Raw genomic sequence first — 130952 nt, forward strand, 5'->3', positions numbered from 1 at the left:
ATGTAGGAAGTAGAAAAAGGGGGAGTTATTTATTTACTAGTGGAAAGTTAAGGGGGAAGTCAACGTTGCGGCGGAAGCTCCGCCGCAACGGCATATATATATACGCAACGACACATATATATATATATATATATATATATATATATATATGTATATATGTCGCTCGCTGAGTGACCCCTGGTTTGTCAATCCTGAACGATGCGCAGCTACCCAGGGCCGACGAGCTGCAAACACGGCGAAACACGTGTCCTCTGGTGCTGTCGCATCGTTCCATGAGTATCTGTTTGTCTTCATGCAGCCATAGAAGCCATCTTAACCTGTAAGTTTGAATTTCAAACACATCTAGCGTAATTTTTCTTATTTTTTAATGGCTTTTCTCCTCTCTTTATAATTCACTGGCTTGCACTGTAGCATTGAGGAGTGCTCAGTCACCCTCCCAGGTGTATGTCGCTCGCTGAGTGACCCCTGGTTTGCCAATCCTGAACGATGCGCAGCTACCCAGGGCCGACGAGCCGCAAACACGGCGAAACACGTGTCCTCTGGTGCTGTCGCATCGTTCCATGAGTATCTGTTTGTCTTCATGCAGCCATAGAAGCCATCTTAACCTGTAAGTTTGAATTTCAAACACATCTAGCGTAATTTTTCTTATTTTTTAATGGCTTTTCTCCTCTCTTTATAATTCACTGGCTTGCACTGTAGCATTGAGGAGTGCTCAGTCACCCTCCCAGGTGTATGTCGCTCGCTGAGTGACCCCTGGTTTGCCAATCCTGAACGATGCGCAGCTACCCAGGGCCGACGAGCCGCAAACACGGCGAAACACGTGTCCTCTGGTGCTGTCGCATCGTTCCATGAGTATCTGTTTGTCTTCGTGCAGCCATAGAAGCCATCTTAATCTGTAAGTTTGAATTTCAAACACATCTAGCGTCATTTTTCTTATTTTTTAATGGCTTTTCTCCTCTCTTTAAAATTCACTGGCTTGTACTGTAGCATTGAGGAGTGCTCAGTCACCCTCCCAGGTGTATGCCGCTCGCTGAGTGACCCTGGTTTGCCAATCCTGAACGATGCGCAGCTACCCAGGGCCGACGAGCCGCAAACACGGCGAAACACGTGTCCTCTGGTGCTGTCGCATCGTTCCATGAGTATCTGTTTGTCTTCGTGCAGCCATGGAAGCCATCTTAATCTGTAAGTTTGAATTTCAAACACATCTAGCGTCATTTTTCTTATTTTTTAATGGCTTTTCTCCTCTCTTTAAAATTCACTGGCTTGTACTGTAGCATTGAGGAGTGCTCAGTCACCCTCCCAGGTGTATGCCGCTCGCTGAGTGACCCTGGTTTGCCAATCCTGAACGATGCGCAGCTACCCAGGGCCGACGAGCCGCAAACACGGCGAAACACGTGTCCTCTGGTGCTGTCGCATCGTTCCATGAGTATCTGTTTGTCTTCGTGCAGCCATGGAAGCCATCTTAATCTGTAAGTTTGAATTTCAAACACATCTAGCGTCATTTTTCTTATTTTTTAATGCCTTTTCTCCTCTCTTTATAATTCACTGGCTTGCACTGTAGCATTGAGGAGTGCTCAGTCACCCTCCCAGGTGTATGTCGCTCGCTGAGTGACCCCTGGTTTGCCAATCCTGAACGATGCGCAGCTACCCAGGGCCGACGAGCCGCAAACACGGCGAAACACGTGTCCTCTGGTGCTGTCGCATCGTCCCATGAGTATCTGTTTGTCTTCATGCAGCCATAGAAGCCATCTTAATCTGTTAGTTTGAATTTCAAACACATCTAGCTTCATTTTTCTTATTTTTAAATGGCTTTTCTCCTCTCTTTATAATTCACTGGCTTGCACTGTAGCATTGAGGAGTGCTCAGTCACCCTCCCAGGTGTATGTCGCTCGCTGAGTGACCCCTGGTTTGCCAATCCTGAACGATGCGCAGCTACCCAGGGCCGACAAGCCGCAAACACGGCGAAACACGTGTCCTCTGGTGCTGTCGCATCGTTCCATGAGTATCTGTTTGTCTTCGTGCAGCCATAGAAGCCATCTTAATCTGTAAGTTTGAATTTCAAACACATCTAGCGTCATTTTTCTTATTTTTTAATGGCTTTTCTCCTCTCTTTATATATAATATATAGATAGGGGAGAAAAGACACCAGAGACTGCAGTAGGGAGTGGGGGAAAGTTATTTATTAAACTGGCATTTAAACTAAGGGTCTGGGGAAGTCTACGTTTCGGCGGAAGCTCCGCCTTCTTCGGGACTGAGAGAAAAATCTATGTACGAGGTCTTTTAAAAGGTTACAAAGGCGTCGTCACAGCCGGTACAATTCCACTGCGAGGCAGTAGTCAGTGAGTCATGTTCTGGAAGATTCCAGAAGGTTCCTGGGTCATCGGCCGGGGAGATTACGTGTCAGAGCCTTGGAGTTCCAGAGAGGTCTGGGGTCGCGCTCGTTGAAAACCTGTTGTCCGGGGTGTTCTTAGCGTCATTGTGTCCAGCTGTAAAGAAAAGAAGAAAAGAGGCAGCGGGCACTCCGAGGACACACACACACAAAAAAAAAAGTTATCCGGATATGCTTCTTACAGTTGATAGCACTCCTTTATCCTCATTTATTAAAGATTGGAATTTGTAGATCAAGTACGATTCGCGTTGCTCTCTGCAGCGATCGGATGTGAAATTTGACTCTAAGATAAAAAGTGCGACTTTATTAATGGAATGACCGGGTCGACTAAAATGGCGGGAAACCGGGAGGCTACCTTTTTTCGAAACGTCTGATCGGTGGTTATTGAATCGAACCATTGCATGGATGGCATCCCGCCGTAGGTGTTAATGGTTTGGGAACTTTGGAGTTGACTAGTCTATCTTGAAGGTTGCGGGCACGTCTGTAGGTAACTCGTGGCTCTTCGGCAAATATTTGTCGTGTCCGTTCAGATTGCAGAAGGATGCTATGGTGGCGGTGGAGGATACTGTTAATATTACCCGCGCCCGCACCAAAGGTAAGAACAAGGTTTACGCGGTCGCCCTTGGGTTCGTCGTTGCGTTTACCGAATAAGTTCATCCTTTCTGTTTGTCGTGCTTTGGACAGGGCGTCTTTTACTAGACTGGGTGGGAAATTACGATTAACGAAGGTCTGCTCTAATTCCGCGAGGTTTTTGTTTAGAACATCGTCGTCCGAGCAGATCCTCCTGTATCGGAGTGCCTGGCTATAAGGAATGGAGAGTTTAGTATGGCGCGGGTGGCAACTGTTAAAGGAAAGGTACTGCTGAGCATCAGTTGGCTTTCGGTACAGGTCAGTGGAAAAACCCTTCTCGGTTAAGGTTACTCTTACATCTAGGAAATTAACAGTCGTTGCCGAGAAGGAGTGGGTGAACTTCATGGCGGGGTGTACCAGGTTGAAATCGCGAATGAATCCTGTGAGATCTTCTTCGGGGTGTGGCCAAACCATGAATATGTCGTCCAGGAAGCGTTTGTATAGACTAGTTTTTTTGTCGCGCACGGCTAGAAATTTTTCCTCTATTGCACCCATGAAAATATTTGCGTACGTTGGTGCCATATTAGTTCCCATAGCTGTGCCATTTATTTGTAGATAGTGGCGGCCGTCAAATCCAAAGTTATTATTTTTGAGGATCAAGTTGAGTAGAGTTGGTAATACAGATGGGTCAACCGCGCGATCGGAGTACTTCAGATACGCCGCCTCCGCTGCTAGCACGCCATCCTCATGTGGGATGTTAGTGTAAAGGGAGGTAACGTCTAGCGTTACAAGCAAGCTTGCATTGGGTGGTTCACATTTGCTAAGTATTTCGAGGAAATGGTTGGTGTCCTTAATATATGAGGGTAATCGGGGAGGTATCAACGGAGGAGGTGGTCAACGAAGCTAGAAATTTTCTCCGTGGCGGTGCCGATTGAGGAAACTATAGGTCGCCCTGGGTTTCCTGGTTTATGGATTTTCGGTAGCATGTAGAACCTGCCTGGTTTAGGGTTGTGGGGGGCTAGAAATTCATATAGGCAGGAGTCGATTATTTCACGCACTTTTAGGGATTTTAGGGTTTTGGTGATTTCGGCAGCTATCGTATTTGTTGGATCACTGTCAAGCGGCTCATAGAACGTGTTACAGCCCAGTTGTCGGAAGCCCTCGTTAAGGTAGTCCTGTTTGTTCATCACTACGATTGCCCCTCCCTTGTCTGCCCTTTTGATAATGATATCGCCACAGTTCTGTAAGTCGGAGAGGCTGCGCTGCTCAGCTGCTGTTAAATTTTGTTTAGTTTTGCGGTTAGATGGATTGTTGTATGCGTCAAGTACATCCCTTTGAACAGACTTGATGTACATATCCAGGGCTTTGTCGCGGTTGGCATCGGGTGTGAAATCAGAAGTTGGTTTAAAGGGATTCGGATTGGAGTTAGGTTTGTCGAAAAAATATTCTTTTAGGCGCATACGTCTTGCGAAATTGTCCAAATCAAGATGGAGTTGATATTCATTTAGTTGAGCGTTGTTGGGGCAGAATGAGAGATCCCGATTCAGAAGTGAGACTTCTGAGTCGGTGAGGGTGCGGGATGACAGGTTCACAACGTTTTGTGATACAGTTACACGTTGTTGGACGGAAGAGGCCGCACCATCCAATTCACCATCATGGTCACGTGGAAGTTGGGGCAGTAATAATTGAGTAGAGGTGACCGGTTGTTTATTTACCGAGATTCTTTCTGGGGGCGTTTCATTATTATCAGCTAAAATAGGTGAGCATACTCCGTCCCTGGCAAGCTTTTTGCATTTAGTTCCCGATACGAGCTGATCACGGGACCTGCAAAATTTTGACAATTCTTCTTGATGGCCGTCGGATAATGTGGTCGTATCGTGGATGATTTTAGCTTCCCGAGAAAGTTCGTTAATAGAGTCATCGCAATGAGAGATTAGTACATCTATGAGCACAGCAGAGGCATTTTGAACGATGTTATTCCACTGACGGGAAAGTCTATCATCGAGGGGGAATGTCGGGTTCACTGTAATGGTCAACCCTCTAGGAGTTTTTTCTTGCTCTTTGTAAAGTTTGAGTGCGGCGCGGTGAGAATTGTAGCGTATTTTCTTATCGCATACTTGACGGAGCTTAAAGAACACCTCAGTCTCGGGAGATATGTCGCTATTTCGTTGGGAAAATTTACGCTCATCGGCGGTTAGTCAGTCGTGCTTCGATGTGGTGCAGCGGCCTCCTCGTCGCTGCCGTTGTTGAAGGAGGGAGTCTGCATCCTGTGGTGTAGGCCACACCGGATCCGGCACTCCAGGGTTGTCCTGTCGTCGTCGTGGTAGTCGTCGGAGGAGCCGTGGGACGAGGTCCTGAAGATGAACGCTGATCTGTCGGACGCCCTCGAAGTTGGGGTGGAGGCCGTCCGCGGCTAGCACGTGGGGTGGGCGTTGGGGTTGAAAGCCATGGTCGAGGTAACACAGGTGCGGGGAGCTCCTGCACAACCTTACCAGTCGCCGATTAAATTCGAACGCACGGGGGTTGCACTGGAACTCCCTGCGCCTGTCAATAAATCCGATATATAAATGTCAATAAATCCGAATATATCCGATCGCTGCAGAGAGCAACGCGAATCGTACTTGATCTACAAATTCCAATCTCTAATAAATGAGGATAAAGGAGTGCTATCAACTGTAAGAAGCATATCCGGATAACTTTTTTGTGTGTGTGTCCTCGGAGTGCCCGCTGCCTCTTTTCTTCTTTTCCTTACAGCTGGACACAATGACGCTAAGAACACCCCGGACAACAGGTTTTCAACGAGCGCGACCCCAGACCTCTCTGGAACTCCAAGGCTCTGACACGTAATCTCCCCGGCCGATGACCCAGGAACCTTCCGGAATCTTCCAGAACATGACTCACTGACGACTGCCTCGCAGTGGAATTGTACCGGCTGTGACGACACCTTTGTAACCTTTTAAAAGACCTCGTACATAGATTTTTCTCCCAGTCCCGAAGAAGGCGGAGCTTCCGCCGAAACGTAGACTTCCCCAGACCCTTAGTTTAAATGCCAGTTTAATAAATAGCTTTCCCCCACTCCCTACTTCAGTCTCTGGTGTCTTTTCTCCCGTATTTATATACAACATCCTGGTCGTTCGAACCTCCATTTTGTATAATATAATATATATAATAATAATAATAATAATAATAATAATATATATATATATATATATATATATATATATATATATATATATATATATATATATAATATATAATATAATATAATAGATAATAGTGAAGCTGTAATAATTACCAGGTCCCTCTCCTATGGTTTGCAGGTTACATTACACCCTTGATTTCTTGAGGGTGTTCCGTTACACCTTAAAAGGTGAGGTGTGCGCCATGGACATGTTCTTATACACCCTTTAAGGTGTAAAATTATTTAGAGTGATAGAGCCACGGAGACATTCCTTCTTGGGTAATCGTACGTAATTGCAGGCAAAACATTGAAAGGAACGCCTAAACTGGGGGGGGGGGGTAACCGACACAGGGACAAAATTGGCTCACTGAGCAACAAATAAACATTTTAATTGCCAAATATCTCACTTAGTTTCGCATGCCCATCAGATCCATGTACTGAATATCTTATGCTCCGACCAGTTCTCTGTGAGACTGTGACTCTGGTGGGTAAATTATATGATATGTATACATGCCCTTCTGCACCGCTTCCGGTTTGTTGCCAAAACGATATCCGGCTTCGCAGCAAACACGGTCTGCGCCAACCCCTATGGCGACTGATACTGCTATCGCTTCTGATTTGAGGAGACAGAGGGCCGTATACGCCTTTTATGGCAATTCAAATTGCCACAGAGAGGCGTACGCATCCCGTTTTCAACAAATCAGGAAAGTGAAAGCTATCATTGTGCATGGTGGCTGGTTCCGAGTATCCCTAGCCGCGGAAGAACCGGAAGTCTTCGTGACACCAAATGGCTTGTTTATGTTTACCTGTGAATCTCATGTATACAATGAATACAGTACATAACACAAGCAAAAATCTGCAGCACAGCACTATCTACGCTCTGCAAACACCACTGAAGTATAAAGGTGAGGTGGCATCGACACCTTCAAACTCGGCCATGCTCTTCAGTACCGCCAAGAGAGTGGCGAGGAACAAGGAATGTCACCTGAGAGGGCGTGAGCACGTGCAGAAAGGGCGAGGAGGAGTGGAGCTCGTGCCTGGTGTCGGCTATGGATTTGACGGGTTGCTGCAGCTTCTCACGTGCATCAAGGATCCCTAGTGTCGGCACGGTCTTCGCGCCACCTGCTGCTCGGCGACGGTGTTTCGTCGTTTTTGCTAAAAAAAGACTCAAAAAGACAGATACAAGTTACTGAAAAAAGTAATTAAGTTACAGTTAGAAGTGCGTGTTTGAAAATGTATCAAATATTTCCTCAAGATACACAAAAAGTATCTGAGTACATGTACTCAGACACTTTTACTAAGCTACTTAACAACTCTGAGCGCAGGAGACACAGGGAATGGGAAGTGCTAGCGGCAAGTGATACGTCACAGATAGTTCCAGTTGAATCTGCCTGTTTTGGCGGAGTAGTCTGGGTTGCTACTTGCAGCGACCTTGGCTTGAAGGCTGCTCCAAAGCTCTCATTGGAAGACTCCAGCACTGTTGTTAATCGGCCAGTACAACACACTTGCTCTCGGCGGACCAGCAGAAACTTGCTCAGGGCTTGCAGATAGTTTATTGGTGGATTGATCGTGTTGTTACATACGGTCTTCGAAAGGATGTCAGCATGGGCGAATAACTCAACTGCAGAAACGATATATGTTTTGTTCTGATAGCGTTTTAGTAAAAATTCTGTCACTCGTAAAATAAGCATCCTCCATAACTAAATGGGATTTTGTCTCACTTCATATATTTCTTGGATCCGCAACGTAAATGGCATTGAAATGGAGCAGCTCGCTTGAATGTCTTCGGATAAATTTAATACTTGCCCCTGTTTCAGCAACGCACAGATATTATTACATTGCGTTTACACTGCGGGAACCAGAATCAGACTCTTCTCTGTGGGGTACACATTGTCCCAGCCTCAACAACGCGCTCAAAGCGGCGGAAAATTGAGCGTCCCGTTTAGTTGTGTATTACGGCGCTTAAACGCAATTCATACAAGTTTCTGTTTACTAGCAGGTTCCTCGTCTACTGAAAGCTACCTTTAAGCTTCTCTACTTGTCAATTTCTGCAATCATTCGAGTATTCTCTCGAACTATTACTTGCATCCAGCCTGATGTATCGGTTACGGACCCACATCTTTGACAGCCAAGTGTCAATCATGTAAACCGGCAATTGGAGTATACTTGTGCTGTTGTTTTCTGTATTCGACATTGTACTACGACTCTGTACAACGATGGAACCAAAAGGAACATTTACTCCATTCTGGCAATTGCAATTACATTTTGCCATGCGTCTCACACTTTTTTTTTTCCTTTCCACATGATAGACAATTTACTTGAACGTTAGGAACCATGGATGACTTACAGGTTTTTCCACGTAGAAGGGTGTAATGAACAGTTCAACTTCTAATAATTCCCAGGAAAATAAAGGTCAGAGAAAACTAACGGTCTGATTGCTGCGTGACCTCGGACATAACGACAGGAGAGGTCCCACGACATATGAAAGACATTTTTCGGTACATAGAAGCTAACAAGCGGAATAGTAGATACGAAGGCAGAAAAATAGGCGATGTCAGGTTGCCGGTTTTGGGTAACTCAAAGAGTGATATTAAACGGTAGGAGCAACTTATTTATTTACACATGGTAACAAAACTTTCGTGCACGAGACTGCACTTCTTCAGGTTACAAAAATATGAACATGGTACAGGAACATACATACAGTTGACGGGGGAGTTTTGGCGTGAGAGGGTAACAGGGTGATGGAAAGGATGCAAGTACAGATAAAAATGAAAAGAACATAATAGAAACGCAGGGGTTATGTTGCGCTTCTGATAGCCCTGCGTTTGTATTATGTTCTTTTCATTTTTACCTGTATGCAAGTCTGTATGTAAACTGTACTGCCCCGACGACCTTGTTATGGGCCGCGCCGTTCAAAGACACGGCCCACCCAGGGGCGGACCGCGTTATCAAGGGGCCCTTCTCCAAATATGAAGGACCGGCTCCCTTTCGCCTCCCTCCAATAATCAGAAATATTGCAAAATAATCCAAAGATCAATACGCGGATTTGAAGGGAGACCAGAGCATACGATTACGAAAATTACGAAATTACGGAAGATTACGAAATGTTATTCCAACGATCGCAGTAAACGCAAATTGGGTTCTGGCGACTGCGACGTATCATTGGTGCCTGGTATACAAGTTTGCTGGTGCCGCGGAAGCGTCAAGAATCAAAGTCGTCACTTGTACAGCTTCTTAACTATATACGACGACGACGACGTCGACGATTTCGTTTTCAAAATCTAATAAATGCGATGTTGGTGACCAGGGGCGCGTTCCCAGCCACGTCGTAGGTGCGCGAGCTCACTATTGTTTCACCCATCCCCATAGCAACGGCCGGGTCACGTGACAGGCTTCGCGGTGGACCACTAAAGAGCCGTTCCCTGCTACCCCGGCGGCGGCTCGTGCATCACGTGACCGTAGCCGTTGTGAGCGGAGGTTGGACGACCCAAACCTCTTCGGGGTTCGCGATCAAAATGGCGGATCTGTTCGTCATTTTTGCATAGGAGGGCATCGCCGATCGCGACCCGGAACGCACATATCGCACTTACAACGATGCTTTCGCTACGATGTCAGAGGAAAACTTCATTGCGACCTTCCGCTTCTCTAAGGACGCTGCTAGAGAGGTCTGCGAAGCTGTCAAGGGGGATCTGGAGCGGCGTCAGTATAGCTATGGAAACTCGTACAGTGCACTTGCTAACTGCATTTGTGCACCAATGCAGAAGTTCAATTTTTAAACAATGGCACATTTCAGCTCAGCAGTGGCCTCGTACAACCCTCAGCGTTGAGCAGAGAGTTTTAATGGCGCTACGGTTCTACGTCACTGGGGCATTCCTCGGCAACATTGCGAGGGAAGAGAGCTTCGTTTGCAGTAAGCATGCAATATCTGAGGCTCTCCACGCAGTGAGCCTAGCCATCACAATGAACCTTGCGCGGAAGTATCTCCAGTTCCCCTCGACTCCAGAGGAAAAGCTGGAAGTAAAGCGCGGGTTCTACGAGTTGGCTGGGTGCCTATGTAAGCAATCCCCGTTTTCCATAAACAACATAGGAATGCCTCTCACAATGCATGCAAGAATCATGATGAATAACACGTCTCCTCCGTTTCACTTTTTTTGTCTAAATGCAATGTGTAACAAAAAGTCACTATACAAAAACACAAACTGGATATAACATAAAATAGTAATGGTGATTAGCTTCAGAATTCGTGATCATGCAACTCCCTGGTACAAAATGAATAATTGCCCCCTAAAAGTCGTGTCAGAGGGGAACATCCTCATTATTTGAGTGTATATTTTTCGCAGGAGCAATTGATGGTACCCAAGTGGCAATACAGCAACCGAGCCTTGCTGATCCACGCTTCGTGGATGGAAACTACTATTACCATAAGTTCTGCGCACAGTTCTGCGCTGTCTCTTCTCGAGGAAGGTTGTACTGCAACATGCCTCCCCCGTCTGACACGTGTGCATTCTGCTCCCAGGCCTTTATCGGCCGTCAGCAAAAACTTGTTTGCTCTGGCCCATGCGGGCAACGTTTTCACTGTAAGTGCTTGAACATTACTCCTGTTGAATATGACATGTACTGGGAGGACGATGCCTGCATCTTCAAATGCAAATCCTGCACAAAACGTGCAAATGCGGACGACTCTGTGATTCCCTCAAGCCCTGCTACTGGCGCTTCCATCATCGCGAGTGGTCCTCTTTCCGCCCAAGGTAACGCTGAACAGCTAATGGCCCTGTTGGTGCAGAAAGTCGATGCTCTCCATACGGATGTGTCTGAACTGAAAGACGAAAAAATTCAGCTCCTGGACCTTGTACGAAGCTTGGACAAAAATGTAAACTTTCTCCAAATTGAGCTCGCGAAGCAGAGAGCCGATTTCAACCAGAAGCTAGGTTCCTTGCGCTATGCACATGCCACATCTGTGAACTCCCCTGCAAGTTATTCTTCGCTTGTTAAAGGTCAGCTACGCCGATTTCCCGATGTGTTGAAACGGTTGTGATATTCAGAACGAGCACATCCAACTGCCCCCGAAACGCACCTTCGTTTCTCAATTTTGTCTTCCTATTACGAAAATTAATTCATCAGAGAAACCAAAACAAGCCATGGGCGCAGCCATTTTTGTGACGTAGATGGGATAAACCTGCTCCATCTACGTAGATAGAGAATCGTGCGTCTGATTGGATGAAAGCTGAGGCTTTCTCTGACTTCCCTGACGTCTTCTCCCGTTTACGAGGAAATCCAGTTATGGCCGCCGGCTGCGATAAGCGTTTCGTCCGAGGTAATCCCGAGAACTATTGAACGATGGAAACAACAAACGCGAACTCACCTCAACATCATTTTCGGCGTGAAATTGTGATTATGTGCTCGAGAACTTCGCAGTTCAACCGTTCAGCTGCCATTCACGTCAACCCGTTTGCTGCTTTCACTACAAGTGCAGGAATGGGAGCGATTGAGCAACAAGTGAGACTTGGTGATTGTTTGAGCATATACCTGCAGAGGACTGGTCTTCAAAGAAAGAAGGCCGTATTTCTGCCCATGCACATCGCGCAATTGCCAGGCTTGTTACACGAGATACATATATTGTGCAGCATCATAGCGCGACTGCAATGAACGACGTAGGAATGTATCGTGACCACTCGAACTGCATTCGCTGAACCATTCGTCGGTTATATGAAAGTGCTCATTAGAGTTGCCCCGCACAAAAAGTGTTGGATGTAGTTTTGTAGTGTGTTGTTTATCTCTTAGAGCGCATCGCGACATGTAGGTCGAGAGACCTTATACGTATTTTTTGCATGTTTACTTGAGTGTGCGCATTGTTCTATACCACACAGGCCATATTTCATTCATAATAGTTTCGCAAATAAACACGTACGGGTCGATCTCATATTGTAGGCATAGTGTATTGTATATTGTAGGCATAGTGTCTTCAGATCAGGGTGTGTGTATCCTGTTTGCTGTGCCCAACAGATGTTATTAAGGGTAGTGCAACATTTCCCACTTCTTGAACCATGCTAACATTGCCAAAATAAGGAACATTACACTGTGCTGTGTATTCCACACTCAGTTGTCTCGCGACGTAAACCCCCAATGATTATATTGGGTACTCCACATGTTCAACCAGTCAGCACTTCCCATATCCTATTTTTTTTTAAATATGTGCTTAAAATTGCACAACTGCCACTCAAGTAACTTTGCCACCAAATTAGTCAGCGACAAAAGGTATATGTACTTTGTCACAAATTTAATAACCTTGGTGGAAATGGTTGATGGTGTCCTCTGCCTTGTATGGTGCACTTCATAGCAAAATACACAATAGTCCAAATGTTTTCCTTGTTCACAAATGCCCTGTCAAAGCTGAAAGACTCGTATCAAAATGGGGAAGCGGGCTTGCTTGTTCAGAGAAACAAATATGAAACTGCAGTGCTCAACGTAAATAACTGCATGCTCAGCAACTAAGGCTGGTGATGCCGAAGTCCTAATATTTCTAGGTTAAAAGGAACAAAGGAGAAATGACCACTGCGGCGTATTAATGTTGTTTCAAAAGTATAACACCACAAAATTTGTGAGAGTCAGTTGGTGTATTTAGTTATGTTGGTCACCTCCTGCACCAATTTTTAATAAGATTCAAATGCGTTGCTCCCAACCAGGACCTAAGCCTGACCTATGATCTAATAATAATAATAGTATCTATCTATGATCTATATGGACCTTCACCACTAGTTTGGCCTAGGTTTCACACGTGGCTTCTAGTGAAATTCGAAGCTGCTCTGTAGAGCTGACAGGAGACTTGGAGACTAGAGAATTTTTTATTTATATTTTCCAAAGAATATGTAAAAAACAATGTGCTGTACCAACTGTATTCAAAGAAATACAAATATACTTTGTTTTAGCTATGTGCATATTAGCAGATTACAGGTGACCGAGGACACACAATGGGCGTCAAGGGTGAGAACACAAGAATACTACCACTGCAGGCACTGTCCTGAAATTCTAAGTAACCATTTGTCAGAAAGCAGTGACCACGCACAGCCTAAGGATCATATTGAGCTCCTTCCATTATTCTTTTTATTGACAGCATGTTGGCTGCCATCCAGTCCATGAAAGTGACCCTTATCGTTGAAAGAACAGTTCAACAGCAAGCGAGCTGGTGATAGTTTCCATGATGGCGAGACCTGAAGAGGAGATACAAGAAGGGACATAAACACGCTACGTTGAGACATTGTGTATGTCCCTTGCTATCCCTCGTCTCAGGGTTTTTCGCTATGGACCTTCACGATGTTTCCTTCGGCAAACTTTACATATTTTTATGTAGAATTGTGAAGGTACAGCCAGGCATTGTTAGCAAATCACACAGTACTTTTCTTGAATCAAGAATCCATAGAAGGTACACAGTCATCTTCAGCATTGCACACATCTCTGGGACACGTTAATCACTTTGGAATGTCACAGACATGTCATGGAGGCCGGCACATGATTAGTGGTGCTGAACAAACAACTATTTGTCATAGCTTAGGCATAAAAAGCAGTTTTGTCACCTGCATGTTGAGACAGATGTATATCTACATACTTTGCCATGACACAAATATATGAAGCAACAAATGTACCCTCTACTTTATTATGGTTATTAGTCAACACTGCCAAGAATGTGGGAACACAGTCTTGTACCGCCTACACTCTTCAAAATGACCTTCACACACAACACATTGTAGGTCAACGAGACTCCAGAATGATGTCCTCTCCCTCCCCATTAACTGAAAACATTTTTCTACAACCTTGCATAAGGGGAAGTTAGTACAAGAAACGCACACATTCCTTTTTTGAGCAAATCAGTATTAAGGGTGCTACCATACCGTGGTAGGCCTGCAGTGCATTACGTGGTACAGCACACAGTGTAAAAAATTTCACAGTAGAACATGTCCCCCATTCTAATGACAGTCTTCTCCAGTTTTTCAAACTGCCATTTCCCATATTGCTTTATGGTATGACACAGTATTTCTAAATCTTTACTGTAGTTTACTGGTTGTTGCAGCAAAAAGACACCACTGTTTCCAATCACAGGACGCAAGCCATAAGTGCTATACGGAAACAGTACATGTTGCTCTCTAGCAGTTGTTCGTGTTTGGACATGGTATGGGGCATGCAGGGTAAATTCCATGGTTAAAATATCCAAACCTGAACAACTGTTAGATTACATGATGTAGAATGCTCTATAGCACAGTAAAACCTCCAAAGCCGGACACCTCCCTACCTCGGACAACTCCCCATGATTTCATTGCACGGGCAGGCTCCCATTGAAACTACATGGGAATGAAATTCTCTATGTCGGACACCTCCCTATCTTGGAAGTAGGATAGGGTTTTCCCTGCAAAGTCGGACAAAACCCTGGCCAAATTACCTCAATATCGGCCCATCTTTGCACCAAAATACCCAAAATGAGCCAGTGGCCTTGACTTTTGCCCCTTTTCCCCCTATACTGGTCTCAGCATTTTGTTGCTTTAGTTTTTAGAGTCCAAAAACAAGTGCTGTCAGTCTACATTGTAATTCTTTATGTGAGCACTTGTCTTCAGTTTGTCTAGAGCCTTTGAACGAGCACTGCACCAAAGCTATGAGAAGAGGGCTGACGCTTCAGACACAAGTCCTTGCTGCTCGAAAAGCTCCAGAGATAATGCCATTGAGTAGAACCTGTACGGAATTGAATATACTAAAATCAGTAATAATTATCAGTGAAGAGTGGGTAGAGGTACCACTACCAGGCACCACCACCAGGTACCACTAAGGACCTTAAATTGAAGAAGGGGGACATTTCTCACAGAGCTCTGTGATCTCTTCCATTTTTTGTTGCCGTCATATTCTGTAACTCGGACACCTCTATAAGTAGGAGACGCTTCGGCTGCACCGCGGGTGTCCAACATAGGAAGGTTTCACTGTATTTATGTTCCGCGTCATGTGACCACAAACAATATATGCTTTTGCTCATGCTGCACAGCACAGGCGAATTGAGCTGCATGTGAGGATAATAACATGAAACCCGAGGCGGAGGAAAAGGCATGACTTTACGGTCTCTGTGTCAGTTGTTTCATGTTGTAATTGCGTACCAGCTGGCCTGTACCTGAGAATAGGTTTGATGCATTGTACACGCACCATAGACATGCAGTATGTGGTGTGTTGTGATAGTAATGCCACTGCCAATCGAAGAATAATGCTCCAGGTGGATTGTTTCGGTACAATCTTGAACTATGCATACCAAGGGGTAGGGCATCTGCGTGACAGGTTTACCTGGAAGTAAGAATGTAAATGTTAGCTGAAGTCATTGAATAATTAACATTATCAATATACTGCTGCAGATGATACAAACAATAGCACACAAGATGCTCCGATATGTTCTGCAGGAATGTCTCTGTACTCACAATATTAGTACAGCAGCTACAGAAAGGCATAAAACAAGTTTTTGTATACATGATACCACTTGAATGCAACAAAAGCTTCTGCTGCACTGCCAGAACACCACGGCGGACAGATTTACCTTACTTCACCCGAGAAAAAGTATGTACTGTTGCACACATGATGCTGTTTGTATGTCTCGCAAAACATAATTTATGACCGAAAGACATCAACTGGAAGATTTCGATTTACCTTAGTCAAAACTGAGAAAAAGTATGTGCTGTTGCACACATCAAACTGCTTGAACTGCCCTTGAGCGCTCTGGAAGAACACCTTATTTGTGACCAAAATACAACAGCTGAGCCAACATTGAATTTATACCTTACTCAAAATACACAAGATGTGCTGCCGTGCATATGATACGATGATACTGCTTGAATGTACTCTGAAAGCGCTGGCACCTCAGGCATGGTTGCTCTAAGCTAGCGAGCAACAGCAAGGGTATACGAACACAAGAAGTCGAGCACAAGTGATGGCATGCACTTGATTAATCAGAAAATGAAATGTCTCAGTACCAGGTGTTACTGTTCCGTCAACAAAAACAGATGAACTTTGAAGGGGCGACTGGTTGGCACTGGTGACAGCCTTCAGCTTGAAACCCAGACGGTGATAGTTGAGACGCGGAGTGCAAGCTTTTCGGTGGTGCCAGAATGTCTGCGAAATCATTTAACAAATAAGGCAATTCCAATTCTGTATTGAGAATACACCCGCTGGGGCGTAATCTCTAAAGGATGAAGCAGTAACTGACAGATAGCGTATTTTTCTCTTCTACGTGATGCAATTTGCACCGAATGACTGACTTGTCTAACATTACGCGTCCTACCTTTATCTGCTGCCTAGTCCTGACCCCTGCAATCCCCTGCTGCAGATAAGGTTGGCACAGCATCCCGGACGAGACATCTTCGGCTTCTTGTGAAACAAGTTGCGCATTGCTTCCGTAACATTCGTATGAGCCAGATGAAGAGATCAAATCGCTGCTTTCGAAGGTGGCACCCAGTTGGAGTTGTAACCGATTATTGCAGTCAATAGATTTCTCTTTCGCCTTTCGGAAAATTGTGGTTTGAAACATTGGAACTGCATGCTGAAGTGTTCTTGCAGACGGGAGCAAAACGCTCACGCATTCTCGGCTCGCAGCACAGAACACGAATCGCACCAGGAAGACTGTAGTGGCCTAGCAAATGCTTTGCAGTCGAAGGAAGCAAAACTCACGTTCCTCGTGGGTTTAGTGAAGTCCAGAAATATGCTGGCTCTCTAATAGCGAACTGTTTATCACTTCCCCAATGTGAATCTGCGCAGCAGACGGCTCGGCAGAAGAAACTGGCCGGCTTGGCGGAAGAAACCAAGCCAAAAGTCATGCCAAGCCGGAGCGCGGGCAGACCACGAATGTGTCGTCGACACAGGGTTTGCGGGCCACAAGACGGGATGGCAGTGAAACTAAAAATTCACTTTTTCGGAAAACCGCGAGGAGTTTGGGATAACTATTTTGCATACATAATCAGTGTTCCCTTATGAACACATCGTGTGAGTACCATTCCATTCTGTAACACTCGAAAATCGGCGTAGCTGAGCTTTAAGAAGATTCCTGCTCGTCTTCCCACCGTTCCTTCGACCGAAAGTTTGCCTTCTTTGCGTGTCGCGAAGAACGCCGCTGCTCCCGGCCCTTCACAAAACCAGGTCCATCAAGGCATGGCCTCGTCGACAACTACTTTGTCTTCAACCGCCCTTCCAAGAGACACTACCGACGAACAAAGTGAAGATGCTGGTTTTACTACCGTCAGATATAGGCGAAAACAACGTCTTCCCGCTTCCACCGGGACTGCTTCTTCGTCTGCTCTTCGACTAGCTACTCGGCCAGCCCCTACCCGTGCACTCTTCGTGTCAAGGCTCCACCCGGACACCACTGAGGATGACGTCTCACTAAGAGAAGTCCTTCGGGATAAACCGTTTTGTTGTGTTAAGCTAGCCACTCGACATGACTCTTACGCATCTTTCTGTGTGGTGACAGACGTACTAAGTTTCACAGATATCAACTGTGCCAACGTGTGGCCTGAAGGATGTTTATACCGCGTGTTCATGGGGAAGATTCCCGATGCATCGGCTAACTCTGATCCTGAAATACCGCCTCTGTAGCCTCACCTAATTTCAAAATGGTGTGCCCACTTACCATTTATTACCAAAATGTGCGTGGTCTTAGAACAAAGTCTGCTGAATTTTTAACCAATGTAATTTCACTTGAGTATGACGTGATCTGCCTAACGGAGACATGGCTCAACAGTTCCTTTCACAGCAGTGAATATTTCCCTTGCGAATACACTGTTTTTCGATGTGACCGCGATTACGAAAATTCTGGGGCTTGCTTTGGTGGCGGTGTGCTAACTGCCGTTCGTTCTTCTCTTGTTGCTCATCAACGTTTTGACTTGGCAACTCAACATGAAGCCGTCTGGGTAGAAATAACCCTTGGTCCTAAAGCCCCCCTCATTATAGGTAATTGTTACATTCCACCCTAAATGCGACCTTCCCTACTTCACTTCCTTTTTGGAGACAATACGCTCCGCAAGCCCGCGAGTTTAGTGCGCATGACGTCACGGTGACGTTTCTAGGACGCTCCCGATTGGCCGAAGGAACCATGTGCGCGCTTCAAGAAGGTAAACAAAGGCACATTCGATGCACGGAGTGCCCCTGGGAGGGCCAAAACAGCTCTGGTTTCTGTATTAGAGGTCCCACTTTTCGTTGGGAATGATCCTGGTTTATCGACGAAAGACAAACGAAAGGTTAACGCAATATATTTGCTGAAGTTTCAACTATTCGACTCTCGTTAAAGTTCGCTCGTGCGAGCACCCTGCAAACATTTTCCCCATTTTGTTCAAATTACGGTCTCACGGAGTTGACAGCTGTCTAGGGCGAACAGCGAGTGTCCTCGTAGACATGGAAAATTCAGTCACATCGCGGCTGCAATGGTCTAAACTACCGTGAACGACAGGACGATGACAACCGTGCCTCAGCACGCGTACGAACTTCCGTCCTCCACTTTGAAGCAACTGGAGCCTTGTGCAGTTGCACCCGAACAGACAATGATCATGCTCGTTCCTGGTTCGTTCCACTGTTATTAGACGTTAGAACTACTATGAGACCACTCAAAACAGCACATTAAACTGTGACCTGCCGCGGCGCTCTTCGTCACTATCACGAAAGCAGAGCCTTGGGAGTGCACCGTGTTTGAACACTTTCTGTAGTCAATGTAAATCACTGCACAACACACACGCACACAAACACTCCCTCGGTCGTAGAATGCCGTTTGAACTCGACAGCAGCAGCAACAGTTAATCGCGTTCTCCCACCGTCAGCGAATCCGTATGCGCTTTGGAAATAAATAAGTGACACTACATCCAAATGCGGCGAAGTACAGTCATAAATGCAGCAGGTGTTTAACACCGTATCACTTAGCAAAGCGGAAAACACACAAAACGTATGGCGGGTTCCCTGCTGTTTACCTTTCTCTGGTTCGCACGTGGAGGCGACAGGGGCCTTGGCGAATGGGAGCGCCGCACGCCGCCGCGCACGTCATTTTACACGCTCGCCCTCTTCTTCTGCGCAGAAACGTACTTGCGGAGCGTATAGGGAGTGTTCCCCACCTTTTTAGTCATCTGTTTCAGCTGTACGGTGATTTCAACATTCCTAACATCGACTGGGGGCTCCTTGATATCTCTCGCGCCTCTGGTCTGACGAGATCTAAGGCATCTTTCCTTTTTAATTTTATCAGTTTCCACGGTCTCCTGCAGCTTAATCAACTAAGAAATTCTGCTGACAACACGCTGGACCTGGTGTTATCTAATTTCACACCCGATATCTTTCAGGGTGTCGAAGTCCCGCTCGTTCCCTCTGATAAGTTTCACCCACCTTTCTACCTTACTTTTCCAGTCACTACCTTATCTTCACGACATACCAATCAACGTCTTGTCTCTCCGCGGTACGATTATCCCCGTGGTGACTACCTTGCGCTATACAATTGCCTCTGCTCTACAGATTGGCGCCCTGTGATAGAATGCGCCAACGTTGATAATGCTGCTGCGCTTTTTACTAATGTTGTGCAGTCCGCTATAGGACAGTTTGTTCCAAAGAAACATTTTCACTCGCCTAAGTATCCTCCCTGGTTCTCCCATGAACTTAAAGGACTACTAAGGAAAAAGCTGCACTTTCATCGAACGTATGTGCGGACTAAACGCGACGACTGGCATCTAAAATTCAAAGAAACACGTAAGCTCGTCAAAACTATCTACAAAAGGGACCGAAAAACACACGAGGACTTCGTCCAAGCATCTCTATCTGCTAACCCAAAGGAATTCTGGAGGTTTGTTCAGGATAGAACAACCTCTCGTGCTGGCGACATTATGCTGAAACACAATGACGATTTTGTCTCGGCGCCTTTGGCAGTTGCGAACTTGTTTTCCGATTTCTTTTCTTCTGCCTTCTCTAAATCTGCCCCCACAATCACTGCTCAAGCCTCTCCATCTAATCTTAGCCTCTCGAGCATTGTTATTGATGAACAGGAGGTTTCTCGCGCCATCTCTTCATTAAAATCAACCTTGTCCTCTGGTATAGATAATGTCCCTAATTTCATTGTCAAGGGTTGTGCCAATGTCTTCGTGCCTGTGCTGACTTCCCTTTTTAACCGCTCCTTACAAAGCGCTCAGTTTCCTGAGGTCTGGAAAAAATCTCTCATAGTTCCTATACACAAAGGTGGTTCACGAGTTGAAGTCTCAAACTACAGGCCCATATCTTTGTTACCCTGTTTCTCGAAAGTATTTGAAAAGGTTATGTTTTCGCGACTATCTTTCTACTGTAAACATTTTCTTAGATTTACACAACATGGCTTCCTACCTGGCAGATCTGTCGAAACCAATCTTGTTACATATATCAGTTTTCTAGCGCATCATGTTGGTAAAACCATGCAAGTAGATTCTGTTTATTTCGATATATCGAAAGCGTTCGATTCTGTGAGTCATCAATTACTTGTTGATAAATTATCCATCTATGGATTTTCATCAAACTTATGCAACTGGTTCACTTCTTATTTAAGTAACCGCAACAACGTTGTTATTTACAAAGGTACCCAATCCCGTTCATACTTGATGACCTCCGGTGTTCCTCAAGGCTCTATCCTTGGGCCATTACTGTTTAACGTTTTTGTCAATGACCTTTCCACTTGTGTGCAACACAGTAACATTCTTCAATACGCTGATGGCCTCAAGTTGTTTTGTTGTATTAATCATGCTGACGAATGTTTGGATTTACAAAATGACATCACTCGTGTACAGTCTTGGTTTACACGGAACATGTTGAAACTCAACGCTCTTAAATCTCATGTAATCACTTTCACCCGGAAAACTACCCCCATCCACTTTACCTACTCTATGGCGTCAACCACCATTAATCGTGTTAACTGTATAAGAGATTTGGGCATCACTTTTGATAGTCATCTCTCTTTTCAAACGCACATTACGTATATCACAAATCTTGCATTCTCTAAACTAGGTGTCATCTCGAGACTTACAAAAAACTTCTCGCACCCCCTATGCTTCTTTCGCGTATTTTTTTTTCCACGGTTCTCCCTCTCATCGAGTTTTCCTCTGCTGTATGGAACTGTTTGAACAAATCTCTCACATCTGATGTTGAAAAAATCCAAAGACGATTTATTGCTATTTACCACGACCGATACATTGGTAAAACTATGTATTATAACTACGACCACATTCTTGAAAAACTTAACCTACCCACCTTAGCTCATCGAAGGACATTGCGCGACTGTCATTTCCTTTTCAAGCTTGTGCACGGCATCATTGACTGCCCTGATTTGTTATCTTCGGTGTCTGTTCATCTACCATTGCGTAACTTGCGATCCCAACCTGTTTTTCATGAAAATATGGCCCATTACTGTGCACCTATATCTCGCTTGCAGCGCACCATGAATACTCTCTGCCAGAGTTATGATATTGACATCTTTTTTTTCTCATTCTCATCATTTAAATCTTCTCTTCCTAACAGCAACGCGAGAACTGTTTAACCCTTAACATTTCATTATTTGCTGTTTGTTGTTTTATGCTTTGTATTGTGTTCCCTGTGTCTTGGTGCACCATCCGTTAGGCCCCACGGTCGTTGATGGGTACCCTCAAAATAAATAAATAAATAAATAAATAAATAAGGGGGTACCATTACATCAACGTCTTAGAGGTGAGCAATTCTCGTACTTTTTTGGCATTTATTTCTGCACAAATATTTCCAGAGTCCGAGGTAACTCGTTACTGTAACGAAGTTCCGTTTTTGGTAACTTGTAACGTAACTCGGTATTTTTGCGCTGTGGTAACTTTCAGAGGAACCCGTTCCTTTTTTTGGTAACTTTGCCAAAGTAATTTAAGTTCCAAGTTACTTTTAACTCGCTTTTTACTCACGTCCACACATTTTATTACTTTCTCTCCGGTTCCTTCATGGCATATTTTGCCATAAAACGTGATATTCAATGAGTGACAGTATTTTATTCAGGAAGTAAGAACCGCTGCCATTGAAATAAAGCTGAACCATTGTGCGCCCACAGGGGGTAAGATGCAAAGTGTTCGAATACACCTTTACCAGAGAAACGTCATCATGACATTGGTAGACAGACTGAAACCGAAACAATGCGGAAGGACGGCTGGGTTCCACGAACGGGCACTTGTTCGCTGTCTCCCATTGAAAGAACAATAGGACCGAGGGTCTCGTTCATTCATGGGATCATGTCGTAATCCCCTCAAGAGTGTGGCTTTCGAGCGCGACCTTATTCACCTAGCTGCGAGCGTAGTTCAATTCAACCAAATTTTGGCGCTATCAAACACTATGACGTCATTTATTAAGGAGAGGTCTATTGTTGGGCATAAAGGAAAACGATCTAAGCGTGTTGCACTCCTTCGCAGGCAACTCAAGGTCTAACTTCAGCTGCTCGTGCGCTGCACATGCGTAATGCCATTTTGTGACCTAAGTAACTTGAAGGAACCCCTTTTTTTTATTAAGTAACTCCGTAACTGCGAGTTAGATTTCATGCTGAAGAACTTTGTTATTAACTTAGTTACACTTAACACGCGGTAACTTAACCTGTAACGAGTTCTTTTTGACAGGTAACTTCTCAATCTATGAATATTTCATTTCAATTTTGTACCACAAAGTCAAAAATCAATTAGGCAACTCTGTTTCCAGAACCATTGTATTTCCAGTGCCCCTATATACATTCTCTTGCTTGTTTGTTGCCTTTTATGCATACAGAGCATGTTCACGCTGTAACATTGTACACATTTCTAAGATCTGTGATGCAACCAGGCGCATTCTGTTCCTGAATGCCAGATACCCGGGATCGTGCCACGATGCCTCTGTAAGGGCAGCGTCCCAGCTCTGTCGAGAAGCTCCCACAATATTTGAAGATGGAGAGTGGCTAATTGGTGAGATTTTTTGTTAGTCTGTACATTTCCTGCTTTTCTTCATTTGGTTACTGATCTGGGCAGCACTTTTTTTTAACATGGCCCATTTTCATGTAACCCTTCCCCCTCACTACACACACTGCAAGTTGTGTCAACATCCCCACACATGTACTTCAGTGTTCCTTAGACGCTGCCCAGATTTTACTGCCTGCCAACACCTGAGTCGCGGGTTCAAAATGAAGCTTGCAGGCCTAATCCTACCTCGTGAGAGAAATGTACATTAAAGGCACATCTTTGTGACGTCCTGATAGCTACTGCAGTTCATGACTGCATCATCATATAGCTAGAGAGCATGTGTTATGCTTTTGTTGGTTATTCAGTGATCTGCTCAACAGATTTCTCCATATGACATTTACATATACATGGTGGTCAAAATTAAGCTTTCACGAGCGCTACGCAAACACAGCGATGACAGGAAACCGGATGATAACTTTATGCTACTTGTGTAAGAAACAGATGCTGCTAATTATGTGGCACCTGTTTCTTACTCAAGGAACAGAAAAAAATAGCACCAGTTTTCTTTTGTTCGCCTATTTATAAAGTGCTAGTGAAAGCTTAATTTCGAACACCCTGTATGTCAGAGTGTGCCGAGTTCTCATTGCAGACTATCCGTAGATGCAGATTGTTTAATTTGTCTGATACAGCCAACATAAAAGTAGATGAGGCAGTTAAACTTAGCCTAGAATGATGAATAAAATACAAGCCTCACAATGCCCCTTTGCATGCTTTGATGTAAGAGAGAAGGTATTGAGGGTGAGTGTTTGTGTTTCCCAGCATGGCTTTGCACGTTGAAGGGAGGATGGCTAGCATGGTGTATCTGCTAGCTCCTCTGCCCAGAAATTGAAGGATGTGGAATGGGACCCACTACTGGTGCCTTATTGCTTCAGCGGCGAATTGAAGAAATAGAATAAAACGGAAACGTAGATTACACTGACGCGACCAGCTGCTCCCTGACGCTTGATGAGTGCAAGCATGCAGTGACTTGAAATATTATTTCAGCACGTATGTTCGAATATTCATTTGATAGAGCCATTCTCACTACGATCAAACTAAAAAGGAAGTCTCTTATGTCTCATAACATGTTTGAGTGACCTGCTTTGCACTACGTGCTATGATCACGATTGGGCATGCAACCTACATCTGCAGAAAAGCGGATGAGAGTTTTTAATTATCTACAGGAGACAGCGCCTACCCCTTGCAGCCATGGCTGATGACGCCTGTCCGAACGCCAACTACATATGAAGAAATTGACTACAATGACGCACACAGTCGAACACGTGTGCGCATTGAGCACTGTTTCGGCATGCTGAAGATGCGGTTCCGGTGCCTACAGAGGTACCGCACCTTACACTTTGCTCCAGACCTGCCGTGCAACATCATAAACGCTTGTGTGGTGTTGCACAACATGTGTATAGCGTACAACACACCTCAGCTACCTGATGCAGGTGACGCAGAAAGTGGGCCTGATGATGACATGACAGAAGAGGCACACGTTGCGGGGGCAGATGATGCAGGGGACAATGATAGTGCTGTTGCCACAAGCAGTCGTGCAACCCAGGTTAGAAGTCGCCTTATAGCACACTGCTTTAGGCGACATCTTTAACTACCAAAGTGACTCCAGTGCTTGTGGAACTTTGTCACCAGTGGCTATAAAACTGTGCCTTTGACTTCTGCTCTACAACAGGGGCCTCGAACACCTGAGTAAGCTGTGTGACTGATTTTCAATTTCTTTTTCCAAGACTATTTTGCGAAGAAAGTGCACAATACTGTTTGTAAAAAGCAGGTAATTTGATTCTCCTGATAATTGTATTTGTTTCTGAGGGATTACACATTTTTGTTGCATTTGTTTTTCACCTTTTCAGTACTGGATTTGGAAAGGCATTTGATTTATTCCCTTGTGTGTCATGTTGGGCTTTTCAGTAACAAATTTTGTACACACACCATGATTGCTCCACATTAAAGGGACTATGAAATTTCCCGAACCCCCATACTTTTTTTCGATGGAAACTGTTCTTCCCGCAGAGAAACTAATATGCCACAAATTTTTCCGGACGAAATCGCTCCACTCTGCGAGGAGCGCGCGCTGGAAATGTCTCTTCCGCGTTCCTCCTCTCCCGCGCATATTTCCCTGCCGATGGTGTAACTGTACGGACCGCACTTCAGTTCCCCGTTACGTCACCGGTGTTGCACAATGGCAAGTAATGCCGCGAGCTCGCGCTGTGGCTGCCGCCACTGCCGGAATCTGCCGATCACGCGAAAGCTGCTGTCATGGAGATTTCCACTCCCGATGAACGCATACGCGGGATCCTACGGCGCATGCTCCTGGCGGGATTCCTCGGCTCGGCGACACGTCACGATGACGTGTTGCTGAGCCGGCCGTGGTCGCGTCAAGTTGCCCGTTGTGTCACCGCTCGGCAGCTCGCCACGGCGCGGCGCTAGCTGTCCTCCCTTCGCCGCTCCGTTTAAATTCGCTCCCGAGAAATCCACTCGCGCGACGAAAGTAAAATTTCGGTTCTAGACTCAGAAAAATGTCTTCTTTCGAACGAAACGAAGGAAAAAATCGTTTCATAGTCCCTTTAAGTGCACCTCTCCATTTTTTTCTTTTTAGCACATCAGTGTATGCTATAATAAGGTGCTTTATGGTAAATGCTGTTGTGTGTTCTCTGTGTGGCCCTCTACGCAACCAACAACCTGATTTGAGTTTGAGGCCCATGAATTGTAGTGACATTCATTATTTGTTGTACCATAATTTCGTGTGCATTAGCCGTGGTACGTGCACAATTTTTTTCCTCACAGACGCCCTGTAGCTTATCTCACAGAGCGGCTTATCTGGAGACTATTTTTCCGTCGTATTTTCCCCATAGAGTGGTTTTAACAAAAGTGCCAACTGCGTCTTCGGAACAGCACTCACCTGCCAATGAACGAACAATACGTAACAGGGGCTTGTCCTCATTCAGGTAGACTGACCTTCTGGTACCTTCGCCAGGCAGCTTTAACGAAAGTGGTGTTAATGATTCATTTCTTGTGGGAGGCCACAGACCTGTCGATCCATGAAAAAGCACTCAACAACAGCACAATCTGACCCTGGTGGTCCACTACAACTGTCCTTCTTTGTTCTACACCATGCAAACCCTGGAATACGGACCACAGTGTTTGTAGCCTTCTCTATGGTCTTCTTTGTTGCAGCAATCAGTTGTGTCGTATTGCACACGGCTTATCCCGCCAAAGATTTTCAAAATACTTTCCTGAGGACAGTCCCTGTAGCTTATGTACGTGAAATTACGGTACTCAACTCATTTTATTATTCTGTACATGCACATTTTAAGGTATACTCAATGACACTGATGTGCATACATGTCACGCAACTTCCTTACAGTTTTCGAAGATTTTGAGTATTATATATAGTGAACGTTTTCCTAGCAATGGAGGGGAAAAGTGAGAATTGGTTTATTTGTGATATCATAGTATTTACTTTCGCTTCCAGTTCTTACTCTGTGGAGGTAGCAGTGAAAAATTAAAAGATTTGTTTATGTACTTGTATTTCTGTGCAGTGCACATTGCCTTTGTTCACAGTGTTGCAGTCCTAAATTCATGTGCCTCTGTGCTGTGTTCTTCCAGACTCATGCTGCCACTCGTAATTGCGAAATGCATTAAGTGAATGTGTCATGTAATGTGGGTGAAGTGTACGGAAACACCACAAACTGCACACAGAGGATCAACTGATAGAAATGTGTGATCTCCAACAAGGACAGACACCAGTAACGAAACTGACAGAACTGATTAATTGAAGGATTACAGTGTCCCGTGTCAAATATGTGCATGTGTTAGTTGTCGATGCGCCATGAAAATCCTAATCATCATCATCATCATGTGCATGTGTATATACCAGATATGGGGAAATTAGTATACAATGGGAACTCATTGCTGCTTAGGTTACAGCGCAAGAAATCTAAGTTACTAACTAATTTACATGTAATGAAACTGAACTTTCTCCAAGTTATTCTGAGAAAGTTTTATTTTTCTTTTTTTATAATTAGGGGTTTACGTCGCGAGAAAACTGAGATCATGAGCAACGCCACAGCGGTCGGTCTGTGGATTGCTTTTGCCCACCAGGGGGTTCTTTAACGTGCGATGACAGCTCAACGCACGGCGTCCTGTATTTAACATCCCTCGAGGAAGACGGCATGTCTAAGCAACTTGTACCCTGCCACCAAGTTGCAGGCGTCCTCGGCTGGGTTCGAACCCGCGATCTCGGGATCACAAGGCAAACACGCTACGAACTGAGCCACCGAGGCCAGTCCTGAGAAAGTTAACTGACAAATGAACATGTTCCTGAGGAAGTTACTGGAGCCCAAAAGCAACAAATTAAGGAAAAGGGTACTAAAAAAAGAAGCTTAGTTACAGTAGCCAGTTACCCCAATACTGGTACATACGAGTACATAAAAAATACGCAGTGAATAAATAGTTAATTGATATACTATCAGTAAGTGAGGATGTAGTTATAAGTTATTTACAGACATAAAAAGTGAACATAGTTGAAAATAGATAAGTCAGTCAGTAGTGGTATTATAATGTCAAGAAACTGGTGAAATGGTAAAGGGTGATGGCAAGCTGCTGTTGATGAGGGTGCAGAGGCTGGAGAAAAGCAGAAAGTGATATGGCAGTGGGGCAGACGACACATAGGCCAAAAGAAGTCATACATTGCATTTGCATGTTACAGTTGAGCTCGTGACAAGGGTTGTCACACTGGATGCTAGCTTACCTTATTGGCTTGACCTATGTCTTCGTTCCCTCTCTAACAGAAGAGCAGCATACTCACTTATGGGAGTGAACAGGTGTAAATATTGTAAAAGTACATTACGTCAGCAATTAATGAGATCTTGTATCGAGTACAACAAAGATTTGGAAACATGTTTTCAGAGGTTGTCATACTGCTATCACAATGGAATGCTCTGTTGTGTCCCATTAAATGCTCTGAGCACTTCATTTCCTTCGTGAGCAATGTCTGCATTTTTAAAATAGTTCCCTGACTATTTTGTTTTCGTAACATTTTGAAAACATCTTGCTGCTTGAGTACGTGAGACAATAGCCTCTGACATAGTAATGCAAATCATGTGCTCTCCAACACTGCTTCTGACACATAATCATGTGTGCTTATGTTTACTATACCTGGACAACCGCAGTCATCCTATCTTTTCCTTTTTTTTTGTCCCGCCACCAATTGTCGCTGCTGCTCAAGTACATCAGTGGCAATGAATTGCGAAATCCGCCGCCTTCGCCTGCGGCACGGTCTTCTTGTTCGCTGTTGCTGCTGTTGTTGCTGTAGCTGCTGCTGCTGTTCCTGCTGTATTTCGCTTTGAACCTCAGCAGCTTCAGATGAGGCCTCCCCCTGTGAGCCATAAAACATTGTGGTACAATACCATTCACGGAGGATGTATTGGGCAGTCTTATGTACCGCTGCTGGTGTTGTCACTTCTGTGGCAGCAGATGTTGATGGCAGTGGCTCTGTGTCACTCTGAAAAATAAAGACATAATGTTGTCCCCAAAAGAATAAAGCAATACTGAGAGGCTAAAGCACGTTGATTCTTCTGATGCAAAATCCAGGTTGACATAATTGCCTTCAGTTTTATGACGTGGCATATTTGTCAGCTCTGATTGTGACATGATGTACCACTTACAGCAGCAGCAATAACTATAGGCACTGCCGCTTCTCCTCTGGAGGACACTTGAACCGCTCCTGCGAAGCCGGTCACCGTGTCTCAGCCGACTAGTGCCATGGCACGCTGATCGGTTCCAGACAGGAGGGATACAATGTCCACTGGTGCAGCACCTGGCCCAGGAACAATGAAGCCACTGCCTCCTCCTGTAGCGTGCATTTTTCGGATATCAGCCTTGCTCTGTTTCGGACTCTGTAGCGCAAGTCCTTCCGCAACTGCTGCCACCCCTTCCCATCCTTGTGGAGTGGCCCAACTGCGTTCAGATAGGCAGCAATAGTCTCCCACTGGGCTCTCCTTTGTGTCGCATTTTCTCCCTCGAGGAACGTCCTGTTGTTACACAACTGTGGCGTTTCCTCGAGGACGCCTAACAAAAGCATATGTTGGGTGTTTTCATTTTCAGATGAGCCAGGGTCGTTTGGACCACATCTCCGATTTTTCTGAGAAGATGACACACTGTGCCCCAACACCTATTTAGTGCATTCATACCAAAATTAGTTCAAAATATTTGATATTCCGCTTCTTCAAAAGCGCAAAAGCTAAGACGGTACGGCGTGCACTTTCCAAGTTTAGCATTTTTTGGCAACTTTGGGCCCCCGTATCGCAGAGACTTGTAGTGGTAAAAGAATGAAAATTAGTAGGATAAAAGACACCCACCTTCTCCCTCTCTATGTGAAGTTTAATCGCTGCAGAGCTCGCAGGTAACTTTACATACAGTTGCAAACTTCGAGAAAATTGAGTTTTTCCCTTAAGTTTGACATTTAATTTCTCTGAACACATTTGGAATTTATGGATGTGTTAGCTATCATTTTGTTCAGGGGAACACGCTCATTCTGCTCATATGTCTTTTCCTTCGCTGAACAAGAGGGTCTTTGCACCTGGGACGCTCCTAACGGAACCACTCAGCGAAAATTCCTAAGTTTGAGGCGCCTCGTTCTCGAAAACACAAACTTCGATTTCGTTGAAATTGCTCACCATGCTAGGCCAATGTATCATCATCAATATCTGACAATCAAAATTTGCCATAAAGCAGCTGGAGGTCAAGCGCGGCCATTCCCGCGTACCCTATCCAAGCACTGCGTGTGGGCCTGTGCGTTGTTGCGCAGTCGAGAGACCGTACTGTTCTCCCTCTCATTTATTGCTCGAACATGAGTCGGTATTGCTTGTGAGCAGATTAAGATAAACGAAAGGTATGAAAGCAAGGCCCCGAAGAGGATCTCGCTTTCTTTCTTGAAAGCAATCTGCGGAACCTTGATCGCTTGTGTTCGATTAGGCTTACTTTCGAATCCACGGTGTCTTTGGTGTCTTCTCCTGATGAGTTCGCTCAGACACACCGCACGCTATGAAACAGGTGGACAGTACAGATCGGATATTTTGTGCCGACTATGAAGGAAAGCACAAGAAGAACATTCTGCTTGAGAAAAGATGGAGAAGAAACGTCTCGGACTTGGACGTCGCATCACTCAAGTTGGTCCTAACAGTTGGGCAAGCGTCAGAGGTGAGCGACGAGGACTACATCCGTCAGAATTGTTTTCGGCGCTTCCAGCAAAAGATTGCTGCAGTAATGAGGAAATCAGTGATTCTTTATCAGATCGGACGTTTGTTTCGCCAGATGATATTCTCGCTGACGTAAACCGTAGCCTACTTGTAGCGAATATCGACGTAACTCCTCTAAAACCCTCCGGTGCAATAAAGAAACGGTTGCGCGTGTCGTACACCCGACAGAAGAGCAGTGACATTCAGCACGAGGTGTCTCGCAAGCTAAATGCTGTTTACGGTACCGAAACGTCAGAATAAGATGACTCCTCTTGCGAAATTTGTAAGGAATGGGTAAACAAATTTCGAGGCGCATTGTTGGCCTGCACTGCCCATCAAGAACGTTGTTGCCTCTGCACTCTGATCCCAGACAAAATGTCAATGAACGACACCAGAAGACTGATTCCAGAGGCTGCAAAATATATGGTTGTCAAGGCTCGCAAGCTGAAAAGTAGGAGCAGTGTGTGGGCAGAGCCCGACAGGTACGAAGGAAAGAAGCTCAAAGAAGAAGATGTGGCCACAGCAGTGAAGTACTATACAGATGATGAGATGCAATGCACATCACAGAGCGTAGTGACTGCGCTAATTGACGATGAGAAAGTCGAAGTGACGAAGAGATACATGACGCGCTCGATACATGAGACATATCAATTCTTCAAGGAGCACCACCCAGACCTGAAGATGGGCATTACAAGGTTTTGCTCACTACGTCCAAAATGGGTAAAAGCAAACCCTCAGCAAGAGAGCAAGAGGTGTGCGTTTGTGTGTACTGCGCTAATTTCCAGTTGTGCGTTTCTGCTATCCGAAACAGTACCCGACGATCCTTAAGCGGGGACTTACTGAAGTCTTACTACCTCTGTAGTGACGCTTTCGGAGGCCTGTTCCCTGTAGAATTGTTATAACTCCCAGGCGAGAACAGAATTTCACTGCAAAGACTAAACATAGAAGAAGACGAGGAAATTAAAGTGGCAACCTGGCAGGGCCGAACACTGCTGAAGAAGGAAGTGGTGGCGTCTGTTTTCCTCACAGAGGTGAGGAAGTGGACGTCTGCACATGTTACTCACGAGCACATATGGGCTATTCAGAGCAGCGTCATTCATGAATATAAGTCGTGTCCAGTACCCAGAACGTACATAGTTCATTTTGACTTCGCTGAAAATTGGACGGTTGCGTCACCAGATGAAGTGCAGTCGTACCATTGGAGAAAGAAGCAGATATCAATCTTCACGTGTGTTGTTACCGCACAACTTGAAAGACTGTGCTTTGCTGCAGTGAGTGAGGACCTCCGCGCATGCAGTGTTTGCAACGCAAACTATCGAGGAGTGGCTTGACGAAAACAGAACTATTGCCACGAACGCGGTGTACATGTCGAATGGTGCAGCGAGCCATTTTAAGAACAGTCTCAGGTTGTATGAGCTTTCAAAGACTGGGTTTGTCGAAGCAAGATGGATTTTCACAGCCACCGGACATGGGAAAAGCGCATGTGATGGAGTAGGTGGCGTTCTGAAGCACCACGCTACACTTCACAACTTGAGATCTCCACCACAAGAGTAGTAATGTATCAGCTCAACTGGCCCACAACTCACACAGTGGCCTGGACGCCATTAATGAGCAATTAGAGCTAATTGGGACCCCCCACAGTAATTAGGACCCACCAGGGAGTCATTACACTAATTGGGGCGCATCTAGGACGTGTCCAGACCACTGTGTGAGTTGTGGGCTAGTTGAGCTGATAAAAAATAAAAAAATAGGTAGAAAATAAAATGAAAAGATAGAGATAGAGTGGAGAGAAACAATTTATTCGAAAATCAACGATGCCGCGGCGAAGAAGCCGCTCCGGGGTGACCAGTGCTTGTTGACGTCGGGTAGTTGCAGAGATCGACGACAGGTGGCCACTTAGTTGCAAGGCATCACACCAGATGGCGCCACCATCATAGCTCTAGAGGAGAGAGACAGAGAACAAGATACTAGCGGCAGGTAAAAATGACAGCACTGCTAAACAAGTCTAGGCATGCGAGAGAAAAGGTCTAACCGCTACTGCTAAACAGAAAACAGTACACATCGGGGGAAAAAGGCTTACGGGGGGACGATCGCTTAGGCCTAACCACAACACTACGCAGCTAACACAAGGCGGGAACCACACATCGCTAAACATGCGAGAAAAGGCTTAACACGAGCGCGGTCACCGCTAAACACGGCAAACATACGAGAAAAGGAGCGCGCTTGGGCATAACCTCAACACTACGCAGCTAACACAAGGCGGGAACAACACATCGCTAAACATGCGTCAACAGGCTTGGACACCGCAAAACAAGTCTAAACATGCGAGAAAAGGCTTAGCACGAGCGCGGTCATCGCTAAACACGGCAAACATACGAGAAAAGGAGCGCGTCAAATCACTCACCTTTTCCCCCGCGGCAACTTCCAGGCAGAAAGCGAGCGCGGAGAACACACACGTCTGCTCCCTACGAGAGGCAGCCACAAACTGAGCGAGCGCGCGGAGCGCACGTCCGTCTTCCGCGACGGTCCGAGAGAAACTGAGAGAGGCGACGCGCAGCGGCTGCTATGGATGCGCGCGCGCCCTCTGCTCCACCCGTCCGCGCATGCGCGCGCGCGCTGCTAGCTCCCTCTGCGCCGGCCGCGGGTGTTTTCGGTTTCGGCTCTCTGCTGCGCGCGCGCTCCTAGCGGCGACGGGTGGCTTTTCAGTTTCGCTTTCATTCTCCGTTCTTTGCGCGCGCGCGTTTATCTCTATAAAGGCAGCGCGCACCGCGCTCGCGTCATCATTCTGACCGATACGTGAAAAACGCCATGTGTGGTTTATTCTCCTGCGTTTCTCGTCGTCGCAAGGAAAAGACAAAAAACGAAGAACTTCGCGAATTTATACGCGGCATCGTGGAGGAAGCCTTTCAAGTCCACCGTCTGTAATGGTTGCAAGCACGTCAAGAAATGTGTCAGGACAAGATGAAGACGCTCGACCGCATCTTAGCGACGGACAGACTGGCGAAAAAGAAGTCCAACTTTAGCCTGGACAATCTGTATTGGGAACGCAGTTCCGATGTAGAGGACGACGACGAGGATGTGTAAATAAAAGCGATGCATTTCTCTTCGAGTCTCAGTCTCTTCTTTTTCTTCGTGCAACGTGTACGCACGTAACATGTCTTCCCCCGAACCTTTTCGTTTCCGTCATCCCTTTCGCTGTATCTTAAGCGGCCCCTCCATGTGCGGCAAATCTACTTTCGTTGCTAACGTGTTGAGGAACCTGAACGACGTGGTAGACAAGCCTCCGTCACAAATATTCTACGTGCAGAAATATGCTTCGCCGAGCATGCAGGACGAATTCGGGGACTCCGTAAAATTTACCAAGGAGCTACCGCGAGAGTGGGACACGTCGCGCGCTACGCTGATCGTCGTCGACGATCACATGACCGACGCCGGTTCCTTGAAGGAGGTGACTGATCTTTTCATTCGGGGTTCTCACCACGCCAACGCCTCGATCTTCTTACTCGTTCAAAACATCTTTTTCGACAGTAGCCATTTTAGAACAATATCCTACAACGCCAGTTACGTCGTCCTGTGGCGCACCGTGCGCAGCGTGCACCAGATGGAACATTTCGGCCAACAGCTATTTGGCAGAAAAAGATTGGAGTATTTTCTGGACGCATATAAACAAGCGATGTCGTCGCCCCACGCATATTTACTCGTGGATCTTCACAACTATACGCACGAGGATCACAGGTTGCGTAGCAATATCTTTCCGGGAGAACGTCAATATATCTACGCTCCGAAATGAATCTCCGCCCTCACCTCACTTTACTCAAAGTACTCTCCACTCTACCCCCTCCGCGCCGTCGCGACGTCTTGAGACGTTCGTCCTCGTCCGACATGAAACACCTCTCCGAAATTTGCCTCAATGTATTGAACGGAAAGGTGGCTCTAGCTCCAGATACGTTCGCGCGTTTGAAGAAGCACAAACGCTTTTTACGACGGCTCGCCTACAAAAAGATTCACAAGAATCCGCAACGTTTGAAGCGCTATCTGTCTCAGCAGCGAGGACAGGGCGTTCTTTCGTCGGTGGTTCCTCTCCTGCTTTCCGCCGTGTTGAACCTTTTCGCCAATGGCCAAGAGAATTGAAGTGACCTCCTCCATCGGAAACATTCTTTCCTCGAAGGAGAGTGACGACGTCAAAGTGAAACTCATACTGCAAGCACTGTATCGCATACTCAAGCAGCACGGATTTGACCCCTACGACAATAAAAACAAGGCGTCCGACGCTACAAATGACTTTGACTATTCCCTCCTCTCTCCAGAGGTGGACGAAGAGGAAGCGGAAAGGGTCGTCTCGGAATTAAAGAAGGTTCTTTCCTGGGATCGCGAGGGTTGTGTCTCCGTGTCGGGCAAGCCCATCAGACACTCCTCCGTTTACGAACTCGTCAATTATTTGTTGCAACGTAAGACGGGAAAGAAACCTTCCTGGTTCCCCAAAGTCTCGAAACTATTGCGTCTGATTTCTCTACCCAAATCTCGCGAGCCTCAGCAGCAGCAGCAGGCCTCCATTGCGTGGACGACTTATGGAGGGATATGAGAAACCAGAGGGTGGTTTGGGGGGTGTGGAACGCTATAGAAAAGCGCATCACTTGAGCAAAAAGAAGGCTCTCGCCATTCTCAGAAAGCTGGATGCCTACACGCTCCACCATCCGGTCAGAAGAAAGTTTAATAGGAGACGCATCATCGCGCTCAAGATCAACGACGTGTGGCAAATGGATCTCGCCGATTTTTCAAAATACAAGAGATTCAACGGTGGCTACCGCTACATTCTCGTGGCAATCGATTCCCTCTCCCGCTTTCTGCGCACCCTCCCGCTAAAGACGAAGCGCCCCGCCGAAATGAAAAGGGCCATGATAAGACTTTTTCGGGGAGGTAACGTACCTACACGCATCTTTTGCGACAGAGGCGGGGAATTCTACAACAAGACCGTCAAGGAGTATCTCTCACGAAAGAAGGTACAGATGTATTCTACCTTCTCTCCAGTAATCAAAGCGTCGCAGGCAGAGCGCGTCATACGCACTTTACGCGACAGAATATTCCGTTATTTTAGAGTAACGGGAAAATACCACTTCGTTTCCGCGCTTCCCAAGATCGTGCGCGACTACAACACCACCAAACACAGGACTTTGGGCATCAGCCCGTCCGAAGTCACGCCCGAAAACGAATTGGAGCTGTTCAATAAGATAAATGGGAAGCCCGTCGTACCCTCCGTGAAAAAGAAGCTCAAACTGGGGGATAAAGTGAGGGTCCTACTTCACAGAAAAGGTTTTCATAAGAGCTCGGAAGGGAGTTGGTCGCCTCAGATTTTCACCGTCTCCCGCCTGAGAGACACCTCTCCTCCCGTCGTACACCTGGAAGATTACCGGGGTAAGGAAGTGGACGGATCTTTCTACCCGGAGGAGGTACTCGTCGTAACCCGAGACGCCAATCAGCCTTGGCCAGTAACGAAAGTGCTGAGGAAGAAGCAGGTGAACGGTCAGAGCTTCTCCTTGGTTCGCTGGTTCGGTTACGACAAAGAACACGACAGTTGGGTTCCGAGCAGCGACGTGGTCAAGATTGGGAAATGATGTCAGACATCTACGTCCACCTGCTCTCGAACGCCAGCATGGATAAGTTTCCCTCGAATAAACTCAACGCCTTCACGGTAGCTTTCGATAGTCCGCTTCAGCTCTCGAATTCGTATAAAGTCGGTCTGATGGATCTCAGCATAAGTAATGATTTTTTAAATATCGGCTACGAAAGGCAAGATGCGAAAATCGAGGTTTCTTTCGAGGACACAGTGGAAGCCGGCAGAACTTTTCGTATCACCTCGGATCTCGAGAGGGATTTGGGAAAAGCCCTTTCGGAATTCAACGTTTCTTTCGCGTACAATAAATCGCGATACGACTTCGTCTTACCCGTGGACGTGAAAGCCGTGGAATTGGACCCTCGGCTCGCACAGGCGCTCGACGGCTCGCTAGCGTCCCGCGAAGCAGGTCGTGCGGTGAAACCCCCCAAATTGAGTGAACGCGAAGCCACCTCCATCTTATTGGAGCACGCCGCACCCGTCGCTTTCGGCGACGTCACTCTGAATTCGGAAACCACGTCCCTACGGAACACACTCAACAAGTATTTCCAGACGCACAAGCTGGACGCCTCGCTAGAATTCGCGGATAACGTGTACTCTCTGAAAACACCGAAAGGGTTGCACGTACCGGAACCCTTTGTCAAGCTGCTACATCTCACACCCGTCGAGGGACACGAAGAAACGCTACGCGTCTCTCTCCCCGTAGCGCGCCGATTTTCTTTCACGATCAAGACGAAAATTCCTCGATCTTTGCAAGTACATGTGCCTCCCGGCTATTATGCGACGCCGCAAGCACTTCTAAATGCGATTAACCAGCGCGTAGGCGAACGCGCGCGCTTCAGCTTCGACGGAACCGAACAGAAATGTAAAATTCGGCTTTCCGAGGGCACCTCCGCCCTAAGACTTTCCGAGTACCTGGCCGTGCTTTTGGGCTTCGAATCGCGTACCGTGTTCACGGGGGATGAGGATGCCACGAGCTCAGTCGAGGTACTCCTGGAACCCCCGTTTCACAACATAATCGTGTACATGGATATCGTGGAACCCACGTACGTGGGGAGCGGGAAAAAACCGATATTAAAAATACTTCCCTTTTATTACGAGAAAGACAAGCACGTCGTCACCTACACGTTAGATAACATCCAGTATTTTAACCTGTCTCAATTCGAAATTCCTTCAGTGACGATCGTTCTCGCGGACGAAACGGGAAGACGTTTGCCGTTGCGGTCCAAAGGCAGAACCAATCTAACGTTGCATTTCAAATATGTACCGTAATTCCCCCAAAATAATTCCCGTGTACACGGGACCCCTTTTCCAACGAGGGGGCGGTGTGTTGAGCAACATATCCAAGTTTATCGTTCCCATCTGGCAGCAAATAAAACCGATCGCCAAGAGAACGTTGAAGCGCTTGGCGCGGAATTTGGCCGATGGCGAAGGAATATCGCGCGCAGTAAAAAAGACGGCCATAGCAACAGGGAGAGACGTGCTGGATTCCATGGAGGGCTCTGGAAACAACAATGGGAAGAAACGCCGCAAACGACAACAAAAGGCGCCGACACACGACGCACCTGCAGATATCTTTGGTACGCCGTGAAGGTCACACATCCGCTGCGCGCGCTCCGTCATGACGTCAACGAAAGGAAAAATACAGACGCCGATCTGTCTAACGAGTGATGTGATGATATTCGAACCCCCTTCCATTCAATACGGCGTGGAAGATACTTCGTACCAACTTTTTTATCCGGTCAACGGAGTAAATAATTCCGTGATCGAGTTTTGTATTCAAAATTTGCAAAGGGCACACTTGGATCTCTACGGCAGTTTCGTGTCTTTGACCGTGCGCATTGTTCGCGACGACGGGGAAGAAATGGACGAGAAAGATGTCGTTTTCCCAATAAACCACCTGTTGAGCGGCATGTTTAAGACGGTCACCGTTTATGCGAACAACAAACTCGTCAGTTCCAACGAGTTGTACGCCTACAGGAGTATTTTGGACGTCGTGCTTCATTCCACGCCCATGGCTCAAGAAACAGTGCACGCGGCTGGACTTTATGTCGAGGACGACGAACATTTAACGGACGATTACGACGTCTCGTCTCGCGGTCCGAAACAACGTTACGAAGCGACGAAGGGTGGAAAATACTTTAACCTGGTCGGTCAGATCAATACCGACCTGTTTCAACAGCCGCGCCTGATGGTACCTGCCGTCGAAATTCGCGTCGTTTTCCTGTTAAACAACGACGAATTTATACTCGTATCGGTCCCCAAAGACAAGAAAACGTACAATTACGAGGTGGACATTAAAGAAATGACGTTACACTTGAAAAAGGTGACGCTGGCACCTTCCCTATTTCTGGAATACGAGCGGCGGCTTCAGACCACGCCGGCCATCTACGTGTTACGCGGATTGGAAACCAAGGTGCGGAGCTTGAGTGCCGGGAGCTTGGACGCTCACTTTGAAAACGTTTACCCCGAAAGGGTGCCTTCCAAATTATGCGTCGCCCTGCTCGCCACGTCCGACTTTCTCGGCGACATCCAATCGAACCCCTACAAATTCCGCCATTACGACCTATCTCATTCGATGCTCTCCGTGGACGGCCAGCAAGTGCGAGCCGAGTACGACTTTCAGAACGACCTCGTCAAAATTCCCTACTTTAACTTCTTGCAAGAACTGGGAGAGAAACATTTCAAGTATAGCTACGAGCGATTTAAAACGAACGGGTTCCTTCTCTACTTTAACTTGGACGTGGACAAGTGTTCTTCTCCTTCGCATTTGAACGAGTGGCGAAAAGGAAACGTTCGCCTGCAATTACGCTTCGCTAAAGCCCTTCCACACGCGGTCACCGTCCTCTTGATTTCCGAGTGTCCCAAGCTCATGTACGTCGACAAGGACCGTACGGTCACCTTCCCATAAGAAAAGATGTACGAGAGCGACATCTTGGAACTCGTGTCCCTGAACCCCCTCGCTTCCTCCATGCTGAGAGGCATTTGCGCTTCCGACGAAGCCTTCGTTTTACGCAAGCCCGGTTATTTAATCATCAATACGGAAGAGCGAAGAAGACGCGGGCAGCACTGGGTGCTCTACCTGAAAAACTACGACGGGTCTACCGTGTTTTTCGACAGCTACGGACTTCCCCCCATCGAAGCAAACCTTCGAAGGACTTTACCTGTAGTGGACGAGTATAACGACAAGTGTATTCAATCGCCTTTTTCGCCTTACTGCGGGCTTTTTTGTATCTACGTAGCCACGCGCATGTCGAAACGCTACAGCTTGAAAAGTTGTGTATCCATGTTTTCCTGTAACCTCGAAGAGAATGACGAAACAATAAAACGTCTCCTCGTGAGCGAACTCGTTTCGTAAAAAATAGACTATTTATTTATTCACGACATACACAAGACCCTTGCGAGACGATCTTCCAACGTGCTGACCCGACGCTCACCGCCGTCGTCGCCGGTCTGCACCGTGACGTCGAGGGATGTGTGGAGAAGCCAGTAGCGACGGACGATAGGTCGGTTGAAACCCGCGTTGATGAGACACGGGTCGACTGTCTCTCCTCGTCTATACTTTTCCAACAGCTCGAGCTTGTAATCTACGAAACGCTTCATTTTCTTTGCAATCTTCCCACTGACGGTGAACAGACGTAAGGGTATCGTCTTGAGAATCGAGCGAAAGTCTCCCTCGCAGCTATCGCCGTGAATATAATCGCGTAATCGCAGCAAGTCCCGATACATTCGCGTTTGCACAAAGGTGGCAAACCTCTGCTCGGGCGTCATCATGACTGAGACGGAATGAGAGTAGACAACCTTTATTTCTCGTTACACATGAATTAGGCTCCAGCTTTGGTTTCGTAGCCGGGAAGGCAGCCCAAATACGGACGAAGGCTCGAGTCTAACCAATGGCTGGGGTTTCTCGACCAGAGTCCACCGCAACGACAGGTAGTCAGTTGATCGCCGATTCGCAAAAAGAAGGTCTTTGGAGGAGGCTTGAAGGTTAGGACCATGGGCAGATCTCCCGTCAGTAGCCATTCGTAATCTGCAACGAAAGGAGTGTGAGAAACGCGTGTTTTTATATCTCAAACACACACGTACAATCTTCTTCAGTCACAGAGTGACACTGATGGTCCATCTTCTCCATCTTCCTTCAATAGTCGAAGTCCTTCGCAACGTACGTCGAACGGTACCGTCCGACAGCCGAGAAACGGGCGAATCAATCGGTCCGTCCAATGCTTTTGCTCTGGAAAAAAATGTGAACGATTATAGAACGTATTAAAAAATAACGAGGAAGCGTACCTTTGGACCACAATCCACCACAATTGGTGCAGAAGAAGCGGGCGCTGCCAATCTCCCGAAATATGTGAGGCGGGAAAAAACCGACTTCACGCGCAGCAAAAGTGTTGTACACTGGAAACGAAACTCTTCAAACATTTCGGCGATGATGACGTCATGGGTATTACTTACGAGGATCTACCAAGCTGATCATAATGGAATGACGATCGACCATTCGCTTCGACATTTATAGTAAAGCTTTGCCTCTCACTCTCTATGACGTCATTGAACGTGTTTGGGCATGTTAAGACGTGTTTGAACATGTTTGAACATGTTCGGACACGGGCGGCGAACCGTCGAAGTCGCCCCTGGACACACTCGTTCCTCTCTCTTCCTCTTTATGACGTCATTGAACGTGTCTGAACATGTTTGGACGTGTTTGAACATGTTGTGACGTCACTGAACATGTCTGAACATGTTTGGACGTGTTTGAACATGTTGTGACGTGTGTAGACACGAACCCCGCAATACGAAAAACGTCACGCAGTACGAATTAGATTGGTGGTTAGTGTGTCGCGCCCAGTGTAGAAGGATCCTGGGTTCGAATCCCACTCTGGGACGACTTGTACATGACGACAAGAAGACCCAGAGTGTTAGCTAGAAATTAGTGTAATGTTTTATTCAACGCCGATGACATCATTGTCATATGCGACATCGCAAAAAGGCGCGAAAGACGGAAGGCGGGGTGGTCAAAGTACAGACGACACCGTCGCAATGCGAGGAGGAGGAGAGCGGTGTAGCGACTATAAAAGGTGCGCTAGTTCTACGACGATTGATCGACAGCCCACGAGGGGCATTCATCCACGACGTGAGTCGTTTCGTGGACCAAAATGTAAGTTGACCGTCACTGCTGTGAGAGTGTATTCTATGCATGACATTGTTTTTCAGGAACCAATAGCCGCTGTCACCGCATGTCACTGAACACAGGGTCTCATCCCATCCTCTCTCATCATCATCATCAATCTCAAGCGTTCCTCAACTGAAGGGAAAAGTGAGCATTGTTTCGTGAGAGGAAATCTCGTACTGATTTTGTTTGACCGCAGTGCCGCGCTGTCTCGTATGTCAGTACGACCCCATCGATGCCATGCTCGTGGCCGTAGAAAGAGAGCACGAAGCTAGAATAGAGAATCTCGGTAATAGCCCAGTCGTCCTTTCAGATGACGACGACGACGACAGAGTCAGTAGTCCGCCTTTCGTAATACCTGAAACGGACGACGACGACGACGACGAACCCCTAGATGGACATGACAATGCAGACGAATTGCTCATGTGGGAAGGGGATCAGTCGTATGCAGATTTCATTCCTCTGTCTGGTAGGGTTCGAGATGAATCACCAGATGCAAGCCCAGAATTTCGAAACGAAGCTGAGCCTGTCCAGGGTCGTAGAATCGTTGAATTGAGAGAACACGTCGTAGAGAATCATCCCTCCGTCACGGAGAGACGATTCCTTCCTTTCTTTGTCACAGATGAGGCATTTGATGGAACGGCTACTAGGTACACGCTTCTCTGTTCCCCGCACGACGACAACGTCGACGATTTGCGACTCTATCTACCGAGCATAGCTCCAGTAATCACGCGCGTCCTCGAAGCTTATCCCATGCCTTTCAAATTTTGTCTGTGCTCGAAGGCGCTCATGGTTAAGGACGGAGCCGACGGGTTGACTTCGCATCTCCTTCACGTGAACCTTCACATGAGAGTCGTTCATAACCGCCAAGAAATCGAAGGCGCGATAAATGCTGCCATCGCAGAGTCCTCGCAACGCGTTGAAAACTATGCGAGAGAAGGGTCTTGTTTCACCTCGAACGACGTCCAATGTGTCGACTTAAAACTAACGCGTTTGAAACCGAAGCGGATTGGGTGCACGATCGAGCTTCCCGAAATGTTGAAGAAAAAAACAAAGACTCTCACAAACGTCAAACTTCCGCCGAATCACGAAAACGAGTGTTTCAAGTACAGCGTGCTGGCACTCTTACATCCTTTGAGGAACAACCCAAACGATTATGCCAGATACCGCAAATACATGAATCCTTCGAATCCGGAGACGCGTGTAACATACTGGCCACCCTGCTTCCCAGTCACTTACGAAGACATTGCCCTGTGGGAGAGAAAAAACAAAATCTCCGTGTACATCTACGTGTTCGACGAGCAGACGAGTTCGATATCTACCGGACGGGTTCCCTGCACGCTCTATCAGGACAAAGTCCACCTGCTCGAGGTTAGGGAGCATTTCTATGGGATCCGAAAATTTAGCACTTTCATGGGGCGAGGTGACTATTTTTATTGCGAGAAATGCACGAGCGGTTATAGGACGAGAGGGGCGTTGGAGCAGCACGAACGTTTGTGTCGAGACGTAAACGAAGTAATTCTCGAAATGCCAAAAGCGGGGGAGAGCGTTTCCTTCACCAAGATACAGTACATGCATCCCTATCCCTATTTTGCGGTGTTGGACACGGAAAGCATACTGGAAAAGGACGCGCTCGTTAAGGACGCCTCGAGTGTGCACAGGATGAGCTCGTATAGCATTGTGCTAGTGAGAAGTTGTGATGGGAAAATAATGGACGTAGATGGCTATTTGGGACCCAACGCGGCAGAAAAATGCTTGCTCTCGCTCAAGCGATTTAGCGAACAAATCGATAGGCTGAACCGTCTTCCCTCACCGTTGGTCATGAGTATGGAAGACCACTTTCGGCACGCGAGCGCTACGCACTGCGAATTTTGTGGAATAGAATTTAACCGACATACGCGGAAGGTGTCGCATCACGACCACACCCGTTTCGTAGACCCCGGTTCCTCGAATTTTGTCGCGACACTGTGTGATACGTGTAACCTTACGTGTCGTAACACCAAAGAACTCGTCGTGTGCGTGCACAACCTGCAGTACGATTTGAGCTCCCTTCTCCGCCACATGCACGTTCTAAATCTGGGCGAACCGTGGATCTTAGCTTCGAGCTCGGAAAAGATAAGAGGGTTCAATATTGGTGATCTCTATTTCCGCGATACCACGCAGTTTTTCAACCTCTCGTTGTCGAACCTGGTGGAAGCCCTGCTCGCCAGCGGTGGTGAAAGCGCGTTTCATTGTACCCGTCAAATGTTTGGTGACCGTTTCCGACGTCTCCTCAAGAAGGGAATTTACCCGTACACCTTCGTCGACAGTTTCGAAGCGTACAATTTGCCCGCACTACCGCCAAAGGAAGCTTTCAAAAGTGACCTGAACGATGAAGAGATCACGGACGAGGACTATCAGTACGCCCTCGAGATTTTCGAATTGTTCAAATGCAAGGACCTAGGAGATTACACGCGTCTCTACGTCACGCTGGACGCTTGTCAGCTCTGCGACGTCGTACTGTATTTCAGGAAGATTGCGCTAGAGACGGATGGGATGGATATCTTACGTGCCATGTCCCTCGCCAGTTACGCATGGAGCAGCGCTCTGAAGCTCACCAAAGTCAAACTCGAGCTCATGAGCGATCGCGAGATGTATGAAACGATCGAGAAGGGGATCAGGGGAGGCATTTGTAACAGCTTCCACAGATACTGTAGGGCTAATCACGAGGGGTGTGACGATTACGATCCCCACCAAGAAAAGACTTTTATCCAGTACCTCGACGTGAACAGTTTGTACCCGTACGCGATGACTTTTCATCTCCCAACAGGAGGTTTTGAGTGGGTGGATCCTTCGAGGTGGAGCGAGATCGATTTTCTCAACATTCCTCACGATTCGGAAGTGGGTTACGTGTACGTGGTAGACTTGTCATATCCAGAAGAACTGCACGCGCTCACCAGGGATTTTCCCCTGGCACCCGAACACAGGTGCGTGGACGAGAACGAACTGTCCCCCTACCAACGCAACCTGAAAGATGCGTTGTCGCTGAACGCCCCTCCCACCAAGAAACTCTTGCTGACGTGCCACGACAAAGAACGCTATGTCGTTCATTATGCATTGCTCGCTCTGTACGTGAGGTTGGGCATGAAAATAAAACGTGTTCACAACATCCTCTCGTTCCACCAAGACAACTTTTTGCGAACCTTCGTGCAGAGAAACGTCGCGTTGAGGAATGCCGCGACCACGAAATTCGAGCGACTTCTGCACAAAACCATGTCGAACAGCACGTTCGGTAAGTCGATACAAAATGTGAGATGCATGAAAAGGTACGCTATAGCCTACGACAAAGAAAGCGCGCTCCGAAAAGCTAGCTCCGTCGACAGTCAGCATTTTCACATTCTGAGTGATAAGTGCATCTTATACGAGATGAAGCAACGCCGCATCAAAAGCACGCACCCCCTTTACGTGGGCTTTGCCATTCTTGAAATATCCAAAGTCCGAATGTACAGCTTCATCTACGAGTCGCTCTTTTCTCGCTTGACATGTCCAGTGCAATTGATCTATAGCGACACGGACAGCATAATTTTTTCTCTCACGTGTGAAAGCCTGGAAGAGCAGCTGATGAAGATTGAGAGTGAGTTAGATCTATCTTCCTATCCGCCGGACCACCCACTTTTCAACGACGAGCACGCGAATCAGATGGGGTACTTCAAAGACGAGACGGGAGGTGGAGTTATTCAGGAAGTCGTAGCCATCCGAGCGAAAATGTACAGCATTCTCTTGGCTGGGACACACAAACAGATCGCGAGAGCGAAAGGAGATAAGAAAGACGTGGTGAGGAAACATTTATTGCACGAAGTGTACCGAGATTCTCTGTTCAATGAAAAGGCGGTCTCTCAGAAGCAGTGCACCATCCAGAGTATAAAGCAAACGATGTACACCATTTCGAGACTCAAGAAGAGCTTGGTCCCCTACGACGACAAGCGCTATCTCGTGGATGCCGTACACTCCTTCCCTTATGGAAGCTGCGAATACGGTAAGCTTTCCTAGTGTTTTGACGCGTATAGGATTACGATAGTGCACTCTCTCTTTGTGCAGCAACGGAAAACCCGGAAGAGAGCCTGAGAGCGTCGTCGTCAGGCATCGAGTAACTGCAGAACAAAGAGCTGCACGCCCATGTAATCGAGAATAAAAGTTCTAGTCGAGACATGCTTCTCTCTCTCTCTCTCTCTCTCTCCCTCAGACAGGAGAAGCACGGGACATCGTGGCAGTGTGGTAGCGGAATGGGTGTACGAAAAGAATGACCATTCCGTCATCGTGCTGACGCAGTGACCCGCGCAATGACGGCGCTGCGATGAAGATTCCCCTTTTCTGGCACGTCTGATCATCTCATTCTGTTCGTGAGATCAGACAAGGGAGGGAGGGTGCAGGCATCTATTGACCAAGTCCTTTGTATGTATTCAATAAAGATGTTTCAGTGAAAGAACACACAGAGTCTCGTCAAAGTTATTCGGACTGTTTAATGCGTTGCATGTCAATAACCAATCGGTATTTCAATAAATCAATGACAAAATTGGCGATGTAGACTGCTTGCAAATGTCGCTGCTTCCGCAGGGCGTGCTTAATATGAGCGATGGCACGAGCGAGAAGGTCCACGATGTCTGCAGCGATGTAGTTGAATTCTGCGTTGGCCAAGCTCACAAATTCGCACGTTAGTCCCAGGGGTCCGTCTGGAACCGTTATGCAGACGTTCTTGTAACGGGCGTAGATCCGACGCACCATCTCCTGCAGTGGCCCCGGCGAGATCTCTCCTATATTGCCAAAGCCTACCATGTCTATCACGTAGCGAAAAGCAGTGATGACGAGCTCGTTGCGGGGACTTTCGCCGTTGAAACATTCCTTCTCCACTTCTTCCCAAGAAGCGTGGGTGCGGGAACAATTTTGTAAAGAGTGGTAGCTGAACATCTTCACGTAGTGATGACGCGAGCGCGGTGCGCGCTGCCTTTATAGAGATAAACGCGCGCGCGCAAAGAACGGAGAATGAAAGCGAAACTGAAAAGCCACCCGTCGCCGCTAGGAGCGCGCGCGCAGCAGAGAGCCGAAACCGAAAACACCCGCGGCCGGCGCAGAGGGAGCTAGCAGCGCGCGCGCGCATGCGCGGACGGGTGGAGCAGAGGGCGCGCGCGCATCCATAGCAGCCGCTGCGCGTCGCCTCTCTCAGTTTCTCTCGGACCGTCGCGGAAGACGGACGTGCGCTCCGCGCGCTCGCTCAGTTTGTGGCTGCCTCTCGTAGGGAGCAGACGTGTGTGTTCTCCGCGCTCGCTTTCTGCCTGGAAGTTGCCGCGGGGGAAAAGGTGAGTGATTTGACGCGCTCCTTTTCTCGTATGTTTGCCGTGTTTAGCGGTGACCGCGCTCGTGCTAAGCCTTTTCTCGCATGTTTAGACTTGTTTTGCGGTGTCCAAGCCTGTTGACGCATGTTTAGCGATGTGTTGTTCCCGCCTTGTGTTAGCTGCGTAGTGTTGAGGTTATGCCCAAGCGCGCTCCTTTTCTCGTATGTTTGCCGTGTTTAGCGGTGACCGCGCTCGTGTTAAGCCTTTTCTCGCATGTTTAGCGATGTGTGGTTCCCGCCTTGTGTTAGCTGCGTAGTGTTGTGGTTAGGCCTAAGCGATCGTCCCCCCGTAAGCCTTTTTCCCCCGATGTGTACTGTTTTCTGTTTAGCAGTAGCGGTTAGACCTTTTCTCTCGCATGCCTAGACTTGTTTAGCAGTGCTGTCATTTTTACCTGCCGCTAGTATCTTGTTCTCTGTCTCTCTCCTCTAGAGCTATGATGGTGGCGCCATCTGGTGTGATGCCTTGCAACTAAGTGGCCACCTGTCGTCGATCTCTGCAACTACCCGACGTCAACAAGCACTGGTCACCCCGGAGCGGCTTCTTCGCCGTGGCATCGTTGATTTTCGAATAAATTGTTTCTCTCCACTCTATCTCTATCTTTTCATTTTATTTTCTACCTATTTTTTTATTTTTTATCAGCTCAACTAGCCCACAACTCACACAGTGGTCTGGACACGTCCTAGATGCGCCCCAATTAGTGTAATGACTCCCTGGTGGGTCCTAATTACTGTGGGGGGTCCCAATTAGCTCTAATTGCTCATTAATGGCGTCCAGGCCACTGTGTGAGTTGTGGGCCAGTTGAGCTGATACATTACTACTCACAAGAAGCCAAAAAACGATAGTGCATTAGCAATAGTGACAATTCACCGGCTTTCCCTCTCAATTTAGCGACATTTTAGCAATCTAATTGTCCGGTGGTGGCAGCGTTGATTCGCTTGCCTTAGTCGGCCTTATTAATTTTCCTGACAGTCGCTAGCGGGCACCGGCTTCCGTCTTGGCGAAAGTGGGATGAGTGAGAGAGTGGTTGGTTTGTCCCTTCAGATGACGCACCCTTGGAAGTCGCTGGGGAGGCGTGTTAGCTTAGCGAAATTGGTAGATCCCCGGACCGATAATCGACAAGATGTGGGTTTAAGTCCTACAGTTGGCTAACCTTTTCAGTGACTTCATTCTTTCATAATTAATTTCTTAGGCCCTTGACGCTTTGTATGCATTGGGCCTTTCTGCGTATTGCACTCCTTCGAGGAACTCAAAGTCGAATTGAACTGTTTACGCGCACTGCACATGTGTACAGCTATTTTGTATCCGAAGTAACTTTGAAGTAACTCGTTCTATTTTTCCAGTAACTGCGTAACTGCGGGTTACATTTCAGACTTTTATTTCGTTATTAACTTACATTTTCGTTACATTTTTCACACGGTAACTTAACTCGTAAAGTGTTATTTTCGACGGGTAATTTCTCGATCCATGTTTTATACCAGCCAATGTCATATTGACGTAGATTTCTGTCGTAACGCAATAGAACCCGATGTGGCTTAGTAACCCTGTCACACGGACTAATTTAATGGCATTTTTGTAAAGTGCACTCCAGGCCAGGGAATGTGACTTTGGCTCCATGTGTGCATGTCCACAAGAACACAGACAGTCCCCAGCACGTCCTCACAGTGTCATTGTCTCCTCGTCCTTCGATATGCCTGATAACGCCCTGAGGATGTCACTCGCGGATTGACTGTGAAGAGTCGTTCAGGTACGTCCTGCGGCAGTCCCGGTAGGTAGCTATCGGAGTTAGAAAAACTATCTTGTTCAATTTACCTGATAAGGCTCTCCAAATATTGAGTGACACGTTTGTTTTGCTTTCTGGACCGATCCCAGTAGCTGAATGACGTTCGTCAGAAGAAAGGGCAGTCCTACATAAAATTTATTTCTCACCAAGAAGGTGTCTGCAAAAGATACCTGGAGTATTTACCGCGGAAAAGACAGAAAAGCGCGATTCTGTAGCGCTGCTTTTGACTTTCAAAGGTCCTACCCGGATGTCTCAAAGCAAACCCAGTAAGAAACATAGACTCCATATAGACACCAGAGAGTTAACACATCAAGCAATTCGTCGCTTGAGTGTTGTGTGTTTCCGAAATTAATTTAATGAAACTTCGATAGCTCACCTTCATTTGGTGTCGGAGGCGAGCAGGACTCTCGAACATACGGAGGATCGCAAAACCAGCAAGAAATAGTGTCTGATTTTTCTTTGGAAGGAAATTTCAGTGCTATATGGCCGATACGCTGTGGCACATCGTTCATGTTATGTTCGGAGTGCCCCGGATTCGGTGGAGTGTCTTTCAAATGCTCTTCCAGCCTCCCGTCCCGCATCGCGATCAGAAACAGTTCCTTCTTCTGGCAGTTGAGATCAATTACGAGGTGTGGATTTCTCGCTGTATTGCAGCACATGGTGGGCGCGCCCGTACTGTACCAGAAGTGCTGAGCCTTGTTCGAGCAGGGGTTCGTCGAGAGAGAGCTGTTCTGGGAGCTGTGCACTTCACACGGCGATGGCAGACATCTTCGATCCTCTTTGAAGGTGAGAGACGGTACGTATGTGCTTCACTTTTAGGTTGCCATGTAGAGTGTGCGATTGCCACGTACGCGACTTTCCTCAGGGCTTCGTTCGTTGCATGGTGACGTTTAGCACACATATTATTCTAGAGCTTACATTGCTCTATAGAGTTGTCATCTAGTCCGTCTGAAACGTTAGAGGGAACCAGCCTGTGTGGCTGGTCTTCCGCTGCGATTCCAATACGGGGTACTTTTCGAAGTCGGTTCCTCGGCCTTTGTGCTCTGGGAAAGACTTCTTTTTCACCTTCCAGATTTTTGTCTTGTTTTTAAATCTTGGCGCTCATTTCCGTTATGAAAAGTACTAGACTTTACCCGGCAGTTTGTCAATATGAATTGACAGTAATCAATCTATGAAACAGAAGGTGTCAAGACTGCCTGTGGTTTCTAAACAGAAAACAAATAAGCTACAATAAAACAATCCTAGATTATGTCAGTGCTGTCTCATCACACTGTCCTACATCGGCCCTTGATGACCTCCTAGGGGCAATCATAAGGATATCATGAGGAGATGTGTGAGTCCCATTTTAACAAAAGGGGGATACCCCGAGGACCGATTTCGCCCTCTGGCGGACGTCCTAACTGGCCCTGTATGATAACCGTCAGATATCCCAGGGACGACACTGTACTCTTAGGGGTTACACGGCTGAAGTAAGCGGCACTTAAGCAGTGATGGTAATTACGTTAGAAAACAACAAACGACGGCAAACTTTTTAAGCGTGCGCCGCAATGCCTTCCTCATAATGTCCTTCTCTAACCTAGAAACATCTCACGCAAACTTTCTTCTGGAACATTAAACAAACTGACCTCAAACATGTGCCCCTAACTAAAATGGCCACCACTAAATCGTGCAGACTGGAAGTTCTCACAGGCTGTTGACGAGTGTAAGGACATGATTTTTCAGCACATCGTCACACTGCACTAAAATAAATGAACACGCGATTGAAAATGCTTGTTTAAAACTATTGTAGAGTCGGGGCCCTACGCTTTTCTCAATATTCTTACCTGTACCACATATCCTGCCGTCGAAGCTACACAGTTGGTCAGCCGAAAGAGTAGTGAAGTGGACAACTTGTAATATCGTTAGCGCACTTTCTGACGAATGTCATTAAAAGACGTCGTGTGACAGCAGAAAAATCACACTGAGTGCAAGTGTCACTCGTGGAAACTTCAAACTGATGCTAAAGTGACAAAGTGACGTCTGACAGGGGTATAACTTACCCCTACCCTACAAGACATTAACCGTGTCTCCACACTAATAGGCGGACGGACCTTACGTGTAAATACACTCCAATTACCTAAAACGTTTAGCTCGCCCCATTACCAACCTAAAGACCTAAAAATATGTGTCCTGCCTTTGTTAAAGGGAGACGTCGGAAGCAAATTGTTTGCAGGCTGCTGTTACTTTTCCGATAATTGATATGTTTCCGACGTAGTACGCAATATCTCGGCTGCAAACGGCGCAGACGTTTCAAAAACGGTTGGTCGAACTGTGAGGAGCGGCGGCACTGAGCCACCTCTGGAAGAACGTGTTGAAGGTAACACTGGGCCGCCTTCCTGCGTCAATGGGTGCATCTGCTTGTGTGCATTAAAGACCTTGTAGTTTTCTTGTTGTTTTGTGTAACAACAAGTAATGAGAAGAGTGGTGCAAGGTGCTGCATCACAACTTTCGGCAACAAGTCGACTTCTAGGTCGAGCGTCGTTCTCCTCTTTTATCTTTTTTCTTCTTCCGGGAGATGGAAAGCGTGTCGCCGCGAGTGGAAGGCAGCGCTCCGATACAAGCGGAACAGAGCGGAATTATTCAACACAGAATAGAATATATTCCGACCATTTCGACATCTTGACATCTGAGCAAGTCTCCAGGAACGAAAAGTGCTGCAGAGCCACGTTGTTCCTACGCTCTCCCCGTGTGTATATGCTAACTCAATGGACCGCGTACGCAAAAAGGAGACTCAAAGAGGTAAGAATATAAGAGATGGTGATGATATTACCTCCTTTGATAATTGACACACGACTGGTTGAGCTCAAACTATATAGATTGTAGATAACGCTTTGAAGAAAGACTCGTCATACTCGGCGAATGTCCGCGTCCAACTGGCATCTCCGAGGAGACTTGTCACACTCGGCCGAGTCAGAATATGATAAAGGGTCGTGATGGCCTGATCCCATGACGGAGCACTCGCCTAAACCTCTATGACCGGCGGCGACACACACGTACTTCTGCTGCTTCTATACATACCCGGTGATTTCATGCGTGGGCTTCGTGTGTGCGCTCTAGCAAAGAGAAGTCCTGGCCACCTCCTCCCACGACTGCGGTTCTATTTAGATTAGCTGATATTTCCGCGTAATACATCGTGTCAGAGGGAAACATGCCCAGAGTCGGTACTTGAGGCCCAATAGGCCGTTTTCCAAAGTTCCAGGGAGCAGCGCACACCCTGCGAAGACTTGCAGGAAATGCTGTGCAAAACGGCTGCGACGGTGCATACACCGGTGCGACGACGACGACGACGATCGGAGACGATAGCAAATCGCTGTCGTTTTGGACAGCCCGCTCTGCCAGAGCGCGAACTGCTCCCTGGAACGTTTTCAAATGGCCTATATATACTAAAAGCGTTGTGCAACTTTTTTTTTTCGCAGATCGTCCGGAGTCTCCGTCTAAACTTGCCTGCTGATTCAATACTTCATCCTAACATCTCGTCTGGTCAAATGGGGACGCCAGCAGGGCCACCACATTTGCCATCACAGACCATCGACGACCAACGAATCCGCATCCTTTTCCCATTTATGCAGGACAGGTTGTTGGTTAAGTGCATGCAAACGGACTCCGTTCCCAGACCAAACAAAGGCACAAAGAAGTTTATTTTACGACGGAATAGCAACAGGAAGGCTCGCGCACTCCAACATCATCGGCGCGATCAAAACAAGAAAGTCGAACGGAAGCAACGGGAAAATGAAACGAAAATCCCGTGACCCATCTATGGCAGTGTGCTGCATACTAATGGTCCCACTGAAAACTCGGGCGTCACTTCAGTCAGTATCTTGACGCCCAAGCATTCGGAATGTGCAAGAGTTTTCGAACCACTTAGTGCCTTTGTAAACAAATCTGGAGAATTCTTAGATGACTGGATGTTCTGTAAGGTCAACTTCCCCTCTTCAATCTTTTCGTTGAGGAAGAAGTACCTGAGATCGATGTGCTTGTTTCTTTCTGACGTTTTTCCTTAAGGGAAATTATTGCTCCCTGGTTGTCAACCTGCAAAACTTGCAGTTACTTCTAGAACTTTTGTACTCCGAGTTGCTCAATAAACTGCTGAAGCCAGAACACCTCTTTTGCAGTGTGACCTATAGCCAAGTATTCTCCTTCAACAGATGAGGACGCAGTTGCCTGTTGTCTCTTGCTGGTTCACGAGATAGCTGCGTTAGCAAGCGTAACAACGTATCCACTCAAAAACTTTCTGCCAAACGTGTCACTTGTCTAATCTGCGTCGCAGAAAACTTGAATACAGCTCCCACTTCTCTGGTAGGTCAGCGCATAGTCCTTCGTTCACTTTAAGTAACACAGAATATGCCTTAGCGCATTCCTCTGTTCTTCAGTGGGGCATTCGCCGAACTGAGTTTCCTAAGAGGTGACGAGGGCCAAGTCGGGTCTGGTTCCTTCAACTAGGTATAGAAGTACCCCAACTGCCTGCCTGTATCTGTGCTCCATACCACCTCGTGTTTTTCAGGCGTTCTGATGTTTTTGGTCATTAAGCTCACGGCTCAACGGAGGCGGGGTAACCCTTGGCATCCGTCATTCCCAAAGTCTCCAAAACGTCGTAGATGTTAGTCATGTGGTCGAGCGGTGATGTACAAACGTGATGTACTCACGCGTATGGAAATGATGTGATGTGTTTGTCCCAGATCCCCCCGTCACACTTTTGCCACAAGCAACCAGTGAACATAGTGAGTTCCTCTTCGTTTCTTGCAATGATCAGCAAGTCACCAAATATGGACAGCTACAATTAGATCTTGACATTGGCTGATGTAAATACACCGACCTTCTTTGAATCTTTTCTCACCTACTCGTTTGGTGACGTCGTCCTCTGACGGACTCTCCGGCTTAGTGACCCATCACTGGGCTTTAGAGACCCGTTCGCAGTAAGGCGGGAATCCATCTGCGAGGTAAGTGCACACCCTTCCGACCTCAAAAGCTTCCCTGGTACGACGCGGAGAGAAAAAAACAAAAAAGAAAAACTTGGTCCGTACACATCTCAGACCCGAAGGTTTGCCAACCCCTTCTGCTGACAACAAAAGAGTACTCATGTAAAGTCCTACAGATAATTTTTCAACAGTATTTGAACTGCTCCCAGTTGCGTTCCGATTGGAAGTATGCAATAGTTACACCAATTCCTAAAACCGAAAAACCTCACGCTCCTTCTGACTTCAGGCCGATATCCTTAACTTGTATCTGGTGTAAGGTTATGGAACATAATATATATTCCCATATTATGAACTTTTTGGATAGTAACAACATGCTTTTCAAGAACCAACATGGTTTCCGAAAAAAGTATTCATGAGAGACGCAACTTTTTGAATTTGTTTCTGACGTCTGTGAAAGCATGAATTCCGGTAGGCAAGTCGATGCAGTTTTTATCGACTTTCGGAAAGCCTTCGACCAAGTGCCGCAAGCGCCTTCTTTGTAAGCTCGAATCATTACGCATTAAAAATAACATAGTAAACTGGATATGTGCTTTCTTGTCTGCGAGAACACAAGTGTGTTAGGTGGGGTAGTGCACCGTCTTGTTATTCTCAGGTAGTGTCAGGCGTGCCTCAAGGGTCCGTGACCGGTCCCCTTCTCTTCCTTATCTACACAATTGTTCTTCACTTACGTGTAGATTGTTCTGTACGTCTTCATGTCGATGATGTTGTTGTGTACAGAGAAATCAGTGGTGTAGAGGACTGCGTTGCTTTACAGAACGATTTGGTCTCCCTTTCTGAATGGTGCAGCCAATGGTTAATGGAATTTAATGTCTCGAAGACAAAATGTATGACTTTTTCCAGACGAAATATTAACATACCCAGCGATTATACTCTGAATGACGAAATTCTTGACAAAGTGACCATGTTTAAGTATCTTGGAGTTCTGATTTCCTGTGACCTTTCTTGGAGTGACCTTTCGTCCCTCACAGAGGACAAAAAGACACAGGGCCCTATGTTCCTGATGCTCTTGGCCTCCTCTCCCGCAAGTAATTCAATTGGTCAGGAAAGAACATTTTGCGTGCGACTGGCCGCTGTGACATACGGTGGTTAGGTTTGAGCTCTCGTAGTGGTGTGACTCATTTGCAATAAGGGGCATTTACTTGTGGTGTAGTGATACATATCGCTTAATCACTCTGCGTTTAATAAATATGCAAAAGGATCTATAACTGATTAGAGTAAGAGCGACGATAGCGAAGAAGTCATTTCTTTCTAGCTAACTCTAACATCAGCTGTATTCGTTGCCAAAAAAAAGCTTTCAAGAAATCGCACAGAGAAATCGCACAAACAAGAAATGGCACAGATAACTCACGTCCAGAAACCTTCCTGTCGATTCCCACCAAAACCAAGCGTCCAGACATCTGATGGAAATACTTGACGTCGAAGGTAAGCACTATGGGAGTGATACGCGTGCATTGTTCGGCTACATGTTGTACAGCAGATCTTACATATTTTAAGTAAATACCTCATTCTAGAGAAGAACTCCTATTTCACTAAATTATTCCTACAGTTATAAATGCATTACTACAAATGAGAGTGTAGGACTCTCTCCAATGGCCAAGGTCCACTGGCTTTGGCTGCACAATGATGATAGATCTATAATTCATATTGACAGCACTCAAAAGGTGCCGTGCTGCGAAGCATTGAGTTGCTATTTTCTTTCACTCTCATTAGGACCACGTCAGATGTGGATGCCTTTGCATCGTTTAAAGGTGAAGAGATGGTGGTTTCATTTATAATCGACCAAGGGGGCGCCGGTGATATTTTTATGTTCTTAAGAAAAATAAATGTTATTCCTAATCCAAAAAGAAGCAAAACAAGCCTCGCAGGTCTCTGCAATATTTTGTTCTCGGTCGGCGAGGCTCCAAGTAAATGAGTGCGATTTGGGCAGTTCCAGCTGTTCCAAATTTGGCGCGCTGGATCCTCCGAACGGCTGCTTATTTTTTTTTACTGACAGAATGCGTGGTGAAGGTTTTCTAAAGACAATGAAATTCAATCGCAACGCCCGGAAAATTTTCGAAAAAAATTCGCGGAAACGCCTCCTGGGACATTCGTAGCGCAACTTTGCCAATTTTTTATGTGGTCCCGTAGTTCGAATATCGCGAAAATATATTACATGAAAGATCTTCTTTTACACCAATGGTAGAAGAGCAAGGGTGCAGGCGAGCTGGTACATTGTAAAACGACGATAAAACCAGAGACACGGAGCAGAAGAAAGACAACACGACACGTGTCGTGTTGTCTTTTTTCTGCTCCGTGTCTCTGGTTTTATCGTCGTTTTACTTCTTTTACACTTTCGTTTCCTATATAGCGCGTTATCATATCTTCAGGCATCCGTCCACAATGACGCCGTAATCACGAAGGGGTGCCAGAAAATCGCTGTTTTCAGGACCGTTTTTCTCAAGAAGGCCATCTTCAATTTTGTTTATATTTTGTGGACATACGCCTTGGACACCGCTCTTTGATATTATAAAGTAAAGTTTCTGCTTATTTTATTTCTCCAGGGCGCGCAAATTCTTTTCCCGCACCCTTGTCGCTTTCAATTCTAAGCGCCGGAGAATGGTAAACACAATGTGTGCTCTTTTTCTTTTTTCCTTGCTGAAGAGTATGACATTACGGGCTCATCAGACTGACTGACGTGCACCCAAGGATCGTTCAAGGATATACTTACTGTAAACATATATTTGTTGTTGCCGTCCTATACAGTGGAAGCCCCAGCACCAATCGCGTACGATAAACACCAGTTCCAGGCGGCATTGAATATGTTTTTTTATTGAATATGCCCAAAAAGACTGCCACAATTAGAGCTGTTCGTAAATGCGACACCCCCAACTCTTGTCCAGGGGCGGATTACTGGCCATTGCATCGGTGCGTCGGCCTAACGTGGCAACGCCCACAGTCGGGCAAGCGCGTGCTGCCGACGCACGGTCTGAAGTGGTCAGTAAGGGCACCGCCGTCCGCTGGGTAGGCGAGCCTCGCCAGCGCGAGGAGCAATGACGCTACTCTCGATGACAGACGCAAGTCTGTCATGCAAAAAGCCTAAATTTGACGACATTAACTTACTTTGTATTTACCTCTAAGAAATATAAATTTTGTTACCGCGTGGAAAGAAACCTTCTTGCACATACTACGCTAGATGAGCACGTAAGACAGGAATCAGCCAATGCGAATGCAGTGCAGTGTCGTCTGCTGCCGTCGCCGGCTCGAAGGGAATCCTTCGGTGCTCGGAGCTGTCTCTTTTTCTTTTCACGCGACACATGCGTTGAGGATTAATTGCGCATTTTATTTTAGCATTACATTCGTAGAAGACGAGGACGGTGATCTGTGCACTATACGCCGTGTGGAAGATTGCTATACTGACGAGGATAAAGTTATTTTGTGGACTTACGGTGTGCTTGCTGAGCTTTTCGAGTGACCTCCTCCTTTTTTTTAGTTGTACAACTAAACTAAGCAGTTATTCGGGTAAGAGCTCAGGACGACACACAGCCTGCTGAGGCTTCCAGAGAGTTGCCGGCTAAAGCAAGCAGCCAAAATGTGCGGAGCGGAGGCATATGTCGACGGAGGAGGAGGCAGGTGCCACCATCACTATCGCACCTACTCCTTGAAGAACGAAGGAGAATGGTGGAACAACAACGGCGAACCGCAGGAAGCATTGACCGCCTATATTAGGTATGCCAATCAGAGTTACTAACAATACGGACAATAAAATATGTGCTGGCTCATTCCCGTAGGAACTGGTTCCAATATCACAATATTTTGCGCACAAGCTTCTGCAGAAAAAGCATACAAATGAATAGCGCAAGCATTGCTAGTTTTTGCTAGTTTTTTTTTATTGCAGTGTCCAAATATTTCATAAATAAAGGAATGTCATGTTTGTGCAAGACGAAGTTAACTTCACAATGGTGGGTTACAAACACACTAACTCAGCTTATACGGGTGATAACAATCCCTACATGGGAAACACTCGATGTCATGTCCATGTTTCCATATACATCCTGTATGTGTACACACGAGGCTTTGGACAGTCGGAAGAAGGAAACAAACTGCTCTTCCGACAACCACGTGAAGACATCCTTGTGAACACGAAATGTCCTCGTTGACTTCACTGAAGCGGCTCCTTGTTCCACTACAAACGCGTACACAAGCGCCAAATTCAACGACGAACATCGCAGCGTTTTGCGTCGGCTGACCTCCTCGCCCAATGGCTACGAACGCCACACGCCCGGCGATGGTGGCAGGCTGCCAGTAAGGTCACTTCTTCCTTCTCACGACGAAGCGGGTCACGTGCAGTACGCGTTACTATGGAGACGACGCTGCGCTACGCACCGACAAGTGGCCAGTAATCCGCCCCAGGTGTATGAAGATCGCAGTCTGGGCACAGGACGCACAGCGGACCTCGCGCTCTCCTTTTTCGCTACTCCGAACGCTTCGGCATCCTCACGTGGCGCATGCAACAGCGTAACGTTCGGTAACCTCACGCGTTAGTTTGCGCACAAGATCTTCTGCCTCTGAATAACTTCTTCTAGGGGCGAACGGATATGGTGCAGTGATGCATGATTACTACTCTGCCGACCCCGTCGCAGGCATTCTTCCCGTGACCATGCTCGCTGAACAGCCATTTGGTGATATTGGAGCTTCTCTGCAGTTCATGAAACTGGTATCTATTTTTAAAGTGTGCTGCAGCTCCCACATACGTACATACACCGTACAAAGATCCGACTTCAATGTGTTCATCAATAGTTTTGATGGTGAGAAGCGTCAGTGCAGTGCCATGACCCACTTCATCCGATAAAACTGCGTGGCATCGGGTACCGGACAAATGATTCACCACGCAAGTGAATATTGTTTATTTTGTCTTTCTTCCAATGGTAACCCTGTAATGCAGAAGGAAGAACGACCGTCCAATTTTCCGCATAGTCAAAGCGGAGGACAACACTTTCAGAATCTGAGAATGTCTTTTCACTACGTATCGCATTCCGTTGAATGTTGCGCACGTAGTCATGAGTTACGTAGCGGGCTAGCCACTTTTTCAGAAGATAGATAAATTGATCAATGTTGAGGGCTAACTTCTTAAGTGTGCTTGATTCCCATATGACGAACTCTATCTCCTCGGCATCGGCGCACATCTCCAAAGATTCCGCCGTCAATGCACTCTCACCTGGACACGATATGCACCTACCCAGTTTGCACTCTCTTGTTTGCGTTGGGCACAAGCACAATGATTTGAGGTCCTCAAGTGCAAAACACTTGTCCGAGAAAAGACTCAGTGCATTCAGACACAAGTCGTAGTTGGCAGAGTAGGTGCAAACGCACTATTCCCTGTAGCGGCTGTGACGGGCTAAAGGAATAAAACATTGTCAGCCTCATTTTGACTTCGGGATGCGCCTCCCGAAACTTGTGGTATGTCTCCCGAATTTTTCGTGACATAGCGCTTTGCCACTAAGTTGTCGGCATCTGCTCCGAGAATCTTCACAACATCTCGAGGCCTTGGGCTCTGAATTGTACAGTCCAATTCATCGTTCAGTTAATACTCGACGGCCAACTTCACATTCTCGGGGTCGAAAACATTCATACTAGAGTATCGGTTAGGCGTTGCCCATACTCCGCCGGATTTCCGGAGCCTTTGACTCTTCTTGATCATGTAGGTTGTAGCTTCGGGAATAGCTGGATGTATTTCAGCCTGGGTGAGTGACAAAGGGAGTAAAGTCAAGAGCCGACATCTTTCCTGAACATACGCCTTCCGCAAGTTTTCAAGCAATTCGTCGCTTTGCCTCTTTTCCACAGTTTCTTCCTTCACAGGAAAGTCCACACTGTAAGCGGTACTCAGCCGGCGACGAGATGACTTTGACACGGCACTTGCAATTTTTCTTTCTGTTTTCGTTTTACGTACGGCACGGCGCGTCTAACTTCCGTCGTCGGCTTTAGTGGGCTGACCCCAGTGTCGTCTTCACAAATTACCTTGTTCACACTTTGCACGATTTCAGTCGGATCACAAAATTCTGGATCTTCGGAGCTAGGAGGTGAAGGATCTTGTTGGCTTGAGGGTCCAGACTCACCGAGCTGCAATCGGAATGCGTTAAAGCAGTTCACACATATTTCATCCGAATCATCAACACGGTCGGCTTGAGACGCAAGCAAAACAGCCTTTAACAAAGTCGCACCGATCAGAGACACGGCCCTGAAGTTCTTGTTCCACAGTATCTTCTTCGTGTGTTGCCCATTGTAATCCGGGCAGAACAACCCCTTCTTGCTGTAGAGTCTCGTTACCATTGACGTGCCAGAAGAGCACGCTATTGCGGCAGCCAAACGAACTAAACGCGTAACTGCAATACAAGCGTGCAAAACACCGAGTGTGGAGAGCAATGAGTGTGGAGAGCTGAAGTCACTAAAACCGTTTGACTCGCTATTCCCACGAAAATATCGTGGTTTCCTCGGCGAAGGACTTTATGAAATGAACAGTTGAGAAATAAAGAACCTCCCGTGCACCCACAACCCGTGAGGACGAAACAGAATTACGTGCTTTTGTGTGTTTGCAATAGTCGTGCCCTTGGTATTCCTACTTTTCAATGCTTCGACACTGCACGTATTTCGAACCAGAAAGCCGATAGTAGCCAAGTAGCCGATAATGCTTCCCAGACCAGCTTACATCAAGCACCGAGCTCGGAAGCAAATGGACGCCTCAAAGCGCACGTGAAGAGACTTCCCTTGCGAGACTTCCTGTTCTCACGTACAGCTTCACCTTGACGTACGTGGCTTATCTCCAAAGGATTAATCCTATGGGGACAAGTGGGTGGGCTGCAGAGTGCACTTTTGTTTTTAAGTTAGTCATAATAGTCGAGGTTCGTCTTGGTTTCGTCAACCTCTAATGACGTAGTAGACTTCATTAGGAGGTAAACGGATAAAAAAACGCGATTCTCTGACTCATAGGATCTAAAAGCGATCAAAACGCGGGGAAAAAATTTGCGCGCCGAGAAGAAATAAAATAAACAGAAATTTTATTTAATAATGTGAAAGAGCTGTGTCCGAGGTATGTCTCCACAAAATGTAAACAAAATTGAAGATGGCCTTTTTGAGAAAAACAGTCATGAAAATAGCGATTTTCTGGCACCCCTTCGCGATTACGGCGTCACTGTAGACGGATGCCTGAATATATTATAGCGCGCTATACACTAAACCAAAGAGTAAAAAAAGCTCTTTCGTCTCACATAAGTTTCGTCATATTCAGAAATCGTGGAACCACGTAAGAAATTGGCAAAGTTGCGCTACGAACGTCCTCAGAGGCGTTTTCGCAATTTTTTTTAAATTTTTTTCAGGCTTTGCCACAGAATTTAATTGCTTTAAGCGAATGTTCACCACCTATTCTGCCAGTGAAAAAAAAATTATTTCAGAAGAAAGCAGCCGTTCGGAGGATCCAGCGTGATAAATTTGGAAAAGCTGGAACTGGCCAAATGGCGCTCGTTTACTTGGAGCCTCGCCGACTGAGAACGAAATATCGCAGAGACCCGCGACTAGGCTTTTTTTGCTTCTTTTTGGATTAGGTATAACATTTATTTTTTCCTGAAGAAAATAAAAATATCACCGGCGCTCCTTGGTCGATTATAAATGAAACTACCCAGGAGTCATATTTTATAGAAAGTACAGTGAGCCTGATATGCTTTGAATTAACGGCTGGGCACGGCTGGGAGGTGTGTTGCGAGGCTGTAGGAAAATAAAGGCAATTATACGGGACGAAGCTTCCACTGCGTCCGCAGTAACTTATTGGTTGCCCGCTCTGTGCGCCAATTACGTTGAAAATTTTTATGCCACAGATGTGAAAGGAAGAGACTCCGATGAGTATAGAAGGGGTTTATCGTCCCTCTAGACACTTGGCAGTACCGCGGAACATCCGACCTCAGATAACACAAGATCCTTCATCCTCCCTGCACGAAGCTAACCGCCAAGATGACTGACGTAGTTACGCGTGGCAAGACAGAAAATATTATCATGTCAGTGCCATGTTTGAGAAAGTGATCAGGTACGTTAGAGTATAGGCTGAAGGTTTGGTGAATTGAAGCCGTGTGAGAAACCGGTAAAATATAGCGAGTACATGGAACAACGGACAGCGAAGCTGTTTGTTAAAATGATCAGAATAACCGAATTCGTGCAAAAATATTCCAGAAGCCAGGTGAGGCCATGATGAGAAAACAACGAAGTTGCACACCGGCTTGACACGACAAATAACAATTTAGTGCAGACGTTTCGTCTCCCATGCGGGGGACATCATCAGTGAAACCAAAATGAGAGACGACCGCAACTAGCGGATTACTTAACCAGGTCGGCGAACACTTGGGGAAGGGGGCCGTGATTGGTATTGCACACTGAGGGTTCTCCTCGCACGTGCACGTGACTCAAGCAGTTTCCTGGGACCCCACCTGTGTTCCCTCACTAAGGTCACAGCACTGGCGTAGTCAAAGAGTGGTCTGTTTTCCAACAATGCTCGGTGAGCTCAGTCTTAAATCGCGTTGCGTTTGTTGAGTTACGTACGTCGCGTTCATGCTCTTTTAGTCTTGGGCTGCGCTTACGGCCCGTCTCATCAATGTAGGACACCTCGTAACCGAGACATTTTACTTTATATACAACACCTGTCTGGGACTGGGGGCGCATAGGGTCTTTTGGCTTGGAAATGAGTGAACGAAGTTTTAGGCAGGGCTTGAATGCAGTCTTCATTTTTAACGGGAGGAGGGCTCACCGAATGGACTCTCCCAGGCAACGCATGGTGCGCTAGTATACTTCTAAAAGACATCTAAATGTAGACTTTGGGAATGTCTATTAAACGTCTAACAAAGTAGCTTTATTGCTCCGTATCCGTCCCTTAGCCTTCCCCTAGAACAGCTAACGTTACGCTAAAATACGGCCACTAGCCGGATAAGTATAGCATCGATTTGGACTTTTTTTATACCAAATGCTAAAAAATGGACAGCACTTATTTATTCACTGAGCCTTCATATAGACATGTGTTAGCCATGATGTCTAAAATTATCCATAATTTATATCTAAATTTTGGCACTAGTGGCCCATGTATTGGTTCATCCAGGTATATGTCCCTCACGTGCACATGCAGGTATGTGTGGTTCCTGCACAGCATGTCAAAAAGGCACCATGGATGTTGGTACAAGATTTATTCCTATTAACATACAGGGTAAACTTGGGCTGGAGTTGCAAAGATGCAGACAAGTTACCAGACATCGTGAGCACTTCCCCTCTTTGCACAATGGCATACCAACAAATCGCAGTATTTGTATTACTGATCGCTGCAAGCAATGCCTCTGGTTTCGGGTCCATGCACTGATCTTGATTGCTCCAAAGGCAACAAGTTCTTTACACACGTGTGGGTTGGTAGATGACTGTGGGTAGCACGAAAGAACGTTTCCAAGATGCACTGAAAATAGAAAGAATGTATATGATAAAAGTATAAACGCCTGTATGTAAAAACGTTGGATGCAGCTTGTTTACTGAAGAACTGAAATTTATGCATCTTTTTATTCAGGCACTATGCAAGTATCAAGTATTTTCCTATCCATACATGTCGGATCATATTTTGCTTCTACAGAACCCATGTAACTCCCGACTGACAATTCGAAGACGAAACCATTTTTCTACACACTTGCATAATGCCATGGCGAAATTAGAGAATGGGCGACATCAGGTAATTCCAGCACTCTTCACATGGGGGAAGGGGTACAAGTCCATGCTTTATTTTTGCTGACTTTGGCACAGCATGGATCATGGACTGAAAGACAAGGAACTGAAGTAGTTTGCAGGCCTTTGCCTACCTCTATGTAACGCAAGTTACCAATGTTTGAAGCAGTGCTAAGCATTCTGGGACTTTCCGAAGTCGACGTTACTAAAGAACCGTGACGTGACACACCCTAGTTTACAGATCAAAATGCGCACACGCTAAAAAGGAAAGTGTGTTACGGAATCTGAAGTAATCGTTGTGACAGCCTGCACTTAAATGGCATCAATTACATAAATACCATGAAGTTCAAACATTCCAACTGTAACTGACACTAGCGTCAGACTAGTGAGCACATAGAAATCCAGCGATGTTGAACAACAGTACAGTCAGATCTGAAAAGTTAACGGTTTTCGTTTACCTGAAATGTGAGTGTAGCTGCAGCTAAGCTGAAGTGCCAACAAATGACTCACAGGACATGCGTTGCATTCGTCACCTCCAGTCCATGAGTCTGCAAGCACCTATAAAAATAATAATGACATGGAACCAAGAGATACCCCCGCCAACATGATGTGTGCGGTTTTACACAGTCAGCTATCAAATCAAAGAACTGCTCAACGTACGTACTGTTTTAAAACAAATGCAACGATCTTAATTACGTTGCCCCTGGCAAAGCGTTCACTGAACCCGTATGTTACTGCAACACAGAGAGCACTGAACGTAATCAAACGATTGAATTTTATTACCATACATTTATTTCAGTCCCACATCTCCATTGTGTTCGTCACTCATACGCAACCACATTCTGCAAACAAAGAAAACTATATTCAGCTGCTGTGCTCTACAGCTCTACCGCTGCGATTGTGAACACAAACAGGAACAAATATGAAAGCGAAGGACAATGAAAGAAAGAAAACTCACCCCTGAAACCTGAAGTCCAGAGAACAAAGGGACGTTACCTCCCTTCCATCCCTGCGACAACGGGGCTCGTTGTTATGCCATCGTTCATTGCATTGGGCAGGATGCAGGAACTGCCTCGCTGACTCAAAGATTGCAAAACGAAGTACGTGCGACGTCGCGTAAGAAATAAACTTACTATACTTCTAAACACTTCTGTAGCGTGAGCTCTCAACAACGAACCGAACGCGAGCGAACAAGTTTGAACACTGACCGTTGCGCGGTTGCGCTGGCTGCGCTATTTGCCGACGTCTCCAGACTGGAGCGCCGAGGGCTTCGCACCTTATAGTTTCGTCACACTGCAGCACTCTCGCGCAGTCGTGTTTTCTTTTGCCTGCTTGTAACGACCTTTCATTCATTCAGACTAGGTTGTTCATGTGGTCGGAGCAAATAAATTGAATTTAATCACGTCGAACCTCACTGGTGCAAGACACGCAGTTTATAGTCACTCTGTCGTGACAGAAGCAAAAACGAACAACTTTAATAATATTTCGCAGAGCACATGGCAACGCCATGTTATAGCTCCTGTGAAAATAGTTGCATACATTTCTGATGCAAGTCTGAATGTGACCAACATATGACACGCTTTCAGACGTCTAACAGTAGACGTCTACAGCGAAATATCTCGGCCATATCTCGTAGACCACCCCTTTTAGACGTCTAAATAATAGATAGCGTTATGGGCAGCTTCTAGACGTCTAAATTTATCGGTATCCCTAAAGTCTCAAGTTATCCCATTTTTAGACGTATACTAGCGCACCATGTGTTACCTGGGCTGATCCCCGCAGGGGCGTCTTCTCTTGCAGCCGTTTGGGGGGTTGCGACACCACGGACCCGAGCACAAGTGGTTTGGAGCCACCCACGTGACGGCTGTGCGTGGCTTAGCCGTAACCGGGGAAAAGGAGGTCCTGGTGGCTGAGCCAATGCTGAGGTTTTGGACCGTTATGGCCGCTCAGTGGAGGCAACACTCCACTTTGGCTCCCGCTTCTCGCAGACGGTACCCTCGGAGTGACCCGACCGGGGGAAATCAGTCAGTTGCCTTTTCCTAACTCCCTCAATTCTTTTACTTTCCTGTCACCTTTGCCTGTCCTAAATTCTACCTTTTCCTGATTTCCGCTCATTCCAGGCAGCGAGGGTTAACCTTGTGCATCGAATCACCCTTGGTTACGCTGCATAGGGTTATAGCAGCGGTGTACGGCTAACGTGTCAACCATTTATCACGTTCCCTCGTTGGGCTCGGTGGTGGGCGGCCGGCGCCACTGCCGAAACAATCGGCAATCATATGGGTTCCAAGAAAATTCAAGCTTCTGATCGTCCTCCTAAACGTGGACGCACCGAAGAAATCTCTGTAGGGCTTGTCAAACCCCAACATTCATTCCCGAAGTTTCTTGTGATACACTCTGAAAACACACAAACCACTGTGAGTAGCATATCCCCTTTCATTGTTGGTAAAGTACTGAGCAACGCTGTAGGCCCAAAATACAAAGCAAGGAAATTGTCCTCTGGAGACCTGTTGGTCGAAGTACAGGACATCATCCAAAGTACAAACCTCTTAAAAATGACCACCATCATGGAGATTCCGGTAACAGTCACAGCTCACCGCTTCCTGAACACTACTCGAGGCGTAATATCCTCCAACGAACTGTTAAACATATCTGACAATGATATTCTTGAAGAGTTCCAGGACCAGAATGTAACATCTGTACGCAGAATCATGATCCGTCGAGATGGAAATGAAATCCCCACCAAGCACCTTGTTCTAACTCTTGAGTCAACTGTTCTTCCGGAAACACTGATAGCCGGTTATATCGTATGTAGAGTGCGACCATACATACCAAATCCGAGACGATGTTTCCACTGCCAGCGTTTCGGACACAGTTCACAGGTATGCCGTGGGAAGCTGACATGTGCGAAATGTTCCGAATCAGATCACAGTAATGACACCTGCGAAAACCAGAAAGTACAATGTATCAATTGTAAAGGAGAACACCCAGCATACTCACGCTCTTGCCCGCAGTGGAAACTTGAGAAGGAGATTGTAACACTGAAAATCAAAGAGAACATTTCTTTCCCTGAAGCTCGAAGAAGGGTATCCTTCTTCAAGAGTACCCCTTATGATCAGGCTGTGCGCCAGGGGGCAACAGCAGGCCTGAGTACACCACCCACAGTGACTCCCCGAGAGTCCAGTGGGGCACCAGTTGCCCCCAGGCGCGGACATGTTCCGCGCCAGCCAGAGAATCACAGCGACCAGGAAACCCGCCTGATCGATCCCCCTTCGGTTGTGTGCCAACGGAGGAGGCTATGGAGACAACTCCCAGCACGTCTGGGCACACAGGCACACAACATAACTCTAACATAACTTTGAAACCGAAAGAACCACGACAAATACCTGAAAAAGGAAGGAAACCACGAATTACAGGACCCAAAAAAGACAGTTCAACATCACATGCAAAACAGAACCTTCAGATTTAAACATCTCTTACTTTCATGTATGATGACTGTTTCCATTCTACAGTGGAACTGTCGTGGTGCCATACATAATCTATGATGATATCTGCTACATATTAGCACATACGTGGGAAATTAATCGAACAACTTTTAGACACCACAGACATATCTCTTTCTTGAATGATGGTAGTCCAACGTATTACAGCTCGACACACAGGAACTTTTCTTGTATTGATCTATCACTTGCATCTCCAGGGCTGTCGCTAGACTATACCTGGAATGCCATCCAAAATCCGTATGGCAGCGATCACTTTCCGGTTCTTCTGGAGGCGATAGTGAGTCCTCCAACACTACAGGTACGTCCTCCACGATGGAAGCTGTCAAAGGCGAACTGGCCAGCCTTCAGAGAGCATGCCATAATCAATCGTGACATGACAAAACACTTACCGGTAGACCAAGAAAACCATACTATCACAAAGGTTATCCTCGACGCAGCTATGACAGCCATCCCACAAACCAGTGGGACGGTAAGACTACGGCCAAAGCCTTGGTGGAATGAGGAATGTCGTAAAACGCGGCAGGCTCAGAACAAGGCGTGGAACGTTTTCAAACGCTATCCAACACTGGACAATCTGATATCATTCAAAAGGGCAAAAGCGAAAGCTAGATACACTAGAACGCAAGCTAGGAAATCTTCATGGCAGAAGTATGTCACAAGTATAAACAGCCAGACTCCTGCAAAAGCTGTTTGGGAGAAAATACGAAAAATGGATGGTGAAAATCGGGCTTTCACTGTTCCACTTCTTACGGCAAATAATTCATGCAGCACTTCACTAAAAGATCAAGCAGATCTTTTGGGTAAACACTTTTCTGAAGTGTCAAGTTCTGCTGGGTACTCAGACAATTTTCTAAGGCACAAAGAAAAATCCGAGCGAAAGAAACTCTTAGCGTCCAAGGATAGGGCTGGATACAACTGCGAGTTCACGATGCACGAATTGGAAACTGTGCTGTCCAGTTGTAAACACACGGCAGTAGGCCCAGATAGTATCCATTACAGTATGATACAAAATCTTCCCAGTTCCTCCCTTCAGTCATTGCTTGGTTTCTTTAACAGAATTTGGAAGGAGGGCATAATATCCAAAGATTGGAAAACTGCTATCGTCATACCGATACTTAAACCCAATAAGGACCGATGTCGCGCAGAAAATTACCGCCCAATAACACTGACAAGTTGTCTTTGCAAAACATTTGAGCGACTTGTCAACAACCGATTAGTCTACATCTTAGAAATTACACACAAAATAGATCGTTTCCAATGTGGGTTTCGACGTCACAGATCAACACTCGATCACTTAACACGACTGGAAACACAGATTAGAGAAGCTCTTGTGAGTAAACAATATTGCTTATCTGTATTTTTTGATCTTATGAAGGCTTACGACACAACATGGAGATACGGAATTCTTCAAGACCTTATAAATTGTGGAATAGGAGGTAACATGTTCCGATGCATTAAAGACTTCCTTTCTCAACGAACGTTTCGTGTTCGCCTTGGAAACACACTCTCAGATGTGTGTGTGCAAGAAAACGGAGTCCCTCAAGGAAGTGTATTGAGTGTCACACTTTTTGCACTCAAGATTAACTCAGTCGCCAGCATTATTCCCTCCACGATTCAATACTCCTTGTACGTGGATGACTTACAGATAAGCTTTGCTTCTTGTAATCTTGCTATATGTGAACGGCAGGTGCAGATTACCATCAATCGTTTGAATAAATGGGCAGACGAGAACGGCTTTAAGTTCTCCACTGAGAAAACTGCCTGTGTTTGCTTCTCGCGCAAACGTGGTGTGCATCCTGAACCCAATCTTTCTCTTCACGGAGAGACGATACCGGTTAAACCTCAGTATAAGTTCCTTGGCTTAATATTTGACTCAAAGCTAACATTTGGACCACACATTCGTGACTTGAAAATACGTACACAGAAAGCATCAAATATTCTTAAAGTTCTTTCTCACAAGTCATGGGGTACCGATAGAGCATGCTTACTCCGCGTATATCGATCTTTGATACGGTCCAAGATAGATTATGGAAGTATCGTCTATGGGTCAGCTCGGCCATCCACACTCAAGTGCATTGATCCAGTTCACCACTCGGCTATCAGGATGGTAACAGGGGCATATCGCACGTCTCCAGTCCAAAGTTTATATGTCGAATGCTTTGAACCGTCTTTAACACTTCGAAGGAAGCTTTTAACTCCATCTTATGTCCAAAAGGTTTTATCGCTGTCAGATCACCCTTGTCATTCCATCGTTGAAAACAATCGCAGAAGGGACTTGTTCCAAAATAAACCAAGGTCCATCCCAACTATTGCAGTTCGAGCTAAAAGTATAGCTGAGGAATTTGGGTTGGAGCTCACACCAGAACACATTCTTTCACACAGGGATGACTTTGCTCCATGGAAGAAAAAGTAGATCAGGTGTAATTGTGAGCTGGGCAAATACGACAAGAAACTTACGTTCTTTTGTTATTAAAGCAGAGTTCCTGGAAATAAAGAACACTTATAGAGGTTTTGCAGAATTCTATACAGATGGCTGTAAGTCACCTTACCGTGTTGCTGCAGCAGCAGTGACAGAGACAGGTCACGTGAGATCTGTCAAGATTAATCCCAAAGCCAGCATATACACTGCAGAGATACACGGAGTTCTGCTTGCACTTGAATGCACAGGAAAAGGAAAGGAGAAAAGGGCAGTCATCTACACAGACTCCAAAAGTTTGATGATGGCAATCAAAACAAAACAACCAGCTAAAAATGCACTTTTGCACAGTCTTTTGTTGTGTATCCAAAGACTTATCCAGAAAGGATATAATATACATTTCTGTTGGGTACCAAGCCATGTTGGTATCTCAGGGAACGAGCTTGCCGATGCTACGGCGAAAGGAGCGGAAACTGAGGTGCAAATTATGGCTATACCATTCCAGGATCACCGAACAGTGCTTAGGAGAGCCATGCTATCGTTATGGCAGGAGAGCTGGAATAAAGAAACAAAGAACAAGTTACACATGATTAAACCAGCAGTTAATGAATGGGGTAGCAGTTACAACAAAAACAGATTTTATGAAGTTACATTTGCAAGACTTCGGATTGGACATACCAACATGACGCATCTTCACTTACTGTTAGGTGAAGAACAGCCAGAATGCCATCATTGTTGCGAACCTTTGACAGTAATACATATTCTTCTGACATGTCCTTTATATGAACATCATCGCCGCACATACTTCTCGACGTTTTATCGATATCACATCCCTTATCAGCCTTCTCTCCTGCTGAGTGAGGAACCAGTTGTGCCACACATAAATGTCATCAAATTTTTAGAGACCACTATGCTTATGACTAGCCTGTAAAAGCTTGGTTCATTTAACAGTTTTTAGAGCATCTATTTTATGACGTGCTAAACAGTATTTTTATTAATCCACCCATACCCATTAATACACCTTGTGCTCACATTCGTCATTGATTTGGCGCTTTTTGGCCTTAGTTGCCCTCGCGCCACTAAACTTCCAACTACACACACACACACACACACACACCTGGGCTGATACACCTTTGACGTATGGGATGGTGACGATGCCGTGTCGGAAATCGTCTTTCCTTTGGGTCCTTGGTTAGTGCATTCGCTTTCGTGTGTTCTCAACGAAACGTAGGGGTATCCTCGTTTCATGAGTGATTCCTTGATTGGCGGCTCCTCGGACGCATGTTGTTCCGGGCATGAGGCGAAATCTTCAGAGCGGTAAAGCACGGTTCTCACTACACTGCGTTTGTGTTCAATCCATGGAGGAAGGAAACACAAGGAGCGGCCCCTCCTAGGCCCTCCTTCCGGCCCCAGGAGCAGACGACGCGAGCTGTAGTTGTGTCACAGTTCAGGTGGCAGTATTACGTTGAACGCGTGCTTCCATTTTATTTCTGTATGTTCGGATGTCCACTCTTCTATTAGAAGATCGGTCACAGTGTGCAGAACGCAAAAGGAGTACGCGGGACCGGAAACATCACGTGTGGCAACGGTGACTTCCAACGTAAGTACGTTTCTTGGTGAAGTGGTAAAGAATGCCGTACTCAGAACACTATTAATCAGATTTGTATAACAACAGAGGACCTGAAAATAATCTGCGGCACAGTGTCAGATCCAAAACGAACAGTTCATAATGACTGGAACACACACAGGCGAATAAACAACTGACCGCGTGTACTTACGAACGAAACGTGTTCCCGTGACAGAGCTGGTTTCCGTTCAACGAGAGCCGCAGCCGGGACAGGAACACATTACCACAATAAATTATTTCGAAAAGCAAAATCACAGGGAGAGGAGCGCGAGAAACAAAGCCTTGCAAAACCAAAACTTTAGAGGGGATCACGTGGTGAACAGGACGTAATGGCGATTTTGACTCGAGCGACCGCTAGAGTGTGGCTACGCTAGTCTGGAGGGAAGAGCCGCCCCTTGTGTTTCTTCCTCCATGGTTCAATCAGATGGTAGGATGCAAAATTTAAGAAGTTGTCAGTATCACAGGGCTTACGGAAGACGGAAGTTTGAATCTGGCCGGTGGTGAGCCAGCGTACGGACACGTCCAAGAAGGGGAACCGCTTCTCCTGTTCAAGTTCGTAAGTGAACTGAATGGACGGTTCAGTGCTGTTCAGGGCCGAGTGGAATTCATCTAGGAGTTTGCGATTCAGGATACGAACGTGCCGTCGACATACTGTGGGTAAAAGTTGATGTTGTGGGTAAATCGTTGGAAGGCAGATTCTTCAACATATTCCGTGACGAGATCCGCGATTGTCGCGGACACCGGGCTGCCCATCGGACAACCTTCAATCTGATGGTAAACCTGCCGCCGAAACGAAAAGTAAGATTGGTTCAGGCATAATGTCCTCCACCGTGGGAGACGTACGTGTGGGAAGGGTGCTGTCGTCACGCAGTCGTGCTTCAGCCACTTTCACTGCTACCGCTGTGGGGACGTTAGTGAAAAGGGAGACGACATCAAAAGAGACCATGATGTTGTCATCGACCACTTGATCTTGAACCAAACAGACGAATTCCTTTAAGTTAGACAGTGTCAGACCATTCTGTCCGTTGACTGAAGTGATTAAATCCACAAGGTGCTTCGACAGGTTATATGTTGGGGATCCAATAAAGGAAACGATTGGTCGCAAGGGGCAATCACGCTTGTGAAGTTTGGGGAGACCATACAGTCAAGTGTTGAGCCATCCGACGAGAACAGACGTCGATACGTCACGTCATCGAGGCGTTCCTTTTTCTTGATGTCGCGGAGGTGATCGACAACATGGCGTTCAGACTTCGCAGCACAAGACTAAAAGAGCTTGAACGCGACGTACGTAACTCAACAAACGCAACGCGATTTAAGACTGAGCTCACCCAGCATTATTGGAAAACAGACCACTCTTTTGACTACGCCAATTCTGTGACCTTAGCGAGGGAACAAAGGTGGGGTCCCAGGAAACTGCTTGAGTCATGGCACGTGCGAGGAGAACCCTCAGTGTGCAATACCAAACGCGGTCGTCTCTCGTTTTGCTTTCACTCATGATGTGCCCCGCACGGCAGACGAAACGTGTCCATTAAATTGTTATTTGTTGTGTCAAGCCGGTGTGCAACTTCGTTGTTTTCTCTACTGAATTGGTGGACAACAGTGGTTTCTAATTGGTATGTGTACTCGATATCATATTCTTACCTTCCCGCCAAGTATGGGTGATGAAACGTACACAACAGTTCCATTGCCCCCAGGAGGGGCTTGCATGACGCAGGGCTCTTCTGAGCTGTGACGGAGGATGTGCGATTATGTTAGGACAGCATCGAACATGCAAGCAAAAGAAGGAACACCGGCCACTTACTAGTGATCTCCGTTCCAGAAACCGTAATGCGCTTCAATCTTTTGTCTCTTGCTTATTATGCGTCTCTTGATCAGGTAGACACATTTATTTTCATCCTTGTAAAAGACAGATCGTTTCATGAGGAAGAAACCCTTGTCCCTTTGTAATGCCTGTAAAAGAGAGGGGCAGTTTGAACGTGACGCAAATTAAATAAAATATGCCAATGAATAATAACGAAGGTATACACTATTTGAAGGCTACTCGGACACCTCCACGTGGCTGGTATCGTGAAAACTTTACATATGTATACACCAGTCTTAGACAAAGTGCTTGTGAGAGTTGCAAAAAAAGTAAGATTGATGCATTCTCGTCATTTTGTAGTCATAAGTGGTGTCGAAATGCATGTGCCGTGGGTTATAACAGCATGCACGGAAACATCCACACAGACGACTCAGCATACATGTAGGGTCACATATGGATGTCACCTTCAATGATGTTCAGTACCTCTTTTGGCCTTAACATATATTACAGATGCGCCGTAACCGCCACATCGGAACTTTGCAGTTTCAAGAGGGCGCCGCCTGATTAAACAATAATCTTCGATCCATCGGCTCACGGGTGGATTTTGTGCCACACACAACTGTATCCGTCGAGAAGCGTCCGTTCTACACCAACCATGTCTTAATGTTGCCAGAACCCATCTAAGTCTTCTCCTCTAGCCCAAGTGCCCTACGTTCACATTACACGGTTCACACGGTTAAACTGCCAGAGATTCGACACTTCTCGAACCACGCTCAGACAACGACTACTCGAGCTGCGGCGTACAGCTTTTTCTCTGGCCAATTTACACAACAACGTACATCATACACACCCGTCAGTGTCCAAAGCATATTTGGCATTCTTCAGCGACACAGATCTGATACACAGCATGTGAATCCAGTTCTTGTCACCTAATTCGTCAGTGCCCCACCCTCTCCTCTCACCCTCATACACATTACTCTCATGCTTCAAAGAAAACGCCATTTGTCCTTTGATCTATATCATCCATCTTTCACCTTTTCTCAGTGTATCTTTGATTTCCTAATGCTTCTTAATAGCAAGCAGGAATACTCTTTGCCACATATTTTCAACATATTTTCTTCCCTTTTTCTCTGTTCTAACAAATCTACGCTTCCTTCTCGAGTCATACCAGTGAGATACTTTCTAATGGGTCGTCGTCAGCTGTTTCGAATGGTAAGAAGGAAACATGGCACCAGCAGTTCGCAACAGCTGCCTGGCTTAGTAGTATCAGCCGCAGCATCAGCAGCGGTTGGCAGGGCGGCGACGGTGGCGGTACCACTACTACTCTTAAGTAGTAGTTACTGACCGCCAGATCAGTTAAAATGGTCGGTTTACTGACCACCCGTTATGCTCATTTAAATTTGCAGTAATTGGAGTCATCCAATGAGTGTGATCGGTACCCACAGCCATGATAAGCTCGTTCAGCAGCCATAGAAAAAAAGGAAGGGAGTGGACAGGGATAATTCATTTCTTTGAAAATCAACAACGTGATCTTGAACAAAGCTGTCCGGAATTGCCACTCACCACCGTTGCTTCTCAGCCAGCCATTGTCGCTGTGATGGTTGCACATGTTCACGAGAGATGACACGACATACTTCTGATCATGATGGTTTTCCAGGTACATAAAAACATGCTAGTGGTCCGACAAGAATTTGAATATGACCAGTCATTGCTAATCACATACATACACTTCTAAAAGTATACTTCTAATCGCAGGCAAGCTAAACCACACAAAGGCCCTGCTACTACTATTCGCGGTTAATAATGCTGCTCATCATAAAAAGGCCTAACATCAAGCAAGTGTGTAGCAACTCCAGATATGGCTAATCGTGCACAGACACTTGGAAAGCTAATCGTGGACACTGCTTAACGTGAAAATGACCTAACGACTTGTAATGACATACGTGCACTGCAACAAAAGTGTCTAATCACGAAAATGTTTGGGAACGCATGGCCAAGTCCAGATATGGCTAATCGCGAACACTTCTAAGCAGGCACGTATAGCATGCATAAGCACACATAGCTACAAAACTCAATGGGCAATAACCAGAAGTAGGTTAATAAGCAGCTGACCAACCTGTCAATCACAGTGGAGTGGACAAAGCACTAAAACTCGTCAGTTTTTTTCCTCGTAGTCATTCGTGCAAGTACCACCCTACACATTGTTTAAAGAGTTCAGCATCACAGCAACGGAACGACGTGACATACGTCCCCACTCATCGAGAGTGAGACAGAGTGAAAGACGTGCTAAGTGTGTATCATCATTCTGACCAGTAGGTGAAAATGTGCAGCTATCACGCTTGACAAATTTGTCCATGCATACATGCTTCTTACTGGAAATGAAGTCGAACCGTTTCAGCAAAGAAAAGTCCACCAATAAGCTAATGATTTCAGCATTTCGCTATGTTATAGACTTGATGGCCCTCTTCAATAAAGGAGATATCTCTCCAGGGTTGCTATGGGAGATGGCACGCCAGATGTATACCCGTTACAAGAACATCTCCATGACCATTATGGATGAACTTTTGGGAATGATTGGACTCAACGATTCAATTGAATTCAATGATTCAATTCAAAGCATTGAATTCAACTACATGAGTGCAAAGATTGCGGACATTGTGGATGTGAAGTACAGGCTGGAGCGAAAGTTTATGGAACACGGGAGCGACATACTTTTCCTTCAGTGCGACATCCTAGAATTAAGCTCAGACACAGCACCCTTCATTCGACTCAGAGGCAAGCAAAACTCTTAAATTTGTGGAAGGCCACGAAGCAAGTACGCGGTATCGGTTTTCTCATAGGAAGGAACTGCCACTGCAACATGTGCCTTTCTAACTACACATGCTGTGTGCTCAGAGGTGGTTGTCTTGAAAACACTGACAAATTACATGTGTACCCATAGGTCGACGAATTCACTTATGATGACCATCACCGACATTATTCACCATCACATCACTCAGAATGATGTGATGTTGAGTGATTGGCAAGGATGTTATGTGATGTTGAGTTTGATGTTGAATGATTCAATGATGTGATGTAATTATGAGTTTGATGTTCCATGATGGGCCATGATGTGACGTGATGTTGAGTTTGATGTTGAATGGCAGGTAATGATGTGATGTGAATTTTATGTTGCATTATGAGCAATGATGTGATGGTGACATTAATATTGTGCGACGGGGAAATGATCTGATGCTGAGTTTGATTTTGACTTATGCGTGAAGAAGAGATGTCGAACTTGAAGACCCTGCGATGGGTTTGTCAAGTTGAAGTTGGCGTGTTAGAGTGTGGGGTTGACATTAGTCGTGGGTGTGGTGCACACAACTGCCATAGAAGTATGAATTGACTAGACATGAATATGATACCCCACTTTCAGTGTCCCTGTTCTTGTGTCCTGTGATAATATGAGCTTGTTGCAGTTTGTAATATGAGGGGTCTCGGTTGTTTGGGCGGAGGTGCACTTGGATTAATGACAAGTAGCAGAGGAGGTGGTCTGACCTTGGCACGCTCGAGCTATTAGTTTTGCGTTGCCTCAGAGCAGGTGTGGTGTCGTGGGCTTGGCGCAAGCATTAAGGAGCGGCGTGCTGTTGTATCGCATATATCAGGTATAGGAGGGGAAGGGCTTGCCGTTCGGCGTTTCATGTGGAGTTGGGGACTCTATGACGCTGAACTTCAATGGCATCCGTAAGGGACAGAAAATGAGGATTGACCTTGGCACTCTCACGCTGTTTGCTTTGCATCGCTTCAGAGCAGGTGCGTTGTAGAAGTTGGCTTATAAATCAGTTATGAAAATCAGTCTCCTGGCTATCGTTTCTTGTGTGTTTGTTACAGCTGGCAGAGAAACATACCTTATGCCTGGGTGAATAAGCTAGTGCACGAAAAGATGGGAGAGATATTTATGTACTGATTCAAAACTGAAAACGTTGACTAGAGCTGACTCGAGTGGGCGGGACCCCTTCAAGCACCGGCCACCATAGCGATACCACAAACAATATGCGATTAATTTACAAACGCCACTGTAAACGGCCGCCATCCACAAGATGACATCTGCCCAGGAGCCTATACGCACGGTTGCCTAAGCCCCGAAGCACGTCGTCGCCGAAACGCAACCATGCACAGTATACAATGTATTCTGTCTCGAAACTGGTCTCTGGAGATCAGATTCAAAATCCATCATACACCATGAAGTTGAACTCAGAACGAGTTATGAAGTTGAATTCTGAACAGTGATATGATGGACTGTGATGTCAAGTGATAAGTAACGATGTTATGGGCTGTGATGTAAAATGGTGAGTAATAATGTGACGAGTTGCCATGTTGAATGGCGGGCAATGATGTGATGAGCTGTGATGTTGACGCTGAATGAATGATTATGATTTGATGAGCTGTGATAGTGATGTTGAATGATGGGTGATGATGTGATGGGCTATTATGGTGATGTCGAATGATGGCTTATGATGTGATGGGCTGTAAGCAAGGCCGTGTATGATGTGATGTTGAATGAATATTTCGAAAAAGGACGAACAATGTCTGTACACCTAGGGAACGAGCGTCGTCACGGTAGCACCTCGGTACGGGTACTCTCGACGTCTGCAAGGTATGCAGTCATCAATTAGGTTAATGGAGTAATGTTGTATGATATGCACGCCCTATCGTATGCACCAACAACAGCGCGTTTTAGGAAAGCAGACGTTTCATGATAACCGTTCCGCAAAAATAAACCAGTTGCACGATCCCTTTGGAGTGACGGAGAACACGTTGCTGATATCTGATTGAATGACAGCTATACTGAGTCGACATCGAAGGTGCCTACGACTCCCTAAAATTCTGTAATACCTCCAGAGAGGTGCTGTCAGCACAACGTAATGATATATTAGGTATCTGTCGCGTTGCTGTACGCTTCATTGTTCATTCTGGCCTCTCAGATGCATTTAGCATGAGCTACACACTGGTTGTATACACTTGTGGTACACAAAGCTACACGCTGCATTCGTTTCTTCCATGACGCCAAATACGTGTGTTCTTTCAACCAGTCGGTGACGCTTTTGGAACACTGTACCACACACACGAAAAAAAAAGGCACAGCCTTTATTTTCTGGAAGACTACTTTCTTCACAACCGACGTTTCCGCATCGGACGTAATTGAGGTGCTAGTGTTTCCTACGCTTCAAACCACGCGCGCTATGTAAGCATGAGTATCACTCCTAACATCTAATTTCACCTTTCAAGTTTCACAGTACCGCGAACGACTTGGCTCGAGTTGGCTTTGCCTCGTGTATCCAGCAAACCAGTATCTAAACTTTCCTGATAACACACCTCAGGGTCCAGCACTATGACATCTATCAAGGAAGTTATACTCTTTTTCCATTAAGACGAAGCACTGACGTAGCAGTCATGACCGTGTCCGTGTCGTTTTTCCTTTGAAAGGCTTCCGTCAACTCACGTTGACCCTTAGACGTGCTCCTCCCAATGACCGGCACACAATCGAACGATGGATAGGAACCGCACGCCTTAGAATGCAAAGGTAAGTTAGTACTGCCACCAGACCTGATAGAATATTCATTTTCTTCGAGCCTGACATTTACACAGTGTCCGCTGTGATCAGTGTAAGCTTTCCACATAGTAAGGGTGTACGGTAGAACATGTGTTTGACATGCTCAACATTTCTGCACCTCGGGTTGCCTGGACGCATAACCCCAACAACTTACAAGGTGCATGTAGTGTCTCAGCGTAGTCTGAGATGTGTTCATATGCCATCTTTATTCAGAGTGAACCTGTAAATACACTGTTGCTAACTTATAGTCTGGGTACAGGTTGCTGTTCACGGAATATCTAGAATACTACAGGACAGAGAGCAGAACTTGTACCCCATTCCTGTTGGCCAGTTCCTTGATGACACAAGAAAGCTTATGGTGATAAGGAATGACTTCCAATCTGCCTCACTCCAACCCATCACAATCTACATCCCTTTCTAATCCCTTAGTTAAGCGCTTGAGCCTTGTCTCGGACCTCTCCTTTCTCTTTCCTTATTAAATATATCCCCCTCATCACACCAACCGCTATCAACACAGGTTCTGCAAACTCAGCACCCTCAAGTGGCATCTGCTCGAAACTGGACTGAATTAAATGCGAACAACTTTTCTTTAGAGCATTGTCGATACATCAGACAGAAACCCCCGCTTAAGAAGCTTCGAATGCCATGACTCAAAATGTGGGAGACACTTTTTGGTTCGGGGAGAGTAGTGCCAACAAACATTATGTGGATACATAGAAACAACTCCAAATCCAAAAGCCTCATTGCTATAGGAGATGCCAGTTTCTTTGTAAACGTTAGCCTCGTGTGCGAAAATTTATTTAAAATAGCTTTTGAGTCAGTGAAGCCTGCCGACTCCCCACTACTGTTATCTGATCGATTTCGCCATGAAAATAAAGTCTTTGCTATTCGTACTAACATAGTAATCTCCCGAAGTTGTCAGTTGAGCCGTTACTTGCGCACAAAAACATGTCTCGTTACTCACATTCCAGGCAATCTGATCGTTCTGGCTTCTAACACATTCCCAAGTGAAGAGGCAAGCTAGAAGTAGCGCGATCTGCATCAACATCGTGGCTCCCGTGATGCCCAAGTGACAGCTGTAACGCCTTGGCACAAATATCACGTGACCTGCGAGTGTGGCGAAAATCATATTCGAGAGAAGCGGTCAGAGAGGACGTTTTGATGTGCATCAATGACAGTTGTGGCATTATTGTTTTCCTATTACTTCCTAACATTATGATATCGGAGCGGAACATCCTTTGCAGGAGGATTGCGGTCTATTATTATATAGTTTTTTGTAAAAATTGTGCATCTGAGATGAGGAAAGCAGACATTCTATGTAAAGTAACGTTGACACGATACTACCCAACTACTCTCGTCCGCTGTTAACACGGGCGCCATGCTCAGCGCTATGGCGGACATCATGGCAGGAGTTTCGCCTACAGCCACTGCAGTTCCATCCGTATCAGCTGTTTCGCGTGGGGAAAGAGAACGGACCCAGTGGACAGATCACGAGACAGATCAGCTGTTGCGCGTGGCATTGTTCATCGCCGGCCGCAAAATCGTTCTCGGCGCGACCAGCCATCTTGTTTGGTTACCTCCTCCGTCCAGATGCGTACTCGACATAGCTTCGGCCTTGTACGACATGCAAAGCACGGACTCAAAGCAAAGCGCAGGTTCGAAAGCGCGATGTTGAACGCAGTTTTCAGAAGCACGCAAAAGTATATAAAGATTGAGTGCATGCACAGTCGTATGAAGCTGTCCAGCTATTTCACGAATCGCCATTATCATCAGCACGGAATGTCATTTCTCTTTGCCGTGTAGCTACGCCTAGCCTTTGCGAATGACATTCATACGGATGTCGTTCGTTGGGAATGGCATTCAGTTTCCCCGTGTGACAGGGGTACCAGTTGTATTCTGGTCAGAATATGTTTAATAAACCTATGACATGAACATAAACAGTTCGACGCGACAAGTTGTCTTCTACGCGCATTCGTAGAATCACGCCAAGTTTTCGTCTTGGGATACAATACAGGCTGTGATTACCAAAACACAGCTCGTCCCTATGATGAACGTCATCTGAGTCCCCAAATTTACGGCCAAAACATACATACATGCACACTGAAGCCTTGGTAAAGAAGTACAGAGGGCTGTTCAAAATATTTACAGTTGAAGATGCCTGATGAAAGTATATGCGTCAGTTCGTCGAGCCGAACAATATATTTAGACACTGTGGGAACCTGTGTTTCCACAACCTCGGGGCGCCAGCCCGTCCGTTCCGTCACCAAGGAAGACACAGCAAGCAAAAGGTTCAAACAACAAAGGTTTATCTCATACCTTGTCACACAGTCACACAGGCGTGATCCCAACCGCGCAGCCTCGTCCAAAAACGAAGTCACGCGAACCACACGCGCCCGTGTGCCTATATCCCCCTCACCCGCCACGCCCCTCTCCTACGTCGCTCACACCTTCGCCACCTTGCATCGAATAAACCAAACCAAAAAGAAAGAAGTGCCCACACTCCCCCACCCTCAAAGTGTCCAACCGTCTATAGTTCGTCATCCGGCATGTCCAGGACTACGTCCTCATCTGTCCTGCGAGGGAAGGACGCTACGAAAACACCGGGTGTCGTCCGGGTTGGGGCTCCGGGAGCAGGATTGGGGCCAAAAGGTCCGGGGTTGACGAGTAGGTCAGGGCGGTAACGTTGAATGGTGGCGATAGCGGAGGAAATGTCAACGGGACACCGGGTAGCGTCCAATTTGGCGAGATGAAGCTGGCTTCGACGATGAGTGCGACGGTGTAACTCAAAACGCCACACAGCTGGCACAACTGTCGACGCTCATCCTCTGAGAGCGGTATTGGGGGATCGTTGGGGTGCTTATCTGCCAACGTTAACCCCCGGAAGGGAAGCTGCACTCTGCTGGGGTCTTCACCTCGAAGAGGGCGAGGCTGCGACTGCCACTTGGACCGGGAAGCCCATCCTACCGGACGTCCAGCGGAGACCACCGTCCACGTGGACACCGACCTTCGTAAAGGTGTCCCAGAGCCCGGCCTCGATGGCGAACGGGAACGTCTTGAAGACCCCCCAGGCTCAACAACGGATCTTGGGTGGCCAGAGGCTTTCCGACCACGCATGTTCCCACGAGAAGACATTGCACCTGCAAGAGGGCAGGAGGGGAGTACGGTGAGAAAGCTATTTCAAACCGCGAGAGCCTGAAAAGGCTCTCCCCCAGAAGATTATAGTTGAAGACTGCGAAACAGAAATCATACTAAGAAAGACCAAGTATTCAAGAGCACTAGGATTTAGCGACTAGGATAGTGGCAGCTACGTGCGCCGCCTGCGGGGAGGCAAACTGTAGCGCCTGGAAGGTCCGGGAACAGGATCCTGGTCCAGGTCTAGAGGAGGAAGCTGACTGTCTGCTTCTTCACTCTCGAGGTCTCGGAGGTGGTAAGTCTTCAGGTCCGAGATATGTACTGGCCCCGTTTCTTCGCCCGTGTCACAACGACGAAGCCTGTAAGTGAGGCCGGAGGAGCACGCACTTACCTCGAAGGGGCCATCCCACCTATCTGCGAGCGAAGCTGCAAAGCCACGTGACGCGTCACTAAGCGGGTGAGTCCGTCGAAGGACAAGATCACCGACGCTGTAGGTGAGATTCCGTCGTCCACGGTTGTACTGGCGAGCCTGGTCCAACCTTGCGACGTCCAAGTTCTCCTGAGCCGTCCGAGCTGCGACGTCCAGTCGGCTCTGGAGGTCCTCAGCGTACCCTGAATAAGGAGGCTGGGTACTGCCATCCCGGAGGCCCAGAGCATTCTCTACTGGAAAAGGAGCCTCTCGTCCGAAGTTCAGGAACGCCGGGGTGAAGCCTGTAGATCTGTTGACCGTTGTCCGTGTAGCGAACGCCAGCTCAGTCAGGCGAAGATCCCAATCACGGTGGTGCTGACTAGTAAAAGCAACCAACATCATCTTCAGGTTCCGATTAACACGTTCGGTAATATTAGCCTGAGGGTGATACGGGGAAGTCTTCTTGTGCTGAATGCCTAAGACAGCGCAAGAATCTGAGAACACCTTACTTGTAAAGTAGGTTGCGTTGTCAGTGATCAGCTGAGCGGGAAACCCGAACCGGCAAAAGGTGTCGAGTAGTCCTTCCCATACTCTTTGGGAAGTCAGCGTCCTGAGAGGAAACAGCTCAACCCACTTTGTGAAATGATCAGTAAACACAAACAGGTATTGGTTACCTCTAGGACTACGAGGAAAAGGTCCCATCACATCACAAGCAACTATCTGCCAGGGCGTATTGCTCTGAACCGGCTGTAAGCGCCCGGGGGGTAAACCACCACGAGGTTTTGCTCTCTGGCATATCGGACAAGTACGAACATACTTAGTTACGTCCTGCCTCATTCCTGGCCATGTCGCAACACGACATAACTTTTCATAAGTTTTCCTGCCACTGCTGTGACCTGCCAAGGCCGAGTCATGAAAGTAACGTATGAAAGACTTACGCAGCTTCCGTGGCACTACGACTCTGAATGGGGATGTACCGTCATCGTCATCCGCCTGGGGTATGTACCTGAACAGGATGCCATCCTCGCCCAGCATATAGGAGTCGTACCGTCCGTCAGACGTTCCGGTGTCTGCCGAGACCTGCTCAGCTAACCACTGAGACACCCGCTGACAAAGGCCGTCCGCTCTCTGAGCGTCTAGGAGCTGCTCTCTGCTCACGACCGTGCCCCAGGACGAGGATCCGTCCCGTGCCACTTGTGCTGCTGCCAGGAGTTGAGAAGGCGCCTCGGTGCCTACCTCTTCCCCCTCCGGTAGAGGCGCACGGGATAGTGCGTCCGCTACCACGTTCGTGGAGCCCCGCCTGTACTCCACGTTGAAGGAGTAGCCTTGTAGCTTCAGGGCCCACCTGGCAAGACGTCCAGCTGGGTTGTGGAGCCGCTGCAGCCATGAGAGTGCCTGGTGGTCAGTCTGGACGGTGAAAGTGCTGCCATTCAGGTAGAGATCAAACTTCCTGAGAGCGAAGATGATCGCCAGGCACTCCTTTTCCGTGACGGAATAGTTCCGTTCTGCCGGATTGAGCGTGCGACTTGCAAAAGCCACCGGACAGAGAATAGCGTCATGTTCCTGCAAGAGAACTGCGCCAACACCATAATCGCTAGCATCTGTTTGCACAACAAACGGTTTATTTAGGTCGGGCAAATATAGCCTGGCCGTATTAGCGATTGCATGAGATAGAGCTCGGAAGGATTGTTCCTGCTGTTCTCCCCAATGCCAGCGTGTGTCTTTGCGCAACAACTGGTTAAGCGGCTGCGCTAACTGAGCACAATTAGGAATGAATTGCCGGTAAAAACCAACCATACCTAGAAAACGCTGCAAGGCTTTTACGTTACCGGGAACCGGGAACTCCATGATTGCCTTTAGCTTGTCATCGCTAGGACTGATGGTGCCTCCGTCCACCATGAAGCCGAGAAGGCTGATCCTAGGCGATGCCAGCTGTACCTTGCGGGGGTTAATGGTTAGCCCCGCCTGTTTCATACTTGCAAGGACGATTGACAGGTGTTCCAAGTGTTCCTGAAAATTTCTGGAAAACACTACGACATCATCCATGTACGCCATCGCGAAATTGTACTTCGCATCTCCTAATACGGTGTCCATCAACCGCTGGAAACTGGCCGGTGAGTTAGACAGACCGAAAGGCATCCGTACGAACTCGAACAGACCCCTATGACAACTAAAGGCTGTCTTCGGGACATCCTCCGGGGCAACTTGGATCTGCAAGAACCCTCTGCTACAATCAAGCGTTGAAAACACCGCAGCGTTGCCCAGGGAATACATGATTGATTCGATGGACGGGAAGGGATAAGAGTCCCTTACAGTTACTGCGTTAAGTCGACGATAGTCGACGCATAACCTTGCCGTACCATCACGTTTCGGAGCCAGGACGACAGGAAACGCCCAAGGGCTCTGGGATCTCTGAACTGCACCGGTTTGGAGCATTTCTTCTAGAGCAGCGTCTAACAAAGCACGCTTATGTACGCTCAAAGGTCTTGGATTACAACGCCAGGGCCTGGCGTTACCCGTGTCTATGCTATGCTGTAACAGAGACGTCTTACCGGGTTTTTCCGTAAAGATACCGTCGTACTGCCGCAATACTTGTTGAAGCTGGCGGCGCTCCTCCTCAGGACCATGGAATGACCCCAAGACAGTCGGGAGTGCAGACGGTTCGGGGGAGACTGCTGCAGCTTGCTGTGCCGTGCAATCGTCCGCTGCCGTGGCGAAGGGGAAGAACCCTCTCGAGCCGTGGTATACGTATCCTCCATTGGGCAGGTCCAGCGCCAGCTTGTGACGGATGATGAAATCCCTGCCCAGGATGACGGGCACTGCCAGGCCAGGAAGGTGGACGAAGCTCTGCTTTCGCCGTCTCCCATCAAAACGGAGCCAGAGCACAACTGCAGATTGTGCTGGAATGACTTCATTGGAAGCTAGACGAAAGGTTACATCAGTAGTCTGCAGAACTACTTGTCTTTGCAGGCAGTGCTCGTAAACACAGTCGCCGATGAGAGAGAGTGCAGCTCCCGTATCGATAAGGGCGATGTAATTTCTGCCCAAAATGCGAACTGCGATATTTGGTTCTCTGTCCTGAATGCCATTCCGAACAGAGAGAGCAAAAGGAGCTAATGCGTCTCCTTTGGTTGTCTTGCTGCTTGCAGAGGCAGCTTTTGCATGATCAAGGCCGCTGCTAGCGACCGTTCGTTCGCTCTCTCCGCGGATAGCCGACGTCGTTAAGCGAGCGTTCATGGACGTCGGCTGCGGCCGTTTCCCGTTGGCACATTACGAGTATTCGGCCCTCGGTGCGGACAGTCCCGACGGAAATGTTCGGGGCTGCCGCAATTCCAACAGCCGACCGACCTTTGCGGCTGCGGGCGCGGCAGACGCTGCCGTTCCCGCTGCCTGTCTGTAGTTTCGCCAGCTGTATTGCCGGGTTGACCACGATAATTAGGCAGGACGGGTCTGTGATGGCTCGTTCCTGCGGGGATCGCCCTCTGTCCATGACGGAAGGGATCAATTGCTCGGCGGGATGGCTCCGCATAAGGATTCCGGTGGTGCTCATCCTGTCCCACTGCAGGTAGGCGTTCGACCGAGGCTGCTCCCGCTGACCACGCACAGCGTGGTTCTAACGCCCATTCAGGCGGCGGCGGGGGCCGATATTCGAGTTCGGCTAGGAGGTCGCCCTGTATGGTACGAGCCTCCTGCGCCAACGCTTCAAGACTATCAAAGCGATGGGCTCGAAGGTAGGGCCGGAAGCGGGGGTGGCACTGACGGATAGCCCGTGCTACTCGCTGCTGCTCTGTTGCAGTTGGTTCTGCTCTGCTGTACAGCTCTTGCAGGGCCCGTACGAATTCTGCCAACGTCTCATCTGGATGCTGAGTACGTTTGTGCAGCTCCTCCAGGATACGATATTCGTAATCCGGGGGAAGGAATTCGTTTTTGAACCGCTGCTTGAAGTCCTGCAAGGACGTGAACCTCGACTGCAGTCGAAGCCAGCGGGCGGCGTCTCCTACCAAAGCAACCTGCAGGATGCGTAGGATCAAGACCTCGTCTGAGATTCCCATACCAGCCTGATAGGCGGTAAGGTCATCCAAGAAGTCTGCGACTGACTTTCTATCGGTATACCCTGAGAAGGTAGGAACAGGGATTGTCAGTCGGACGGGCGCTTGTGCCTGCGGCGGCGAAACCAACCCGGCATCAAGGCGTCGCGTCATCAACGAGCACAGCTCTGCCATACGTGACAGAAGCTCTGCCGTTGCTGTGGTGTCTGACTGCGGCACCGCAGATACCGTAGTCGACGTACCTTGGGATGGAGGCACGGCAGGTGCCTTCACATCGTCGGCCGGTCCTCTCGGCTCCGTAGGCGCCGGGGCGACGTGTACCGGCCGCTCCTCCGAGTGGGACCGTTGGGGTACCGGAGCTTGTGCTCCGCTCCGGAGGTTGTACCCCCGTGGAGGCGTACGGTCCATCAGCTGTACGGGTCAGGCACCGGACACAACTAGAATACTCAAACAAAACGAGCAGCAAAAATGCTGCCCCAAGAAAGCGAGATACAAAGAAAAAAGTGAAAGAACACGAAGTAATTGAAGTACCACAATCCGGCGGTATCACACTGAAACAAAACTTGACACACTAAAATGGAACGAAAAAATAGAACGTGCCACGTCCTCCACGTCATCGAACGAACGAGCTCGTTCCCCACGTCTGGGCGCCATTTGTGGGAACCTGTGTTACCACAACCTCGGGGCGCCAGCCCGTCCGTTCCGTCACCAAGGAAGACACAGCAAGCAAAAGGTTCAAACAACAAAGGTTTATCTCATACCTTGTCACACAGTCACACAGGCGTGATCCCAACCGCGCAGCCTCGTCCAAAAACCAAGTCACGGAGTCATGTGTTGTGGAAACACAGGTTCCCACAACACATGCAGTTTCCCCCCCCCCCAAAAAAAAATTACACAAACACAGGCGCTTGTTCACTCTCGACTCGCCCCCAGGGCGTAACGAGTTAGGAGAGGGACGAAGTATGACATCACAGCTTCTTCGCGGCCAATCGAGGTCAGCGCGTCATTGTTTTGCCCGTGAGGGCTTTTTTCTTTTCTAGTCAGTAAACTTTTCCCTCGGAGGAGATTAGCAATTGAAAGGGTGACCCTGGGCATGGATGAATTTCTTGTCCCGCATCGTATACGCTGTGTGCAATTCCTCTTAAGAGCCATGAGGGGGTGTCGAGGTAGCTTGCCGTTGTTGGCCGCACTCAAGTGGGCATCATCACGACTATAGCAAAAAAAAAAAAAAGGAAGAGAAAAAAGCAAGGAAAGTGGGAGAGGGGAGTTGAGGACTTCAAAGTGATGCATAGGGCAGGATGGCCGATACTGATGGGACGGAGGCACACTGTAGGTGAGAGGTGCACTAGAGTGGTCTTTCCGCTAGGCCCGTTTCTTGAAGAAAGCGCACGAGGCCGCGAGTTTTTGAAAGTCGTTCCGCACAAGAAACTTCGGGGAAGAGAACGTCCGTCAGTATCCCAGGCCTGGCGTGGGGAAGATCAGTTTCCCGCATAGTATGGTATGCACGGCATTCTGTCAGGATATGTGCGATAGTGTCCGGATGATTACCGTGTCCGCACCTGGAGTCCTCCCTGGAGCCGATCTTGAACAATTGCGAGTTCGTGAACGCAGATCCCATGCGTTATCGATGGATCATTGTCTGCATACCACGGGGAAGGTCTTTCGTGGGAAGAGAGGGTCGGTGATTCTGCATGATGTCCTGTATGCCAGGATGACGCACCTCAACTAGCTGTTTGACGACCATGTTCCTGTCAGTGTCGGCCGGGACTGGTAAGGACGGGCTGCAGCTGTGGTGTGCTGAGGATGCTAGCTCGTCCACTAGTTCGTTGCCTCTGATGCCGCCATGAGACGGGATCCATTGGAGTGTAAGCTCACCTCCGGTTAGCCTATGCTGGACACACGACCTCCTTATATATCGGGCTAGGATGCTACCACACATGGGGTTCATCACGTTGTTGAGGGCACTTCTGGAGTTCCGTAAGCAAAACGGCCTTAGTTATTCCGTGACTTCCGCAGCAGCTGCGTGTAACAAGGCCAGGAGTTCGGCCGTCGTAGATGAGACTGGGTAACGAACTGACTTCCCTTGCCAGGCCATGTTCATTGACGGGATGTAGTACGCGCTGGTAGCGCTCTCGGAACGGTGGTCAATGGAGCCATCCGTGAACATCAGAGTATGTGTGTGATAGACATCGCTTATCAGGTTCTCAGCAGCCATCCTGGCCACCAGGAGGCTGGACTCGCTCTTCTTCTGTAGACCCGGGCTGTAAAGCGTTGTTGCGGGCACGAACTCCCGCCACGGCGGTGTAGGTGGACTAGCTGGGAGCCCCCCTGTTGGCTAGAGAGCTGGTGGCACTAGCCAGGCGTCCTAGGGATGTGTGTCCTTTGTTCGAGGTTGTTGAAGAGGGAATGCTTGTTGATAGATGTTGATGCATTGTCCAGAAACTGGAGTCCTAAGAGCCATGAATAGCTGAGTAGCAGGTGATACTCTAAACCAATCAGCGAGCGCGGACTGTGTAGAGTCAGCGCAAGGACAAAGGCTGTTATTGCGCGGCGTACTTTAAATTCAATTGCTGCGATAATTATAACACTGTGGGGTGAATTACTTCTCATGGTGCACTTTGCTGGCCTTCTTAACAGTTTTAAAGAAAGAGAACAGGGTGTTAAAATCTACTTCTGTTCTAGTTTAAGTCTATGTCAGGAGCTGTCTTGCGTGGCAACGAAAATCATTCGTGTGAATAGTCCTGTTAGCACAAGGAACCGAATTCCAGCAGCAACGACTTTATTCAATGATGATCATTGTGAAGTTTCATCGCCATGGACGATAATCTGCCCCTTTGCTGGTGGCAATGTGGCGAAAGGCAATAATGAATTCCAGAAACAGATTGTGCGTAGGAAAAATAAGATTGAAGCACGTCTATGTGCGAGCTGAAGGGCACAATGCTCAGAAAGTGCCCACTTCGTGGTGGAGAATGCCCCGCCTAATTACAGTATAACCAGGAGTTTAAAGTGACCTGCTTGTCGACAATTAAATAACGGTACTTCAGCCTTTCAAAAGCTCGCTGCTTACTAGGCGGCATTAAATTTGTAGCGTGCAGCCACAGGGAAGCGTGCCAAACGCGCCGCGCACGTGGCTGTCGTCTCATTGAGAGGGTGGGTGCAGATTGCGATATTTGTATACCGGAATCGAACGAAAGGAACTTAACACAGGTTACTTTGTCACACTACCAAAAAGAGGAACGAGTTCCCCAGGAAGTTACTGGAGCTCAAGAGCAACGAGTTAAGTTAAAAGTTACCCCACGAAGTAGCTTAGTCACAGTAACGAGCTACCTCAGCTCTGGTAAGGACTACTGATAAAGGTTACTGTTCCGTTCAATAAGTTTCAGGCGTGTTGTGGTTCGAAAGAGCGTAACGTTTAAAATTATCTGAAAGTGGTCTAGAGAACGGAAACTGAGATGTTACGTGATGAATAGACAGAGACTGCGTACAACAGCAAGGCAATTATATGAAATGACGCTTCGGTGTTCATGCGGGCCCATCATCTAAAGTACAGTGATAACAATATCACTGGTCAGCTGCTTTTTAAATAAGGTGGCGTAGCAATCTGGGAGCGGGCCGGGATGTGCATTCATACATCCTTGATGTGAAACAGTAAATGACTACTTCTCAGGCGTCGGGAAAGTGGCGCCCCCATTGCCGTGTAGCAGCCGCAGTAGCCCTCTCCTGCACTCACGGTTGGGTCGCCACAGGAGGGAGACCCCGCGTATAGCTGTGCGTGGCTGTCCCGTGTCTGGGGAAAGGAGGATCCTGCTGGTTGAGTGGACCCAAAGGTTGTTTTTGACCGTTTCGGGCCCCTCTGGGAAAGCAATACACCACTTTGGCCCTGCTTCCCATAGACACGTGGTCCTGGAAGGCCCGGTCAGGACTACTCAGCTAGTCGCCATCTCGTTTTTCCTTACTTTGTCTTTTCATCTCCTCCCCCTCCTCTGTTTTTCTTATTCACCTTCTTTCGCGGCAATGGTCAACCTTGGGCAGTTCTTTCAATATTTCGTTGAAGCTGCACTTGGGTATTGTGTACGGGAAGTGTTAACGTGCAGACCGTACGCTCCCCTGGTTGGGCTCGCTGGTAAGCGGCACCCCACTGCACTGAATGACATACATCTCTTCATGGATTCAGCCAGCACAAAAAAATCATGATCGGCCCTTGAAAAGGCGTCGCACCGTAGAATGGGGCTTGATGTCGTAGGTTTGAACCCGGAACCCTGGTTCCCAAAAGTACTTGTGATAAAATCTGACAATTAGTCCAGACCTCTTGCGAAAGTATCACCATTTCTTCTAGCAAAGGACCTTCAGAAACTTCTGGGCAAGTCTTACAATGCTAAAAAATTAAACACTGGGGATCTTCAGGTTGAAGTCCGCACAAAACAACAGAGCACTGCACTCCAAGCAGCGAAACAGGTTTGTGACATCAAAGTCACGGTCACAACATACCGCACCTTAAATATAGTGAAAGGCGTGATCTCCGAGGATGAACTCTTTTCATGCTCTGAAGCGGAGGTCGAGGAAGGATTGAATGATCAAGGGGTTGTATGGGTGCAAAGCGCATTGTGATGAGAAGGGATGGTAACGAAGTCCAAACAACGCATGTAATACTCTCTTTTCGGTTGCACACACTCCCATCCGAGATCAAGGCCGGCTACATTAACTCTCATGTATGACCATCCATTCCAAACCCCGGACGATGCTTTAAATGCCAACGTTTTGGCCACAGCTCCCAGATGTGTCGTGGACTACTAGTGCCCAGAGTGTGCAGGTAATCACCACACACCGGAGTCATGTAGCAAATAATTTCACTGTGTCAATTGTTAAGGCAGCCATCCAGCATATCCGAGGCCATGCCCACGCTGGAAAGACGAAAAAGATACACTTAGAATCAGGACCGAACAAAAAATGACATATAAGGCAGCAAAAGCACAGCTGGACTTACAAAAGAAAGGAATGTTTTCTGAGGTGTGCGTAGGGGAGTGGCATCACCCAGAGTATCCGTGAAGACCCACATAAGCGTAGAAAACGGGGGGGGCAGTGGGGCTCGTGCCCCCCCCCCCCCAGGTTGTGAGTTCAAGAAGCCTCCACCTTTCCTTCGCCAGCGGCGTGAGCGTAACCTAAACGCTTCTGAGGTTCCAGAGCCGGGAGCCACCCCGTTGTTGCCATTCGAGCAACCAGTGAAGGCAAGCGCCGCGTCTGCTAGTGACCTTGCATGCTCGCGCGACGCTTCCCGGCACGACCATTTCTGTTCAACACGTTGTTCTAGGAGAAGGGTCCGTCAACACGACATGCAGAATGGACAAGTATGTCATTAAATAGCCTAGATTGTCTACTGATGCGCCCGAAACCGCCAGCTCGCAAGATCCACACACCGTCAGTGTTTCACCACTCGATAGTGACGTGAACACCCAGTTTGCTGCTGGTAAGTCCACTGGTGCAAGGTCAGCAGATGTTGCAGGAGACGGGCCATCCCCGCCATCTGAAAAACTTACCATTGGAGGAAGTCATGAGAAGAACGAGCCATCATCCAGCAAAGGCAGCGGCGGGCGGGGCTACCTTAAGAGTTGGGAATCCGCCTACGGATGGCTTTCCTACAACGCTGAAATTGGTAAGGTGTACTGTGCCATTTGCATCACTGCCAGGGACAAAAAAATCCCGCTTCCATGCACATCGCGGGACAAAGACTCATACGCTGCATTCGTTGAACAAGGTTTCGAGAATTGGAAGAAAGCTTTTCAACGATTCCGGAGTCATGAGAAGTCAGCGCTTCATCGTGAAGCTTCCACGGCGCTGAGAACTGCAAGCACAGGAGCTAACGTAGTGACAGCACTCTCTGAATCGAAGCTCAGCCAAATGAAGCAAAGTCGTCAAGCTCTGTTGGCAGTTCTGTCGTCTGTTCGCTTTCTGGCATGTCAAGGGCTCTCACTTCGCGGTCAGGATGAGGACGAAGGTAACTTGAGGCCGCTTCTTATGTTGCGGGAAGCGGACGTGCCAAGTCTCGGCCCATGGCTCAACAAAAGTAGGTGTAAGTGGATTTCGCCGGACTTGCAAAATGAGATGCTTGAACTCATTACCCACAACATGCTCCGTTCCCTAATCAGAGAAGTCCACGACGCGTTGTTTTACGTGGCGATTGCTGACGAGACCTCTGATATTAGCACGCAGGAGCAGATATCCTTTTGCCTCAGGTACGTCAAAGAGGGTCTTGAAGTGGAAGAAGTCTTTATTGGATTTTACGTGACGGCCGATACGAGAGCAAGCGCCCTCTTCTCAATTCTGAAAGACGTGTTGTGTCGACTGAATCTTCAAATTGAGAACTGCCGCGCACAATGCTACGACGGGGCTGCAAATGTGTCCGGCAAAAGCGGTGGACTTCAAGCCCTAGTTCAGGATATTGAACCAAGAGCGATGTATGTACACTGCCTTGCGCACACTCTCAACCTAGTGTTGCAAGACTTGTGTAAGCAAATTGATGTGTGTCGAGACTTTCTCAGCTTGTTCGCCGACTTGGTAAATTTTGTGAAAACATCTCCAAAGCGCCTCAGCTGGTTCGAACAGTTCCAGAAGGAGGGGACACCGGCCCTCAAACAATTCTGTAAAACCCGATGGACGCTAAAGGCATCCTCACTGCGGTCAGTGTCAAGTAACTACTCTGAGTTTGTGCAGTTCCTTTTCGCTCTGTCATCGCATGAAAATAGTGACACAGGAGCAAAAGTCAGTGGCTATGCAAAAGCGCTCGGAAAATGTGATTCATATTTCATGCTCAGGCTGATGATCCTGGTATTGAGGCATTGGAGAGCGCAAATTCTGCTCTGCAGAAGAAGAGCTTGCAGTTTGGGCATGCAGAGCAAATAGTGAAGGCCGTCAAAGAATGTGTTGCTGAACTCCGCGACAAATTCCCTGGCTTTTGGAGCACGAACTGGGAGCCCCAGCCTTCCGATAAGGCAGCGACAAGCACCACGTCGTTACGACGAAGGCTCTCAAGCACACGAGTTTAGATCCTCGGAAGCCTATTATCGACAGAGGTTTTACATGGTAATTGACACGGTTCATGCGTCTCTGTGCACTCGGTTTCCTGCCGGAATGTGGGACCACGTGACGAAAGTCGAAAAGTTCTTGATGGGAGAAACTGACAGCGCTTATCTGTGCGAATTCTATAAAGGAGATCTTGATGCAGGTCGCCTTCAGCTTCATCGAGATATGCTGTTGGACATTGCAAAGCAGCGTTCCGTAAGCCTTATTTCGTCTCAGGACGTAACAGAGATGCTCTCAGGAAAGGAAGGTGAACCACTGAGGACGATACTTCCAGAAGTTGTTCAACTTCTTCGAATTGTATTGACCATACCTGTGACGTCTTGCACATCAGAAAGGTCCTTCTCGTGCCTACGGCGGCTCAAAACTTACTTGCGTTCCACAATGGGACAAGCCGGTTAAATCATATTGCCTTGCTTCATTGCCACAAAGAGCTAGCTCGCGATGTCGACTTGAACGCACAACTCCTAGGGAAAACACGTTTCAAATTGTTGGCTAGAAGAATGCTATTTTTTCGTGGCTTCTAAAGACATGTCGTCGTTCGCTGATACTCGTGTCTGCTTCCTACCATCCAATGTGCCGGTACGCACCTGCCATCATGTACCAGCCGAGAATTTGACAACCACATAATAAATATTACACGTTACACATGCGTTTCCGGCTCGGGCACCGCTGGACTCCTCCCGTCCCGCCCGTGTGCCAGGCTCGCCGCCCCCCCCCCCCCCCGGGAAAATTGGCGTGCTACGCCTATGAAGACCCACAGTCCTGGGTCTCCACTCCACACTCCCTAGCCAGAACAGAGAGACACAAGTGTCCTCTGTGGATGCTCCGGGCTGGCCTAAAAGCCAGCCCTTATAATGCAGCCGCAACCTCTTCGGAGGCTGGCGGCTCCCTTTCAGTCTGGGATGTGGTTACCAAGGGTCCCAGACAAATACACTAAACGTGGAAGTCGATGATGACGACTGCGCATCGCAGAAGTCGTCATCGAGTCTTCCAAGCAGTTTCTCTCCAGCAAAAGAGAAACGTGAAACGACAAGTGGCAGAGGCAGGGGAAACAAAGGTGCGGAACAACAGGGTACGGTGTGCCACCAGCGGCATTCTGTTATTTCTGACAATGAGCATTCTGCAACGGAATTGTAGAGGTCTCTTGTCAAAGTTGGAGGACATTAACGACCTTATGACACAGTATGGGGCGTCGTGCTTCTCCTTACAGAAAACATACCTGCAGGAACACAATTGTAATCCTTTTCGCATGCATAACATCTTCAGGAAGGACCGCGCAGACGCCACACGCGCATCAGGGGGCGTTGCTGTGATCCTCCCACAGTCCATTCCTGCAAAACACCTTCCACTCGTCACCAACTTGGAGGCTGTTGCCGTCCAAGTGAGCTTTCATAGGGTCATTACAGTATATTCCTAGTACCGTCCCCGTTCAGCAGCAATAGAACAGAGGGAGTTGGACGTATTATGTGACCAGCTTCCTCGACCTTTCATTATCCTAATTATTTCCCTGTGCAGCCCATCCCTCTTCCAGAGTTTCAGCTGGACAGTTCAGCAAAATCCTTTGGGGAGTTGACCACTTCTCGATTATCATCAAATTCCGTGATACAACAAGTGCCATCCTAACACGGCCGCCACGGTGGAAACTAGGTGAGGCTCACTGGGATACTTTTTAACTGGGGTGACTATGTTGGTTTCTCAATCCCACTTTTGCAAGTAAATAGAAGACTATGTGAGAATATGAATGAACAGGCAGATGCCCTCTGTGAAGACTTTCAGAACATATCAAGCTCGTCACACTACTGAAGAGAATTCACACACATAAAAGAAAAGCAGAGAAAACAGTAATACCAAGCGGAGGTAGCGACAGGTTCCCTTATAATATGGCTTTCACCACCATAGAAATATCAAGGGTTTTGGCAACAACAAAAGTGACGGCAACTCGGTCCGACCGCATCACATATTCCATGCTTCAACGTTTGTCCAGAAACTCTCAAGAAGCGCTGCTCCATTTGTGTTTCAATAGAGTTTGGTAGGAAGGACATCTGCCTTCCAGTTGGAAGATGGCAACCATTATTCCATTTCTAAAGCCGTAGAAAGATGTTTCCAATCCTTCAAGCTACAGGCCTGTAACACTCACAAGCTGCTTAGGCAAGACATTTGAACGGATTATTAATAACCGCCTTGTATATGACTTGGAAGAAAATAAGTGCCTTGAAAAATATCAATGTGGATTCCCAGGGGGGTGTTCGACAACTAATCATCTTGTCCGCTTAGAGACCACCATCCGTGAAGCCTTCGTACGAACAACAACTTTATATTGAGGGGAAGAGTGGGGAGGTTCATCGCCAGAGGCGATACTCTACCCCATTGCTGGTGGGGATGTGGGGAATAAAATAATGAGCCCCTTCACAATAACGATCGAAGTCCGATGGTGTCCAGAAATGTCAAAAGAGGTTTGAGCGCAGATCGTTGCTGGGCTGGATTGGGCCAGGTACCAAGCAATTTCGATAGGGAGAATGGGCGAGAGTCCAGCTGACTAAGAGACTCAGAGAGTGCAGTTCGGGATGGTTGGTAGTGGGGGCAATGAAGAAGAATGTGCTCCAGATCCTCAAGAGCACCACAGTGGCAGCAGGTGGGAGAGTCAACTTGTCTCAAGCGGTAACGCCACTGGGCTGTAAAGGCCACATCGAGGCTCTGTATTCTTCACATATAGGGTCTGTAGGCTTCGACCTTGAGAAGGCCTATGACAGGGCATCGCGGTACGGCATTTTAGGAGACCTTCACTTTTGCGGAATACGTGGTCGACTTTACAAATGTATTCTAGATTTCCTTCGGGGAAGTATGTTTAGAGTGCGACTGGGAACTACATTCTCGCGTCCTTCCATACAGGAAAATGGTGTTCCTCAGGGATATCTACTGAGTGTTACCCTGTTCATTCTTAAGATGAATTCAGTTACACAGTCACTACCCCCGTCGGTCACGTATTCAGCCTATGTGGACGATGTGCAAATATCCTTTGCAACGTCCAACCTTGCCAAGTGCGAGAGACAGCTGCGGCTTGCAATTAATATACTGACTAGGTGGTCAGTTAAGAATGGTTTTATGTTTTCGTCAGAAAAAACGGTTTGTGTGCCTTTTCACGGGTAAGAGGGCTGTTTCCGGAACCATCTCTGAATATAAATGGTCAACCTCTTATTGTACAATCGGAATACAAATTTTGGGGGCTTACTTTTGACAAGAAGCTCGCGTTACGTTACATTAAGGTAAAATGCACCAAATCATTACATCTGCTGAAAGTTTTGTCTCACAGATCTTGGGGAGCATATCAAGGGACTTTACACGGGGCGTACACTGCTGTGGTCCGGTCTAGGCTGGATTACGGGTGTATTGTTTATGGGTCAGCACGTTTTCTGTCTTAAAACGCATAGACACTGTTCATCATTACGGACTACGGTTGGTTCTTGGTGCTTTCCGCACCTTGCCAGTGGAAAGCTTATACTGGGTGTCCCAGAAAACGTGTCATTGAATTATAATAAAAAAACTACACCACCTAGAGTCATGCGGTCAATGGCATTTGTTCTTACTGGATTTTTGCCACCTCCTCATGTGACTGTCGTGTAACGTAAGTTTAATTAAGTAAATTCTTGCGAGCATAAGTCGCAAATTTGCCTAGTAAAGGTCACTTTTTTACCCCACCAATGTGAAGAGCCTGTCTAATTTAGTCAAATTAATGATAATTGACAAGGATATTCAGGAGCTATCCAATCGGAAAAAATAGCCGAACATCATGCTCTACGGAGGTTGCGCAGCATAGCGCGCGGTGAATTTTTCAGCGCAATCTTTGTCAGTCCGACGAAAGGAGGTTGGAAACCCAGCCCTCCCCGACATCGCAGAAAGAGATAAAACAGGAACGGCTTATCACGTCCGACTTTCGCTGAGATAATGCTTTCCCTCTCCCAATTTTAGGAACTGTTACTTTTTCTACTATCACTCTGTGGGCTGGCTTCGGAACCTCTTTTCGTCGCACTGAGAGCGATTTCGCTCAAAAAGTCATCGCGCGCTATAGTTCGGTGCTCCGAAAAGCATGTTATTCGGCTATTTTTTCCGATGGGATAGCTTGTGAATATCACTGCGAATTATCATGAATTTGAGTGAACTCGGCACGCTCTTCATATTGGTGGGGTAAAAAAGTGACCTTTACTTGGCAAATTACAGAGTTAAGTTCGCAAATATTTACATAATTAAACTTGGAGTACATGACATTCACATTAGGAGGTGGCAAAAACCTAATAAGAACAAATTCTGTTGACCGCGTGATTCTAGGTGGCGTAGTTTTTTTATTATAATTCAATGACACGTTTTCTGGGACACCCTGTATGTTGAAAGCAGCAAGTGGTCATTGAAAAGACGACGAGCCTATCTTTCTATCCTTTATGCGTTCAGGGTGAGAAGTTACTCACAGCACGCTGCTCGTTCGAGTGTTGGGGACACACGTTTTCAGCGGCTGCTCTTGAACAAGCCTTCACTTGTTCCTCCTCTTTCTATGCGTATCTCACTAGACGTTAACCTTGATGGACCTCACCCACAAGGTCTAACAGTTTCTTAGTAAGATACCACAAAAATGATACCAACATGATCGTTTTACAACAGGAGTTTGAACATTTAAGAGAAAGTTTGAGAGAGCACACAGTATTCTATACAGATGGGTCCAAAATCAACACAGGTGTATCATGTGCCATGGTGATTGAGAGATGCACCAGGGCAATTCGTTTGAACCAGTACATGACCATTTTTATTACCGAGGTCTACGGAATAATTGTTGCACTGAATTACATTTTGCAGCACAACATCATATCATCACTCGTTTATACAGACTCTCTTGGTGCTATGCAGGCAATATGCAGCCCACATAAGACAAAAAAACTCCCTTGTCCACAGGGCACGGTATCTTGCATCAGAAATCACAAACAAAAAATACAGGTTGATATTTTGCTGGGTACACAGCCATGTCGGGATACCGGGAAACGAGTATGCCGACAGTGCATCAACCAAAGCCATGGACAGCGACGTCACACCGTTTGATATTCCTGCTCAGGACATGATTCGAGCCCTGCGAAAATGTATAAACTCCGCGTTGCAGGAGTTTTGGAATACATAGGAAAACAATAAGCTCCACCTTACAGAAAGGTACATTGAAAGTCACGGGTATCCTCTGAGAAACAGAATGCATGAGACCCTGCGATGCAGACTGAGAATAGTGCACACTTATGTTACTCATGGGTTTTTATTTCCAGGAGGGAAGCCTCCTCAATGCACACACTGTGGTGAGCAGCTCTCTGTTGTTCATGTCATCATCTCATGTCCTCTCATTAAAAGTCAACGTCAACGTTATTTTAGCATGTTTTACAAGCACTTCACACCTTTTCACCCAGCCCTCTTACTGGGTGATGAGCCGCTCGTTCAATTTGATACTGTTTTTAACTTCCTCCAGGATACTGACCTCACTGGTAAGTTGTAAAATTCGTACTTCTTGGTATTTCAGTTTTAGTTTTTTATGATGCGCAATGGTTTGTTTTTTTAACGTCATTATTTTACTTTTACTTTAATTTTACTCTCATATTCACTTCTTCGCATACCCACTGTTTTTGGCGCTCTATGGCCTTCGTCGCCTTTGCGCCAAAAAAATCACAATCACAATCACTACCTCTACTATTTGCGGAAAAGAAAAGTGACGAGGCATTTAAATTAGGTTGTAATGTGTCGTAACTACGTTGATGTGTCTCTTACATTTGTAAGGTAATTATTAAAAGCGTCAGCAAGATCTTTACCAGACACCTGGTCATTTTCTATACACGCTATACGTTCTTTCGCTCTGGCTGCTTTTCCGTTGCTCCGGAATATAGTCCAAATTTACAGGCTTAGGCTTTTTTGGAGCCACCGGCTCTTTGAAAGGAGGAATTCACGGACCTCGGGAGGTCCAACGTCTGTATGATACTTCCTACCGGTCAACAGGTCCCCGCCAGCCCTGCCAAACGACAACGGGTTGAGAGCCCTTCCTCGGGTGACGCCGACAATCCACAAGACGTGAATGTTCCCGATAACACCATGGACACTTCGGTACCGGCAACTCCCCAGCAGACAGATGAGATGAACAATGCCAACACTGCCACTTTTCTTCATGACCCGTTCACGACTGGACCAACAGGAAGAACCAAGCCGGTGGTATTTCCGTACTGTTTCGACCAGCAACTAGTGACTACTCCTTCTGGAAGGTCAACCCTAATGTTGTCGCCAGCGAAATACGCTGCTAGCCCAACAACAGGTTACGGACCACCGTTTCCATCGAGATGGTTCTCTCTTCGTCTCCGCCTAGTTTGAAGCGGCTGCCCGCAAACTGTTGTCAGCTCAGTGTTTAGCGGAAATCCCTGTGTTACCTTCAGCACCCCAATCGTACGCCAGAACTACGGGCAGGATTTATGATGTACCTACAGAGTACTCCAATGACGATCTCTTGCTCTACTTGAATGACGCCGGGGTTATATCTGCAAGGCGACAGGTTCGGCACCCTATGACAGAAGATGGCAGAGATGTGTTCACCCGTTAAGCAGCGTCATCCTAACTTTTCAACCCACAATCCCTCTTCCACACCAAATTGCCCTCGGATTTCAAACCTTAATCGTTCACGAATACATAGAAGGCTCCATGCAGTGCTATAACTGTCAACGTTTTTACCGTACTGCTCGAAAAGGCAGGGGCGCTGCTAGGTGTGGCATATGCGCTGGACCTAACCGCCGATCACACTGCAACAATAAGAGAGAGCCAAATTGTGGTAACTCTAAAGCCGGCCATTCTGCATCGTCCTCTTTAGACCGCCGCCATGAAAAGACATCAAGACTGAATATTACGACTTCCTTCTGTCTGGCATTACTGTCCCAAGGGCAGTAATGCCACCGTCGCGCCTCGTACGAATGAACACGGTTTTCCTACACTCCCACCTCGGTCTGGACAATGCGAACGAAGGTTGCAGGGCAACACCGCGACGAAGCCCATCAGAACCAGCCACCCGACACATCCTGGTGCATCAAGGCAGATTACACGCACTTACACCGAAGTAACAGATTCATCAGGCATGAGAAGACAGTTACCACCGTCAACCACCGAAGCTGTCCCTTTTCTGACACTCTTCTCTTCGGTGCTCACGGCAGTCAAGGCAATTGTCTCTGCATTTCCGGCCGCGTCGCAAGTGCCCAAGGTTCAAGCGCTTCTGCCATTAGAGGCATTCTCTTTACCTCCGCATGATGGAATTGTATAGAAAGGCCATCGTGATGAAGTGGAATCCTCGCACCCTACGTAACAAGCTCCCTCATTTTAAATCTCATCTCTATCAATACAAGTTCCCTTTCATAGCTGTGTGCGACCATGGCAAGAATGCTGCGCATCCCGTTAATGGTTATACAATATATCGATCTCATCAATCCTCTGAGAGCAGAACAGCGGTATACGTTCGTATTGACTTCGTGGCTGCACCCATAGGGACAGTTTGTAATCGCCCTTATGATTATGTCACCTGCAAGATCCGCCTTGGGCACATGCTGTTAACAGTCGTCAGCATCTATCTACGTCGTGCTGTACAGGTTCCGTGGACTGACCTCGAACGCTTATTCAATTCACTGGAATCCCCTGCTCTCGTACTGGGTGACTTCAATGCTCTTCTTACGGCCTGCGGAAGCCGTAGAACGGACGGACGGGGAAGGAGGTTGTTGGAAGCAGTGGAGACTCCTCATATGTGCTTACTTCACAACCGACATCCAACTTACGTGCGATCATCAACGTCACTCGATGTCCTTGATCTTTCGTGGTGTTCAGCAGGCATAGTTCGCCACTTGTCGTGCGCTACCGATGTCGACACGCGAGGTAGTGACCACTTTCCCCTCTATATTTCGCACGATAGACTGCCTGTGTCACCCACTACTTGACTGATCTCTTTCACGAACTGGAGACTCTTTCGTTCCGCCCTCCGCATATCTGTGCACAACGGTATGTCCCCAGAGGCCCTCTCGCAAGGCATTCATTGCGCCATGCAGTACGCGGTGGTCCTGTTTAAAGGCCAACAGGTCCCGTCAGTTATTCTTCAGCAGTTATCCACCTTAGAGCATAACGTCGCCGAGCAGAGAGAACGCCTCGCCGAACTGGGCAGCTTCCTCACATTGTGGCCGGATAAAAGCTGAGGTAACACGAGAACTTAAGAAAGAGGACCGGAAGCGTTTGCGTAAGTTTTGTCAACACCTTTCACCGTTTGGCCCGGCCACAAAGGTCTGGAGGCAAATTCGAGCTCTGAAGGATACGCCACCACAAAAGAATCATCGCATTGACTATCGCTAAGGGTGTAGATGAAACCACGTTAGCAACAGATTTCTCCGTCGTCCTAACCACAGCGGCGGCTTCCCCAACGTCTGCGATACACAACACTTTTGCCCAGACCTTGACAACAGCAGTTCACCAAGACTCGCACCGTCCACCGGAGGTTTTGGACCGCGACTTTACTTTAATCGAGCTGAAGACTGCGTTGACATTTGTGAATGTGCGACCGTCCCCAGGACCCAAAAGAATCACCAACGCCGCACTGCGAACCCTTGACGAGCGGTCACTCCAAGCTCTTCTTTGTGTTTCTAATACGTCATTGCGACAGGGATCCGTACCATCTACCTGGAAGGAGACATTAGTTGTTCCTATCCTGAAACCAGACAAACAACTGTCCTAACCTCCTTCGCCCTGTGAGCCTGACAAGCTGTATGGGAAAAGAGATGGAGCGAATGATTTTGCGTCGCTTCGACGGGTGGCTCGAAAAACAATGTGCGTTCACTCAAGAAATGGCTGGATTTCGTCGCCACCGAAGCTCCATGGATCCACTTCCCGACATAGTCTGTACAGTCCAAGAGGCTCTTGCTCATCGGCGCCTCGTTGTATCGGACTTCCTGCACATTAAGCGCGTATATGATATCATCTCGCCTATATGTTGTCATATCTGTTACCGCATATGATACCGTCCCTGTTCATCAAGGCGTAGGCCAAGGAAGCATGCTCAGTCCTACACTCTTTAATGTCGTACCGGCAGGACGCGACTAAAATCGATAGTTCCTCGCAAAGTAGCACTTTCCGTGTATGTCGATGACGTTGGACTTTGGAGAGTAGCAAGTCACGACTAGCCATCCAGCGTCGTTTGCAACAAGCCTATCCATATGTCCATCTCTACCTTTCGCGACTTGGAATGGACCTTTCACCCGAAAAGTGTGTCGAGCACCCTTTCACCCATAAGGCTATGATTAAATTCCCTCTTTGGGTGGGTGCAAATAAGTTCGAGCCTGTGCATTCCCATCGCTTCCTTGATGTAGTCCGGGACTCGAACCTGCGCTGGGCTCGCCTAATTACGCGCCTTGAAACGAAAGTGCAGCGATGGCTTCCTGCAATTCAGCATCTTTCTGGCTTGGGCTGGGGCTGTGATCAACGCTCCCTTCTAGCCGTTCACGCGGCTTTGGTGAGGGCAACTGTGCTTTACAGCCTTCCACTCTTGCACAGGGTTTCTACAACATATTTAAATACCCTTTGGACTCTGTTCGCCCGAAACCTTCGTCGCTGCCCTGGAGTTCCAAGAGTGGCTGAAACACGGCATGTCTTAGCTGAAGCTGGGGAACTCCCGGTGGACGTCCGTGAGCGGGCAACTGCTCGACACTTCCTACGTTTGCGCGCGCACATTCCCCGCCACCCACTCCTCAGGAAAATTCGATATCGTCCTGAAAGTGATTTCAATCGCGTCGCGCAGGGGACGTTCCAGGCTCTCACTGGCTTCATACCTAAGGACGTCACGCGGACGAACGCCCCTGCGCTGCCTGTGCCATCCACCTTCGCACGCCTTCTGGACCTTCAGGACCGCAGAGATTAGGTTCCCCCTCAAGTCCTTCGAGCCGATTTTATGCTCTCGTAGACGCGATGTTTTCTACCTCTGCCGCCGCATACACCGATGGCGCATCTCGAAATGGCGAGTCCGCGTCGGCATTCGTCATCCGAGCCGAAGGCGTAGTTAACGGACGTCGCCTCTGGCATCAAACCTCACAATAGCTGCGGAACTCTATGCCATGCTTTTCTTTCTGCAACACATTGTTCACTTTTCCCCACAGGATTGGGTGGTATTCACTGACTCAACATCTGCGCTGCAAGCAATTAAAAATTCTGGTATCCGAGGGTCCTCGCACCTTTGGTTATGGATGTGTTAATGGCTTACAAACTTGTCTACCAAGCAGGGCACTGCTCTTTCTCCAATGGGTTCCAGCCCATTGCGGTGTCGACGGCAATGAACAGGCTGACAGCGCCACTGAAGGAGCTCTTTCGTCTCGGAGGCGGACGCGTATTGCACTGCTGAGAGGAGATCGTCGGTCCGTACTTCGACGCCTCGTGACACCTCTGGCCAACAGACCGCTGGCATCCCCCCCGCCATGCTATGCCGAGCAGAGTTGATCAAGCGCTGGCTTTCCGTATGCCTACACATATATCTCGTCATGATGCCATATTTGTTCATCGAATGCGCCTCGATGTAGCCTTCACAGCACAGTGGCTCTACCGCTTGAGACAAGTTGCCTCTCCCCCTGCAGCCATTGCAGTGCTGTTGACATTCTTCTCTGTTACCCACACTACCGGCGTTCCCGAACAGTAGTCTCCGGATCCCTCACCGAGCTCGACTTCCGCCCCCTCTCTCACAAAATCCCCCTCCGGTCCCTGGCCGTATCCAGCACGCCAACGCTCTGCCCTCAACGCTCCCTTCACCTCTGTCCATACTTCGATCCATATTGTGATCCATATGGACTTCGATCCATATTGTGAAGGGGCTCATTATTTCATTCCCCGCATCACCACCAGCTATGGGGTAGAGTATCGCCCCCGGCGATGAAACTCCCCAGTCATCATTCCGTAATAAAGTTGTAGTTGTTTTCGCTCTGCCGGTACCAGTTGTGCTATTCATATTTTTCCATACTGCGTGACGCTTTGTAGATAATAAATCACGAAAAAGCCAGCTCTAGTACCCTGCTTTTGCTTTGCGCAGAACTGAATTCAGATTATTCCTCTACTGGTTAAATATTTGAAGCTCCTTTTAACCCTTGCCGTTAGAAATACTTGATATAATTTCCGTTTGTGACGAATCATGCGGATTAATTTTTTGGTCATCCAATGTTTCCGCGCTTTGCCAGCCAATGTATATTCTACCAGCGGAAAATATCTATGATAAACTGTAGTATACTGTTTTATGAAGATGTGAAAACCAACGTTTGCCTTATTTACTTCGTAGATAAATGATCAATTTGTTTGCTATATTTCAGTTGAGAGCCGGCTAGTCCAGATCACTTAAGAAAACACAAATGACTATCTACAATAAATCCAATGAGTGACAAAGGCTCTGGGTCGGTCACTCACATACACTATCCACACACATTGTGCACACATACTGTCAGTCATACTGTGTCCACCAACTTGGAGTCTGCGCAAAATCGCACAAACGCCTGTATGGTGTGAAACTGATGGTCGGGTGTGCAATCACCCAGAACCTTAACGACATCAAATGGTCTGCCATCCAGCCGAGCTAAGGATGCTTGTAGATATTGTTTGTGCTGTTGATACCGTGGACACCATAATAAGATGTGTCCTCGACAGTCCCACGGGTGCCACAGTTGGGTGAATCCGCCTTTCCAAGCTTGTGAAGAACACGTCGGCTGTAGGGCACGTTGAGGCGGAGCCGGTGGTAAAGTGACGCAAACGCCTAGGGAACGATGTCGGGAAAGTAGAGGCAAGCTCTGGGTCAACGCGGTGTAGCAGCGAGGTGTGAGCCCCGCCAGAGAGCCACTGTGCCTCATCCAGTTGCAGACAGAAAGCAGTCAATATGGCCCTAGCGTCGGAATTGGTGAAATATATCAGTGATGTGCTCTGCGCGCCGCAGCATCAGCCGCATAATGCCCAGGTATGCCGCAGAGTCCTGGAATCCACTGAAAGAACATGTCGTGCCCAGCAGCCACCGCCTCTGCGTGTAGTTTTACAAAATCAGCAACTACAGGGTTGCCAGCACTGGTAGTTCTTCGTTCTTGCTGTATCTCCGTTCGAAATCTCTCAACTGAAATAGTGTTTAAATTTTGAAAGTAGTAGCTTTTTATTTTTTTTTTCAAACTTTCGAGGCAGCATGCCTATGAAAGCAAATACTGGTAAGTGGTCGCTGGCGTCCACAACAACAGCACCAGCCATTAATTGTGATTCTTCACACCTTGTAACTGTTGGATCAATAAGAGTGGAAATCCGTGCGTTACATCTGTTCGGTCATTATAATTTTTCCCACGGCATGGGATTGTAACAACGTGGGAAACTAATTATCTGGGAAAAACTCTGAGTGCCCTAACATATTTATAATGATGTCACCTCCAAGACATAGAACATATCCATCTCAATTTATAAAATGCAAAACTTGGTCTATGTATACCACGAAACCAGTAAGGCAACCACTAGGTGGTACAAAAAATTGGGCAAAAATATTTTTCGCGTTTTTTAAACTAGGATTTGAAGTGTCCTGTGTATACATGTAGTAAAATGTGACGCAGTTTTATAGTATAACAGGTTGCTTTAATTCACGGGCTATGTTCCTTTGAACACAAACTGCAACGCATCCTCCCCGTTTCCCAGCAGATACCTGTGGTTCTTCGTGAGGGTCACACATCCGCCCCGCTCCAGCCATGACGTCAACGAAATAGAAAAAAAAAAAGAAACGTGCGCAAAGGCCATCGCTTTGTCTGGCGAGTGACGTGATCATCTTCGAACCTTCTTGTGTTCAATGCGAACATCAAGCTCGTCAGCTCCAACGAGATGTACGCCTACAGGAGTATTTTGGACGTCGTGCTTCATTCCACGCTCCGGGCTCAAGAGACCGTTCCGTGAACGGTCGGGGCTTTGTCCGGTTCGTGGAGGACGATGTAGCTTTAAGAAACGACTACGACAATCACGTCTCACGGTCCGAAACAGCGCTTCGAAGCGACGAAGGGTGGGAAATACTTTATCCTGGTCAGCCAGATCAATACCGACCAGTTCCGAGAGCCGCGCCTGGTGGTGCATGCTGTAGAAATTCGTGTCATTTTCCTGCTAAATAACGATGATTTTAGGTGGATATCGGCCCCCAACGATAAGAAAACGTACAATTACGGGGTGGACATTAAAGCGATGAGGTTCCACTTGAAAAACGTGATGCTGGCGCCTTCCAGCGCAGCATCACGCTGGCGCTGCTCGCCAGCGGTGGCAGAGCGTGTTTCATTGTACCCGTCAAATATTTGGTGATCGTTCCCACCGGCTCCTCAGGAAAGACATTTATCCGTACAACTTCGTCGACAGTTTAGAAAGGTACAATTTGCCCGCGCTACCGTCAAAGGAAGCTTTCAAAAGGGACCTGAACGACCAAGAGATCATGGATGAGACCTATCACCACGCTCTGGCATTTTTCGAACTGTTCGAATGTAAGTACCTTGGCGGTTACACGCATCTCAACGTCACGTTCGACCCCATGTGAGCTCTGCCGTGTCGTGCTGTATTTCAGAAAGACTGCACTAGAGACGGATAAGATGGATATCCTACGTACCGTGTACCTCGCCAGTTACGCGTGGAGAAGCGCTCGGAAGCCCACAAAAGTCCAATTCGAACTCGTGAGCAATCATGAGGTGTACGAAACGATCGACAGCGGAATTGGGGAAGGCATTTGTAACAGCTTCCACAGATACTGTAGGGCTAATCACAAGGAGGGTGCGACGATTACGGCCCCCAGCAAGAAAATACTTTTATCCAGTACCTCGACGTGAAGAGTTTGTACCCGTATGCAATGACCTTACATCTCCCGACAGCTGCTTTTGAGTGGGTCGATTCATTGAGGTGTAGCGAGATCGATTTAGCGGCCATGAAATTCGAGCGACATCTGTAGAAAATCATGTCGAAGAGCACGTTTGGTAAATCGATACAAAATGTGAGACGTGTGAAGGGGTATGCTCTAGGCTACAATAAAGAAAGCACGCTCTGAAAAGCTAGTTCCCGCGACTCTCAGCATTTTAACATTCTTAGTGGCAAGTACATCATGCACGAGATCAAAACAGCGTCGCATGAAATGCACGCATCCCCTACGTGGGCTTTGCATTACTAGTCATATCCAAAGTCCGCATGTACAGCTTTATCTGTGACTGGATCTTTTCTTGCTTAATCTGTCCAGTGCAGTTAATCTATGGAGATACGGACAGTATAATTGTTGCTCTCACGTGCGAAGTCCTCGAAGAGCAACGACCTCATTGGACCTGTGTCGCTGAGGAGCGTCAAAACACCTTTCGTAACACTGCGCTATATGGGATGCCGTACGAGGCCGAGCAGAGTGGCCAGAGAAAGCTTTGTGCACCGCAGCTTCAGTAGGCATCGACGCGTCGCGGTAGCCGAGGAGAAGATGCAAAATTTGAGCCTTAAAGGAGCATGGAAGTGACATTTAACCTGACTCGAAACCCTGCTTCACTTGTGAAGCTGTTCGCAAGGAGTCACCATGCACAATATTTTCGCTCTGCGGCGTAGTGTCACTGGGCAATAAAATTTTCAAAAGAAAGTCGGAGAAAACAGTCGCGGATGAGACGCACGAGCCCCGCGTGACGTAGAAACTACTCAGGGCCTTTTTATTTTGCTTTTTTCTGCTCGGCTTACGCGCCGCTTACGCATGTTTGAGCTGTGCCGTTGGACGTCACTGGTGACGTGCCGGAGCACGTGATACGTCACGAAATCTTCTGCTTCCCATCCCGGGTACCCATCCCGAACACAGGCTACGATCCAAGGATAGAAGTCGGTTGTTCGTTTTGAATCTCATGGTGTCAAGCCGGCGGATTGCTCTGTTACAATAATTTGTTAGAACCTCCACCGCTGCCTTACTGTCCGTGAACAGAGCCGACGCTCCAGACGTTGTCCTGCTACGTGGTTGAACGTGGTCAGCGTGGCGAAGAGCTTCGCCTCGGTAGATGACGTTTCGTAGAGAAGCTTCGGGGTGGGAATTCTCTCCCTGTGTTTGTGGCGGAATTTATAACACTGTTGAATAATTTATAACGGAGTCGAAGAAATAGTGGCGATTTGGGAAGCACGTCAGGACATGTACAGACGATTCGCAAATTACATGTCAATGTCGATGTTCGGCTTGCGACACGGTTCTCTAGAATCGCCTGCCAGTATTTTTCTGCTCCCCGCATTTCCTTGGTTGTCCTCGGAAATGTTGATCCACTATTGTATTTAAAGAAATACCATATTCTGCACGTGTTTATTACTAAAAATAAATGATCTTGCAACACCTGGAGATTTGAGAAGAGATAAACCACAGGGTGGGGATTTTGGACAAGCTTGTTGCAAGCAAGATGTAGTTATAGGCCGTAGCCTGCAGTCGTAGCCTACAGAACTTTTATCTGATGACAGCTGATCATTGACGTCATTGAAAAGAACGTGTCAAGAATGGTGTTGTTTTACATGTGATGAATCAATGCAATTTCCGCGAGTACGCTTTGCATGTGAAATCCTGAAATAAGACTTGCGCACAAATAACATTACTAATTTTACGTTGGCGGTATCATTCCTGTCATAACGCGAGCCGTTCCACTGCCGGTATATGAGTGTTAAATGTGCGTTGCATTCTCGTATTGCAGTTCGCATATTGAAATTGGACGTACAGCCTGCGTAAAATCAATGTCCGTACTTCGCGTTTCACATACTTCAATGATATTCGATGTGAGGTTTACATTCTATCAACCATCTCTGATGAGGGCCGTCAATATGTCTTGTGTGTGTCAGTGTCGTTATGGCGTTGTGAGGCTTCTGTTGTGTTTGTCTTTCTATGTTTAATTGCACAGTCCGCAACAAAGACACACGTAGTTAATGCCATGATAAGACTGCGATGATACGGTTGAACTCAGAGATAATGGAGTGTTGTGGTGATCGACGTCGACTACTCAGCTATTTTGGTATACACGTGTAGTTACACGTAAGAGGCAGTTTTCTATTGGCTCTTCCATTGTTGTGGCAATTCTCAGCAGAAATAAACAAATAGCAATATGTGGGCACAGTTCCCTTAGCAGTCGGCCCAGGACGCGCATTCCACCAGGGCGTCAGTCATGGCGTTCCCCACCTCTTCCGTGAGGCCGACAACGGCGAGCCCCTTCACCCCCACCGCCACCACCACCACCAAAAGCAATAAACCATTCGCTATACCGCCCCACCAGCTCGCGTGGCTCAGCGGTTAGCATGTTGATCACGTCACACCGAGACTGGGAGGTGCCCGGGTTCATTCCATTTTTTTCCAATTTCATTTATTTATTTGTCACATCAATTTATCCATTTATTTAATTATCACATATACTCACAGGGCTGGGAATAATGTATATTGTTGTGTTTGAACACGGTTCGAATCCCCGCACCCGCTGTGCTGTCTAGTGTTTTTTTCCCTGTGTTTTCCAGCAGACTTTCCAGACTAATGTCGGCACAATTACCACTGAAGTCGGCCCAGGACGCATACTAACCCCTCTGTCCCCCACTGATTCCTGCTCTTTTTTCTCCGTCTGTCCAAGTCTATACGCCCATCATAGTTGCTTCGCAGAGCTAACACGGAAGAAAACAAATTTCACTGCATAGTACGCTGCAGGTCAATCATTGCCGCGAACGTTACAATTATCGCTTCTGATTGAAGGAGTGTGCCTTTTTGTGTCAATTTTGATATATAATAAATAATCATAGGCCTGTGTCAAAAAGAAAGTAGAAAGACGGGACAAACGACAGGAAACATTTTCTCGAACAGCGATCTTCTGCATGGCGTCGATAGAGTGTTTGACACCTGCACTAGGTTAATCCACATCTATGTAATCTATCTAGAACTCAAAGTTCTCACCCGTACGTAATGGTTAGTGTGGTACAAAGCAAAACGCTTTAGAAACACTTGCTACTTACCGAAGTCAACACATGCGAGGAAGGTAACGGAGTACCAGAAGGCAATCATTTTCTTCGGGTGTAGTTGCGACGTAACACAGACTATTAGGTACTTCCATGACTGTGCTGGTTCCCCGAAAAATATCGATTGGTTTCAGGGTATACACACAAAAAAAGGAGAAAAAAGATATGACATGTCAATCAATGTACAGAGCACCTGCATACGAGAATAAAATGGACAAAATGGAATTAAATATCAGAGGTTGCTCTAGTGAGATGTTTACCATTACACACAATAGAGTATGCCGATGCTTATAGGTCACTATACGGCTCTTTTTTGTCGTAATAAGATTGCTTGAAAGGCCAGAGATTTCACATGAAGGACAGAAACTGTAAGAGGGTCGTTACGTACAGCATTATAATGTCAACATACACGCACTGAGCTACACTGCACCAAAACGACATCTAAATGGTAGACAGACGAGGCAGCACTTGAACAATAAAGAACTGAATATGCAACCACCCACGCAGTGATGAATTACCAATATGCACTCTTATTAGATTTCCAGTTCATTTACAGAGCAACAAATACCAACGGCGCGCCTAAGTGGATACCAACGGCGTCTGCTCGTGGATAGTACCCAAGTTCGTGCTGAAGACTGGAACATGACGGGTTCGAATGCCACCACCTGCTGTGCCGTCTTACGTTCGTCCTTGACTTTCAGGCAGGCTTTCCAGTCGAATGTTGGCACAGCTGGCCCTGAAGTCGGCGCAGGACGCAAACAATCCCCCTGACCACCACTGCTTTCTGCTGCCCTCTCTCCGCCTCTCCATGTCTATACAACAATACCAGCCTTATTTTAAGGTTTCGCATACGTAGCCCATGCCCACTGTTGCTTGCGGCGCCAACACGGAATGAAAACACAAAGCGATATAGCATAATCAACGGTCATATTTCTTTTTCCTTCGATCTATGGTTCTGCGTAGATTGCATAAGGAACTCTTCCAATATTTGGTTTGCGACGTATAAAAAAGAAGGAAAAAAAAAACTCGTCGGAAAACACGAAGCGGAATTCGAAAGTTTGAAGACGGTGTTCTCAAAGACACGGAAAAGAGTAGATTTCCTGGAATCTGAACACGTCCAAAGATTCGAAGTCTCAGGAATAAAGGTACGATTTGCACTAATGCGAATAATATATTGCTTTTATTAACATGTCACGCGTCCTCTACGCGCTCTTTCATGTTAGTCAACTTTAAACTCCACATGCATCTTCTTGCATGTTTCGTTGATGTGCACATGTTCCTATGCAAACATGGGAATTGGCGTTCGATTCATTTGATAACGACAGTTTGGTGTGATTTATATTTTGAGCGTGTAATTCGGTACTGGATGCCACATGGACAGCCTGTAGGGTAAGGTGGGCCAAGATGAGCCAGAAATTTGCAATTCAGTATGAACTGTTTATTTTTCGTGTAAAAAAAAAGGAAAACTTGCCATTGGCACATTCACAGGGGTCTAGAGCGTCTGACCTAAAATAAGCACACAACAAGAAATTTAAAAAATGCAGATTCTCTCATCTTGCTCCCACCCTCAGGGCAAGAGGAGACACGCCGTTGCAATGAACTATACAAATTAGTTTTTGCAATCCAAGCAGATAAGGCATAGCCTACAGGCCCCAACACAACCCCCTTAAGCCCAGTGCCCACACGATGTGCAAGAAAACCACACAGAACCCGGTGCTATTATGGTCCACCGTCCTTTGGAAACAAGCCACGGCCTGTCTGTTGTGTCGCTGGTAGCTCGCTTTTCCGTGCGCTTCTGCTTTGCTGGAAATACCCTAGGGAACAGGAAAATTTGTTGGAAAATCCTAAGCAATATGCAACAAAGAAATCTGTGGAGAACAAGCATAAAGTCACCTAATAGTTCTAATAAGTTCTAATAAGTTCTAATAGTTCTAATACTTACGCGTTTCTAAATTACATTACATTTAACTTGCATTAAGTTGTCGCGTATTGCCTAGTGCATATCATCAGATGCATTAATTTTTCTGTTCAACACCGGATAACGAAGAGGGCGCATATTTTGCATATATCTAGATGAATGAATAAAGAAATAGGGTGTGAACTTACATTGACAGAATAAGCAGATGTATTCCAGGCAGAAGTAACCATTTTTTTTCTCTTCAACGGATACATCAATCCCGACAAAGCTCATGTGCAATAAGGCGGATATGCAGAGCCGCCTATGAGTGAAGTTTCAAACGCATGGAACAACGTGTCTATGAGACAGGCGTCGTCGAACAAAATATGTCGCGTCTTGCCCCATCTGACACTAAGTTGCGGTGGATCAGAACATCAGACGCAATGGATTGGTCAGGACGTCTAGTTGTTTGACGGTCTGATGGTAATTTAGAACGCTTGATGAGTCTACAGAACCACCAATCTAAATGTATGGTCTAGTGTTGCATGTCCAGTGTCGTGCTCTTTCTATCTGCATGCTGAGTGCTGCTTTCCCCAATAACACCAACGTCCGACGAACGTCCGTTTTAGGTCCACACGTCCGCGTGCAAAATTGGACGTCCGCAACACAGCCGCTGGGCATACTATTGTGGACATCCCCACAGGTCCATACGCGGATATCCGATGGAAATCCTGCGCGGAGTTCTCCTCTTTTTTTCTTTTTTTGTTTCACACCAAGGTGGCTCACCCTGTCACCTGCATATCGTTTCCTCATTAGGGTTCGGCAACTAATCGGTCCCAAAACCGCAAGTGTCGAATTCTTAGAACGCGACCTGTTCGCACGGATTTATGGCAGTGCGGGTTGTTGACGTTTGCTTACAGGGCCCGTTTATGCGCCCGCGGTGTTATTTTTAAGTGTCGCATGGTGTGTACAAACTTAACGTCCTAATTAAGTCGTGTAGCTGCTGTTAGATACGTTGGACGATGGCATATGGGAAAACGGGCTGCTCCGCAGCGTGTTGTTCTAATGTGCCGAAACCGTCGATACACACTATCGTAACACGGCAGTTCACCACTTGATCGCTCCGTCTTGTTGCACATAAAGCAGCCTGCCGAAAATGAACGAGGAAGATGCAGTTCGCACCACTCGCATCCGCATGCCAGCCTTTACCCATGTAAACAAACATGGCTGACATTTGGAGGCCCTCGGGTGGCCTGCTGGGTGAAGAATTGAAGCTAGAGTAAATACCAGTATGCCACACGTTATGCCAAGCAATTTAAATTTGAGGCATAGAATTATCAGGTAAATGTGTGCTGCAACGGGAAAATAGGCTTAAGTCAAAGCCCACTGCATTTAGCGGTCTCGCCTCCTGTACTACGATAACTGCCGGAATCGGCTTGGCTTGGCTTGTGTGCTCGCGTTTGTGCGTATTTCGGCAAAGGCGGGAAAGCTGTGTCTGCCACTTTACTTTCTGTGGTTTCTGGCGATTTGTTTGGGGATCTCACCCAAGAACGGACGAAGAAGGCATGTACATCGCTTCACACATCTTTCATTCCCTCTCATAGTGCTATAAACAATCATGTCTTTGCGAGGCATGTCTCTGGAAAGGGAGCATTCGTCGTGTGCATAACCCTCTTTGTGCATGCCATTGTGTCGGTCGGTCGTTGTGCGCGTTTTTTTCTTGGGATGCCAAAGCGTAAAAAATCGTCCTTTTACCGTCGAATAAATCGACGTGTTGCCGACACGTTGGCCACTCTGAGTGATGAGAGCGGTCCAGACGTAGGAGCTCATGAAAGTTTCCGTTCTACTTTGCGTGAACACCAGAACGTCGATGAGGAGCTAAGTGCTGTTGAAGAGATCGCGGAAACTAACCATGTTCTGCAAGAGTGCGTGGGAAATAGCTACAGCCAGAGCGAGGACTGGCTTGCGGGGGAACAGGCATGCGAGATGCAACAAACTTCGGTCCCAAAACCTAGTACAGCTCTAGCTAGCAACAGCCCTGCCTACTCATCTTCCTTCAGTGCAGATAAAAAGGGCAGCGCAGGGATATCAGCCTGGAAGGCATCGTATTCTCACATGTCCCACAGTTCCAAGAAAAGAACGTGGTGCAGGACACCATAGAGAAACTAAAAGTGTGGAGCATAAGCTCAGGGATAAGCCACAAAAGTATCACAAGCCTGTTGTTAATTTTGCGCTGCCGTCCTTGCTTTGCCACGCTTCCCAGCTGTGCACGTTCCCTTTTGCAGACCCCGAGGACAGCTAAAGGGATCATTGATATGTGTGAAGGAAAGTACTGCCATTTTGGTATTGCTGTTGGCCTCCGTGATGTGCTGCGTTGTGTCCAGGAACTGTCCGATATCATATGTCTCAATATTAATGTTGATGGCCTGCCGCTTGCGAAGAGCACTAAAAGCCAGTTCTGGCCTATACTCTGCAAGGTAGCTAACTGCAACGGCATCGAACCATTTCCTGCAGGAATGTACTACGGCAAGGCAAAAGCTCTCTCAGCCAACACCTTTCTGGAGCCCTTTATTCTGGAACTGGATGATGCGCTCCAGAATGGCATTACTGTTAATGAGAAGTATGTTGCAATCGAAGTGGGCAGTGTTGTCTTTGACGCGCCAGCGAAGGCATATATCCTCGGTGTGAAGGGGCATACTGGCCAATTCAGTTGTGTGTCACACAAAGTGTGTCACCCGTGGGGAGTATCGGAATGGGAGAATGTGCTTCCCGGATATAAACGCTGCACTGCGCACTGATGCAGACTTCCGTAACCGTTCCCAAAGCAGCTACCACAACGGGGAAACAATCTTTGAACGACTGCCAATCGACATGGTGAAACAAGTGCCAGTTGAATATATGCATCTGGTGTATGTGGGCGTCATGCATAAACTGTTTCTCCTTTGGCTCAAAGGAGAGAGAAAGCAGAGGTTGGGCACAAACGTAAAAGCAGAGATGACAGTTGAGCTGGTAAAGCTTAAACCATTCATGTCGTGCGATTTCAGTCGCAAAACGCGTAGTGTAGCTGACGTTGATAAAGGGAAAGCGACTGAATTCCGTCTATTTTTACTCTACGTAGTTCCAGCGCCTGTCTACTCTAACTTTATGGCACTACACTGTGCTATCACAATCCTTGCCAGTCCACTGTATTGCACATCCTATGTAGACTACGCTGAGAAGCTCCTTAGATATTTTGTGTCAAAGTACACAGATCTATATGGCACCCACCTCGTCTCGCATAACATCCACGTAGCATAACATCCATGGTCTCATACACCTCGCGGAACATGTACGGACCCTTGGGCCACTTGACTCATGGAATGCCTTCCCCTTCGAAAATTTCATGCGGACGTTGAGAGAACGCAACGAAAGCCTGGGAGGCCGCTTGAGCAGCTCCATAATCGCATTGCAGAAAAGAGAGCGATCTCATTGTCACTCCCTGCAACTTCCAGCGATCTATCTTTCAAACTGGAGCACAACAGTGAACTCCTCCCTGCTGGATGCGTTGGACCACAGTACACGAAGATCATCATTCCTGGCAAATTGACGCTGAGCACTAACAAGAGCGACAGCACTTGCATAATGGCTGATGGAACGATTGTTATGGTGAAAAATGTTGCCTTTCTTGGGCAGAACCGTGAGAGTGTTTGATTGGAGGACTGGAAACCTGTATTCCGAATCATGCAATTCTTCCATTCTTAGCATATACTTTGCTACAGGCCTTTCCAGCATTTCTTGCTTGCCCTTAACATCTGTGTGTCTACGACTGCCATATCGAAATGGCTGGGCAATTTTGCCGTTAACTCACTGTGCATGAGGGGAGCTCGCTTCTGCATTGCCTCCACTTAATGGCTTTCATTTCTGATCCCCTTCCCAGATGCACAAGACCTTGTATTGGCAAAAATTGGCGATGACAGCATAGATATTGCACATGAAAACTGGAGGATGGAAGGGGAGTGTTATTGGCCAACAACAAAAGATGCTCACCGCATACGGGAACTAGTCATGTCGGGAGCTATGCCATGCCCAAACGGGAAGCGGTTCACTTGCGAAGCCATTCAATCATTCAGTAAGTTGTTTCGGGTGTCAGCATCAACTTCATTGTATCCTGTTACATCTCTTTGTCGAAGACCATGGGACAACAAACCACGCCAGAAGACAGTGTCGTCATACTTACGGCTCGACATGAACAGGAATGTTGCACGTTTGCAGGAGATATGCGCAGAACGCTCGGTTACTGGCAGAGCGTATTACACACTGAAGGTTCTCCTCCCACGTGCCATGACTCAAGCAGTTTCCTGTTAAACAGTTTCGTTCCTTCTATTCTATCTTTTTCTTTCTGCAGCACTTCGTCGATTTTACCTCCGGGAATGGGCAGTGTTCACTGACTCAAAATCTGCACTGCAAGCTATTGAAATTCTGGCATACGAGGCTCATCCGTACCCCTAGTGATTGATGTGTTAATGGCTTGCCACTTTGTCTACGAAGCAGGGCACAGGATGGTTCTGCAGTGGGTTCCAACCCATTGTGGTGTCGTGGGGAATGAAGAGGCCGACATCGCCATAGAAGCAGCTCTCTCGTATCAGAGACGGACGAGTATTGCGCTGCTGAGAGGAGACCCTCGTCCAATGCTTCGTCTCGTGACTCCCCTGGCTTCCCGCCAATGGACAATTGACATTCTCCGCCATCTATGCTGAACAGAGTTGATCCCGCTTTCCGCATGCCACGAAATACCTTTCGTCAGGATGCTTCATTATTTCATCGAATGCGACTCGATGTGGCTTTACCACATGAGGCAAGTTGACTCTCCCAGATGCTGTCACTGCAGTGCTTTGGACGATCTAGAACACATTCTTCTTCATTGCCCTTACTACCAACGTTCCCGAACCGCACTCTCCGGATATCTTAATCAGCTGGACTTTCGCCCCTCCCCCTCTTCTCTCTCCCTCTCTCTCTCTCTCTCTCTCTCTCTCTCAAAATTGCTTGTTTCCTGGTCAAATCCCGCCCGCCAACGCTCTGCCCTAAAGCTCTTTTCACCTCTTTGGACACCGTAGGACTTCGATCCTTATTGTAAATCACCACCAGCAATGGGATAGAGTATCGCCCCTGGCGATTGAACTCCCCATTCGTCATCTCACAATAAAGTTGTTCTCTGGCATGAACAACGTTATTATAATAATAAGGGCAGGGAATGCTGACGCGTTCATGTATCTCGTCAAAAAAGGCCCCAGGAGTACCGCGACCGACTATGGCAATGGATTAGTCAATGAAAAAATGGCTAGGAAGCAAGCGAGCTCATGCCCAGCAATTCGGGACAAAACGTAAAGCAGGCTTCATCTGATACTGCTCCCAAGACGCCATGTATTAGGAATAGAAAAACGCGTGCAGCACGTTCCGTTGTTACCGCTTTGCATTCGTTCTCTAGTGGGACGTTGCCTGTGTCATAGCGGAACATCTGGTGCAAGTTTCGTTGGCGAATGTTTGGGTCTTCGAGGTTCCATTTCGGTTCCAAATTTTGTACCTGTAAAGAAGGCTTCTCGTGATGCACTAACGCGCTGGTTGGAGCCCTCGACCAGGTGAGTTAGCGCAAATGCACCATGCATTTTGCAAGAAACGTGTGAGTTGAATGCTCTGTATGAATTCTCATACACCCAACAAGACAGATAGGTTCACATCATTTATTGTGGATGAAAACAAAAACAAATACCATCTTGCTGTCGCGAGACTTTTCCTCCAATACAGGTAGCATACGAGAAAATTGGCCAGTGGCGCGCAGGCAAGGAATGTGGTGATATGAGCGGTGGTAAAGAAGCTCTGAGGCCGATATTAGAACACTCGGTTGATTTCTTTCACCTCCCAAGAATTTGGGACTAAACGTATAGAAGTCATCACCAACTTGCTGCGGTGGGACGCCCGCATTGAAAATCGAGGGGCGCGCGTACCACATTTTGATGACACTGTTCTACATGGATTCTGATTCTCGTGTGTTTATTGTGAACTGAGAATGCCAAAACCACAAGACCAGGAGGCCAGGCCTGCCATTGGAGAGCAGTGTGTTGTTTTTCTGATGGTAATACTTTCAAACGCAGATTTGTGGTGAATCTTGTTGGGTCCCTTCGAGATTCCTGACTTTTCTGCTTGTCGAGGGACCTTCACTTGGGAGCCCCAATGTGGGGGTTCTTCTGCACACTTCAGCATGAACTTCACGCGCTCCAAATTCCGATTGCGTGGATTCGAAATACGGAACAGACCGAGCTAATCATATAGCACACATTCCTGAATAAGGTTAGACAGGGACAACGAAAATCAACTGGAAAGATGGTGATATGCAATGGGTAATGGTAACATTCCACCTGTATCCAAAGGCCCGAATGCACAGAACCGGCCTCGCCACCTTTAATGATCCTAATGATTTGTCCTTGAAACAGCTGATCTGCGCAGCTATATTTGCGTAAGGCAGATGACTTTCTGTTTGCGCCACCTGGTTACGCGCGTTTCGGAACGTTTTCCCTCTGCTTGGTTGATTGCACCAATTACCCAATATTATTTATGTGCCCTTTGTCATCCATTGTCCATCCTCCCGTCTCATTTTGTACATTCTGCAGCTGCACGTAAAAGAAAAGAAAGAACGAAAGCGTTTCAGCCATATGTGCGCAATTGGCACATCAAGCGGAAGACCGGCTGTCCAGCATCGTACAAGAATCCTTAAAAGTCAGTCATCATAGTGCAGCAAACAGACCCAGTAAATTTCTTTGAAACATATCTCTTTGCATAAAAGAGATATCGAGACGCTTTTACAGCATCCTGCTGTGTGCTATCAAGGAGTTTCACCAGTGTATACATAACGTGTTGTGGTGGATCCGCGTCATTTTTACCTCACCAGTCAAATGTCGATCAGGAAACATACAACGCCCTCGTAAAGTTATCACTTATCAGTGACGCGTAAGAGGGAAGCAACGCTGCCTCAGACACCATCAGATCCCACAATATCTTCCTTTTTATCTTCAGGTTGATCGAACAACAGTTCGAAGCACACGGGTCTCAAGCAATGTAAGCAATTTAACCACCTGCAGTGCAACTCCTGGGGCCTGCGCATAAGCATCGTGATAATGTTAAGTAAATGTTTATTTGAAGCCCTGTACGAAGACCGGTTGGAGCTTTCCAGATAAATATTACTATTATCGCACACACGATATTGGCAACTCTTGAAGAATGATAGCGAAATGTAAAGTCAGCAAAAGTAATAAATAGCGTAGTGCTTTTTTTATGACAGTACTGTTGGCTGATTTGATTACCAACAAGTCGAGAGGTGCATGTTTTCCGCATAGCAACCTACTACAACTACACCTACAGCAATTTACCTGCTGAAGCGTGAGGTGCAGTTCGATTATGTTTTATTATGTTTCTTCTTTTATGTGTGAGCGATATGGATCAGTTGGCACCACAGTGATGAGGCGCCTCAGCCTGAACTTCAGTTTGGTTTGGTACAAAAAATATAAATAAAACACATTTTTGCGTGGCTAACATTACAATGGGCACTCTTCACTATGTTGTCAACAGGAAAACAGGAAAGTTACAAGCCCAAAGAAGTGTTTTATTGGGCTTCAATGCACGAATGATGACCGAGGCAGCATTAAGCAAGTACGTATAAGAACGTAGGAAGGGAAATGATGTTTTCGGTTCAGGTACTATACGCCAAGCTCTGTCCATGTTGGCTTTCGCAGTGAAAAATTTGACAATGAAAAAACACAGAAAGTCGAAACAAGAAATGCAGCGTGGGCTCAATGCCTGTCACTCAACGTACTCCGCAACATTTGTCTGAGCTTCCTTATGTCCTTCGACGTTGTCGCTACGCCGTTGGCCTCGAGTTCCGTGCGCAGTTCACCGAGCGTCATGGAGTTCACGTCCACTGAACTTGCCTCGTGCTGGAGCGGTTCCACGCTGTATCGCGGCCTCTTCCGCCTTGTTGCTTGGATCCCGCCTTGTTCCCAATATGCGTTGTCACGCTTCTGGTACTTCTTCGCAACAGGTGGCCCTGAACTTTGTTCCATTCGCTTACATATCTTCAGGGTATTCCATGCAGCGTCCCATTTATTTGTGTGGCTGTGGTGCAACTTTTTTAGGATGCTGTTTTTTCTTTCTAGGCCTTGGCTGGAAAACCATCCTAAACAGCCTTGTTGCTTATGGACCATTGCAGCGTGACGAGAATGAAACTGCACTTTCAATGTTTTGCTGCTCCGCTCTTGTCATATTGAAGTACGAAGAACACGGAAGAGTTGGCGCGCCTACGTCCAAACAGATGCGATGGTCAGTGTGATGCAACTGGTGATAGCGTCCACTTCTGTCCTTCACAGTTGTTGTTGTGATTTCTAGACCAGCGTCTGATAAAATGGGTTCAACGCTTGACTCAACGGGGTTCAACAAGGTTTGCAGGATACGCCTATCGTTTTTCTTGCTTCCTTCTGCAACGGCTTTGGTGATTTGCGGTACACTGGAAATTGGAAAAGCGCTGGAGCTACCGATCTGAGGTTCATGACCCTGAACACTGCAAGACATGGCGTCTAGCTTCAATTGCAACTGTCTATTCTTGTATTCTAGACATTCCAGTGCGCACTTCAACTGTTGAACTTCTGCATTCGTAGTCCCCTTGTCTTCCGTGTTAGTGTTTGACGGCACACCTTGTTTTACAAGGGGCAGCGAAAAGCTACTTTCTGTTTGAGCAAAGGTATACTTTTTTCTTCCTTTTAGTCTTTTGTATTTAGGCAGCAAAGGCGCATACTTTTTAAGGAACATTGTGTTTGCAAGTTCATTTTCTACCAACTGCGAATGTTTTTCCAAGATGTTCCCCATTGTATTGGTTTTGCTCCCAATCAGGGAGAAAAAGTCCTCCAGCTTCCCCAGAACAACAACTGCTCCCCCCACCATGTCATAACGAAAATTCCTGCCCTCGTCCATGGCAACAAATTTAATTCTTTCGGAATACCCCTGTTGCTATGTACATGTGCAGCCTCTCCAGAGGGAATGCACAGTCGGCCAACGCGCACCGTGCTGATAATCTGAAGACTGGTCTCACACGGACAGGGAAACGAAGTTGCGTTCCTTCACCAGATGACCTTACGAATACCGTCCAGCCGGTTGGAAGCTCCAGACGCTCGAAGTCGTTCGGATCTTGAAGTAGTGTCCATCCTCTTCCAACTGGCGTTCCTTTCCCTTTGAACACGTAGCGGTAAATGTCCCGTTCAAAAGGAATCTTCAAGAGACCGTTGGAGTTTCGCGTGTAGCAAAGTTTTTGCCGGAGACACACGAGAAATTCGTCTCTTGCAGCCTGCAGGCGATCACCTATTGGCCGTGGAGGGTTCCGTAGTGCATCCAGACATAGTTTATTAAGGTGGGATCTCGGTTCGTATGTGCACTCCCACTTTGACCGTCCTTTCCATTGAATCAGATATCCTTTCTTCTGTGCAGAAAAGCAGCATTGCAAAATTAGATTCATTCTCTTAAATGTAACAGGGAGTGTCTCACCGTTTTCGTGATGACTCGTTCCACCGCGTATAGGCGGCCTGAAGAAAATGTGGGGACGTCTCTCTCCCGCTCGTCAAAGCCTGAATGCGAACTCCCGACCTTAATGACGGGGACCATACTACCGAAACTATACCAAGGTGCGAAAGCTTGCAGCGGCTCACACCTCCCTTAGGTACCAATTCGCATAGAAGGTACCCCAAGAAGAGTACATACGGTTCGATAATGAGAGGATAAGTACAAGGGGCGTATGCTGTGCATGTGCTAGGGTCTGATCCCCAGCGCGCATGTCCGCCACCAAAGCAAAATCTGATTGCGAGCACTGCGGCAGAAGATAATTGTAGTCATGAGAGCAAACTCACGAAGGAAAAGGAAAGAAGGAAATTCGGACAGCTATTTCAGCGTGATTTCGTTGCGCCCTGTTCTTCTGGAAGGGATGTAAGAGCTGATAACGAAAAAGAAGCAAAGAAAGCCAGTGGATTGAGCTAGTATCATACACTTTCAATGCCAAAGAAGAACAAAACAAAGCTCAGGGACACCTGCTGCGAAGAGGTATCAGAAGAGTGAAAACGCGTATTGGGAAGAAGGCGGTATTCAAGCAACAAGGACAAAAAGGCCGCGATTCATCGTGGAACTGCTCCAGCATGAAGCTACTGCAGCACATGTGGACTCCATGACGCACGATGAACTGTGCACGGAACTCGAGGCAAACGGCGTATTGACAACGTCGAAGGACATAACGAAGCGCAGCCAAATGTTGCGAAGTACGTTCAGTGACAGAATTTGAGCCCGCGCTGCATTTCTTGTTTCGACTTTTTTTTCGACATGTGTTTTTTCGTTGTATAGTGACCTTCTGTATACTGAGATTTCAGTCTGCAGCTTCACTGACTGCGAAAGCCAACGTGATCAGAGCGTCGCGTCCAATACCCAAACCGAAAAAAATCATTTCTCTTCTTACATCCTTATACATACATGCTTATTGCTGCCTTGGTCACCGTTCGTGCATTGAAGCCCAATAAAACACTTCTTTGGGAGTGAGACTATGCTATTTTCCTGTTGACAACATAGTGGAGAAGAGTGCCCATTGTAATGTTAGCCACGCAAAAATATGTTTTATTTATATTTTTTGTACCAAACCAAACTGAAGTTCAGGCTGAGGCGCCTGTGGTGCCAACTGATCCATATCGCTCACACATAAAAGAAGAAACATAATAAAACATAATCGAACTGCACCTCACGCTTCAGCAGGTAAATTGCTGTAGGTGTAGTGTAGTAGGTTGCTATGCGGAAAACATGCACCTCTCGACTTGTTTGTAATCAAATCAGCCAACAGTACTGTCATAAAAAAGCACAACACTATTTATTACTTTTGCTGACTTTACATTTCGCTATCATTCTTCAAGAGTTGCCAATATCGTGTGTGCGATAATAGTAATATTTATCTGGAAAGCTCCAACCGGTCTTCGTACAGGGCTTCAAATAAACATTTACTTAACATTATCACGATGCTTATGCGCAGGCCCCAGGAGTTGCACTGCAGGTGGTTAAATTGCTTACATTGCTTGAGACCCGTGTGCTTCGAACTGTTGTTCGATCAACCTGAAGATAAAAAGGAAGATATTGTGGAATCTGATGGTGTCTGAGGCAGCGTTGCTTCCCTCTTACGCGTCACTGATAAGTGATAACTTTACGAGGGCGTTGTATGTTTCCTGATTGACATTTGACTGGTGAGGTAAAAATGACGCGGATCCACCACAACACGTTATGTATACACTGGTGAAACTCCTTGATAGCACACAGGAGGATGCTGTAAAAGCGTCTCGATATCTCTTTTATGCAAAGAGATATGTTTCAAAGAAATTTACTGGGTCTGTTTGCTGCACTATGATGACTGACTTCTAAGGATTCTTGTACGATGCTGGACAGCCGGTCTTCCGCTTGATGTGCCAATTGCGCACATATGGCTGAAACGCTTTCGTTCTTTCTTTTCTTTTACGTGCAGCTGCAGAATGTACAAAATGAGACGGGAGGATGGACAATGGATGACAAAGGGCACATAAATAATATTGGGTAATTGGTGCAATCAACCAAGCAGAGTCAAAACGTTCCGAAACGCGCGTAACCAGGTGGCGCAAACAGAAAGTCATCTGCCTTACGCAAATATAGCTGCGCAGATCAGCTGTTTCAAGGACAAATCATTAGGATCATTAAAGGTGGCGAGGCCGGTTCTGTGCATTCGGGCCTTTGGATACAGGTGGAATGTTACCATTACCCATTGCATATCACCATCTTTCCAGTTGATTTTCGTTGTCCCTTTCTAACCTTATTCAGGAATGTGTGCTATATGATTAGCTCGGTCTGTTCCGTATTTCGAATCCACGCAATCGGAATTTGGAGCGCGTGAAGTTCATGCTGAAGTGTGCAGAAGAACCCCCACATTGGGGCTCCCAAGTGAAGGTCCCTCGACAAGCAGAAAAGTCAGGAATCTCGAAGGGACCCAACAAGATTCACCACAAATCTGCGTTTGAAAGTATTACCATAAGAAAAACAACACACTGCTCTCCAATGGCAGACCTGGCCTCCTGGTCTTGTGGTTTTGGCATTCTCAGTTCACAATAAACACACGAGAATCAGAATCCATGTAGAACAGTGTCATCAAAATGTGGTACGCGCGCCGCTCGATTTTCAATGCGGGCGTCCCACCGCAGCAAGTTGGTGATGACTTCTATACGTTTAGTCCCAAATTCTTGGGAGGTGAAAGAAATCAACCGAGTGTTCTAATATGGGCCTCAGAGCTTCTTTACCACCGCTCATATCACCACATTCCTTGCCTGCGCGCCACTGGCCAATTTTCTCGTATGCTACCTGTATTGGAGGAAAAGTCTCGAGACAGCAAGATGGTATTTGTTTTTGTTTTCATCCACAATAAATGATGTGAACCTATCTGTCTTGTTGGGTGTATGAGAAGCCGTACAGAGCATTCAACTCACACGTTTCTTGCAAAATGCATGGTGCATTTGCGCTAACTCACCTGGTCGAGGGCTCCAACCAGCGCATTAGTGCATCACGAGAAGCCTTCTTTACAGGTCCAAAATTTTAACCGAAATGGAACCTCGAAGACCCAAACATTCGCCAACGAAACTTGTACCAGATGTGCCGCTATGACACAGGCAACGTCCCACTAGAGAACGAATGCAAAGCGGTAACAACGGAACGTGCTGCACGCGTTTTTCTATTCCTAATACATGGCGTCTATGGGAGCAGTATCAGGTGAAGCCTGCTTTACGTTTTGTCCCGAATTGCTGGGCATGTGGTGAAGGAGCGATGGTGGAAGCGATGGATTAGTGTTGGAGTATTAATTCTATATTGATTATGGTCTGTCCTTTACCTTCCTGAGAGACACCACACACAATCCACTCAAGAAAAAATAAATACTACTAATAATCGAGAAATACTCGTGGGAATCGACCCGCCTGTCACGTGACGGACCTTCAACGTCCTGTTACGGACGGCACACTGTTTACAAAGACGAGACACAACCGCAATTTGTCTAGGGTTGCCTGCTTTAGCGGCTACATGCGGCACCACGCCGTGTCACTCATTTCAGTTAAACTCTTTCACTCTTTACAAATAGTGAACGGGTGTGGCGCCACATGCAGCTGCTAACGCTGGGAACACTAGACAACTTCCGGTTCCAACATGGGATTCGGGTTGTGTCTTCTGTTTGTAAACAGTGGAAGGGTGAATAATGCACGAATCTGTTGAGACTTCCCTTCATGATATTCACTGCATACCGCACGAACTCAGAAAGAAAGTGATTCTGACTGACTGACGATCAGGCGTGTACGTAACTTAGATTTGCCACTAGAGTTACTGTATCTGAAATACTTTTGTGAATAACCTGTGTCTCACGAACATTTTGAAATTACAGTGTTTTAAATAATTTTGCAATAACTTGTACTCACATCTTTAGTCACCCCAAGACTTTCTTTTTTTTTTGTTATTTTTCGGGCGACAGGATGGTCGAAAGGTTAATTCTGTGTGTTTAGGTTAGGTGCTTGCTACTTACGCGTGCATACGTTTCGTCTCAGATATTCATAGTACGGTCCGCTTTGTGGGACGTGCAGAGACGTGCAGCACCTCAGGTTTAGTGAATATGCGGGAGAATGGGTTGGCGAGAGAGGCTACCAATGCTCATACCACCGAGGCGCAGCTCATTAAACACTACAATTTGAATGGCATTCCCAGTGAATGGCATTCGCAGCCAACGTCATTCGTATATATTGCTTCGAGCTACACAAGGAAACAGAATGCCATTCGCAAATTACGTCACTGTCGATGATTCAGACACCAGGGCCGAACATATCGAGCTATATACAGATACATTCTTTACATTCTTATTTCTTTTTTCTGGAAACTAGCGAGACATTAGGCTATTCGACAAAATCGGCGCGTTTTGGACGCCCCTCAGTTGGCTAACTATCACAAGCCAGGACAAGTGTCGATCAAGCGCGCGCGGGAGTCGACTGGGAACGGGAGTAGTTCCCTGAAAAAGTTTTAAGCTTTCCTTCCTTCACGTCAAAGGCGATTAAATTCGTGACAAAAATGCGGTACAGACTTTCCTTCGTGTTCAGTTTCTCTGAAGGGTTTATCTTTGTTTGTTTTGCTACCTCCGGGTAGGCGGGGCACGCAGTCGGGCGAGAGGGAAGAGCGGATGAGTTCCTCGAACACATTCGCATATATGGCCATTTGATTTCACCGTGTGACATGGAACGAATGTCATTCAGAGCGAACGTCGTTCGCTGGGAATGCCATTCAATTTGCAGTGTGACAGTGGTACAATGTTACATGCTCGCTCCCGTTCTGTTTGCGCAGCTCTTCCTCCTCTTCTGAGCACAACATCGGACATCCGCGTGGGCGAGATGTCCGTAGAGTAGAGCATGCACGAAGAAGATATCAAGGGAAAAAATGAGAGTACTCAGACAGGTGTCCATTCTTATTGCAACTTTGTCTGTATTACGTTGTCAGTGAATTTCACAATTGTAACATGATAGAATCTTTTATGAATATTTAGTATTATTCTCAAACACCTTTCGAGATTTTTTGAATAGAACTGTATCGTGTGTACGCAGCTCATAGCCATAGTGAGCTCGCGCTAACACGCAATAAAAAAGAGCTAAGCTCTGTTTTTTTGTTTTTTTGTTTTTTGCCTAGTGGGATTGTTGACGATCTCTAGACATTGTCAAAGTGGCAGGGAGCCTCTCAATACCCATACATGATGTCCTGATACATCATTTCAATTCATTTAGCAAAAAGTCCCACTCTAGAGCGGATCATTTTCATCCATGTTCTTGCTCCGATACGTTGTACCATTATCATCAGCAAAAAAATAATATGGAACCGGTTCAGGAAAATTAAGGGTGACCATATCAGTTTTTCTGTCCCTTTACTGCAGGTAAACGATAGTGTTTGTCAGAGCATGGAGGAGCAAGCCAATGTTCTCGGCGAACACTTTGCAAATGTGTCAAGCTCTTCGCATTACGCTCATAACTTCTTGGTAATTAAACAACATGCCGAAAAATAGAACATTTCAAGTGGTACAGGTGACAGGTGTGCCTATAACCAACCCTTTACAATGCAAGAATTGCTCAGAGCCTTGAGCTGCCGTAAAGCCACAGCACCCGGCCTTGGTCGTATCACTTACTCTATGCTCAGTCATTTATCAACTACCTCTTTAGAAAGCCTTCTTGATTATTTCAGTGTTGTCTGGCGAAAAGGATCCTTTCCTACCAGCTGGAAAATGGCGACTATCATTCCTCTCCTCAAGCCTGGCAAAGAAGCTTCGGGTCCAGCGAGTTATGGGCCTATTGCCCTGACCAGCTGCCTTGGAAAAACCTTCGAGCGCTCGGTCAATGCCCGGCTTATGTACTATCTGGAGCAAAAATCAATGCCTCGGCCAGTACCAATGTGGGCTCAGGTCCTCCCGTTCTACCTCAGATCACCTCCTGCGCTTAGAGACTACCATAAGAGAAGCATTTATTAGGAGGCAACACTGTGTTTCCATTTTTTTCGATCTCGAAAAAGCCTACGATACAACCTGACGATACGGCATTCTAAGAGACCTGCACTCCTTGGGAGTACGCGGCCGGTTGTTTCTTTGTATCTCCAACTTCCTTCAAGGACGTATCATCAACTGGGAGCTACACTGTCTCGCCCATTCGTGCAGGAGAACGGGGTCCCGCAAGGCCCCGTTCTCAGCGTTACACTGTTTATAGTGAAAGTGAATTCCGTCGCGAGCGTTATTCCGCTATCAATTAAGTATTCTTTGTACGTCGATGATTTGCAAATATCCCGCTCAGCTTCAAGTCTGGCTATTTCTGAGTGACAGCTTCAACTGACTCTTAACAAGTTAGACAAGTGGTCGTGCGAAAACGGCTTTAAGTTTTCACCGAGCAAGACGGTCTGTATTCCTTTTACAAGAATTAGGGGTCTATTCCCAGAACCCAGACTCAGAATGAGCGGCCAGGATATTGCCGTTCGGGATGAACACAAGTTCCTGTGAGTAACTTTTGATAGAAACCTCACCTTCTCAACACATATCAAAAAGTTAAAAGCAAAGAGCCTCAAGTCTTTAAATATCCTGAAAATACTGTCACACAGGTCTTGGGGTGCCGATCGTCATACCCTTCATCGCATATATACGAGCACGGTGCGCTCCAAGTTAGATTATGCATGTTTGTTTATGGGTCAGCACGGCCGTCTGCCTTAAAATGTCTGGATACAGTGCACCACCTCGGCTTAAGGTTCGTGCTTGGAGGCTTTGAAAGTCGGCGCTTCTATCTTGCAGTGTCGTATGGACAGAGTAAGAGGGTATCCTCAACACCCCGCTTTACCCTGTGTGGAGGGCACCCGTTTTGGACGGTTGTTTATTAACAAACCCAGTGCTGTTGTGCCTTTCAGTCTGCGGTTACAACGCGACATTGAACGCAACGCTTTTCTGAGCTACAACATGCCTTCCTTGCAATGTAACAAAATGCTCCCTCCCAGGCAACCTGCTGCTATAGCATGCGATATTTCACTGTTGAAGTTCAACAAACGGGAAAGTCCTGCTGTTGAAATACAGCACGAGTTTGAACTTCTCAAGGAGAGCTTCGGTGATCACACTAAAATTTACATCGATGCATCCAAGACCAGCTCAGCAGTATCATGTCCCATGGTGTCTGATGACTGCACAAAATCACATCAGTAAATAAGTCTCGTATACATTGCTGTAGTACACATAGTTTACAACAAGGGGAAATATTTACAAAAACATAAAATGGCTTCTTTTTGCAAGATTCATTAAAGAAATCAAACGATTCATCGACATTAAACGACATCAAACCATGAAAAAAAAAAAAGAAGCGCCAATATTTGACACTCTTCGTAATCACTCTTCCTGTATGATGTTGTTCATGCTGAGAGCTTATGTAGGGAGAGTTCTGAATGATGTTGAAAAAAAAAGCTTCCGCGTTTCTGTCAAGCCACCGGAAAGAAGCCTAACCGTTACATCAAGCGACGTTCGATTCAGCACCATAAGTGAGAAGGCTCGAAATAATATGCGCGTAATGATGGAGCTAGGAAAAAGGTGGAATGTACCTGCAAACCCAATACCAGGCCATTCAATTCCGTTTTCTCTGTAGTTTACGCGGATATGAGAAATTCCTCTTAGCCGCAACGTATTTACATTGCATAAATGAGAGAAGAAAAAAAAAAGCCGTTGCTGTTGTTTCGTCTAAGCAGCAATTCCATTTAAGCGATTTTCATTTAGAGAAATACGACTGCATCATCAAATCAAACTAGAACTTCGAAGCAATTGTTTTATTCCCTTTTGTGTGTTGCCTAATACACATATACCCCCCCCCCCCCCCCGCTTTTTGTGCAAACACCGTTCAGACGGAAGATAAGGAACGGGTGCGCTTCGCTCGAGCGATAAGCCTTCTCCTGTTTTTAGAACACAATCATACCAGTACTTGCCACCATGCTCTATCTCAGTTCACTACTGGGCGTGTGAGTTGAACAGAGCCTGCGTACGTTTCGCCGGGAAGGATGGCTACTGAAAACTACCTGACTGGATTTTCTGAGGCCTTGGATTGGCGCCCCATGCAGTTTGTTAATTTACCTCCCTGCTGTTGAAATACAGCACGAGTTTGAACTTCAAGGAGAGCTTCGGCGATCACACTAAAATTTACATCGATGCATCCAAGACCAGCTCAGCAGTATCATGTCCCATGGTGTCTGGTGACTGCACAAAATCACATTGTCTTAACAGTGTCTAGTCCATTTTCAGTGCAGAGATGTACGCTATTGTCGTGGCACTTAACCATGTCTTAGAAATGCGCATAATATCTGCTGTTATATATACGGACTCACTTAGTGCCGTGCATGCAATTAATACTATGAAAACACAAAAATCTTCTTGCACAATACTTAGCGAGTGTCGTACAGGGCAGAGGTTACACTTTTAAGACTTTGCTGGGTACCTAGCCATGTCGGCATATGTGGAAACGAGAAAGCTAACCGCGCAGCAGCCCCTGCCCAGGGAAGCGATGTCACACCTTTTGAAATTCCCTTATGTGATCGAGTCCGTCAGTTAAAGAGAGACATTAACAAAAAATGGCAGGACTTCTGGGAAACACAAACAGTCGACAAGCTGTACCCAGTAAAACCACACACTGGAAAGTACGTACAACACTTTCAGAGCCGACTGCACGAAGTTTTGTTTAGTCGGCTCAGATTGGGTCATACTTTCTTGACCCATGGGCATCTCTTACAAGGAGAGGATCCACCAGCGTGCATACAGTGTGGAGCAGACCTGTCCATTTTGCATTTACTTATTAGCTGCCCTTTCCTTGAGGTACATCGTCAACGCCATTTTTCCTTCCTCTATTAACGCTGTGTATCTCTCCATCCAGCATTGCTGCTCGGTGATGAGGCTCTCGTTCCTTTTGAGAATGTATTGAGAAGTTTTTTTTAGAGATATAGGGATCATTAATGAGTTGTAGTGTCTCAGTTCTCTTCTTATGTAGTGATTTAGACACCCTTTGAATATTTGAATACAATTTTTATCCTTTTAAAACAATCAGTATATTTTTCAACTAAATTTATTTTACGCATCAGAGTTTTCGCGCACTATGATCTTTGTTGTCGTTGCGCCACTAAACTCCCAATCATCATCATCAGCAACAACATTATCAACAACAGAAAATATGATGGGGGTTGACGAACTCCAACACGTACTTAACATCCGAGTGGCGGAGGAGCACAGGGTAAGGGCCGATTTGTTTGTAGAAGAGCTTTTAGCACAGTCCTGGCGTTCGGATGGCCATCCAGAGCCAAACGAGAACGATGGGAGTTACCCTAGTGCTCAGATTATTCATGGTCAGATAGCGCCGGGTCAACACCACATATATAACAGAAGGCCGGAACACTCTTTCAATTGACGTTACACATTTTGTCATGATGTTGCTGTTGCCGATAGATAGATGATATATCACCGAAAGAGCGAAGCCAAAAAAAAAAAAAAAAGCTGTCGCATTATGGCAGCCGGTCCAGCGGGGTACGTGCCATTATCGTAATACTGATCAGGCCCTGTTATCTTGATGACATGTCATGCATAAATAAGTATTTTAATGACAACTCTAGATGGGCCTCTTGCCAGATTGAGGGCCCTATCGTGTGTTGTATATGCGTGCCCCCAGCTTGGGGACGAAAAGTAAGTCGTGAGGCATGGAGTTGACTTAGGAGAACAGTGGAATATCTTGCATCGGATCCTGAAGGGACCACGAAAATCCGGCTTCATTA

General features: G+C 47.0%; 1 protein-coding gene and 2 long non-coding RNA genes across 3 annotated transcripts; 1 reads left to right on the forward strand and 2 right to left on the reverse strand.

Annotated features, from left to right (window-relative positions):
- Positions 1–32152: 32152 nt before the first annotated feature.
- Positions 32153–32887, reverse strand: LOC135371558 (uncharacterized). Its single transcript, XR_010415639.1, has 2 exons — positions 32774–32887; positions 32153–32308 (listed from the first exon to the last, which is right to left on the reverse strand). It is a non-coding gene; the product is annotated as an uncharacterized LOC135371558 (long non-coding RNA).
- Positions 32888–46366: 13479 nt separating this feature from the next.
- On the forward strand, positions 46367–47106 carry LOC135371564 (uncharacterized). The gene is made up of 2 exons (XR_010415643.1): positions 46367–46480; positions 46946–47106. It is a non-coding gene; the product is annotated as an uncharacterized LOC135371564 (long non-coding RNA).
- Positions 47107–54605: 7499 nt separating this feature from the next.
- Positions 54606–109716, reverse strand: LOC135388133 (uncharacterized). Its single transcript, XM_064617486.1, has 5 exons — positions 109652–109716; positions 78927–79069; positions 72370–72518; positions 72210–72294; positions 54606–54740 (listed from the first exon to the last, which is right to left on the reverse strand). Exons 1-5 carry the CDS (start codon positions 109698–109700, stop codon positions 54606–54608), a joined length of 561 nt encoding a protein of 186 aa, XP_064473556.1. The 5' UTR covers positions 109701–109716.
- Between the last annotated feature and the right edge of the window lie 21236 nt (positions 109717–130952).

Source organism: Ornithodoros turicata, chromosome 1 (assembly GCF_037126465.1).
Source record: "Ornithodoros turicata isolate Travis chromosome 1, ASM3712646v1, whole genome shotgun sequence".
Taxonomy (NCBI): domain Eukaryota; kingdom Metazoa; phylum Arthropoda; class Arachnida; order Ixodida; family Argasidae; genus Ornithodoros; species Ornithodoros turicata.

Bases quoted from the DNA above. Each gene is read 5' to 3' on its own strand.
- LOC135388133 (XM_064617486.1), bottom strand. From the start codon at position 109,700: ATGATTGCCTTCTGGTACTCCGTTACCTTCCTCGCATGTGTTGACTTC. The intron at 72,519-78,926 runs GTGAGTAACGAG...TCTCTTTTACAG, and splicing joins ACGATCAGATTGCCTGGAAT to GCATTACAAAGGGACAAGGG. The intron at 72,295-72,369 runs GTAAGTGGCCGG...CCTCCGTCACAG, and splicing joins TTCTGGAACGGAGATCACTA to CTCAGAAGAGCCCTGCGTCA.